General features: G+C 58.5%; 1 protein-coding gene across 1 annotated transcript; it reads left to right on the forward strand.

Moving 5' to 3' along the window:
• The first annotated feature begins 26,921 nt into the window (after positions 1–26,921).
• TMEM132C (transmembrane protein 132C) lies at positions 26,922–121,207 on the forward strand. Its single transcript, XM_036277305.1, has 9 exons — positions 26,922–27,006; positions 40,639–41,566; positions 65,190–65,336; positions 90,646–90,829; positions 108,298–108,441; positions 115,167–115,372; positions 116,716–116,989; positions 117,397–117,588; positions 120,047–121,207. Exons 1-9 carry the CDS (start codon positions 26,922–26,924, stop codon positions 121,205–121,207), a joined length of 3,321 nt encoding a protein of 1,106 aa, XP_036133198.1.
• Positions 121,208–125,971: the final 4,764 nt, after the last annotated feature.

Below are 125,971 nucleotides of genomic sequence, written 5' to 3' on the forward strand. Positions count from 1 at the left end.
CCTGGAGCACCGTTCCCAAGCCCGCGCCGTGGCTCCTGGGGCACTGTTCCCAAGCCCGCGCTGTGGCTCCTGGGGCCCCGTTCCCAAGCCCGCGCCGTGGCTCCTGGGGCCCCGTTCCCAAGCCCGCGCCGTGGCTCCTGGGGCACCGTTCCCAAGCCCGCGCTGTGCCGTGCTGGGGCGGCGGGCGCGGCCGTGAGCAGTGGGTCAGATCTCTGTCCTGCAGCCTCTCCCGCGGAAGGGGCCTGAGTTAGACACGCGGACCAGCTAACACCCATCTTTTCCGGTGAGACGCCGAGAGCATCAGGGAAGAAACTTCAAAGGAAACGGGACTCTAGTCGCGGGTCCAGGAGGACCATCTCCCTGAGCTCCTGGCTCCCCGGGATCAGAACGAACAGGAGCCAGGAGCTCGACCCGTTAGCAACAGCGCAGGTCCCCGACCCCGCCGATCGGGACACGGAAGGCAGGTGTCAGGACGATAGGCTGAGGTTGGCCCGGGGCCACTGCGCGGAATGGGGAGCTCGCCGGCCTGAAAGGGGAGCTGTCAGGCGTGACGAAGCAGGAATTCCAACGAGGACGATCCACGAGGCGGGGCTGGATGTTCCTCTTCAGAGCCTTGCTCGTCGGGGGTCCGACCAGCTGGCTGTCCTTTAGTGTTAATATAAAAATCAGTACAGCGAGTGGCGTCTTTGCTGCGATAACCTGACTCCTTTCGCCAGGCGCGGTGAATTAGGTCACCGATCGACGCCCTCTGTCGCCTCTCCAGGCTGCAGATGGAACCCCCAGGTTTGCCAGCCAGCACAGTCACGGCCAGGAGGGCCACCGGGCAGCCAGTCACGGAGGAGAGAATGTCATTCCCTTGTAGGACATTACCTTGCAGGAGGAGGGCCACGCCCGCCTGCTCCCAGGTGCTCAGCTGCCTGGGCCAGGCTCACGCACCAGGAGCCCGGGCACCTGAGTGCCAGGCGCCTACACCGGGAGCCCGGGCGAGGGCCACACACGGGGAGGTGGCGTTGATTAAGTGAAGGAGGGAGAGAGACCGGGAGAAGGAACGGAGCGGAGAGAAGAGGGAGTCAGGGAATACAGGTGAGGAGGGAGGTCTCACACCTTTGGATGAAGAGCAAACCTTGCAGTAAAAAGACACAAGTCCTACCTGCCTCCCTGTGGTTACCAGGCTCTGCTTGGCGCCCCCGGAACCTCGGTGGTCAGCACGCGGTTGGCCAACACTGTCCCTGTGGCCCCTTCTGAAGCCCTGTCTGCGGAGCCCCTTGGCCACCTGCCTGCGCTCAGCGTGACCCCAAAGGGGCGCAGTGGAGGTGCAGAGAGGGGGGCCAGCAGGCCTGTGGCCCCGGTGAAATGGGTGTCATCCGTGTCGTCGGTTTTCAGACTAACAGAGTGAGTGGAGACGTGCTCATTTTTGCGAAGTTAAACATCGTCTTGACCAGCTGTCGTGTCGGCTGTTGGCGTTTATTTTTGATAACCGTAAGGGGTGGGGCTTAACCCCAAGGAATGCCTTAAAGCAAAATGCTTCTCGCTGTTTTGTCTCCACCCGTCCCCGCCCCCTCGCACCACTCAACGTCCAGCCTCCTCAGCCCCTGCCCTGGCAGGGTGGCCCCTCTCAAGTCACCGGAAGGGCTAGACATGATTAGAAAGGTGATATTTTTCAGAGCATGGGCCGAGTCCCGTGTCCGTCCAGATTTGCAGATCATCACAGTTCTGCCGAGGGGTCTTGGTGTTCCACCTGCCTCCAGTGTGCACGAGGCTCAGCAGAGCGAGATCTGTAACATCGGGACGTGAAACCCAAGCCTGAGGGGACAGCGTTGGGGATCAGGACCCCACCGCGACTGTCCGCAGCCTGGGTCTGTGACTGTCAGGAAAGGGCTGTTGAGGGGGGTCTCTCTTAACCCCGTGGGGCCTGTACCTACTCCCAGCTCAGAGGAGTGGAGACCATCTGTGTCTCCCCGACGTCTCCATCCCATGACTCCCCATATCTTTTCCTTCTCCACATCGCAGAGCAGCGCTCCAGCTGAGCAGCGTCTTCCTCCGAGCGGAGCCTCTTGTGCAATTTCATTTGTTTTTCACTGTGAACTTGCTTCATTCTGGGAAGTTCAAGATGACCTGTGCTGCAGGAAAAAAAAAAATGGTTAGAATGTGTAAAAGTCAACGTAGACATTGTGGTGACTTTTCCCCTTTAGGTTATTTTTTCCCTCCACACCCTGTCGCTGTGTCACCAATTACATAGTCAGGCAACTTGGGTGGGTGACGTCTCATACCATTCCTCACCCACTCACCCAATCATTCATTCACACACTCATTCATTCCTTCACTCACCCACTCACTCACCCACTCACCCATTCATTCACTCATTCACTCACCAACTCACTCACACACTCACACACTCACTCACGCATTCACTCACTCACTCACTCACTCATTTACTCACTCACTCATCCACTCACTCACTCACTCACTCACTCATTCACTCACTCACTCACTCACTCACTCACTCATCCACTCACTCACCCATTCATTCATTCACTCACCAACTCACTCACACACTCACACACTCACTCACGCATTCACTCACTCACTCACTCACTCATTTACTCACTCACTCATCCACTCACTCACTCACTCACTCACTCATTCACTCACTCACTCACTCACTCACTCACTCATCCACTCACTCACTCATTCACTCACTCACTCACTCACTCACTCATTTACTCACTTACTCACTCATCCACTCACTCACTCACTCACTCACTCATTCACTCACTCACTCACTCACTCACTCACTCATCCACTCACTCACTCATTCACTCACTCACTCACTCACTCACTCATTTACTCACTTACTCACTCATTCACTCACTCACTCACTCACTCATCCACTCACTCACTCATTCACTCACTCACTCACTCACTCATTTACTCACTTACTCACTCATTCATTCACTCACTCACCCACTCATTCATTCATTCACTCACTCATCCACTCACTCACTCATCCACTCACTCACTCATTCACTCACTCACTCACTCACTCATTTACTCACTTACTCACTCATTCACTCACTCACTCACTCACTCACTCACTCACTCATCCACTCACTCACTCATTCACTCACTCACTCACTCACTCACTCACTCACTCACTCATCCACTCACTCACTCATTCACTCACTCACTCACTCACTCATTTACTCACTTACTCACTCATTCATTCACTCACTCACCCACTCATTCATTCATTCACTCACTCATCCACTCACTCACTCATCCACTCACTCACTCATTCACTCACTCACTCACTCACTCATTCATTCATTCACTCACTCATTCACTCACTCACTCACTCACTCACTCATTCACTCACTCACTCACTCACTCATCCACTCACTCACCCATTCACTCATTCACTCACTCATCCACTCACTCACTCATTCACTCACTCATTCACTCACTCACTCACTCACTCACTCATTCATTCATTCACTCACTCATTCACTCACTCACTCACTCACTCACTCACTCACTCACTCACAGACCTGGAGGAGTGCCCCTAATGGACAAGCAGTTCTAAAGTCCGGCTTACCCAGCAAGGGAGACAAGTAGAAATAACCAAAGACTTGAACAAGGAAACACCAGAACTGATGAACATTGAGCAAGGGAGATTGGATGGCTGTTTTCAAAACTATTTTTGAGCCGAAATATTTAAAAATAACGAGCTCATCAAGACTTGACTGCCCCTGACACACTTGCTGCAAGCAAGGCTCGTTCTGAGATGAGCTGGTGAAAAAAGTAGCGCGTGAACATTCCTGGGCCTGGACGCATGAGGCCACATCGGGTGTGCGAGTTGCCAATGACTACGGAGGAGGAAATAGTACAGCAGGAGCTCATGCTTGTCCCGGGCCCACAGAGGGACGGGGTGCTGGCGTCGGGTGAGGGGCACCTTGTTCTGAAACACCTGGTGATTTTAAGCGGCCCGTGAGTGGCCGGGGGGGTCAGGACCTCGGCCCCCAGTGCTGCTCCCCACAGCCGGGAAGCAAAGGGTTGGGTGACGCGCGATTCAGCCCTTGCTACTCATTTCGCTCTTTGTGTTTCCTCACTGCTGGTTGCCATGGGAACCTCCACGGCTATTTCCTTGAGTTTTCTGTCTCGGGCCCGGGACTCTGCGAGGGAAGGAGCAGCCCTGCCCCGGGAGGGACCACGCTGGAGAAGACATTACGGGCCAGGCAAAGGGTTGGGGCCACACAGGGTCTTGAAAAGCATTTTTTCCCCAGTTCATCTGAGTGATTCCATCTTTCCGTCTGAAAGACCCATGTGGTCGCACTTGGGGATTATTTGGGGGATGAAAACTCTAGGATGAGCCGAGTTCAATTTTTTTCTCCTTTTCTGTTTAAATAAGTTTTTAATACCCCGACCGCAGTCAGTTCCATCGGGGATGAAAGGGAAGCAGCTGGGAGGCCGGGGATTAGTCCGCCGGGGACTTGGAACTGCCAGGAGCCTGCGGAGGGAGGGTCCCCTCGCATTCGTCCGCGGGAAGTCGCTTCTGCGAGAAGTGGAACAGAGCTGTTTTCCCTGCCTGGGGTCCATCGCCGAGTCCGGTCCCGCCTCCCTTCTCTTTGTGTTTGGACACAGGGAGATGGTTTAAATTATCTTCCTGGCGAGGGATGCCCCTTGATCTCCAGATGGTATGCAGAGGGCTGGCAGCCCGCGTGAGCCTCCTGCTGTTTCTGTAGGAGCGGCTGCCGCGCTGGGGGCGGGAGGCCCTGGGCCCGTGGCGACGGCATGTGGAGGCCATTAAGCTGGTCCCAAGATGTCTGGATTGCTAAACTTTAATAAGAAAAAGTGTTCCTCAAAGATGGAAAGCCAAATATTTAGTTCAGATCGTCCTCATTAAAGGTGCTGGGGTTTGATTTATCCTGTTGGAGGGACACTAGTGAACCGGGAAGTGATTAAGTTCCTGGCGGCCCCACTGCTAAGGTGTGCGTGTGTGTGTGTGCACGTGTGTATATGTGTGTGCTTGTGTACATGTGTGTGCACGTGTGTGACCGTGTGCACATGTGTGTGTATGTGTGCACTGTGTACATGTGTGTGCATGTGTGCACTGTGTACATGTGTGTGCTTGTGTGCATGCATGTGTACATGTGTGACTGTGTGCACGTGTGTATGTGTTTGTATGCACTGTGTACATGTGTATGTGTATGTGCATGTGTGTCTGACTGTGTATATTCGTGTGCACTTGTGTGTTTGCATACATGTGTGTGCGTGTGTGTCTGACTGTATGTGCATGTGTGTGCACTGTGTACATGTGTGTGCGTGTATATGTGTGTCTGTGTGCATGTGTATATGTATGTGCGCTTATATGTCCTTGTGTGCACTGTGTACAGGTGTGTGTTTGTATGTGTGTATGTTTCGTCACTGTCCACATGGCATTGAATGCTGTCTTTGGAGCCGAGGACTCTCTTGTACATCACCGAGGAGAAGTGAGGGTTCTGCTGAAGCCAGGGGGTTAGAACAGCGACGCATCACCAGGCCCCCATCGCGGCCCTGAGAAAACTCACCGAGTCTTCATCGCATTCACCTTTGTTTACGGGCAGAAGCACTTCATTCGGGGTAACTGCAGCACCTGGGTGTCTCTTCAGCTTTTCCAGACGCACAGGCACGCAGGGACGTGCGTGTACAGCGCTCCTGGTTTACTGTCCTGCCAGCGGCCACCGCAGGGACGGTCCAGTGCAAACGCCCACATCGGGATGCGGCCGAACGGCCGCGGCCGTGCGAACAGCAGGCGCTGGGACCGATGCACTCCCTCCCACCGTGTGTCTCGGCGACGGCCCGTGGCCATGTGATGCGAACGCAGGGTGTTGTAAAAGTCTATCTCCAGCCCAGCTGGTGGCTCGCTTGGTCGGAGCGTCTTCCTGGACACCAAAAGTCTACGGGTTCGATCCCCGGTTGGGGCGCATTCCGGAGGCAGCCGATCGATGTTTCTCTCTCACGTCAACGTGTCTCTGCCCCCCCCCCCCCCTTCCCGCTCTCTAAAATTCAATAAAAACACATCCTTGGATGAGGGTTAAAAAAAGAAAAGTGTTATCTCTAATATATTGATGTCAAGAAATTCATTTTAAAGGTGGTTTCCTGACTGCTCTGTTTAATTAGAAACTTCTTATGTAAATCACCCTGGCAGGCTTGTCATCACTTAAGTATCCTGTCCCGGCTCTGTCTCCCTAGTAGAAAAAAAAGCTTGTTTTAGCAGAAAGTGTCATGTATTGGTTTTTAATTAGGAGGGAAGACTTGCAGAGGGACCTGCGATAAACATCCGATTCCCACACGCGTGGCTGATAACGTCTCCCTGTCCTGAGAGGGAGGAGGAGGACGTGGTGAGGACTGGGGATTGCAGAGGATCGGCTGGTGCAGGGGTGCCGTAACGAGCACTTGTCACAGAACGACCCATGTTCGAATTTCAGCATGTTCTCTGCCGATCTTTTTTCCTACTAATAATGAAAAAGGAATCAGACATGACTGATCAAGTTGGAATCCTTGTGCGCCCCGCCGGGACACGTTTCCTGTTCCCCCGCCACGTCTGCAGCCACGGACGTGGATTTGCTGTTCCTTTCCGGCCCCTGTCTGTGAGGGAACACGGGCATGTCCACAGGCAAGGTGGCAGCTGCTGGGGAGCTGGGTGCACAGAGTCACAATGTATCCTTCTCGCTTTGCTTTGTTCTCCCAGCATGATACTCTTCAGCTGCAGCCCCAGGACCCCACGGGGCTAGCTCATGCTTCCAGTCCTTGAGTTTCACTTGGTTACATGCTGGTGTCCACGCTATCACCAGTTCTTTGGTGGCGGACATGTGAGATACTTCCAGTGTCCAGGGGGGCACGTTCCTGGTGCTCCAAGCCCTCGAGGGGAGTCTTCGAATGTCCTCGTGACGTCTCCCAGATTCCTGGGCAGCGTCCTGTTCTCCTGCCCCTTGCAAGGCAGCGCAAGGTGACTTGTTCGAGGGAGGTGGCTCTCCTTGAACCTTGGCTGTCCGTCCCCTGCGGTTGAAAAAGCGGTTTCTTCCCCCAGCCCGGCTGCCACCGTCTAGAAACATAAAGAACCGTGTCTCTTTGCTGTCTTCTGTTCGGAACTTGTTAACAGCTCTTCCGTGAGCGTATTTCCCTCCCTCTCTCGTTCCTTGTCTGCTCGGGGCTGCGGCGCGGTTCGTGGGAGTGACAGACGTATAATTCTCACGTCGGGGTTCTCAGCCCGAGCCCGCCGGCACCGCTGCTGGTTTTCCTAGGATTCAAAGGAAAAGGCCATAACCCTCTCGGCGGCCGCTCCCACGGCAGCCCCTCGGTGCACCTGTCAGCGTGACCCCCCGAGCCGGCCCTCCCTCCCTGGCATGTGCCCGGTGGAAACCAGTGGGTGTGTCTGAGCCAGAAGGGGGTTCGGCGTTTCCCAGTCTTCTCTGAGATTATCTTTATTCTCCAAGGCACTGCGGTTGCTGAGCCTCCGCAGGCCTTGCCAAGTGGCCTGGGATCTGGGAAATGTGCCCGGATCTGCGCCCCACCCCCTCCCGCTGGACAGCACACAGTCTACAGAAACCGCAGGTCTCCGTGGCCGGGGCTCGAAGTCACCGTGGGGCGTGCACTGTGTCCTGCTGCGGAGAGAACGGTTCCACGCTCGCTGGTGGTTTGTGTGCGGGTGTGTGAGAGTGTGTTGGGTTAGTGAGAGGGTGTGTGTGGGTTATGACAATCTGTGTGTTTGTGTGTGAGTGTGTAGGAGTGTGCGTTGTGCGACTGTGTGTGTGGTTGTGTGACTGTGTGTTGTGTGGGGGTCATATCTGTGTGTGTGCATGTGTGTTAGTGTTGTGTGTATGTGAGTTGTGTGTGGCTGTGACAGTGTGTCTGTTGTATGTGGATTGTGTTTGTTGTGTGATTGTGTGTGTTAGTGTTGTGTGTGTGTGTGTGATTGTGTGTGTGAGTGTGTGTGTGAGAGAGAGGAGGAGATAGGGGAAGGAAATCACTGCCCTTGTCCCTGGTTTTCAGATCACCTCCACTCTACCCTCCTCAACAGAATTGGAAACTTTCGTATTTCACAAAAAGCTGGAAGACCCTCTAGTGTCTGCACACGGTCCCCTGCTCTGACCTGGAAAGGTGGCTGCGTTACAGAAACATTGAAGTAGCCAGAGCCCATTGTCAGCTTAGCCTGTCTCTAGGGACCACCACCTCTGCCCATGTCCCCAAGACGCAAGGCATCAAGACAGCCAGCAGGTGGGACCCAGACCTGCTCCAGCTAGGGTCAGTGTGCATTCTGATTCCTGACCATCAAGGATCGTCACTACCTTACTCTTGAGCCTAATGGCTTCCACCGTTCCACAGACGTATCTCACTCCCTTTAGAGAATATGTAGACATTTACTTCTAATTTCATTAGTGAAAATTTTTCGTATATTCATTTTTAGTTTCTTGAAATTAAGCATTATTAGTTTATTTACATTTTTCTTCATCCAAGGCTATGAATTTTCCTTCCATTGCTGCTCTGGCTGCATCCCACCACGCTGTCACTTAGTTCTAAATCATTGTAGGCTTGAGTTTTGTCTTAGTTTTTTCCATTTAACTCAACAGTTGTTGGGATGTCTCATGGTTACTAAAGCTATAGGACTGAATTGGATTCTTTTGAATTTAGATTTTCACATTGGATTCATGTAAAACTCTGCAGTGAGTCCCATCCGTGTCTGTATTCTTAACTAAATTGTTGTGCAAACCTCAGACACTGCTGATTGGTGAATGACTAATCTGCTCTGTGATAATATTATGTATGATAGTGGGATAATTGTGTGACTTTGGGGGTAACATCCTACTTTTTAACTTTTGCAAAGAAATTTTAGCTGTGTGTGTCCACTAAAATACCTTCATCCTTCTTATGGGTCAACTCTAATAAATTATCTTATAAACTCGAAGGTAGATGATAGATACATATCGCCTTTTTTAGTGTTTCACACAGTGGTGTTTGCTTTGTAAAATGAGATGTCTGGCCCTGGCTGGTTTAGCTCAGTGGTTAGAGTGTTGGCCCTTGGACCAAAGGGTCATGGGTTCGATTCCAGTCAAGGGCATGTACCTGGGTTGCAGGTCCAATCCCCTTGGGGTCTTATGGGAGGCAACCAATTGATGTGGTGTCTCCCTCTCCCTCCCTGTCCCCCTCCCCCTCTCCCTCCCCCTCCCTACCTCCCTCCCCCTCTCCCTCTCCCTCCCTGTGCCCCTCCCCCTCCCCTTCCCCCTCCCCTCTAAGATCTAAGCAACCAGGCTGCAGACACACAGGCTCTTGACCCTTTTTCTGAAAGTATAAGGGGAAATCAATCCCAGAACGAAAGCATTTCTCCCTGCCACGAGTTCTTTCTGTCACTCTGGACTGTCTCTCCTGGAATTACTTCACTGGAAACGCAGCTCTGATCCTTAATTACCCTAAATGCTGTGTCCCAGCCCATTCCATTAGATCTGTGGGGTGGGGTGAAGGGTGTTATTTTGCCTCTGTAGAGTTGGGGTTTAAGTGATCAGGGTAATTTTCCTTTATAATTTTGTGTTTTAAATAAATAGGACCAGATTCATTGTGAAAACACTTGCCTAATAGGGGCAATAAATGTTTAAACGATTTGGGTTTAATTACTACTCCTGTGATTGCGTTGGATGCAATAGCATTGTTTTTGAGTCTGTTCATTAGCTGGGAAGAGGCTGAACTTATAAAAAAAAATATGTGCGTCTTTATGACTTCATTTAACTACAAGCACATGTAAATAGATGCTCGCTGATTTATGTACACGGTCATTACCGAGCTCTGCGAGGGATAGAAGTTTCTCCGCATAATCTGCAGCTCTGGGGGGGGAGGGGTGGTGCTGACTTTCATAATGGAACCCCTCTAATTAAGTAATTATATGAAGACGTCCCAGCTGCAACTCTGTATTTAAAACCCAGTTGCTAATTCTAGCAAGACCATTCTTTCGAAAGGTTAATAAGTCATTCCCTTCATTTGGCTCTACGGTTGAAATATCAAATAGGCGTCACTTAAAAAGGAGATGCAGTCATGTCTCCGAAGGGTCTTCCATTGTTACTGGGCTGGGGGATGAGCTCACCCAACTGTGATGAGGAGCCATCTGTGTGTCCCTAAGCTGTGGTGGCATTTTCTCTCTCTAGTGGTGGGAGGTTGACCCTGGCTTTTTTTTTTTTTTTTTTTTTTGCAAAGTCCCCCTGACCTAGCTCATGTGAGCGCTTGCAGCTCCTGCATCTCTGCTGGGCCAGCATCTTCCTTTCCGTTGCGGGAGACTGGAGAGAGCACATTGGTTCAGTCCAGAGAGACTTCCTGGAGGAGGTGGCACAGAGCAAGGCAAGTGCTCCCCTCTGCTCCGGGCATCTGTGGCCTGAGGCACCACTGCTTTTAAGCGGAGTGTTTCTGTTTTATCTACGGTGTGGCCTCTTTGCAAGTTGGCATGACGCGCTGCAGGGTAAAGCCGCCGAGATCAGAAACCAGTCAGCCTTGAAGAGAGAGCTTCCAGGCAGCCAGGGGAACTCGGCTTAAAGGCGGTCTGGGGGCCTGTCGTCTCCCACTCCTTCCTCTTCCCTTTTGCTGCGCGAGGTCTCTGATCTCCTTACCGCAGCCCTGTCTGGGACATCCCACCTGAAGGTGGCAGTGATCCCTGTCACCTGCTGGGGTGTTGCCTTGGTTAGCTTTCTCCGGGGCTGTCTTCGCCACAGCTCAGCCCCGTGGGTCCCTGGGCTGCGCCCCAGCTCGATGCCGGATCGAGGGGCGCTCCAGGGCAGGGTGTGCCCAGTTATAAGGTGCCCCCGCATTGCACCAGCTCCTGGTCCTGGCCTCGCCACGCAGCCGTCTCCAGGCCGCAGGCCCTCCCCGCAGCTCCGACCTGGCTCTTCTCCGGGCTCCCGGCCTCTGGTCCCCCGCACGCTGCCACACCCGCGGCCTCCTCGCTGTTTCTTTTCCTTGGGAGAGTTCACCGCTCCCGTCTCCGATTTCAAACGCCCTCCGTCAGACTTTTATCCTCGGGTTGGATGACTTCCTGTCCGCTAATTCCTTCCTCATGGGCTCTGGAGATGGCTGGCTTCATGCGAAGGGGTTTTAATCCTCGCTCCCCAGCTGGAGAGACGGGGCGTCTCTGGGGGGAGCAGCTGTGGGGCGTCTCAGAATCCCCACCAGGAGACCGAGCTGCTTGTCCCCGGCCTCGCCCCCCTCGCTGCCCTCAGGGCCTGGCTCTACGCCTTCAGTGTTCGCCGGCCCGGCTCCCAAAGCCACGGGACCCTTCCGCCCAGCCACGGACCCTTCCGCCCAGCCACGGACACAGGCTCTCTCCTTAGCAGGGGTCCAGTGTCCCGAGCAGTTGGCTAGGTTTGTCCTGGCGTCTTTGAGGTCAGCATGAGGGGACCTTACCTGTCCCCACAGGTAGAAGCAGGACTCGTGCAGGTGGCACCGCTGGAGTGCCCCCCCTCTGGGTGTGCCCCCCATCTGGGTGTGCCCGGGAGAGCGAGTTTCTTCTGCCACCGGCGTGGTGACATCTCAGTCTCTCCCGGAGTTCGAGGCGCATTTGCATATGTCCAGTGTGACGGTCATATCCTTCCCAAAGAGGCAACATTTCCAATGTAGCCAACATACATGCAAAGAAAATAACTCGCCGCTCGGGGGACCGAGACTTAGGGTGTTGGCGGCTCCTCCTCCACGCCCGGCAAGCACTGGTTCAATGCCGCCTTCTCAGAAAGTCTCTTTCTTTCCCCCAATCCTCACCTGAGAATGTTTTTCCATTGACTTCAGATAGAGTGGAAGGGAGGGAGGGGGAGAGAGAAACATCCATGTAGACAGACACGTCAATTGGCTGCCTCCCGCATGTGCTCCAGTCTGGGGCTTGAACCTGCCTCCCAGGTACGTGCCCTTGACTGGGAATCGAACCTGTGACCCTTCGGTCCATGGGCCAGCACCCTAACCGCTGATCCAAACTGGCCAGGGCAGAAATTCTCCTAATTAAGATTGCAGCCTGCAGCCCTGGCCGGGTATCTCGGTTGGTCAGAGCGTGACCCCGACATGCCAAGGTTGCAGGTTCGATTCCTGGTCAGGGCACATACAGGAAGCAACCAGTGAATGCATAAATAAGCGGAACACCAAATCGATGTTTTTTTTTCTCTCTCTCCCTCTAAAAATCAATAAACAACATTTAAAAACAAAATAAAAGATTGCAGTCTGCAGCGTCTGTCCCTCTACCAAAAGAGCTAAAAGCCAGCACATGGACACTCCCAAATGCTGGCGAGACGTGGCCCGTCCGGAACCTCAGCTGCCGCCGGAGGGGACACACACTGGCAGCCACTGTGGAAGACATTTGGGCGGGTTCTCACGAAGCCGGGCAGAGACCTATATATTCAGCAGCCACGCTCCTTGGTATTTACCCAAACGACTCCCAGGCTGTGTCCGCACAGTAAGTAGCACACGATTGTTTACGGAAGCTTGACTCATGATTCATCGTTGCCCAAACGTGGAAGCAGCCACGATGTCCTCCACGTGGCTATGGACGAATAAACCGTGGTCTGTCCGGACAGCGGAGTATTGTTCAGCGCTAAAAGGAAATGAGTGGTCAGGCCTTAGAGATGCACGGAGGGACCCGCAGTGCACATCACCGAGTGACAGAGCCGGTCTGGAAAGGCCACGCCCAGTATGATGCCCACTGTGTGACCTTCTGCAAAAGGCCAAACCGTGAGCCAGCCAACGGATCCGGGGCTGTCCGGGGCTGGGAGGAAGGTGAGGCGGCATGGACAGGGGGCTGGGGCAGCAGGCGGTTTCCAGTGGTGCCCCGGCGGGGCTACATGAGGGTACGCACTGGACAAGACCCAGAGAATGTACGACGGACAGGATGAGCCCTAATGGAGACCGTGTACCGGAATGACTATGTATCCATGTTGGCTTATCCACTGTAACACGCGTACCCCACTAGTGCAGTGATAACTAATCGTAGGAAAAAGCCTGCATGTGTTCTGCTCACTGATGTATCTTGTGTGCCTCGCACAGTGCTTCACAGGTGGTGGGGTCCACGGCGTGTCTCTGGGGGGGTGGGAGGAACGAATCGCCAGGGAAAATGACCCCACGCAAACCTTTGCCTGTCGGGGGCAGAGCTGTCTGATCCCTGAGCGGATGAACTTAGATCCTGTTCTTTCTTATTTTCCCGTCTTCAGATATATGTTTTCCTTTTTCCTTTTTTTTTTTTCTGTGCAGAAGATGAAATCCATGCCAAGGTCTTAAGATTTATTAACTGTCGCCTGAGCCGTGGCACATGGCGTCTGGGAGGAGGCGAGTGAGGTCTCTGCCTGGACATAACCCTGCGCTGGGCTTTGGGTAACTCCCTCCGTTTTGTCAGGATGTCGCCGACTTAATCGATTAGCAGGAGGTCCTCACGGGGGACTTACCGCAGCCCGGACGGCTCTTCTCGGTCTCTGCGGGGCCCGTGGGTTGCCCGGCCCTCCACGTCGGCCGGGGCACCCTTCACGCGGGCCTCCAGCTCTCTTCCTCTCGGCCGCTCTCCTGGGCCTGCCTGAGTGCACGCTGTCGGAAGGGGTCCCCTCTTCAAAGCACAGGAGGTCGACCTCCCCGGCAGGCGTGTGGTCCCTGTTTGGGGGGAGAGACTTGCCAGGCAGCTCCCGAGCCCTGCTCTCCGGGGCAGAGGGGATCCAGTTACAGACCTTCTCCTTTTAAGTTCATCTCGGAGGCCGGGGTGTCAGCCCAGGGGTTGGAGGTCCGTCTCTCTGGGTCTGATCTCGCCTTTGCTGGTTTATCCGGAGGAGCCAGGAAGTTCAGAGCAGTGGGGGTGGGGGCGGGGGGTCCTCTGATTTGGTTTCACTTGCCTGTCAAGAGCTGTGGCTCAGGGCGCCTGCCCTTCCCGGGGTGCACCTGCTCCGCTCAGGCTGAGGGGCCCTCGTCCCCACCCTCTTTGGGGGGTAAGGAAAGTGTGTGCAGAGGGTAGCGGGTGGCCCTGACGTGCAGGGCTGCTCTGTGGGTTGACAGTCTACCCACAGAGGGGTCTTCATTCCATGCACCCCACTTCCCTGGTCCCAAACCCCAATACTTCAAAGGAAAGGCGGGCAGCCTGGCCCTGGCCCTCCGTGCATCGGCAAGGGCGGCCTTACTCGGCCAAGCAGCTGCTGGCGGCTTTGACCCCGGGGCTCGGAGCTCCAGAGGCCCCAGAATCTGGCAGAATTGTGTCCCCAAGCAGGGCAGCTCCGGGCCCTCTTGTCACCATAACACAGTCACACCACGGGTGGAAAGCAAGGGCACTCGTGGTACTTGGCTCTCTCCTTCGCGCCGATAGAACTCTCACAGACCTTCCCACGTCCACGCGGGGCGGCAGCAGTGTCTTCCGATGATTTTTAGGGGAAGCCCTTTCCTGCGTTTTCATCGACCGAAATCGTCTGGGAAATACGGGGGGTGCACAGAAGGCCTCCAGGGTCCGGGAACACAGTGACCCACTCGGAAACCCGGGAGGTCTTCATTCTGAGGTGATGGTGCTTGTGTTTTAAGACCTGTTATTTTACAAAAGCATATGTTGCTTTCAGCAAGATGACAAAGGCATTTTACTTTTAATATATAAAGAGCTGTCAGAAATCAATAAGCAAGTATAAATAGCCCAGTAGGAAATACAAAAGCAAAGGACAGGAATCGGTAAATCAAGGACTCGCGGATCAAGTGAATGAATGAATCCGTTCGTCCGCCAACTTCGGCAGAAATCCCGAGTGGACAGCGGCTCGCGGGGGTCTCGTTTCGACATAACCCCGTGCTAGGGTTTTGGGTAGTTCCCTCCGTTTCGTCAAGACGTTGGAGGTAGAAATCCCGCACAGAGAACGGCGTGTGGATCTGAGGGTCTCTCGCAGCGTGGACTTGCCGGTGGTGGTCACTGACCGAGCCCGTGTCCTGAACCAGGACTCGGTGAGGATGAGGCCACACCTGCAGTGCCTGGGGCCGGGAACCGCCCGTCACCGTGGTCCCCGGTGCTCCTCGGAGCTCCTCGGGTCTCCGCTGGCCAAACCTCTGACCGGCTTCTTGGCTGCTTTTCATTTGTGGTGCCGGAGGTGTGGGGGGGAAAGGCAATCTGGCCACTTTTACTCTCTTTGTCAGCAGAATTCTCGAAAGGATTTAAATTCGGAGCAGTAAAGGGAGATAAAAGCGCCTGTGGATGTAAAAGAGACGTTACTGCCATTCCTAACCGTTTATCCCCTGGGTGTTTTACTTTCTTCCGAAGCACTTTGAAAGATGTTAGCACGATGTCAGCTGCACATGGAGGCTCAGGCAAAAAATAAAAAATAAAATGTGTAGTTTACCAGGAAAAAAAACAAAAACACGACATCGCCCAGTTTTCCCTGGAGCTCTGTGGGGCTCAATGATCTACACAACTATAAAAGGTGGAATGTGCAACTTTTAGGAAATACCTTTAAAAGGACCAGGGACAAGCTCCTTCCTTTTTCTTTGCTGCTGGTTAGAATGTAGGCACGATGGCTGGAACTAGCGCAGCCACATTGGGCCATGAGGTAAATATCCCATGCAGAGAACGGCATGTGGATCTGTGGGTCTCTCACAGTGTACAGGGGTCAGAACAGCCCTGAACTACTTCACTGCTTTGGATTTTAAATGAGAAAGAAATGCGTTTCTGTCTACTTTGTAAACCACTGGTTGTCCCAAGCAGTACTTATATATTATATTCTGTGTGTGCGTGTGTGTCTGTCTCGGATATCTGTGCCACACAGCCAACTCCATCTATTTTGTTAAAAGTTCCCCCAGCCACACTTCTTCAAGGTTGTTGAGCAGGAAGAAAAGCATCTTTCTGTGCTGAGTCCTTTCACGGGGCACCTTTTCAACTCCCACTGTGTGAAATTCGAGGCGAGGAGTCCAGTTATCCTGACAGCACAAGAGAGAAACACTCTGCCCAGTTGGCAGCGGGAGCAAGGAGCTGAGGCTCCCGGCAGATGCCCGGCTGCGGGGCCCCTCATCCCTCTCCAGGAGTTTGATCCCAGCTGGCCACTTCCTCCTGCGTTCTTCTGCTCCGTGGGGGTGCCTGAACCGCGGACAAGTGTTGATGAGCCTCACGTCTGGCTACACTCCCGAGCCCAGGCTCCTCTGCACACCAGATGGGTTTCGTTTTGTCTGCTTTGATCTTTCCGAGGGACTCTTCCCCTCTGTGCCGGGGCCCCCGCCAGGCTCGGGGATGTTTCCTATTAGTGGGGGAGAGCTGTTTATTTTTCTTCTCCGCACATGTGTGTGGAGGACCTGCTCTGGCGGCCGTGGTGGGGGGCGGGGAGGATGGCGAGGGAGGCCTCTTCTCTGCAGCGTGGTCGGAGGGTCTGGGCGTCACGTTCACAGTGCACCGTCCGCAGGACCCCTGCGCAGTCCCCGTGGAGACCAAGCACCTGGGGGCTGCCACGTCTGGGTAGAGGTGGCCAAGAGGAGTTGGGGGACAGATGCTGCCCGGTGGGGGCTGGAGAAAGTTCCAGCTGTTCAGGATTGGGTAGGTCCCCTCCGGGATTTGAGAAGGAGATTTCTTACTTGGATACTGGGGAAGTACCTGTGCTGTTCCAAGTCACTTTTTCAAAAGGTTGAAGGACCCTTGGCCCTTGTGCCTCCTCTTCGGGCCTGGGGCATGGATGAGTTATTCCACTCGTTGTTTAAGTAACGTGTCAGTAAGAGGTTTCCTGGCAACCCAAGTGCAAAGGGAAGGGAGATTAGACACTGGATTCTCACGTCAGTAGGAGGAAGGCCCTCGGCGCGGTGGCTAGGATGTCCTGGAGCCAGGCTCCGGAAGGCGGGTTTCTTATGGACCAGGGGTCCTTACTTTGCTTGTCCTCCGCCCACGAGTCTTTTGCGGGCTGTGTGCCTCCTGCGGAGGGTGCCGTCCCTGTCACCGCGAGGACGCTGTCTGCTTCCCTGCAGAGGCAAAGAGCGCAGCATCGGACGGCCAGCTCTGTGCCCTGCCTCCGCCCGCCCTGTGACCGGACTGGGGGGCTCGAGCTCCCTGGGTCTTCCTTTTCTCCCCGGTAACAGCCCTCACCTCCTAGGGAGGGCGTGAGAACGAGATGGAAGGTGGGGAATGCTGTTTTTCCTCCACGGAGGAGGCCCTGGGCTGCCTGTGCGGAGTAAGACGTTAGACGCGTCGGGGAATTAGAAGGTAGGGTGCTCTCGTGATGCTTCTGCACAAATGTCCACGGTCTACAAGAAGAGACAGGCCCCGTGGGGGCGTTTCGAGTCTTCACCTCCAAGGAACCCAGTTTGAATAACCCCTATCTGCAAACGGTGCACACTGTGCCTGGTTGATGTGGGCAAAAGAAATTGTATGTGCTCAGCCAGAGAGACAGAGACAGGCAGAGAGACAGAGACAGGCTGACATCCCCCGGTGGGTCCCCTCAATGTGTGTGTGCCCAGGGTGAGCAAGTGTGTGCCGGACACCCCGGGACCTGTCCTTCTCCTCGTGCTGCTCAGTAGCAGGGTGGCAGAGGAGGTTTGGTGTCTCAGCTCCTCACACGCTTTGGCAGGCTGCTGCCCCAGGACCTTTGCACGTGCTCCGCCCTGTGCCTACACAGCTCTGCATGCTCTGTCTGCCTCCTCGGGGGCTTGACGTACATCGCACCTGCTCCACGAGGCTTCACAGGTGCCCTACTCAAAATGACCTCCCCACGCTCCTCGCCCTCCCCTGCCTTGTCCTGGCACCGACACTCTGTTTTACTCCTCGTCTTGGCGGGGCTTGTTTTTCCCTCACGCGGGGAGCTGTTTTGTCTGCCTTGCTCTCTGCGGGGTGCTCAGCCCCTGGAACGGCCCGGCACCCAGCAGCACGCACCGCACGCGTGTTGGATAGACGGTAAGCCGATGAATGGTTGCGCGCGTGAGCCACCCTTGAAAATCCTTCCCGAGTGACACGGTGGATTTCTCTCTGCTCTCGGAACAGATGGCTTCTCCTCAGGTGCGGACCCGGAAGAAGTGTTTAGCTTGTGTTTCAGGGCTGTGTTGAACGAAGGTGAATGAAAAATGCATCTTTAAAGAGGAGGGTAACCAAGCAGCAGGGGAGGGAGTGGAAGGGGCTGGACACCCACAATATGAAACAAGCCCCAGCCCCTCTCCCCCTCGGCCCCACCCCCCGGTCCCTGTGCAGAATGGCAATCGGATCCGCGGCACGGAATCCTTCTCTTTTCTAGAGAGTTCCCTCTCCACGTACCACGTTCAGTGACCCACTGTACCCACACCTACAAAAGCGTGGCCTGGAAACTGCCATCCTCTCTCCCGTCGGGAGGGAATGAACAATGCTCTGACCCACAGCACCCCCTGGAGGAGAGGATGTCTGCACCCGAAACGACAGAACAGAGGGGGAGGGGTCTCTGCAGATACAGCGGCAGCACTGTGATGGTGACCTTCCAGCCGGACGGGACGCCTCCCGCTCTCCTGGGAAAGCAGACGCCGCTGCCCGTCCCTGATTCCCGCGGCGCTGAGTGACCAGCCTCTAATCCGGTTGTAATGAACCGCGTGTTCACGGCACAGCCTTCTGCCCACTCGGGGGCCCCACGCCAGGCCTGGCCCTGCAGGGAGCCCGGTCAGCAATGCCATTCGCCTTCCTGGGTGGGGGGCGGGGGGCTGCCTTTGTTCTCCCACTAGAAACGGACTTAATCCACCTAAAATAGAGATGACTCCTATGGCGTACCCACGGTGAATGTGGGAGATAGAAATCTCATTTATATTTGAAGCCATGTACGGTTTCTGCCTTTTTCTCTGTCTCTGTCTCTGCCTCCTGCTCTCTCTCCCTCCCTCTCTGTCGTCCTCCACACGTGTGTCGCACACAAACATCTTAAACACCTCCGTACACTACACGAAGAAACCCAACGACCCGAGAGCAGAGGTACCGGGGAGCCTCCCTCACGTGGAGCAGGTGTTTGGGCGTCCACAGAGCCAACCTGAAATGAGGGGACGTTCTTTGGGGAGAAGAGTGCCAACCTGCAGCCCCCTGAGCCAAGGACCTTTCTGTCCTCCTGCCCCCCCCCCCATACCACTGGACAGGAACCTGAGTGGTCTGGCTTCAAGATAGTAGCTAACTGGTCTTTAGAGCAGGAGGAACTAATTCGAAGTGTACTAATGATGGGGGAGTTTTATAGCAGGGAAGGCAAGACGTCCACTTAGAACCCACAAGGACTGGCGACGAAGGGAGTGTCGATGTTTCAGTGATTTCTGTGCAATTGCAAAGAGAGTGGCGGCCACGTGCTGGGTTCGAATGTCTCCGTGTGAGTGTTGGATGGTGTAACCGTCTGCCTGAGGCTCACATGCGGCTCAGCACCAGCTAGGAACACCACCACACCTGTTCTCGGCAACCTAACCGGTTAATAAAAGAACCGAATGGAGCCCGGACAGTGCGGCTCAGTGGCTGGAGCGTCGTCCCATGGACAGAGGTCCCGGTTCGATTCCCGATCAGGGCCCATGTCCGGCTTCTGGGCTCCATCCCCAGTAGGGGGTGAGCAGGAAGCCGCCGATGGATGTTCCTTTCTCACGTCAATGTTTCCATCTCTCTCTAAAAAAAAAAAGGCAATAAAAACATATAAAAATAAATAAATAAATAAATAAATAAAAGGCGGAAACTGTTAAAAAACAAAACAAAACAAATGGGAAATGGATAAAAGTCTCTAATGAACATTAGATTAACGCCCGTACACCCGGACCAGTGTGATGTAAGAGAGAATAACGGAAGGAGCCGGGATGTTGCGGTAGCTGTGCTGTTCAGCGTCCTGTGTCTGTGTGTCCCAGTGTGGCCGTCGAACGCTTTCCCTCACGCCATCGGGCGGAATTGCTGTCACTGTGAACTCCGAGGCCGGGCCTCTATCTCAGGCTTGAACCATCGGAAAGTAGAAGGACCTGGCGGCGCGGAACGGTGGGGAGAGATGTCCGTCAGAGGCCCTCATCCTGGAACGTGACTCTTCAGTGAGGCTCTGGCACTGAGTCAGTCAGGGGTTGGCCTTTAGATGTCAGCAGCCACCCCAATGCCTGTTCTTCCCATGTCTGCTTCTAGAAGTCCCCTCATGAAGTCCCCGAGTGCCCTGCGGCGCTGAGGGTGAACCAGCCAACTCCATTTCTTCATTCATGACCGAAAGATGTTTCCTCTGCTCATCAGCCCAGGCTCTAACTCATAGTCTCCTTGATGACCACACATGGCGCTCACTCACTTATTCAACACGCATCCAAGGTGCCAGGCTCGGCGCGAGGTGTCGGGGACCCAGAAATGACAGTCTGTGCATTTATGAAGCTCGGGGTGCAAGATCAGGGCAACGAGGAGTCACAATCCCTGCGCTGGACACAAGTTGTCCCCAAACAGCTCACCTGGCCTCCGCGGCCTGAGTTCCCTCATCTGTGACCCAAGGGGTTGGCAGTCCCCTCTGTTTCAAGGCCGTGCCTGCCGCACAGAGGGAGGGTTGAGGTAGCTGAGCTTTTGTGGGTTTCTCCAGAGGGCAGAATCGTGGGGACCGGCTTGGAGAGTGCGAAGGACCACTGTTCGCCGTGGCCCAGCGGTGGCCACAGTTCCGTGGACATCTGGGAGGCCGTGCGGGGAACCTGCAGCGAGCGGGCACCCGAGAAATCAGAGGGCCGGCCTGGCCCTCGCTGTCTCTTTGCCCTCAGCAGAAACAGGCCTTTAGAAGTGGGGGCTTCCAGGAACAGACGTCTCCCTTGGTGGTCCCGAGCGTCAGTCGGCACGGGAACGGGGGTGGCCAGAGAGCTGGGCCCGCAGCATCTTGAACTGCTTCCCGGTGTCTGAGGCTCTGCAGAGACCGGAACACATGTTCCCGAGCTCGGCCTCCCTTTACGGAGCTGCGGCCCCGAGCCAGAGGGAGGGGCAGGCCGTGCGCCCCCATTGCCCAGCCGCCCCCAAGGGGCTCGGCCCAGCCTGAGGACGGCCACGCAGGGTCGCTCCTCTCGGCCTGTCCTTTGGGAGAGAGGCCGTGTTTCCTCCTGAGGACGCAACTGTGTCCCAGGAAGGTCAGGCTCCGGGATGGTGGGAGCTCAGCAGGTTTACGCCACGGGGAGTGTGCGCATCAGAGGCAGGGACGGGGGAGAAGGCAGGAGCAGGAGCGAGAATGTGCAGGTGTCTGACCTGGGGGGCGTCTGCCCCGGGGGTGTCTGCCTCAGGGGGGTGTCTGCCCCGGGGGTGTCTGCCCTGGGGGTGTCTGCCCCGGGGGTGTCTGCCCCGGGGGGTGTCTGCCCCGGGGGTGTCTGCCCCGGGGGTGTCTGCCCCGGGGGGTGTCTGCCCCGGGGGTGTCTGCCCCGGGGGGTGTCTGCCCCAGGGGTGTCTGCCCCGGGGGTGTCTGCCCCCTGAGTGTTTCTGCCCCAGAGGGTATCTGCCCTGGGTCCCCAGGCAGCTTGGCTCTAGATCCCATGCCCCCCCCCATGACGCTGTTGTCTCCATCCACACTCCACTGCTTACTCATGGGGGGACCAAGTAAGGGGACCAGGGGAGGTGAGATTAGGGGAGCGAACCAGGTGAGGGGACCAGGGAGCAGCAGGGACACCTCAGCTCAGAACCAGCCTGAGCCAGTCCCAAAAGCAAAGTGTACAAATGACCGTGACAGTCGACCATGGACAGGTCACCTGGAATTCAGGAGGGAAGCAGATAGGACCGGCAGGTGGGGTGCAGGGAGGGGCCTCCCGGATTCTCCCAGACCCTCAGGCGCCGCACACGCGTGTCAGCTCGCCTGGTGCCGTGTGTTCCGGGGCGGCCGTCCCAGCCGGGGTCACCGGGGCGAGTAGTCGGAAGGCAGTCAGGAGAGCGGCTCCGGTACGCCGCCAGGGGCCTTTCTGCGCCCTCTCTAAGTCGGGGTGCTAGAAATACGCACCCACAGAACCCTAACAGGGCCATGTTTCCAACATGGGCTTTGAACCCAGGTGCAGACTTCCCTGAAACCCACGAAAATGATGACTGTTATTTCGGGGTGAGCTCCCAAACGGCTGCGAACACAGCCCGTGGGGCTCCCCAGCTCTCCTCCGAAGACGGGAAAACAGGAGAGTGACTGCGTGTCTGAGGGCGCCCTGGGACCGTGATGGGGCGCACTCAGCCGGGGCGTCTTTCCCGACCGAGCCGCCCAAGGAGGTAAAACAGGCGTCCTGAGAGTCCCAGGAATGAAGTCGCCGTTTTCTCTGAGTAACATTTCATCCTCTGCTCCGAGGGTGAGTACATGGTTTTAATTAAAACCTCCACGCTGTTAAAAGGCAAATCGAATGTAATTATTTTCAGAGCTTTTCCAAGAGAAAGGCCCTGTCAGAGCCTGCTGCCCCCCCGTCACACGTCGGCCCCCTCCCGTGGAGTAAGCCCTGGCCAGCTCCCGCCTCGAAACAAGCCCACGGGGGCGGAGCGGGAGGGGGAGCTGGACGGTGGAGGCGGCTCCTCTCAGGGGGCGGCCGTGGGGGTCCACACCGCTGGGTTCCTGTCTCAGGTCTGCCCCTCGCGTGGCTGCCCGGTCAGGGGCAGGTTTATGTTGTTTGTTAATCCCAGCCCGAGGATATTTTTCCATTGATTTTCAGAGAAAGTGGGAGAGAGGGAGGGAGGGAGAAACATCCATGTGAGAGACACATCGATTGCCCGCCTCCCACCACCAGGGCCAGGATCGAACCTGCAAACCCAGGCACGTGCCCTTGACCGGAATCAAACCCGCAACCCTTTGGTCTGCGGGCCGATGCTCTGACCGCCGAGCCAAACCGGCCAGAGTGACGGACAAGGTTTTCCATCTCTTCACCTCATCTGTAAAATAGGATGATCACACTTCCCACAACATAGGGTTCAGAATTCAGAAGACTTCATATCCTCCAGCTAGACGCTGACGGAAATGAAACTACGACCTCAGAGAGCCCGGACCGCCCCTCGCCATGTTCACGGCAGCGTGTCCCCAGTAGCCGAGCTACGGAAACCACCTGTCCATCGACGGACGGATGGACGAAGAAGGTGCGTCTGCCGTGAACTGCATTCAGCCACAGGGAGCCTTCTTGTCCGGCCGGCGCGGCTCAGTGGGTTGAGCGTTGTCCCACGGACTGAGAGGTCCCGGCCGATTCCCAGTCAGGGCACATGCCCGGGTTGCAGGCTCGATCCCCAGTGGGGACGTGCAGGAGGCAGACCATCGATGTTTCTCTCTCACATGGATGTTTCTATCTTTCTCTCCCTTCCTCTCTCTCTAAAACAAAAGCAAAACAATGAAAACGCATTTAAAAAAGAAAGAAAGAAGGAAATCCTGCCGTTTGCAACCACACGGATGGACCTTGAGGGCACTGTGCTCAGTGAACTAAGTCTGACGGAGAAACACCATATGATCTCACGTATGTGTGGCATCTCAAACCATCGAACTCACAGCAACAGAGTAGGCAGTGGTTGCAGGGCTTAGGGAGCGGGGGAAATGGGGAGACCTTGGGCAAAGGGCGGACGGAGCCACCCCCCCCCCCCCAAGCTGAATGACAGCGTGAGGACTCGCGTTAACTGTGTTGAGTGATACGCTTGAAGGTTTCTGAGAACAGGTCGTAGAAGCTGCAACAGTTCCGTGAGGGATGGTGGACTAACCTGTCGCCGTGACCATGTCTCCACGTACACCCGTACCACCTCATCACATCGCGTGCCTTGAGCCACGCCGTGCTCCACGGAGCCTGTGTCTGGCCGAGGCTGGGAAGCGTTCAGGAGACCCGGTGGCCAGGTGTTTGGACGTTTGGGTAGCTTCGCGTGAATACTGAATGCAATTGCTACCTGTCCCCCAGGTCTCATTCTTACCACAGGATTCCATCGCACCGTCACTAGTTTACCCACGGAGCGTCCATCTTCGCTCTTAGTTAATAAGTGACTTTGCTAATTTATTTATGTTTTTATCCTCTCCCAAGGACATTTTTGCATTTATCTTCAGATAGAGCGGGAGGGAGAGAGGGAGGAAGAGAGAGACACATCGACATGAGAGAGACACATCGACTGGTTGCCACCTATGTGACCCCAGCCGGGACCGGGGACGAACTGCAACCCAGGTACGTGCCCTTAGCGGGAACCGAACCTGGGTCCGCGGGCTGACGCTCCAACCGCTGAGCCAAACCGGCCAGGGCAGCGACTTTGCCAATTCCAAGATCAGCGTTATCATCAACCTTATTGCTCTTGCCCACCAAATCCACACCCTTCGGTCGTCTTTTCTCGTAACCCGAAACCAAATGGTGTCTGAGACCCAGACATGTCTGCGTGCCCCCCGAGAGAGCCACGGGGTTCCGGAGCGCCATGTGAGCAGGGACTGTGATTCCCATTGAGCTCTCACACCAAATAAAATGCAAATCTCCCGGACGGCCTCCCCCGCCCCCCGCGCCCCCCGCATGGTGTCTGAGTCTCCTTTTCACAAGGCGTCTTTAAAAGCCCAGCCCCCTTTGTGCAGATGGGGACGGAGGTGGCCAGGCCGGCCCGGGAGGGCTGTGATTTATACGTGAAGGCCTGTCACGCGGTGAAAGGGAAGGACCACTTTTTCATTTTGATCAAATGTGAGGTCTGAGAGCCTCCCACGGCTGTGAACTCAGCTGGACCCGGGGCCCAGATGAAACACATTACCCGCTTTGTTGCAGAGACAGTGTTTGGGAGGGCGCCCTGAATACCGAGCGCACAGAGCCGCGATGTGGATGTGAGCTCCTGACTGGGGGCCCTCCGCCCTCCCGCGAAGGGTGCCGGGGTCCTCTCCTCGTGGGGCCCAGTTCTCCTGATGGCCTCACCCCTGTCCTCCTGGGTGTGCCTCTCCTGGGGGCGCCCCGGCCCTGCAGCCTCCCGCCAGCCTGGAGGAAGGGGGTAGAGGGGTGCAGACCGTTCTCACCCCTCCGCTGGGCAAGTGCACAGGGCGACCTCACCGGCTCCCCTCTGCCGTCCTGCGGGGGAAGAGACACCAGTGTGTCCCCAGAACAAGCAGTCGCACTTTATGACCGTCCAGCTCCCCAGCCCGCCAGGGTGTCCCCGGTCTCCCCCAACTGTCCCACCTCCTGGAGAGCGGGGCATGAAGCAGCCTGTGTGTCCCTCGGTGGCCTGTTCCAGCCTCTGGCATGCAGCAGGGCGGCCCCATGGGAGAATCTGGGGGTGCCCCTCCTTCTGGATCTCAGAATCCTCATCTGCGAAATTCGCCGATCACGCTAGACGTGTTCTAAGACCCCGGCCAGCTTTGTGTATTTAATGTGCATGTATTCGGCACCTACGATGGGTGGGTACTGCCTTACGGAATGGGGACGTCCTCTGGAGAAGCAAGGGGGGGTCCTGCGTGGTGCTTCTGCCGACAGAGACAGAGCATTGGCACGTTCGTCGAGGGCCCAGGTGAGGCAGCAGGAAGGAGACCAGAGGTGCTGCGGCAGAGGCACCTAGAGAGGGGCTCGGGTTCAAAGCTCCTTCGCGTGGTGTGGGCGAAGGGCTTGCTGCAGAGGAGACGTTGAAGCCGAGACCCCAGGGAAGCCAGGCAGCCCGTCATGGGTATTCCGGACGGAAACGCAGGATGTGCAAAGGCCCTGAGGCACGAGGGGAGAAACACCCATGGGCCATACAGAAAGACTGGGACTCGCAGAGTGGCCAGGACAGGAGGGAGCTACGCATTTGGAGAGGCCCACAAGGTCTGATTCCTGAGGGTTTTGGAAAGAACGCTGGTCTGTGGCAGGAACGGGGGACCCGTGTCCCCCCCCTGGGGTGCAGCCCCTGAGCAGGGCTCTCTCCAGATGCTACATATGTACGTCCTCTGTCCTGGGCTCGTCATGCCAACTGGCCGTCTTTAGGGGAGAACACTAGCTTTCCTGGTGGGTTGATTTTAGCCGCTTAATCTAGGTGGCTGTCCCTGTGTCCCCCTCCTCCCGCCCCAAAGGATTGGAGAACGATGCTGTGTCTGAGTTAACGCAGCCCCATTACACAGGCCCAGCTCGGCATCTTCTCGGCAGACGCTGCTCCCGCCCTGGACAGTGACATTCGCTCGTGAGCCGCACCGGAAACCTCGAGGTCACCGCCACACCGCGCCCGCCTCCCGCGGTCACCACGCCCTGCAGGCGCAACCGTTCTGATCCCTCTCGCACCCCCTCTTCCCTAATTCCATTGTTTTGTTCCGCTTCCTGGTATTCCCCGCCTGGGCATTTATCTGCTTTCTCTCTCTCTTTTTAAAGAAATATTTACTTTGACATCATATCAGACTTACAGAAGAGTCGTGGGATACGCAAAGAATCCGATACACCCCCAAATGCATGTGCGTGTCTCTGTCTCCACATGCACGGGTGTCTCAATAGACACACACGTCAGATGTAAAATATACATGCCACCCACATTTTTTTCGCAACCACTGGAGGGCGTTCTGAGGGCATAACGCTGCTTCCCACCAAATGCCCGCAAAGCAGAGGCGTTGTCTTACGTCATCCCGTACGACCCCAGTCAGGAAATGACCGCTGAGGTCACGTCGCGGTCACCCTGCGGGGCTCACTCGGATCTCTCCGGCTGTCCCAGCAGTCGCTTTTCCAGCCCAGGAGAGGCCCGGAGGAAGGGTTGCCTTGAATCGTGACGGTCGGTCCCTCGTTCTCTAACCCAGAGCGGGTCCTGGGTCTTCCCCACGCACAGTCTCCCACGTCAGAAGGGCCCGGCGGCCACTCCCCGGTGCGCCCTGTGCGGTGGCTCCTTCTTCGTGCTTGGACGCAGGTTGGGCTCTGTTGGCGGACGCCACACGCGGGGTGTGTCCTCAGCGCGTCTCTCCAGGAGGTGTTCGCTGTCCTCCTGTCCCCTCCCGGCGGGGTGATCGCTTACCTGCCAGGTTTTTTCCGCTGGGAAGTCCCCGGGTGTCCCTTTGTCCCTGAGACGTGTTTTCTTGGGAAATTCGTCAAAACTACGGAAAGATCTTGTCCTTCCTCGAACTGTTCCCTGTCCGTGTTCTCCCCTGTGGATGCCGTTTGCCCGAAAAGGTGGTCACTTCTCCCCCGTGGTCACCGTGGTGGCGGCGGACTTCGAACTTCGGCCGAGTTTCCAGGGTCAGCCTCTCGCCTGCCTTCCACCTTTTTCTGTCTTTTTCCCTAAGAAAGAGCTTTCTCTCTCCTCCATCTGTCTGGTGGTTTATCCACTTAATCCGTTCCTGAGTCCTGTTCCAGCTCAAGGCCGGCAACCTCTTCAGATCAGCCATTGGCCTCTCGATCCACATCCCACTCCACCCGTGGGTTCTAACTGCCTCCGTGGAGTTTTTACCAAAACACGGACCTGAGCCCCTTCCCTGCCTCTGGTTCTCTCTGTGGTTTGGCCGCCTGGGCCGTCCAGTTAGGGTCTTAGTACTGGGAGGGGTGGTGGTGGGGGCCGTTTTCCTGCCGACTCTCTACCCCGTGCACTAGTTTGGGTTGAAAATCGAGAGTTGGGTGCTAGGCTCTGTTTATTCCTGATTGGGTTCACATTTAAAAAAAAAAATTCTGTTATTGATTTTAGAGAGAGGAAGGGAGAGGGAGGGAGATAGAAACATCGATGCATCGATGAGAGAGGACATCAACTGGCCGCCTCCTGCACGCCCCCCGCTGGGGATCGGGCCCACAACCTGGGCATGTGCCCTGAGCGGGAATCGAACCGGCGACCTCGTGGTGCAGGGTCGACGCTCAACCGCTGAGCCACACTGGCCGGGCAGGCTCACAGTTGTTAAAGGGTTTTCCTTCACTGAAGCTTTTCACCCCGTTCAGTATCCACCGTGTACCGTCTGGGGAGCCCAGGCTCAGAGTGGCAGGTGCCCGGCTGGCACGACGCCGCGCACCCCGGCAGTGCGGGAGAACCCACACCTCTCTGCACCCGTCACCTGACGTGTGCCTGATGAGCTGAAACCGCTCCCTTTGGGCCACCGGACGGGCCTGGCTGGGCTGTGGCAGGGGAGCTAACGGTGCCTTGCTGGAGGCGCAGGTGTGATCAGGGCGAGCTGCTGACTTGGACCGCGTCCCAGCAAGGACGAGACGGCGCCCAGCGTGGTCCAGCGGGAGCCTCTCGGAAGAAGGGGCCATCGACTGAGCTGTGGGCAGGGTCAAGGGACCGTCGCGTTCTTGTTTCGGCAAAAGAGCCTATTTACGATCTATCCCCCTTTTTTTTGTGAGCAGCACCTGGATTTTCTTCCGGGGACCGTCCCCCCCTCACTCCATCTATGCAGCTGACCTAGTCTTGGCTCAGTGATCCAAGACTGTCAATCACAGCCTGCATCTCTCCGGCTAAAGTGATTGGTCCAGAGATGGGCAAGTGACACAGATTCAACCAATCACAGCCATCCTGGCTTTTCATTGGCTAGGGGGAGGGAGAGACCCGATCTTCCCATTGGGAATGTCCAGGTGACAGGTCGTAAGGCCCATCGGCTGGTCTCTCTCCCTCCTTGTCCCCCTTTAACCAACCTTATTGAAGTACAGTTGACATCTCCTAAAAGTCACTCACGTGAGGATACAGTTCAACGACTTTCAGTCCCCGCGTGTGTGCTCCGGGCACTTGAGAGCTGGTTGCAGGACTGTTGCATGTACAAGAAGCATCTCGACGTCCACTCAGGTTATAAATTACACTCCAGGGCGGGGGAGAGACGGGGACCGAGAGGAGAGAGATCGCAAGACGAAACGCACACCAGAGCGCGCCGAGAGGTTACATTCGCGGGTGACAAAATCTGACGAAGATGTATACGAGCAATTATTCCCAGCCAAATTGGTCACGTGCTCCCTACGCCTTTGCTCAATAAACATCTGAATGCCCATTTATTAATCTCGCGTGCTCCCTCTTGCTCAAGAAAAAGAGACTTACAAAGATGCTGACAAGACAGGAAGATTAAATAAGTTAAAATAAGAAGAATGGAAGCGGAAGCGTGGGCTGGGAAGGAAGCTGACGGAAAAGCTTCGTAAACAAAATGCGAACGGGAGGGAGGACGTGTGCGTGATTACCGGGGACTGGCAACCAGAGGAGGGGGGAGGGGGGCTTCCTCTCTGAGAGATGGGGAGGGCGCGTTTACAAAGCCGCTCGCTGCTGAATTTCTCCCTTGAGCTACTCAGTCCACAGTGAAAGCCACTTGATGGGAATCAGAGTGTCACGTGCTGAGAAGGTAACATGCAAAGAAGCCGAGACTCTACTGATGTGGGGGAGGCAGCCCTTAATGAAGAGTGTGTGTGCATGTGTGTGTACGTGTGTGCGCACGCGTGTGCATGTGCGTGTGCACGTGTGTGCGCATGTGTGTGCATGTGTGTGTGTGTGCATGTGCGTGTGTGTGCATGCGTATGTGAGTGTGCGTGTGTGATCCCAGGAGAAGTGATGGATGGATCTGAGGCATGAACCACTCGGGTGAGGCATCTCAGGTGTGTCCAGGGAAGACAGTGATGACCGCGGGGTCTGGAGTGCAGGGAGCAACGGGGAGGTTCAGAAGGTGGGTTTGCAGAACCCGGCGAAGGCCAGGTGGTGCTGGGCCTCGGCGGCCACCAGGAGTTTGGATCCCGTTCCGGGTCGGAAGCCCGGGTTAGCCGAGTTCTGCTCTGCGTGTGCCCTTTGGGGAAAGCTAGGACGATCTCGCTGACTTCACGGGGCTCGTCCTCAGGAAGCCGCCGTCGTTGCGAGACCGTCTGAAGTCCCCAGGGATGGGCTTTCAGAAGGAGGCGAAGCGGAGACATACGCAGTCGCCTGCCCTAATTATGTCCCGGGCTCAGAGTGACCAGGTGCGTGGCGGAAGACGGTCTTTCCCTCTGATTTATGAGGGTCTCCGGGTCCACGTTCTGAAACTGCTGATGGAATGTGTTCTGGAACATTTCACTGGGAGCCAGAAACTTTTCTTCTTGGCTCACAGTAAAATTTCTCTATTTCGCGCAAGACCTTGATGGGGGTGAGGGGGAGCTTTCAGAATATCTCTTAGGATAAAACAGTGACTGAAACACCAACAGAATCATGTGGTACTTGTTCCTATAAAAGGGAAAGTCAGGGACACGGGCTTATAGAATTCAGGGACTGAAAATTCACGAACGTGGCGCCTCGGACAGGGTGCAGGGCGCTCAGGGCTTCTGTGTCAGCGTGTGACTCAACTAACAAAAGTCCGGTCTCATTGTGAAGCTATTTGGAGGCTTTGGAAGCGAGAGCAGCGCTCAGACCGCAGAAGGCGTTCGAAAGGTCTGTCAGGGGAATGAATGCTACTTCCCAGATGAGAACACCCAGTGCGTGAAGGGTATTAACCTCATTTCACGTGGACGACAGAAAACGTAAGAGTGACCCGCCACAGGCCCCACAGTGAGCGCGGGACTTCTTCCGTCTGCTTTGTCCTTGCGGCTCTCGGTCCCGCCGCCCTTCCCGTGGTGTGCGCTTGCTCTGTGAAGATGCGTGGTGGTTCTCCCGCATGGATCCCCGAAACCTGCCGACGTCCAGGGCCGTTGAACCGTGGACACAGCTCCTTCCCTGAAGCTGGAGGGAGAGGCCACCGGCCTCACGGAACCAGGAGCGTTTCTCTTATCCTCTGCCGGGATGCTTTTCTGAGTATTTGTTCCAAGGATACATCGAAAGCCTACGCACCACGGAAGATGTGACTCCGTGGCACCGCCCACTGGTGTTTTTCCAGTGGCAAGTGTTGGCCCATTCGAAGCAGGTGAGCTCCTTAGAATAGCAGGGGTGAGAGGGAACCGCGTGGACAGAACAGACTGGGCTTGGATCGACCACCTAGAACGCCGTGGAACAGAACGTGTGTGAGGTGGATACGTGGGTGTGTGTGGTCTAGTCTCCATGGGGACGCCCATAAATGTCCCCACCGTCCGCGTCGTCTCCGCACTGTGCAGCCGTGAAGGGGGAAAGCATCCCGACCCGAGGGTTTCGGTCCACGGAGCGTGGCTTCGTGGGTTCTGAGATCAGTGGACCTCTCTCTGGCACCTGGTCTTTTCTCCTCGAGAGCAGGCCGGTGTCTCCTCCCGGGCTGGCAGCGAGAGGCACGAGGGCCACCCTGAGTTCTCGCGTCCCCAGCTTCATGTCGTGAACATGCTCCCTGCCCACCTCCTTCCCGGGGACAAGTGCTGTGTGCTCGGGCGACATTCAGAACTGGGCTCGGATTTCAAGAACGCTTGGCGGTCACCGCCTCTGTCCGTGCCTCAGTTTCCTTACCTGTAAGGTCTCCGTCTCTCAGACCTTTCACACGATTGTTGTCTTCTCAGTGAGATCTTCTCCGGTCACCATGGTAAAATCACAGCTACCCCTGCCCCCGCCCAGCAGCCCTTATTTCCCTCAGAAACGTCTATCCAAGTCTGACCGGTACGTGCTATGCTTATGGACCTTCTTTTTGTCGTGTTCTGCCCAGAAAGTGGGCTCTAGGAGCCAGAGTCTGTGTCTTTGGTTCACAGCCGTATCCCCAGTGACCGGGCAGAGGGTCCTTGGGGCCTCCTACCAGACGTGTGTGTGAATTAAGTTAGAGAACCTGTACGAGGCGTCCCAGCAGGTCTGGCGAGACGCCAACGCTCCTGCCTCCTCCTCGCGTCTCCCGAATGCGTCTTCCGTCCGCAGAAGGGCGGTGACACCTTGGGTATCATTCCTGCCCGGGAAGAACCCAGAGAGCTGTAAATAACATTGTAGCCCCGAGTGTTGTTTCCGCGCCCCACCGTCTCTGAGGCACAGCGGCTGGTGAGAAATACATGCTTCCTGACATTCGCAGTAATTATGTTTTCCGACGTCGCTGCGAACGCGGGGCGGTGGCACGAGCCACCGCTCGGAGGGAGATACAGGCTTGGGTTTCTCCGGGCCCCTGGGACAATGTTCTTATCAGCCGATCGATACGGAACCTGATTTTCTGTGTTTCTGTCTGAAGACACCTGCTTTGATACAGAGTGTTCATTCATTAGCGCCGATCAGCGCTGGGACGCAGGCCCAGGGGCCCCCCTGCCGCCTGTGTTTCTCCCACAAGCCCCCGGCAGCCGCTCGGGTGCTCTGAACAGCACTTTAGAAAAATCACTCGCCGGGAAGCACAGCGGATGGAAAAACAGAGCAGGAAATGGGCCGTGGAAAGGACGCGCGTGGACGTCCAGGCCGGGACTGCACCAGGAGGGCCGGGCTGTGGCCGGAGCTGGGACCGCGCTGCCGGCCCCTCCTGGTCCGCGAATGGCCGTGAAGCACCGACACTGTGGCCCGGACCCGCCAGAGACCACGGCAGGTCTCAGAGGTGGTGGACACGGGTCCCTGGGACCAGCAGAGCTGTGTGTGCACCCAGCCCCATGCGGCCGGCCCCTCACTGCTTCTCTGGACGCCCCCCCCCCCCGCCCTGCTCCTCTGGACGCCCCCCCCCGCCCTGCTCCTCTGGACACCCCCCCCCTCCGCCCTGCTCCTCTGGACGCCCCCCCCCCGCTCCTCTGGACGCCCCCCCCGCCCTGCTTCTCTGGACGCCCCCCCCTCCCTGCTTCTCTGGACGCCCCCCCCCTGCTTCTCTGGACGCCCCCCCGCCCTGTGATGCTTTTCTGGATGCCCCCCCACACCCCAAGGCAGCCGACTCGGAACCAGAAGCTGGACACAAGGGCCACAGGCCTCAGGCGAGGAGAAGGGTCCCCGTGGGGCACTTTCGAAAGGGCTTAAAGTAACAAGGACACCAACCCCCGTGGGTGTGAGCATGGAAGTCTCTCTATTCTCCATCGCCCCAGGGAGTAGCTTCGACGGTCTCCTGCACCCCACCCCCGGAAAGCGCCGTTCTGAAGACCCCTCTGTTGTGGTCCCCGGGCCCCTCCAGGGATGGAGAAGGAGCTTCCCAGCTGGGAGGCCAGAGGGGACCTAACACGAGGGGGGGCATCTGGCGGCCACCAAGGAAGACACACGCTCACGTGGCTGAAGGAGCAGACCCTCAGTAGCCTCCTCGAATCTCATGAGCTGGGGTCGAGGCGGAAGCTCTGTCCCATCGCAGGAGGAAGCGGTCTGCCCAGGACAGGGGGGGTCACGAGGGGGAGAAGCCGTCCCCCTCTGTCCGCGTCCTGCAGAACACCCCTCAGCACTCCTCGCCCAGGGGTCCTGTGTGTTCTGGGACACAGACGTCAGACACGTCGACCCCGTGACGCCCTGGCTAATTGCCGGCCGCCCGCGCAGACAGGGGCCCACAGAAACACGCAGCAGGAGCTGCACGCGTCCGCGCCTCCCCCCCCCCCAATTCTTTGCCCACGAGGGGTTTCGAATACCATGTTGTTAGAGGTAGAGACAGACAGTGCCAGTGGGCGAAACGTCCTCAGGGTGACAATGTCCACTGAGCACCGGTGACCTGGCGCTGAAGTCCTAGAGTCATGTCCTTGCAGCTCATGGCGATGGCGATGGCCCGTGTGGCCGGGGCCGCGGCCCTGGACCCAGGCCACTCTTTCTGTTCCTTCCTAAGCGGAGGTCGTATTATGGGGAAATTTGCAAGGTACAAAGAGAGAGAGAATCAGCCCTGGCCGGATTGGCTCAGCAGTTAGAGCATTGGTCTGCGGACCAGGGAGTCCCGGGTTCGATTCCGGCCAAGGGCGTGTACCTCAGTTGCAGTTCATCCTCGGCCCTGGTTGGGGTCGTGCGGGTGGCAGCCACTCGATGCGTCTCTCTCACATCGATGTTTCTCTCTCTCTCTCTCCCTCCCACTCTGTCTGAAGGTAAATGGAAAAATATCCTTGGGTGAGGATTGAAAAGAGAGAGAGAGAATCACACAGTGAATGCCCGCGACTTCATCGCCCCGTTTAATAACGCCATTCACCGCCCTGCTAGCCGCCTTTCGAAGGCTGTCCTACAGTATTCCCTGGCGAAAAACCAACACTCCGATTTGATCTATTTTTATCTGTTGCGAAACCGTCACCCCGAGATCTAGTTAACATCCATCACCGCACAGAGGTACGAGTTTTGCTCTCGTGAAGCCATTGGCCAATCTCCTGCCGGCAGGCGGGCCAGCCTCATCTTGCCCCAAATCCAATTTCTGCAAAGAAACGAAGGCTCCAAATGTATGGGTGTTCTCTCTCATTTCAAATGATTGGCAACCTTTCCCCCTCCCCCCGTCCGAAACCCGAGGCCACAGCAGCCCCTGCAGTCCAGGGTGAGAGCCCCCCACCACGGAGCTCCCCCGTGGCCCGCCCAGCCTCCCCAGGTGACGCACAGGCTGTTGGTGGACAGCCACGTCCGGGCCGTCCGCACGGCCTCATTACTGCTGCCCCCGGGGCTGCTCCGAGGGCCGCAGGGAAGGAGGTTAATGGCCCCGTGGCCCACGGAGCCCCCTGCCTCCTCTGCTGTTCTGCTGTCTCCGCTGCCCTGGTTTGATGCCATGACGGGGAATATCTTGTTTCCACTTTCTTATAGTGTGTTGTCTTCACACGTAGCTTGAGGACAACGGTGGCAGCTGCCTCAGCCCACAGCCTGAGAGCAAATTTGCAGGAGGCTGCTCTAAAGACAGTCCACACAGGCAGCCAGCGGAGGTGACAGGAGGGACGATGTCAGGCGCGGTGGGGCTCCGGCTGCCAGAGCCCTGGGAGGGACAGTGGCCGGAGACGCCGGCTGGACATGCCAGGCCCTCGGGGCTGGGGCCTGCGGCGCGGGGGTCACTGCCGGGTTTGCTGGGCTCCCTCCTTCACTCATTCCGTACACACTTCCTGCGCCCCCAGGTCCCATACCTGACCTTGACCTTGGAGAGGCAGAACTTTCTTCCGTGGGTCTCTCTGTCTAGCAGAAGAGACAAGCAGAGACCGGCAGGCATATAATCCTCGGGGGGGGGGGATAGCCGTGAGGACGTAAGGGGGTGCACCATGGGGACCCATGCAGGACGGGATCACGAGAGACAAACGTGACTTCGGTCTTCTAGTGTGCCTGTTCCTTGTTTCGGCAACTCCGCCATCGGGAACGCATTTTCGACCTCTACCCCGAGACTTCTCGTTAATGTAATCGCCCCCGCACCGGCGAACCAACAGCCGGAGACCGAACTCACGGGCCAGCAAGACTCACGTGTGGGGTGAAGCAGCGACCAGAGGGGACGCGGGTGCTGCGTGTTCTCGATTACCTGTCATTAGGGGCGGGAGGGAGACAGGTCAGAGGGAAGAGCAGGTGTGAGGCCGGCTGTGAAGAGGGAGGAGGGGCAGGAGCCGGGGGGGGGGGGGGGCGGCGCCTCCAGAAGCTGGGAGAGACCAGATTTCCCCTTCCGTCCCCAGAGGGAGACTCTGCACCCCTTCATTTCAGACTCCCAGCCTCCAGACTGACGTGTGTGTGTCTCCAGGTACTGATTCTGTGGTCCGTGTTAGAACAGCGACCAGAAACTAATGCACCAGCTCATAGGTGGGGGTGAATTCCTGCTGGGGGGCCTGGCTGGAGCCCCTCCGACCCCTTGTGGATGGGGAGCTCCCAGCCCCAGGGAAGGACGGGAGCGCAGGACTCAGCCACGTGGCCACCACGCGGGCCCCTCCCCACGCTCAGTGCAAGGGCAGCAGTCACTGCAGTTGAGTGGTACTCGGCCGGGTACGCCTTCCCTCGTGCCAGCCAGGGCACCGTTCTCATGCCGGTGACGTCTAAGATTCCAGGCGTTTTAGCGAACTTGACTTTGAAAGGTGCGCGGCTTAGTTCTGTCTCAAGGGGCCTGATGGAGAAGCACCTGAGAAGATGATGGGGTTCTCCCGAGCAAGGGGGGCATCCCCGCCCGGGGCGCAGAGGGGACTCCGGGGCCTGCTGTTGTCAAGGACGAAGATGCTGTCCCTGACATTGCAAACCGCTCCGTGGATTTCAGCCGGGGAGAGTTGGCGGCCTGTTCAGAAGAGGCGCCGAAATGAAATAATCCATTTATCAAGGTGCCTTTTGTTTCGAGAAAAAAGCAGCGACGCGGCATATTTAGCGGAGAGGGGCACCCTGCGTCCGGCGAGCGTCAATAAATCACGCAGGGGAGGAGGCGCCCAGGCCCTCGGGTGGCTTCCACGGGAGCTGCAGCACGGGGAGCAAAGCACCCACGTGGTTTCCTTGGGGTGCGTGGGGGTGTCTGATGTGGGGGACCCCGAGATACAGGCCCAGCAGAGGGAAGCACCGCTGCGGTTTCCACGGGATGCGTGGGGGTGTCTGATGTGGGGGACCCCGAGACACAGGCCCATTGGAGGGAGCATCCCCACGGTTTCCTCGGGGTGCGTGGGGGTGTCTGATGTGGGGACACCCGAGACACAGGCCCAGCGGAGGGAAGCATCCCTTGGGTTCCTTGGGGTGCGTGGGGGTGTCTGATGTGGAGACACCCGAGACACAGGCCCAGCAGAGGGAAGCACCCCACAGGTTCCTTGGGGTGTGTGGGAGTGTCTGATGTGGGGGACCCCGAGATACAGGCCCAGCAGAGGGAAGCACCGCCGCGGTTTCCTTGGGGTGCGTGGGGGTGTCTGATGTGGGGACATCTGAGTCACAGGCCCAGTGGAGGGAAGCACCCCGCGGGTTCCTCGGGGTGCATGGGGGTGTCTGATGTGGGGACACCCGAGACACAGGCCCAGCGGAGGGAAGCACCCCACGGGTTCCTCAGGGTGCGTGGGGGTGTCTGATGTGGGGACACCCGAGACCCAGGCCCAACGGAGGGAAGCACCCCACGGGTTTCTCAGGGTGCGTGGGGGTGTCTGATGTGGGGACACCCGAGAACAGGCCCAGAGTGCCTGGGACTCATGCTTGCTGACGCTCCCCCTTGAGCCAGATGTTTCTCTCATCCAGTTTTTCTTTGGCGAATTATGGGCATCACCGATTCTCCTTCACCTCTCCGTACCCTTAAAACCTTTTCCCTCTAACAGATGAACGTGATCGAAATAACGGTGATGACAGTGTTACTGTTGCCAGATACATCCTCCTCCTCAGGAGTAGCAGTATTATTGCAGCAACAGAAACTCCTCTCAGTTGTTAGGCTGAACCGACATGCTGGGCAGCTTGCTTGTTGCCGGACGGGAGGCGGCTCGGGTATGATTTCCATGATCAAGATGAGGATCCCAGCCCTGGCTGGTGTGGTTCGGTGGTTAGCGTGTCAGCCCGCACACAGAAGGGTTACGGGTTCGATTCCTGGACAAGGGCACGGACCTGGGCTGCAGGTTCCATCCCCCACCCCAGTTGGGGTCGTGCTGGAGGCAGCCACTCGACGTGTCTCTCCCATCAATGTCCCGCTCCCTCTGCCTCTCTCCTTCCCACTCTCTCTAAAAATCAGTGGGAAAACATATCCTCGGGTGAGGATTAACAAAAATAGACAGGATGAGGATTCTGAAGCTTATACGTTTAAGGTATTAGTAAAAAACAAAAACAAAACCCTATCTGGTTTCCGTGCATCGGAGACATGGATCCGTTTTATTTTGTTGGATTCTTGGGGTGACCTTGATGGATAACAGGGTTTCACGGGCAGTGTCCTGTGCTCACCACCCAAAGTCCAGTCTCCTCCGTCACCGTGTACTTGACCTCTTTACCCTCTTATCCATCCCCCCGGGGACCACCACTCTCTCGTCCTGTCTGTGAGTTTGTCTTTATTTATTTGTTGTTTTCAATTTTAACTTTTTTTTTTCTAATGTATTGATTTGAGAGACAGAGAGAGAGAGAAACATCCATTTGTTGTTCCATTTATTCGTGCATTCATTGGTTGATTCCTGTATGTGCCCTGACCAGGGATCGAACCGGCAACCTCGGCGTATTGGATGACATTCTAACTAACTGAGCTACCCGGCCAGGGCTGTTGCTTTCAGTTTTATACCCCCTCACAGGAGTGAAATCATATGGTTCTTCTTGTCTAACTCAGCTCACGTAGCATGATGCTCGCACGGTCCGTCCGTGTTGTCACAGAGGGCAGCTCTCGCCCTTTTTCATGGCTGAGTAGTATTCCACAGCATACATGCAGCACATCTCGTTGTTGTCTTTGTCTGACTTCAGGAACACCCTGAGCCCTAGGATGCTCGTCCTCCCCTGGGCTGGGGATGGTTTAGTCAAACTACTTCCTCTGTGACAACCGCTGTCCCTCCGACCGCCACTGAACACCTTCTGTGTGAGTCCGCTGAGCTCTGGCTTCTCAGCCTTGGCACTGTCGAGGTTTGGGTGGGACACTTTTCGGTGGTGGGGCCTATCCTGGGCACAGCAGGGTGTTGGCAGCATCACTGCCCTCTGCCCTCTGGATGCCAAGCACCCCTTCCTCCCCTCCTTGTGAGCATCCTTTGTGGAGAAGCACTGACTTAGACTAGTCATTCCACCACAACCTCTCCTGCTGACCCCGTCCAGGGCGAGAGCTGGCCCAGCCCACCTTTCCTGGTGGGCTCCCCACCCGCACGCCCCAGGGCACAAGCCTGCACTGACCCTTGCTCCGGCCCCCTCCCAGCTCTTCCCAGTCCCTCGTCGGCCCCATCCTTCCCATCGCAGCTCAGACAGAACCAGCCCTGAGACGCCGCACGTCCCAGATTGAGTGTCCCGATGGCAGCGATGCGTTACCTGGGCTGAAAGGGTCATTTCCTGGTGCTACTCTGTCTGGATGCTCAGTGACATGGACGTCTCGTGGGTTCATTATCTCAGAATCTCAAAAACCCAATTTCCGGTAGCGGCTCTGCCCGGAGCCCTCCGGTGAACCACTGAGGGGGGACGTAGCATCCCCACCGCTGACAGGCAGCACCGATAAGAAACCGGAGCGGCAGGAAGGCAGGCGGCCGATGCCCGTGCTGTCAGCTGTGGCCAGATCGAACGGGGCGGCTGTCAGCGGGTGCCCGGGGCCCCTCTCCCGAGGTCTCAGGAAACCAGGATTGGACTTTTCCAAATCAATAATAATTACTCACTAATCCTGCCCTTCAGGGGGCCGTTGAGTGAGCAGATGAACCAGAATAAGCGGGCGGACATTTGTCAGTGCTGTGTTGCGGCAGCCGAGAGTGGATTCCTTGTAGTCAAGAGATAAAGTGTCAGAAAAGACATATGGCCAAGGCTGGTATCTACCTCTGCTTCCTTCACCCACTGGATCAGGGCTCCCAAAAATTGGGACGAGTTTACGTGATACACACAGTGCTGGAGACTGTGGGGGCGCAGGTGGCGCTTGGCACAGTTCCAGGGGAGCTATTTCATGAGCACATGGTTGGTGTTGGAGGTTCGTGGACACGGCGGAGGCTCCCCGAGTCTCACAAAGCCGGGATAGCTCTGCTCTCCTCCACGTGGTCTCTCATCCCCCAGGAGGCTGGCCCGGGCTTCTTGTTCCTGGTGCTGGCAGGAGTCTGCAGGGAAGGTAGTGGACGTGCCGATGCCTCTGGAGAACTGGGTTCGGAATTGGCACATTGGCACTTCTGCCATATTCTGTTGCCAAAGCGAATCACAAGGTTAGCCTGCATTCAAGGAGGGGTCAATAGACTTCTCCTCCCAAAGGGGGGATTGTAAAGTCACACACAAAAGGTGTAGATGCAGGAGGATAGAGGGAGCTGTACAAAGGTACTATTATATCCTATATTTCTGGTTCTGCCTACCTATCTACCTTTCTGTCTACATTTGTATCCCTCTACCCATTCATCCATCCATCCATCATTTATTCATTCATCTATTGATCATTTATTCATTTTTCCATCCATCCATCATCTATCCATCCATCCATCCATCTATCCATCCATCCATCATCCATCCATCTATCCATCATCCATCCATCCACCCATCATTTATCTATCCATCCATCCATCCATCTACCATTCATCATCCATTCATCCATCTATCCATCCATTATTCATCCATCCATCCATCCATCTATCCATCCATCCTCCATCCATCCATCCATCCATCATCTATTCATCCACCATCCATCCATCCATCATTTATCTATCCACCCATCCATCCATTCATTATCCATCCATCCATCTAACCATTCATCATCCATTCATTCATCTATTCATCCATCATTTATCTATCCATCATCCATCCATCATCTATCCATTCATCCATCCTCCATTCATCATCATCCATCCATCCATCCATCATCCATCCATCCATCCATCCATCCATCATCCATCCATCATCCATCCATCCATCCATCCATCCATCCATCCATCCATGGAAACTGAAGCTCCAAGAAGATACATACCTGCCCAACATCATGTGGCTGTCGAGTAGATCAACCCTACATCTCTCTATGGCCAAACTTCATGTCTGCAACCACTGTTCCAGACCCGACTGTCTTCTCAATAATGTCTGCCTCTTTTAGCTCAAATTAAATCTCTCTTGAACTGGGAAAAGTCAGAACTAGGTCCTGTAAGAAAGCGTGAGCAACATGCAGTTGGCTTCCCATGCAGGGTAGAGGCCGACCTCTCGCAGGACGAGAGAGCCCTTAGAGAGGAGGCAGCCGACGGCGAGCCCACCCCAGCTCCACTGCAGAGCAACAAACTCGGCACTTGCTCTAAACCAGCAAGAGATTGTTTTTTAAGGCATTTTGTTCTTGTGAAAAGACAAGAAAGTAGAAAAGAGCGGTCCTTGTATTCAGGAAGGGTGAAGCTCGGTAAGACAGCTCGCTGAGAGTCGCTTCCCGCCGTGGCCTGTTCCCCACAGGTGGGCCTCGGAAGCCTAGGGCTGCCCTTCCGAGCCCGCGGCCCACTACCCTCTCCAAACCCACGCGTCTCCTGGTCTCTCCAGGCGCAGGGGCTGAATGCATCATGACGAAAGCATCTGGTGTGGCCGTTTGTCCATAGGCTTTTACAAAATCCTGCAAGTCGCTGAAACAGTCGATGACTTTTGAGCGACCGTCTCATTTTCCTCTCTCCTCTCGCTTGTAGTGATCGAGGGCCGTGGGGTCGCCGACACCATCCAGAGGTTCTCCTCGCTGCCGCCCTACCTGCCCGTGAGTTTCCGCGTCCTGAGAGCAGAGACCTCCTTTCTCCTGAGGGAGACGCACCAGGACGCGACGCACAACTCCAGCCTGCAGTCCAGGGTGCAGTCCTTCTTCACCTACAGAGCCGAGAGGCCCCCGCTCTTAAATGCCAGCTACGGGCCTTTTTCTGTGGAGAAGGTCATGCCGCTGGACTTGACCTTGACTTCGAACTTCCTGGGCCCGCCCGATAAGTTCAGTCTCAGCTGGAGGCTGAAGGCCCACGTCCTTCGGGACAGGATCTACCTGGGCCGGCCCACCGTGCAGGTACTGTTCCACTTGGTGGGCCGGGACTGGGCCGAGCGCCGCCCCGGGGAGCAGCTGCCGTGCCTGCGGGTGTTCGCGTTCCGGGAGACCAGGGAGGTGCGGGGCAGCTGCGGGCTGCGGGGCGAGCTGGGGCTGTGCGTGGCCGAGCTGCGGCTGCCGGCCAGCTGGTTCAGCACCCCCGCCGTGGTGGCCGGGAGGAGGAGGCCCGTGGACCCGGCCGAGGGCAGCGCGGTGGAACTCTACTACACCGTGCACCCGGGGGACGAGCGCGGGGACTGTGCCGGGGGCGACGTCAGGAAGGGCAACGCCATCCGCCCCGGGAAGGACAGCCTGGAGGACACCACCTCGCAGCTGCAGAGGATCGGCACCGTGGGCCTCTACCAGGCCCAGGACAGCGGGGACCAGCTCAGCCAGCTGCGTTTGGATGGCAACGTGGCCGTCTGGCTGCCCTCCCGGCCAGCCAAGCAAGGAGACGTGGTCACTGCCTACATCACCGTGGCCAGCAACTCCACCGTGGACTTCTTCATCTTGAGGTAGGTGTCCAGACTGGCCCACGCGAGTTGTGGCTGCCCAGTGGGCGTCGGGACCGGATGCGTGGGGGTGCAGTCGCCCCTCGCCGCTTCGCGAAGCCGCGAAAGTCGAAGTGTGAAGTGGTGAGGGACGACTGTGCATAAAGAGCCTCCTGCTTTGCGGAAATTCATTTCCCGCGGTAGAGCCTGGAACCGATGAGCCACGATAAACGAGGGCCGATGTATGTATTCATGGAGAGTCTATTCTCCCTAACTTCAGGGACCCTCCTGCTTTACCTGGAGGCCAAACTGCTCGCCTGCCACCTGCCTTCAGCAGGTCCTCTCCCCTGTGTGCTGGGGGAGGGGAAAGAGCAGACGGCGCCTGCACGGGACACAGGACACAATGAATCCCTCTTCTGACCTTGAACTGCCCTCGGCCTCAGAGGGGGGTGTGATCTTCCTTTAGCTCCGAATTCTTTGGGCCACGTGCAGGTAGGGTCTGCGTGGAAGCACGCGGTCGGGGGTCCGGGCGTCTCTGTGAAAAAGGCCAGGGAGGGCCCCTGTCCCGCAGCCGGCGGTCAGGTACGGACGGTCAGCGGCTGGGAGACACCCAGCACGTGAGCCCGTTTCGGCAATGACGGGAGGGACCTGCCCCCCAGAAAATTATTCCGCAGAGGTATCCTGTCTCGTAAAGATAAACAGGCACTGCGTGGAATCCACAGCGGAATACCCCACCCACCTTCGCCCCGGCGGGCTCGTAACTGCCCCAGACCAGCAGGGCCGCCCTGTCACCGAGGAATGCGTGGTGTCTGAGCACCGTGAACACGGGGGGCGGGGGGCAGTGGAAGCAAGACGATCGGAATCGGGATCTTTTTCTATCATCGTCAGGAAGGACTTGGGTTGGGATCGCAGCTGCGCTCAGGTGCTTCTCAGAACAAAAATTAATCACTCGAGGAACGAGTCTCCCGGGCAGACCTTTGCAGAATAGCTTGTTGCAGCAAATCTCAGCCCCGCTGGACTTCTGGCCGCGGCCGCCCGCCCGCCCGCAGAGGTCGGCTGCTGTTCCAGAGGGCGGTCCGCGGTTTCGGCCAGTTGCTCCTGCTGCGTCTCGTGTGCCTCCCGGTTTGAGTCATCCTCTGAAGTGTGTCGGCATCCTGACCGTTTGTCTCGGGGTGCTGGAGTGGACTGATTGTCCCGGACAGACCCCGTCCCTGCCCTGGCAGTGCCTTCGGGATGATGGAGGACGTCAACGGCATCGAGTCCGGGGACCGCAGGAGGTCCCACCTCTTACACAAGAGGTCAGGTTCACCCCTCCCCCCGGCATCCTCGGTCCCCGGGGTCGGCCCGTGCCCCGCTGCCTGCCGGGGGCTCGTCCGAAAGGGGTCCACCCTGCTGCTGGGGCAGGAGGCTCACTATTTAGATAGAGGGACCAGGTTTCCCTTCCCGCCTTGATGGAATGTCGTGCTGACGTGTGTGCAACTTCGTGAATATACTAACAGCACTGAAGAGACCATTTTATTGTTATTTTTTTATCCTTACCCAAGACATTTTTTTCTTTTTCTTTTTTTTGCATTTATCCTCAGATAGAGCGAGAGGGAGAGAGGGAGGAAGAGAGAGAGAGAAACATCGATGCCAGAGAGACACTTACTGGTTACAACCCGCACGACCCCGACCAGGGCCGGGGACAAACTGCAGCCGAACCCAGGACTCTCTGGTCGCTGAGGCCGACTGACCACCCAAGAGACAATTTTAAACATAACGCCCCCAGCCCTGGCCGGTTTGGCTCAGCGGTTGGAGCGTCGGCCTGAGGTCCAGAGAGAACCTGGTTCGGTTTCCGCTAAGGGCATGTACCTCGGTTGCAGTTTGTCCCCGGCCCTGGTTGGTCGTGCAGGTGGCAGCCACTCGATGTGTCCCTTTCACGTCGATGTTTCTCTCTCTGTCTCTTCCTCCCACTCTATCTGAACAAAAGGTGGAAAAATGTCCTCGGGTGAGGATAAAAATAAATTAATTAATTAATAACCACCCCGCCCCAAGGATACCAGGAGATTATGTGGCAAAAGAACGGTTGTCAACTTTGAACTCTCCTTGCAGCCTCTAAACCAACCGCATGTTAAGCCTGGAACCACCCCCCCTTTTTTTTAAATCGAGATGATGGAATATTTTTCCTATCACATGACCAGACCTTGAGCTGCCCCTCCCCCACCGAGCAGTGTTCTCAGGGTCCTGCCAGGCTGGGCCTTCTCCACAGGGACGTGTGTGATGAGTGGACACGACCAGAGCTGGGGCCAGCTGGCTGAAATCAGGCGGAGGGGCCGAGTCAACGCCACAGCTGGTCCGAGGGCACGGACGACTGCAGACAGGTGGAGGGGCCTGAGCACACCCCAGAGTCTCAACCAGCCGGTCCCCAAACTGCCCTAGACCAATGCAAAACCTGGTGAAAACAGTGTGTTTTGTTGTTTTTTTTCTTTTGTTTTTCTTTTTCTTGGTACGTGCCCCTAGCAGGAACCAAACCCGGGACTCTCTAGTCCGCAGGCCGACACTCCAAGCGCTGAGCCAAACCGGCCAGGGGGAAAACGCGGTGTAAATAAGCAGGTTCTACGGCAAACTCCCGCATGCACGCGGTGGCTGGTTGGGCGGGCACACCGCCCCTCGGACACACGGCCTGCCCGGGGCAGGGATGCAGCCAGTGGGGGCCACGCCTTCTCTGGAGGGCGTGGCCATATTGCCACGCTGGCCTGTGGCGCATCGGAGCTGGTGAAATTAGGATGGTTTCTTTGTTACTGATGGAAGTGATTGGAGATGCCCGGCTGGTGTGGCTCAGGGGTTGAGCGTCAACCCTGCATCAAGAGGTCACCGGTTCGATTCCGGGTCAGGGCACATGCCCAAGTTCTGGGCCCGATCCCCAGTGGCGGGGGGGTGCAGGAGGCGGCCCATCGATGTTCTCTCTTAGCGATGTTTCTGTCTCTCCCTCCCTCTCTAAAAATCAATAAAGAAAGAAAAAGAAAATGATCAGAGGTCTTTCTTTGAAGCCGGGGCTAAAGTCAGTGAGATTTGTTGGGCGATGACAGTGTGCGGACTGCGCCGTCTCCCTGAGCCCTCAGAAAGGCCCTGGGAAGTAGGTATCGTTATCCTCACTATTGTTGTTTTTCTGTTACTGTTTCCTCATGTTGTGGAGGAGGAAGGGGCGGCATTGAATGTTGAGGGACGGTTCCAACGTCACCTCGCCAGTAATCGATGGAGCTGGGATTTGAACCCTGACGAACTGAAGGGCTGTAGCAGCAGTTTCTTCATAACAAACCACCCTGGAAAAGGGGGGCTTCGAAGCAGAACTGTGTCTTCAGCACGTGACGCTCTGGGTCTGTGGCCGGTGTTGTGCTCAGCTGGACGGTTCTTCTGGTCTTGGCCGGGCTCCTCGTGTCTGAGATGACCTGTCCGTCGGCCCCGCGGCTGGGAGGACGGGGCCTCCGGGCCACTTGTATTTCATCGTCCAGCGGCCTCTTGGGCTTGTCCACATGAGGTCCCGGGGCTCCATGAAAGAGAGTACCCAGAAGCTAGGTTATGGCGTAAAATTCATCCATCATTTCTGCCATCTTCGCTTGGTCCCAAAGCCATTCATGTTCCCCTCCTCATGGGAGGGGCTTCAGGGTCGCACGGCCACGGGACTCATTCCAGGGGACACTCATGGCCGTGTCTGCAGTCGGCCACCAGGGGTCACCTGGACACGGATTCACAGCCTTGGTTCCTCCTGCGTTAACCAGTTCCTGGAACCAGGGCTCGTACCTGTCGGGGGTCTGCTCCCTGTTGAGCCTGCACGGAATTGTAGACTCACCGATTTTAGTTAAGAATCCGGTTTTCTCTTTTCTAAAATCAGATCTGAAAATGAAGTCTACCTTTCTACTCCCCTAGTTTGGAGCCAACTTGTGGCTGCTTTGGGGAAGGGAGGGGAGCGTCTGTTCTCCGCCCCAGCCCCGTCCTGGCTCTGTCCAGGCCCCCCTGAGCCCCGAGGCGGTTCCACGCGGTCCCTGCGCTAGAGGCCCTGGGGCGGTGGACTCCGCCCGGCTCCATCCAGTTAATTTGTTCACCAGGTCCTCTGCCACAAACAGACCCGGGAGCTGCTCGTTTGTCCGGGCTCCGGGTCTGTTCTCAGTTTACGGGGTGGCTTCTCCCTCCGGACGCCGGCGGAACCGCAGGCTTGTGTGCCGCTCTGGTGGTCCCGTCGCGGAGACAGGTGCGGCCGTCCGGGAGCGTGAGGCACTGTCTTGTGAGGGCTCCGAGCGGCTCCGTGCCCGTCGGACGGCGAGATGAGCGCGGCATCTGGAGCTCAGGGCCGGTCCGTCCGGTGTCTCCCCGCAAAGCAGCGGACGGCGCCCCGGGAGCAGCCCCTGGTAGAGGCAAGGAGGTTCCCCGCGAACTTCACCAGAGATAAGACACAGGGATGCTCGCGAGCAGCACGGAGGGAACCGCCTAAAACACGGAAACGCATTTGCCCTGGCGAGAGCGGCTCAGCGGCTAGAGCGCCGCCCGCCCACCCAAGGGTCTCGGGTTCGAGTCCTGGTTCAATCCCCAGACCCAGGCAGGGTGCGTGTGGGAGGCAACCAGTCGATGTTTCTCTCTCTCCTCTCCCTCCTTCCCTTCCACTCTCTCCAAAAAAAAAAAAAAAAATCAATGGAAAAAGTATCCTCAGGTGAGGATAAATAAGATAGCATATTTTGTTTATGTTATTTTGAGTGAAATCGATAAAAAATAATTAAAAATAAATAAATAAAATGGAAACGAGTTTTTAATACTCAGTAGATTGCAGAAGCTCCCCATGCAGTAGCCACAGTGCCCATGAAGATCTGGGGGATCCCTGTCTGCCTACGGAGGGGTGCAGGGCCCTGAAGTGTACAAGCAAATGTCTAAAAGTAGCCCCAGGGTGCAGAGGCCTGGCCAGCAGGACCGTGCACGAGAAGAGCGGACCAGGTCTGCCAGCCCGCGGCCCCTCACCACGGGGCTACCGAGCACCTGGGCTGGGGGTGGAGGGACTGAGTTCGAATTGTGTTTCATTTCATGCATTTCGTGTGAGTGGCCACGTGTGGCCAGTGGCTGCCGTACTGGGCGGCACGGAGCCTTTGGGAGGAGGCTGACCTCAAACCCTGACCCTGGGTGTCCCAAGTCTAGGATTCATGGTAGGGTGAGCCCAGTTCCTTTCGTAGGGGGGACCTCACCACGGACGGGGCTTTGAGGTCGGGCTGGCTCTCAGCACCGTGTCCCCCAGCCCCTCGGCGGACGGGGTCAGTATCCGTGCCTGGGGCATGAAGAGGAAGGGACCGTGGCATGCCCGGCGTTCGGGGAGACCGGTCTTGCTGCGGGTATGGTCAGCACACCACCCCCTGCGCTAGTTACTGCCTGGACACCCCGCTGTTGTTTGACTGGTCGCCACTTACTTGAATACGTATAAGGAAAGTACAGTCGGCTATGGAACAACCGACGCCACAGCTAAGACCTAAAGCGAGAGATGGAAGGAAACCAGGTTGATTTCATTTCCAGAGACACACAGATACGGAACTGGCCGATGGTGGATCCCCAGGAACGGAGACGGCGTCAGCGCGGGTGTGACGGGAGCCGGAGAAACAATGACGTCGACGCTTCGTGCCCTGACCATCGTCGATCTCTCTCTCTCTCTCTCTAGACAGGGCACATGTCTGAAAACATAAAATCTGTCCTTCAAACCTTTGTGCCGCGGAGTGAGCTCCCGTCTTCTCGTTCCATTTGCCTTCTCTCGTTCTCCTTGGGAAGGGAGCCGAGAGCATGAATATTCATGGCCCTGTTGAACAGGATTTTTATTGAAAACAAAAATGGATCTGAAGGTTTCCCTTTGCGGCTCTTTGGGGGGAGAGGAGAGAACCCCCCGAAACAGCTGTATCAGAGCTGTAGGTTCTTTGCCATTTACTTTTGCTGAGGATGTAGATTTTGGCTACTGAGGTGTTGTCCCCTTTGGGGGGAAAACAATCTTTTAAAAAGTATTCTATTTGCGCATACAATTCCATTTCCTATCCGAGTGTCAGAGGAAGACAGGATAAGATGATTAATGAAAAGAGGGTAATTTTTTTCTTTTCTGGTTACCCCAACTGAGGGAAACACACACACACACACACACACACACACACCAGAATGAGACAGGTGAGGACTGAAAATGTGCCTTGGATGTCTCTCCAGCCCCCTTTGCCCTCTGATTTCTAGAAAATTGATCCTCTCCCTCCGTTTTAATTTGTGTGCGTCTCCGCCCCACGCCCGCCAAGGAAGGGGGGGGGGGCTGCGTGTTTCTGGGGCTTGATTAATCGGGCGTTTTTCTTCCTCACACGGTGCCAGCGGTTCAGGGCGAGGCATTTGTCATCGGACCTATTGTCACTTGGCAGAAAATAAATACACCATCCGAAATGTATTGCGATACCCACTGGAACGTGACGGCGTCCCCCGCAAGGTTTGTGCAAACAATATTGATTTATGGAAAAGAACTTCCCCAGGAGAGTCTTTATCATCAAACACGTTTATTCCTGATGGGTGGGGTGCTTGAGAGGCTGCGGGCCTCGAGTCATCAATGGATTCGTCCCCTCGTTTAGTTAAGATTTATGAAGCCCCTACTAAGTGTGGTCCCACGTGCCGGCGGAGATGGGTCCTAGCGTCCCCACGTCCGGTGGGTAGGCAGGCACTTCCCACGCGGTAATATATAGTGCGGTGGCCAACAACAAAAATCAAAGCAGAGGTCGATCTCTCCCAAGGATCCTTTGACACGTCTTCTGTCCAGCAGTGATTTGAGAGGAGGAGGAAGACAGAGCAGGGGCACCGGCGAGGTTCGCTGGCGACCCTGAGGTGTGTTCCGGGGCGTGGCCTGCGGGTCCGTGGCTTTACATGGCGATGGTCACCGACTGCGTCTCACGGTCGTCTTCCACTTTCAGCCGGTGCTACAAGTTCCCCACTCAGAAGAGTGGCACCGGGTTTCATTCTCTAGGAGATGTGTAAGTGAGGAAGGCAGATTGTGGTGCAGAAAACGATGCAGTCAACGAAGGGAGCTTCAGCGTACGGGTATGAGAACGTTGGGGACGGAGTATTCATACCCGTGGCTGCTCCGGCGAGGCGGATCCGTGCCTTCTTGTCTGAAAACAATCTCTGAAGAAAGCAATGGAGCCCTGGCCGGTTTGGCTCAGCGGTTAGAGCGTCGGCCTGCGGTCCAGAGAGACCTGGGTTTGGTTCCTGCTAAGGGCATGTGCCTCGGTTGCAGTTTGTCCCCGGCCCTGGATGGGTCGTGCCGGGTGGCAACCACTTGATGTGTCCCTTTCATGTCGATGTTTCTCTCTCTCTCTCTCTCTCTTCCTCTCTCTCCCTCCCTCTCTGTCTGAACAAAAAAATGGAGAAATGTCCTCAGGTGAGGATTTAAAAAAAAAAAATGTAAGACATGCTCTCATGAGTCCTTGCCTCTCAGTTGGTGTGGCCAAGGGTCTCTGCTGAGTGGCTCACCGGTCTGGCTCTCTGCTGCCTAGTGTCTCACCCAGACTCACGCTCCTGGGCTGGGCAGACAGCGCAGCCGGACGCAGGCCTCTGTGTCCTGCCCCGTGGGCCGGGCCGCAGGCTCTGGGATGACTTCACCTGTCTGGTTGCTTGGCTGCAGCTTCTCATCCCTTGTCCTGCCCGACCTCTGGAGTCTCCCTCCCCCCAGTGGTCCCTCCAGCGTCGTCACCGGGCGTCACCACGGCAGCCGAGCACTTGAGGAGAACAGATGCAGATGCTGCCAGCTCCAAGCCAAGTCACCCGGCCAGCCCAGAGCCCAGGACAGGGGACAGCTGGCTCACTGTGAGGGGTCACCGGAGGGGCGGGGACGATGGGGGCAGGGAACGTGGTAAGAATCTCCCACCCTCTGCAGCTGGAAGGAGTTGGGAACCACGTCGTTTAGGAAGCACACGGGACAGTGGGTGAGCGTGGCCGGTGTGTGGTCCGAGGGGCCACCCTCAGGGGTTGGAGCTGTTTCAGATTAGGAGCAGGAGGCCCTGGCTGGTTTGACTCAGCAGTTAGAGCGTCGGCCTGTGGACCAGAGGAGCAGGGGGAGGGGGCGGGGGGGTGGGGGAGGAGGATTCGCTTGCTGGCCATACAGAGAGCAAAAGAGATGAAAGATTGGGCTGGTGAGATTTAACACCTGCATTCTTAAATTGTTTTAAAAATATTTTAAAATATATATATTTTTAAATCCTCACCGGAGGATATTTTTCTATTGGTTTTCAGATAGAGGGGGAGGGGGAGGGAGAGAGAGAGAGAGAAACATTGATGTGAGAGAGACACATCGACTGGTTGCCTCCTGCATGACCCCAACCAGGGCCGGGGACCAAACTGCAACCGAGGTACATGCCCTTGACTGGAATCGAACCTATAATTCTTTGGTCTCCTGACCAACACTCTAACCGCTGAGCCAAACCGACCAGGGTTTAGATAAGTTTTTTACTGATTTTGTAGAGAGAGAGGGAGGGAGGGAGAGAGAGAGAGAAACCTTGATGTGAGAGAGAAACATCCATCAGCTGCCTCCTGCACGCCCCCCGCTGGGGATCAAGCCCACAACCCGGGCGTGTGCCCCGACCGGGAATCGAACTGGGACCTCTCTGTCCATGGGACGGCGCTCAGTCCACTGAGCCACAGAGGCCGGGCTGCATTCTTAAGTTTAATAAAAAACAACCAAGATGGGGAGACGCTGCCGTGGGAAGTCAGGAAGAACGAGTGGAGAAGGCGAGACAGCTCTGGCCCTGGGGGCCCTCGTATTCGAAAGGGTCTCCGCCTTCGCCCCTGCGCATGTTCTCCGGTCTGGGTGGGCGGGAAGTAGACGAGAGCACCGAGCGCCCCCGGAAGGCGTGTACGACTCAGGCGCACTTACACCTGGGTCGTCACAGAAGGACCGGTCAGGCATCAAGTCCTTCTGCCACCCTGGGCGCGATGTTACTCCTTCCTGCAGACTGGCGGGCGGGGAGTTGGCGCGTTGACTGTTCCAGTGCCCCCCGCATCTGTCCCCTCCACGGTATGGGGTCCCTGACCCGGCCCAGGTTCCTGTCTCCCCCCCTACCGTTCGCGCTTGGGGGGCGCTGGCTCCCCCAGCTCCAGAGTGGATGGGAGCAGCTTCCCGACCACGACCGCTGCACCCTCGGCCGGGGAACGTAGAAACTGAAACAGCTGCTTTGTTTTGCTCGGAATTTGGCCGGGCAGCTCTCCTGGGGTCTCTGTGAGGTTGCAGAGGGGTCGGCGGGGGCTGAAGTCCTCTGAGGGTGTCCGGGCTGATACCCCAGACGCAGGCCGAGTGGTCGGGGTTGGCGCTCCTTGGTGGCCGGGCTCACCTGGGCAGGCAGGAGCCGTCCCGACAGTGCGGCGGCCTCGGGGCGGCCGGCGGCCTCGCCTGGTGGCCGGGTTCCCTCCTGGAGGGTGTTCCCGGAGACTTTTAAATTTCCGAAACTGACTTTGGGTTTCACATTCCCCTTCCTGCCATTCTCCGTGCTCCGATGGTGGAGGCCACCAGCAGCCCACGGAGATTCCCTGGGAGGTGACATTGATGCCCCCTCTTGGTGAAACGTGGTAAAGAACTTGGGGCCTGTTGGGGCCACATCTTAAAACCGTCCCAGCAGCTCTCAGGAAAAGCCGACCCTTTCATTGCCCATTGACTCAGGGAGGGACACGGTCCTGCTGGCATCCCTGGAGAGCAAGTCCCCCTCTTTCTCCGGTGTTGCTGTGTCTAAAGTGCCATCTGGAATTCAGGGGTCACCCACACCCCTGCTGGAGGCTAGAGCCAACCTGGGCGTGGCAGAGGGGAGGGGAGGAAGGAGGCGGGTCCCTGACCACTGACCACTGACCACTGACCACGCCACGGGCAGCCGACTCTGAAGCCGGAAGCCCTGTGTCCCTGGAGGAAAACACATTTCTTTCCCGATTCACCCGATTCGAGTTGGACACGCCACTCCTGCCTCGGCCAGTCTGCCTTCACGTGTAACTCTTGTGACGGGAGGGAAAGGGAGAAATCGCTCAACTGAGTCTCAAAGGTGCAGCACCTGCCCGGCCCGTGTGGCTCCGTGGTCGAGCGTCGACCCTGCACCAGGAGGTCCCGGTTCATTCTCGGTCAGGGCACATGCCCAGGCTGAGGGCACACTTCCAGGCTGAGGGCCCGATCCCCAGCGAAGGGCATGCAGGAGGCGGCCCATCGATGTTCTCTCTCATCGTTGTCTCTCTCTCCCTCTCCCTTCCTCTCTCTCTAAAATCAATAAAGAAAATCAAAGGTGCGTCGCCGACCTCACCTGGGGGCTTTGCCTGGCGCCCGGACTTTCGGACTGTCCACCAAATTCATTGACTTTGTTGCAAGGGCAGGGTTTCGATGTAGGAGTGCGGGACCCAGGCCCCCGTCGGAGTCCTTTCGTCTCTTCCCCTTTCCCCACCGGGTTCTCCCTGTTTGTTCCTCCGGCCACCGCCCGGCTTCGCGGCTTTGCGCGGCGGCCGTCCAGGGCCCGCAGCCGCTTTGCCAAGGACGCCGGGGCTGCGGGAGGTGCAGTGCCGTCGGCGTGGGCGATATCGCTTCAGAGCCTCTCCTCCGGGGCTCGGGGCTGTTTCTGGAAGGTGCACGTTTATTGCGGCGGAAGATGAGCATCGGGGGGAGGGGATTAGCAGGAACCCGTTTCCTCTCTCGAACGTGGTCCCAAATGAGTGTGACCCGGAACACCCTGCGTCCTGTCACCTTCCGCCCTCTGGGGTTCATTTTGCAAGCGGACGACGCACGGGGTCTGGATGAAATGGGAACCGAGGAATAAATGGAGGAGAACTCCAGCTTCCTGCCCGGGTCGGCGCGGTGCCTGTGGTGGTGCCCGGCCAGCCGATTCGGCAGCTGCGCACTGGGGCTCGCTGTTTAACAAGGTGCCTGTACCCCAGAGACAGGTGCCCGATGATGGCAGCTTGTGCCAGGAGCTACTCAGGCTGGGTGGTGCCGTCCGTGGGTGAGGCATTTCAGCTGTCGGGGGACAGCTAGGACAGTTAGCGGGCTACCCACTCATATGTGGGCCGAGGGGATGCGGGAGCGTGGGGGGCAGGCGGGTCCCACAGCAGCACAGACCCCCCGCAGTGGCCCCGGAGGCTCACCCCGTCCGAGTGTTGGTTAGCAGGAGCCGGCAGGTCTGCCTCTGGTGTCCAGGATCTCGCCCACTGTCAGGGATGGGGGTCTTCTCTTCACTGGGGGTTCCCCTAGACCAGTGTAGTGTGTGGTCATCTGGTCCCTGACCCCTGGTCCGGCGGCACCCGAGCTCTTAGAAGCCGTGTCCTGTTCTGTGAACTGCAGCGGGTGCCCCGTGGCTGACGGTACCCTCGACTGGCGCCCCCTTGGGGACGAGAGCTGGGTTTCATCCGTCCCAGCCTCCCAGGGCCCAGCGGAGAGGAGGAGCCAGGGAAGGTGAAATAACACAACAGCGCACCCCTCGGGACACCCCGCCTTGGATGAATGTAGGTGACCCTGGAGCCGGGTTCCAGCCTCCGGAGGTCTGCAGACTCTGGACCGAGGTTGGATCTGATGTGCCGTCTCATACAGCCGGCGAGCTGAGCGTGGTTGGCACGGGGTTTTTTTTTAATCTCTTTATTTTATTTTGTTTATTTATTTATTCAGTCCTCACCCTAGGACACTTTTCCATTTATCTTCAGATAGAGAGGGAGGGAGAGAGAGAAACATCGATGTGAGAGAGACACACCCACTGTTTGCCTCCCGCATGACCCCAACCAGGGCCGGGGACGAACCGCAACCGAGGTACGCGCCCTTGACCGGAATCGAACCTGTGACTCTTTGGTCCACGGGCCGACGCTCTAACCGCTGAGCACACCGGCAGGGCATTTGCACGGTTCTTGATGATTGAACAGAACCATGGGCGAGGAATTCAGGACACGTGAACATGGCAGACATGCTCCATCATGCCCGTTCCTCCCTGCCACCCCCGTGGCCGTGCCCAGGTGCCAGGGACAGGGCTGAGCCGCCGAGACCCCGCGTGGGGCTCTCGCTCGCCCGCCGCGCTGCCCACACACCTGTGGAAACACGTGGAGGTCGTTCCTCCTTGTTGTGAGAGCCCCCACGTCACACCCTCCGCGTTCCCCTCGGCCTCCGGGGCCGCACCCTTACGCTCTGGCTCTCGGACCGTCCACCAGGCCTTCCCGCAGGTGTCGGGGGCCTGGGCTCCGATGTCACAGCTGCGCCCTGTGACCCGCGCGTGGACGGGGGCAGTGAGGAGGGAACCTGGTCACTCCTACCTTGGCCTGAAGAGCAAACGGCACAAGAGACTTGAGCACAATAGCCTCAGTACTCCGGTCCCCCGTGGACACCCTAGGCCCCCAAACCAGCAACAGGCAGATGCAGCCCCAAGGCAGTTTGTGTGCAAATGATGTTCCGCAGGGGCTCCTGCTGCCCCCGCTGGGTGCTGAGGACACACAGGTCCCAGCCTCTGCACCAGGCGGGGACTCTGTCCCTGTTACCACTGGGCTCCGGGCAGAGGGGAGGCGGGTGATTTGCTTTGCACGGGGTAGAGCGGAGAGGCTGAACGAATTTCCTTCGTCAGTCAATCCCCGCACCCTCCGAACCTACGAAAGGAACTACGAGAGGCCAGATAAGCGGAACATTTTGTTTTCTTTTTTAAAAAACGATCCTTGTTGTATCTTTCCTGCCCCCCCCCCGCACCCCAACTGTGACTTCAGAGGGCCAGGAAATACCTTAATTTGGGGTATTCCAGGTAAGCCTGAGATAAGGCGAGTCTCGGATGTGGTGATAGCTTGAAGCCGGGAGCTGGTCGGTAAATAAACCGCGGCCCAGTTACGAGGGGCCCCTGCTCCCCCATCCGTCCTCTGAATTCAGGGCCATTTCACATCAAGACTGTCCCCCAGTGGGGTGCTGATTCCAGACACAGCAGAGCTCAAATCCCGGGCATCGCGGCACGCTTGAGACTCAGCCACCTGAGCTTGGGTTCGGGCGGGACCACGGAGGGTCTGTTCTGTCCCCGAGAAGTGACAAGGGAGCCGGAAGCAGGAAGGTCTCCTTGTTGTGCGCTGGGCAGGAAGTGGCTTCCTCCCGCCGGACACGCTCTGGCGGGTGAACTTGCGGCTGACAGGTGCCTCTGACGTCCTGGCAGGGGGCAGGCTCCCCAGTAGAGAGGGAGGGGCTGGGTCTGTGGGACCGAGTTCGCACGGCCTCCACCTCATTGGCTGGTGATCGAATGTGCTCAGTGTGGTGTGCGGGTTTGAAAGGTCCGCGGGCCACTGTCACACCCCGGCTGTCCCCTGCCCGTGCCCCTTGTTAAGGGGCAAAACCCAGGCAAATGCACGCGAGTCTTTACGAGCCGTCCGTTCGACCAGAGCCGCCGTGTGAGGTCTCGGCAGGGCCGCGAGGAGGGTGCTGGGGACGGTGTGTCCGTGGAAGTCACAGGTGTTGGGGGAGGAGGGCCGCTTCCTCCAGGTAAACCAGGTGAAGACTCGGGGGGACCTGGGCGCTGGAGCCTGGAGGCTGATAGGACTTCCACCTGATGCAGGGCGGGGGAGGGGTCGCAGGTGGGGGACAAGAATGCCGATGGCCACGTGGTAGGGACACAGGGACCCTCAGCTGGGTGTGCTTGCCCAGGACGTGAGGCTGGCGCAGCGCGAGACTGACGTCAGGGACCCGAGACGAGCCGGTCATGTTCACAGTGCCGTCTGCGCAGGAAGGACGCTGGAGTCGCCTTGTCAGGGACCCGAGACGAGCCGGTCACGTTCACAGTGCCGTCTGCGCAGGAAGGACGCTGGAGTCGCCCTGTGTCCCAGCTGCCCTCGGAAACCCGTCCGACCAGGGGGAGTTAGCCAGCGTCCGACGCGTCGCCGATCCGGACTGCGTGTACCCGCCATCCGCGTGTGTTTGGGTGGCTTCTTCCCTCATCGCTTTGTTTGGGAAATTGAAAAAGACGCCGAGGGCAGGCGGGGACAATGGGGACAGACACCTGCCTGCGCTTCTATTCCGCACCAGCAGGAAATTCATTCTTCATAGAAACGCCCAGTTGTCACATCTCAGGAAGCAGCATTGCGGGGTCTCGGCTGATAGTAGCCGCGCTGGCTCGGGCTATAGCCTAAATGATTGGATTCAATTAGCGGATGTTTGAGCAGGTGGGGAGTCGAGGCTGGTTGTTACAGTGACAGTGAGCCGACGGAGCGAAGTCTTGTTTTCTCCTTCCTTCCCTTCCAGTTGTGGCTTGCACCCTGTGCCCTGGAGGGGACCGACTCCACGCTGGCCCCTGAGCCTCGGGTGCAGGCGGCGGGTCCGCCGGGGCCTCCCAGCGCTGGCCGGGGCTGGCGTGGAGCGTGTCCCTGGGGCTTCTGGCTGGGTGCGCTGGAGGGTTCTGCAAAGAAGCCTGGCGTGTGGGAGAGCGCAGGGTGGGGTGCCTTAGAAACCAGCCCTGTGTGTCTCCGCTTGTCAGAACCCACATGCGTCTGTCCATCGTTCATCTGTCCATCCGCGGAGTCACCAAACAAGACGTGTGCCCATCAGGCGCTGGCCTCTGCCCTCCTGGGGCTTACTGTCCAGTGGGGGAGACGGGCGGAGGTCTGATGGGCGCAGGGGGTCAGAGCCGGACAGGGACGTATCAGGTGCTAGTGATGCTAGTGGGTGCAGGTGGGCAGGTGTCGGGTACACCTGTGCAGGTGGGCAGGGTCGGGCACACCTGTGCAAGGGGCGGGGTCAGGCACACCTGTGCAGGTGGGCGGGGTCGGGCACACCTGTGCGAGTAGGCGGGGTCAGGCACACCTGTGCAGGTGGGCAGGGTCGGGTACACCTGTGCAGGTGGGCAGGGTCGGGTACACCTGTGCAAGGGGCGGGGTCAGGCACACCTGTGCAGGTGGGCAGGGTCGGGCACATCTGTGCAAGGGGCGGGGTCAGGCACACCTGTGCAGGTGGGCAGGGTCGGGCACACCTGTGCAGGTGAGCACTGGATGAGCAGAGTGAAGGTATTATGCAAAGAGAGAGCAGTTCAGAGGAAGGACCAGCTTTGGGGTGACAGGGGGTTGGGCCAGTTAGAGGCACCGCCTGATGGCCTGGTGAGGGGCCCCATTGAGGCAGGAGTGGAATGGGTGGGGGCTGGGACCTCCTCAGAGGAGCCCAGGGAAGCCCGCTGCGTAGGGGAGGGATCCAGTTTGCCTTTTAAAGGGATCAACTCTGACAACCTCAGGGGAGAAGCAATGGGGAGGGTTGGGCAAAGTCAAGATGTCCCCAAATGTGCTAATTTTAGGTAGTACAGTAACATTGTTACTGATGTAATTATGTACCTCATTTTAAATCCCATAAAAGTCTGCACTGGTGCAGGTATGATTCCTTAGGACACACGGAACCCAGTGAACATATCACGTAGCAGAACACGGGTTGCGGTGCTAACACACATCGTGACTGTGCTCCAGAGACCCCGCGGAACCGGCCTCGTTCTCCCTCTGCGCCTTTCTCGCCCGCTGACGCTCCGGCCTCCGAGCTCGCCAAGAACTGAGCCCAGCCTCGTGGGCAGTGTGCCCCGTGGTTGACATTAGGTCGCTTTTCGGGGACACGAAAAAGAATGGCTGATTGTGCTTCCTCAGCAGGAGGGCGTGGGACTCGGTCTCCGACTTCTTGACTCTGTCCCGCTGCCGAGTCGTCTGCAGAGCAGTTCTAGCGCCTCCGGAAACACCCCCCCGCTTCAGGCAGGGCCTCGCCACCATTGGTCGCACACGGAAACACACTTTGCACTGCGACCCAGAACACAGGGTGAGGGGAGTGTGCCACGCACCCGCCCTGTGACACATGCTTGTAGGACACCTGTCCGTGTGCACATGTAGATACATCGGTGCGCACACACCGACGTGTGAAACAGTTTCACGAAAGGACGCTCAGTGCTGCCCTGTGGGCACATGGTGTCGCTCTGTCCTTCTCCGTCGCGCTGCTGGACACCCCGTAGGTGGATGTCGCACCTCGAGTGCCTGGCGCCGTCTACTGGAAAAGCACCGACTCGGCCGATTTGAATTCTGAGGGGGGCTGGGGTGTGCGGGCAGGACGCCAGGCCGGCCGGTGGCCACTCGCTTCGTTTTTGCTGGGTCATCAGGAAGGGAAGAGCCGCTGTCCCAGCTGTGACGGACGCCATCAGACCAGTGGACTCCGGTGGAGAAGACACGTTTGTCTTCCGTCTGAAGTCCCTTCCTCCTGGCCCGGCGCCAGCCCCACGGACTCCGCGCCCGTCCTGCAGCTCGGGCGGGGCGAACGCACCTGCTGATGTCCTGTTTGCCGCCTGCCCCTCTGTTCCCTGCGGGCCGGTCCTACGTCCTCGTGAGCTGGCTCCCCCGCAGCAGCCAGTCGGGGAGGCACGTGCGCAGGACAGCAGAGGGCAGGACGTACTTCCTGGGCAGTGGCTAAAGGGCGTGCAGGTCAGTCCCACCCAGCCCATCAGGGCTGCTCAGAGCCCGCGGATCCCAGGAGCCGCAGCCCGCCGAGCATCCAGGGAGTGACCCAGACCCCGGCACATCGGATTCACTGAGGGGGGCAGAGCCTTCCGGTTCTGACGGCCCTTCTGTCAGGCGGGCAGACTCGAAAGGGCCGGAGGGTAGCTGTTTTACTCTGCGAGCCAGAAGGTCTTTGCCACCACGACCCGGCTCTGCCATCAGACTGCGGAGACGGCCAGAGACAGCACCTGGACTGCGAGACTGCGACAAGCCAGTCGGACTATTTGCAAACAGCAGCAGCAGGCTGGGTTGGGCTCAGGGACCCTGGCCTGTCAGCTCCTGCCCTCAATCTGCATGTCTCTCCTGTCCGTGCGTCTGTCCTGTCTGTGGGTCTGTCCTGTCCGTGCGTCTCTCCTGTCCGTGCGTCTCTCCTGTCCGTGCGTCTGTCCTGTCCGTGCGTCTGTCCTGTCCGTGTGTCGTTCCTGTCAGTGCGTCTCTCCTGTCGATGCATCTCTCCTGTCCGTGCGTCTCTCCACCAGAGACTCTGGCAAGCGTCTGTGAGCCGGGGCCTCAACCTGGCGCTGCTGGCGGTAGAGCCGGTGCCCTGTGGTGGCGAGGCTGTGCCGGGCATTGCTGGCCCTTCCACGGCATCCCTGGCCCCGCCCACGAAATGCCAGCTCGCAGATGACCACACACGGCAGAGTCCTGGGCGAGGCCACCCTCGGTTCAGAACTCCTGCTGTTCAAACCCTCGGCGGCTTCCGGCTGAGTCGTGTTTTGTGGGTCTGGCATTGTGACGTGTGTCTGGGGCGCAGGTGGTCTCAGCCTCCCCTGGGACCAGCTCAGCGGCTCCGCCCCCCCCCCGCCCCCGCAGGAGCAGAGGACCATGAGCCAGGGAGCGTGTCCGCGGCTTCCGGAGCCGAGGCTGGGCCCTGCTCACCGTCCGGCCAGCCTGTGCGCGTAGTTCAAGGAGGCCCAGGCATTGCTCCGAGGTGGGGAGAAGGTGAGCAGCCACCCCGTCCTACATCCGGTGACAGGAAGGGACAGAGAATGGAGGCCATGCATGCACCTGCCGTCCCGCCGAGGGCCCTGACCAGGCTCTGCAGAACGGACACTGGCGTTGGTGCCCCGTCAGGGGACCGGGATGTGACCTGTTCCCGGCAGCAGGTCCAGAGAAGGTGGCGACGGCCGCGGAGACAGACACTGCTGGGTGTGCGGCCGCCCCTCCGTCCCGTAACCAGCAGCCTCCGGGTGTGCACGTCTCTCCCCAACGCTGTCCAAGTCTGCACACCCCACCCGAGCCCAGCAGCGCGGGGCGGGGGAGCAGGTCTCCGCTCCCTCGAAAGGCGCACGCGGGGCCCACGCGGATCGGCGCTTGGGAAGGCTCGGCCGTGGTTACCACCGCGTTGCCATCTTCAACTGAGCCGCCGGCTGTTTGTTGAAAAGCACTTCTGTCTCGTTCCCTCCCTCTCTGAACACTTACGGTGCTTAAAGAAAAAATAATAAGCAATCCTGCGGCCGACCAGCGGAGACTCACTTCCACCCCTTTTAACGCCCGGCGGCCGGCGAGGGAGGAACGGCCCGGTGACCCTCCCAGGGAGACTTCCGCCCGGAGCGTGGGCCCAAAGGGCACTCAGAAATCTTGTCTGTGGGTGCCCTGCACGCCCCTTCTCTTCTGCCACGGGGGAGGGAGAGTGCTTGGCTCCTGCTCTTCAGGTGGACCTGCTCCCTGCTCCCCGGAGGGGATAAGACAACGTCCAGCCTTCAAACACGCCGGGCAGCCTCGTCTCAGGGCCGACTTTCCAACCAGGGCGACGGAGCCTCCTCAAGGACTGGCACAGCCGTTCGACCCCGGGAGGGCTCGGACCACCTGTTCCCTTGCACCTGTTCCCTTCCTCGCCTGGGTCACGAGCGCTCAGCATTCGCGGGGTGGGGGTGGGGGGCAGGCTGGGTTGGGAACACAGAACAAACACCTTTCTCTGCATTTTCGTGCCTGCGTGAGTGTTCGAAACACAGAGCTCAGAGAAAGATCTCACCGTGTCCCACACGGAAATCCTAATCCTTCCGCGTCTGGGGACAGGAGGCTGGCCCGTCGGCTGAGAAGAGGGGTTGGGAGACCATGGCCCACGGCCGATCTGGCCGGTCGCTAAGCATGGCACTTACATTTCTAAGTGATCAAAAACAAGTGGAAAAAGAAAAATATTTGGGGACACTTTTTTATTGTCACAATGCAATATCTGGGGACACTTTTTTATTGTCACAACACGGGGAGAGGCCAGGAAAGTCCTACAACGCACAGGACAGCCCCCCTGGCAAAGACGCGCCCGGTCCCGAGCTCAGTAGTGCCCAGGCTGAGGAACCCGCTCTCAGAGGTAATGAGCCGCCTGGCTCTCCGTAGGATGACACGGAGGGGTTCTGGGTTCCAGTTCTCCCGTTCCCCCCCTGAATCCTACTGATGCGCTGATAACAGGGACCACAAACGTCGTCCCTTCCTCCCTCCTCCTCACTTTGGTTCCCCCCGTGGCGCCATCTAGCGTCCGGATGTCATGTCTGCAGCCTGGAGCGCTTCCTGGCGGGGCCCTGAGTCGCGGAGGAAAATGACGGTCTCTCCTTTGGTACGCAGACGTGTCCCTTCCAGCTACGATACAGAGGCGGGCACATGGTTGGCTGGTTTCGTTTTAGAAATGGGACGACGAGCTAATTCACGGGGACGTGGGCACAGTGGCCGCCCGCCTGGCTCACCCTTCTCGATCTAGAAAAGTACTGGATCGGCCTTGGCAGACCTCTCTGGTCTGACTCACCCGTGTCGCTGTTGCGAAGATCCCGTCACCTCCGTCCGCCGCCCTGGTGGTGCGTGACTCCGAGAAGGGGCTGTGCATTGGGACATTCCCGCCACCAGTGCCGAGCGGGCACCGTGCGGAAGGAGGCAAGTCCTCCACAAATATCCTATTTCTCCAGCAGAAGGAAAGTAATTAACGGGAACACACAGAGCTGGACACTGAGGATGAGAATAAATTGGGTGGAAATTGACCCAACGTGTAGCGACACGCTACCAGGCTGAGTCGTCCGGGCGGTGAGTGTCCGCTCGAAGGCGCTTCCAGACCCCGCCTGGCGGTGCCGAGGGTCAGCAGGACACGGAGAAGACCTCCCCCTCCTGGGAGGACTGTTTCCTTGGCAACGTCTTCCTCTTTCTCCCGCCCTCTGACGAGACGGTGACAGGCGAGTGGGCCCTGCGAGGGGACAGGACTGGAGGCCTGGTGCTCGGGGTCCAGGCCAGTCGGCTGCCGTGATCTCCGTCCACGCCGCGTGGACCCCCCTTTGCGGACCGCGGCGACCACTGGATGATGGCGGAGTCTCGGAAACGGGTGTTTAGGTTCTTTACCTGCACGAGCATGTGCGTCGTCCGCCTCACATCGAGGTGCCGTCACCCGGAGCCACGGCCGGGGTCTGTGGACGCGTTGTTGTCACCGGCCTGCTGCCAGCCCCTTCCCCACGGCTGCCGGTGAGGCCCCCTCTGCCTCGCCCAGATGGGGCCCGTCCTGCCGTCTGGGTGTCAGGGCGACCGCGTGCCTCAGCCAGACTCTTCTGGGACTTCTGCGGGAGGTGCGAGGAAGGGTTGTGTGTCCACTGGGGGAGGGTCACAGTCACGGCCACCTGGAAGGACGGTGCCCTGAGTGACCCAGCCTGGAAGGGGGTGGCTCAGAGAGAGGGACAGACAGACAGAGACTGTGACAGACAGAGACTGTGAGACAGACAGACAGAGACTGTGAGACAGACAGACAGAGACAGAGACTGTGAGACAGACAGACACTGTGAGACAGACAGACATAGAAACAGACTGTGAGACAGATCAAGAGAGACAGACAGAGGCTGTGAGACAGACAGACAGAGACTGTGAGACAGACAGAGACTGTGAGACAGACAGTCATAGAAACAGAGACTGGACAGACAGAGAGACTAGGAGAGACAGAGAAAGACTGAGAGACAGACAGACCGCAGACAGACAGACGGACGGACAGAGGCTGTCGTCGGGTCCTGGTGACCTGCTGGATGCCGGGTTCATTCAACACGTTTGCTTTCTCACTTTCCGCCCGTTCCCCTCCCATCGGTCTGTGTCGGGCTCGGACACCCACAACCAGAGTAATTTCCGACCTGGGCGGGGTGCCCCAGCCCTGGGGACCCCTCCCGCTTCACATTCTCCCATCATGTACCTTTCCCGGCCCCCGGACCTGAGAGCTGTGGGCACACTGCAGAGGAAGGTGACGATGAGATTTCAGGGTCGGGGGAGAGAATCGGACCCTGGCAACCGTGCGGAGGAGGGGACAGCTGCTTCCTTCCTAGGACCTGCCGTCCCCACGGCCCTCGCTCAGGTGACCATCCAAAGGGCGGGGTTTCCCCCAGGCCCCGCCGTGAGCTTTGTTCCCGGGTTGTGTTCTAAAGAAAGCTCAGAGACTCGGGGAGCCGTCTTGGAAAGCTCTGGGGCTCTAGCAGAGGTGACGGGGACGCGGCCCAGCCTCCGGTGCCGAGCGTCATGTCCTTCACCCTGTACGGGATTGGAGGATGCCAGCGCCCTCCCGGTGGCCGGTCCCTTGTGACGTGAGCAGGTTCCCCGATGCCTGTTTTGACGGAGAAAGGACTCCCCGGATTCCCTGCGTTTCTCTGTGGGTCCCCGTGCCTACGGATGATGGAAACGGATTGTGGGCGGGACATCACGTGCTGAACCGGTAGGAGGGACTGGTCGTAAAGCAGCTCCACCCAGGGGGGCCTTTGGGGTCGGACGCTCGGACCCAGGACCCGTGACAGGTGCTCTTTGCCCCGGGGTCTGTTCCTGACTCCCACCCCCGGGGTCACGCCCAACCGCAGGCACACAGGTCAGCAGGCGCCCCCACCCCCACGTGATGCAAAGTCTTCTCCCCAAAGAACAAATCCACCTGTTGGGTGGTGGTACAGGGAAACCACTGTGAGTACGGGAAGCGACCATATGGCAGCCAAGACTGGGACTCCTTCCGTGCCCGACGGTGAGGACTGTGCCTTTTCCTCAGGTGACAGTTCGACGGAGCTGTGTGGGTGCGGGGGACAGAGCCCCATCACAGCCGACGAGGGCGCCTGCCCTACGTCCAGAAGGGAACTCCGACAACAAACACACGAAGGAAGTGAAATGTGTCCATGGAGGGGCAGGCGGTGGGCTGATCCTGGTCCCAGAGAAGAAATCACACGATAGCAGCTACCGAGGGAACAACTGCGGTCTGTCCGCACGCCAAGGAGGGTCAGGGCGCACACACCACACAGCCCGGGGAGCCCGGACACTCCATGGGGTCGGGGGAGCCCAGGGGAGCCCCGGAAGCCTCGGCCACGCTTTGGGACTACTGAGCTGGGTGGAACCTTCCACGTCGACATCCACCTGCTCCACCATCTGTTCCCCAAACACTGACTCATCGCCCAGCCCCCGGCTCCCCGTCCCGCGCCAGGAACTGCTGTGCATTTGGCCGTGGGATACGCAGCGGTTTCTCTCTGACGTGCCGCGGTGATCACACCGCGTCTGGGACACTCGGCCGCGCGTGTTCACACGCCCGCCCCGTGGGATGGAGTGCCCGCCTCAGTCGGGGAAGCACAGCCCAAGCCAGACAACGCGGTCCCTGTTCTCGGGGCGTATGTTCCGCGGGGAAGGCGGACACAGAGTAAGACATGACTAAGGGATCAGTTAGTGATCAGGAAACTGAAGGAAGGGCTGAGGTGTGTTAGGGAGCAGCGAGTTGGCCCCGGCCGCTGGGGCTCAGTGGACCAGCGTCGTCCCATGGACTGAGAGGTCCGGGTTCGATTCCTGGGAGGGCACATGCCAGGGTTGTGGGCTCGATCCCCAGTGGGGGGCGTGCAGGAGGCGGCCAATCCATGTTCTCTCTCATCGATGTTTCTCTCTCCCTCTCCCTTCCTCTCTTTCTAACATCAATAAAAACATAAAATAGGCCCTGGCCAGTTTGGCTCAGCGGTTGGAGCGGACCAGAGAGTCCTGGGTTCGGTTCCCGCTAGGGGCACGTACCAAAAAAAAACATAAAATAAAAATCAACACAGTCCTCTGTGAATTGGGAGAAAACGAGCAATCCTCATTAAAATTCCACAGGCAGAGACTCGGGGTGACATTTCTGGTGGAAACCTTCTCACGTGGGATTTGGGGTGGAGGGCTCCTCTGCTCCAGTCTCCTCCTCTCATTCTCCCTCAGAAGGGGTGCACGCAGTCCCCATGGGGACGACGTCGGTGCTCACGTCTGTGGGCTTCGACGGCCGGAGCTGCTCCCCCTTGTCCCGAGCCCCCTGTGACGGTGGGGGGGCGCTTCCCTGAGGACAGGGCTGTCGGTCCGTCCCTCCTTTCTGTTTGTCCACGCGAGCCGTGGCCAGATCGGGAAGGCGCCCCCAGGATAACTTGGGGGAATTGCTCCAGGGACCCATCGCCATTGTCTCTTCCTTGCTGCTGCTTTCAAAGTTAACCTTATTGGGGTGACCTTGGTGAACGCGATGGTCTGGGGCGCATCGTCTGTGGACCGCCACGTATGACGTACGTGTGTGCCCCACACCGCCCCATCTCCTTGTGCGTGTTGATATGTTCCATCAGCATGATAGCTCTAGAGTCGTGTCGCGATCATCAAATCCCTGCAGAGAGGACGGAGAGGAAGGAAATGAGGCACAGACAGGAGTGGGGAGACCCGTGTGTTCCCGAATCCAGGGTTTCTGCACCAGGCACTGTGGACCCTTCTGATGGGCCTGCGTGGCGGGGGCTGCTCTGTGCATTGTGGGACGTGGGGCGGCCTCCCTGGCCTCTGCCGCTCGATGGCAGCACCCCCACCCCAGCCGAGACACACAGAAATGTCCTCAGACATCACCCGATGTCCACTGCAGGGCACAGCTGCCCCCGATTGAGACCGTCCAGCCCAGGCAGGCTGTCCTTTCTCCGGCTGCCCAGCTGGGCCCCTTCCTGGATGGAGGGCCATCCAGGGGCCCCTCACCCTCAGAGCTGAACAGCAGGGTCACAATCCTGCAGTCTGGGGGCAGATCCTACCCCAGCTTTGCCTCCCTCGGTGCCCAGTGTCTGTGTCACTGATACAATAGAAAGTAAAGAAACTAGAAAGAGACAAGTGGTGAAGCGTGGTGGAGCGTGGGCCCCTTGGGAATGCCAGGCACTAATCCCGGGTGCTCTTGCCCGTCTTCCTCCCGCAGAGCCAAGGTGAAGAAGGGGGTGAACGTCCTGGGCGCCCGGACCAGTGAGCCTCGGCAGTGGGACATCAAGCAGGAGCTGGGCAACGGCGGGAAGCACATGGCCAGCACCCTGGTGTGCCAGCGCCTGGGGCCCAGCACACACAACAGGTAAGCGCCCCTCCGCAGGCGCCCCGCGGGTCCGCCTGGCCTAGTGTCCGCCGCAGGGACTTGATGGACACTCACTCGCCGCTGCCGAGCACTGCTCCTAACCCCCGGCCGCCATCCAGGGCGACACCACCTGGCATCTCAGCCGGAGGGCAGGGCACGGCGCCGACCGTCTGCGGAGCGGAGCCGAGTTAGTGAGGTCCTACTGTGCGTCAGCAAGGCTCAGGCATGCCCTTCGCCCCTACGTGTGTCCTGGGGCCCGTGTCATCTCCGCGGGTGACCAGAGGCGGCTTGTTTGCCCAGTGCACAGGGTCGGATGCGGTCACCAGTGGGGAGGGAGTTGGAGACAGGAAGGGATGGTCGGTGGCAGTGATGGACACGGACGTGGAGAGTCTACGCAGACCTCTGGGCGGTTGTTTCAAGGACTGCTTTCTGGCCTGGCCAGTGTGGCTCACCGGTCAGAGCGTCGGCTCATGGACCAGAGTCTCGGGTTGGACTCCTGGTCAAGGGCACGTACCTTGGTTGCTGGTTTGATCCTTGGCCCCAGTCAGGGTCAGTGGGAGGCAGTCCATCCAAGTCTCTCTCTCTCTCTCTCCTATTCTATCTAAAAAAAAATAAGAAATCAATAGAAAAATATCCTTGGATGCGGATAAAAATATATACATATATTAAAATGACAGCTTTCTGTGTATAAAAGCAGCACAGACCCTTCTTAGGTCTCAGGAAAACAGTTACACGAAGCCCAAATGTCAAATGGTATCTAAATACCCCTCCCCTGGGGTCTGTGCTGGCCCGTGGTTTGCCCGTATTTTCTACATGCGTGACGTCTGTATAAAGTGAGTGTGTGTGTATTTACCTGTTTTACAAATTTGGAGGCATAATCTGCTTACAGAGTTTTAAATTTTTTTTTTAACTTATATTTGGCTTATTTTGAAAACCTCTCCTCTTGACATTCACTGTCCCTCAAAGTGCTGACGGCCATGCACTGTCCCATCCCATCGATTCCTGTACCTGTGTCTCTGCACGCTGACGTCGTTTCGCGTCTTGTTCACGTCGGTAACGCCACAGGGACTGACTTCGCACGTAACTGTTTGTCCACGTCTGGTTTTGCTTACGGTGCCCTCTTAGAATCAAAGAGCCGCATCATTTCTCGGGGCTCCCGATGACCCGGTCGGTGTCTCTCCTTGAAGAGTAGCCCCAGAGGGGGATGATCCGTGACGGGACACCTTTTCCTACGCGGACGCCGCTTGGCCGCCAAGGCAAACCCCACACCTTCCCGTTTGGCTGTAAAGCCCCCTCCTCGGTCCTTCCTTGGCCATCCAGCCGGTGGAAGCATTGGTGCCGAGCGGCTCCCTGGCCCCAAACCCACCCTTCACCGTCCATCCCCCGGGGACCACGAGGACGCCTGGGGGCGAGGACTGCTGTCCCAGTGTCTCAGCTGGTGAAAGGGAGCCAGAAGGAGCCGCACACCTGGGCCCCTTATCATGAGCGAGAGATCAAAGCCAACTTGAACCTCCCGTGTCAAAGGCACGTGAAGTCTGCTTGACCCACCTCGTGGATCATGCAGAGAAATGTGACCGTGTCCATGAACAGACGGGGACATGCGCGTACACAGTCCCTCGCGTCACCACCGGAGGTGTCTCCCAGGGAGGGGCGGGCTTGCGGTGGAGCTCCCGACAGTCCCATGACAACGTGCTTTTCTCGGAGTTTTGCGGAAGCTGGTCTGGGCCCGGCTGTGACCTGGGGGTGTGCGCACACCCCGGGCTCCTCGCTGTCAGTCATGCTGGGCGTTTCGGGGCGTTTCGGCAGACGGAGCTCAGTACTGGTCTTTTCTCAGCTCCTCGTCAGTGACCGTGGGGAGCTTGACGTCGACCGCAGAGTGGGCGTTTGCAGCTCAGGCATTGGTGACCGCCCCAGGGCAGGACTCTTGTGACTGTTGGAAGGCCCGCTCACTCAGCACAGCGTGGATGGATGTCCCGGCTCGCTCAGTCCCTGACTGGGATCTGCAGGGAACACCGACTGGTTTTCTCAGGCGTGAGGTGCTATGCTCTGTGCTAGGTGGAAAGGTGGCCACTGAGTTGGATCCAGACTCTGTCTGCACAAACCCCAACCCCGTGGGGCTCCTGGCCCATTCCCAGACCTGGACAGTGCAATTCCGCCGGGACGAGTGGGCTCCCTCCCTCCCTTCCGCCCACAGGGCAAAGGCCACGTGTCTTTGTTACCGACTGATGTCTAACACATGACCCCTAAACTCAGAAGCTTATCATAACACACACATCATCTCCTGCTTTCTCTGTGTCGGGGATCCAGGCACATCTTCACGGGGTCCTCTGCTCGAGGGTCCGTCACAGGCTGCAGTCAAGGTGTCGGCCAGCGTCGGTAGCCTCATAGGAAGGCCCCGCTGGGGACGAGGAGTGCCCAAGTGTGCGTGCTCACTGGTGGGATCCGGTCGCCCGGGGACCGCTGGCTGGCCCGAGGGCCTCTGCGGCTCGGTTCTCGCCAGGTGTCCCCTGCACCAGAGCAAACAGGCGAGGAGACCCCAGGAGAAAGCAAATGCCCGCCGATGGAAGTCAGAGCATCTGAGGACCTGACCTTGCACGTGACCTTCAAATACTCGCTGTGTTCTATTCGTCAGAAGCAAGGCTGGCGACGCTCAAGGGGAGGAGGTTACAGAGAGGGGTGAATACCCCGAGGTGGGGATGGTTGGGAGCTATGGTGGGCCACCCTTCAATGCCTCCCCCCCGCCGAGAGAGCCCATCGCCGTACGGAGCCCTGTCTGCCGTGAACTCGGGGACGCGCATCACAGGACGGTCGTCCGGCCGTGTCCTCAGCTGTTTGCTGCCTCCCGCCATCAAATCCACTTGCCGTTTTCATCCAACTCAAGCAGGTTGATGACAGGGAAGCCCTGGGTCCCTCCCCGTACTAGACAGTGTTCTGAGCCGCACTCGAGAGCGGCTGTGTGCTCAGAGGGGGAGTTTATCCGAAGGATGCTGCCGGGAAGCCGTAGAAAATGAAAAATGGACACGGCAGAGGAATGTCAGCCAGGGCCGGGAACGCGCCCAAAGGCAGATCTCAGCGTGTGCCGCTGGGACGCTCCTCACGCAAGAGTTCCCTTAAACCAGCTCTAAATTGTTCTTCCTTTTTTTTATTCACCCTCGTTTTTAGTAATAATATTCTTGAAATTATGCACTGAAGGTACTTTTATTATTTTCTAATGTGCATTACAATGAGAGCAAAGCTGTAAGAGCTATTTTAAATAATTGTGCTTGGTGAACCGAGCAGGGACATGATTCATGCACCGTCTTGTCACCGCAGGAAATACGGCCAGGGGGCCACCCCGTGCGGGGGCACCGCTCCGCCCAGGCCCCCTCGGATCCCTGGACAGCCTCCGTGCCCATCTGGGCGTATGAGTCAGCCCAAGCTGCCCTCACAAACCACCATGGGGTTTAGACAACAGATGCCCATTCTCTCCCAGCTAGAGCTTGGGTGCTGGCAGGGCGGTTTCTGGGGAGACCCCCATCCCAGCCTCCATGCTCTGCCCTCACAGAGTTCTCCCCTGTGTCCTCCGAGAGACCACACATGCTGGTCTCTTCTTATAAGGACACCAGTCCCATCAGATTGAGCCCCACTGTTCGGCCCTCACTGAACCTAAATGATCTCCTGAAGTCCTGTCTGCAGATGTAGCCACACTGGGGGTGAGGGCTTTAACAAGGGATTTGGGGGGCGGGGGGACGGTTGGTCCATAGCGGGGGGCAGTGAGCTAGCACCCCGCACTGCGTCCTTCAGAGCTACTCCGGCTCCTGCGTCTGTCTGGCTCGCCCTGCAGGATCCCTGGGGAAGCCTGGGAGTTTGATCTTCCCCGGTGGTCCTGTAGCTGCTGATGGGTGTGGGGCCCCCTCTCCCCCGGAGCAGAGGACCCTCAATGACCGCAGTGCACACCCGGGGGCTCAGGCCGGGGCTCTCCTGAACCCAGGCCTTTCCCTGGCAGGGCTGCCTGCTGTCTGCCTCCCCGTCCCGTTTCTCCTGGAAAAACTTCCTTTACCCACCCCCGCAAATGAGTCCTCACCTCGGAGTCTGCTTCTAGCAAACGCCCCAGAGAGTCTCAGGAACAGGGGCCCCCGCTTCCTTCCCTGGAGGACTGGCCTTTGATGTGTCGAGTTCGGAGGAGTTCGGAAGACGGGGAGACCTTGGTAGGAGACTGGCAAACGACAGCGGCCCCCAGGGCACGCTTTCTCCCGGGGGCACAGCGCCTGGAAGCCCACGGCTCCTGGAACCCTCAGGCCCAGGAGGAGAGCTTGGGGTCCTACGCCCGCATCACGAGGCCTTTCCTGTCTGCTCCCCAGGGTGAATATCGCTGCCTGAGCACAGCCGGCACTCAGCATCGCCCACAGCCTGCCGGGCTGTCTCATACTTGCAGGGCGCACGGCCAAGAGCAATGAGCACAGACCCTCCCCTCGGGGTCTGGACTCTCCGTGACTCTCCCAGGACGCCTCTGTGAGCCCAGGAGGGACAGCGCAGACCGGCATGTGCTCCAGGGACGCCTGTGCCACCGTCCTTACCAAGCGCTTTCTCCTCCCTGTGTCTCCCTGCTCCGGCAGCTCTCCCTTCAGGCCCCCAGGGTGACGCCGGCCCGGAGGCAGGGCCCCTCTCCGTCCCTGATGCTCACTCTCCAAAGTTCATTCCTTCGGGGGAAACGCCAAGTCAGCCTGGCCGAGAACCCCCTGACCACAGAGACGGAAGTGCCGGCGAGGGCTCCCGGAGTCGGTCTGGGTCATGGCCCTCGTAGAGCGCCAGGTCTTGTCTTTTCCACGGAGCGAGGCTTCCTCGGGTTCTTCCTGACGTGTGTGCGGGGACCCAGACTCCCCTGCACTGCACCTGTCACAGGGGCAGAGTGTCCTGTCCAGCTGCACACCCCCCAACATCTATGGATGCTCGACTGGGCTCACCCTCCTCGGGCTGCTGTGGATCCTCCTACTCACGCATGGTGGGTGTGGCCAGAGCTGGTGGGCGTGACGGGAGCTGGTGGGTGTGGCAAGTGCTGGTGGGCGTGGCCAGAGCTGGTTGGCCTGACAGGAGTTGGTGGGTGTGGCAAGTGCTGGTGGGCGTGGTGGGAGCTGGTGGGCGTGGCGGGAGCTGGTGGGTGTGGCAGGAGCTGGCGGGTGTGGCAAGTGCTGGTGGGCGTGACAGGAGCTGGTGGGTGTGGCAAGTGCTGGTGGGCGTGGCGGGAGCTGGTGGGTGTGGCAAGTGCTGGTGGGCGTGGCATGTGTTGGTGGGCGTGGCCGGAGCTGGTGGTCTGGGGCTTTGTTCCCACCCTCAGGGCCACAAGGGACAATGGAGACCGACTTCAGGGGAACAGCCGGAGCCCATGCCCTGCGGCTTGATTGTTCCTTGCTTTGCCTATTTATCAGTCGCCCCGGAGGTGCACGGCAGGCTGTCATTTGTCCCTCCGCTGAGGCCCAGATTCCCTTCCTGCTTCTATTTTTCTTTACTCTGAATTTATTTTGCGTGTCGGGGGAGAGGCGAGGTGATACATTCACACGGTCCCAAACTCAAAATGTAGACAACACGACAAGCAAACTGCCCAGCCCCCTGCTTGCCCAGCGCCCTGCCCCGAGGCCATCGGAGGTGGCACCTGCTCAGAGACCTTTCCAAAGATCGTATCGTAGGCGAAACACGCAGCAACGCGAACAACATCGTTTTTTGTTTTTTCACCTAATAACATCGCGCGGACTTTTTCCATATCCGCGCATAGAGATCTTTATTCTGCTTTTTTAAAGCCTCTGCATAGTGTGGTTTTTAGCCTCGTTTCTCTAAACCAGGCCCTGTTAACGGGCCTTTCGGGTAGTCCCAGGTTTTGCCTGGAAAGGGGACCTGGAGGAGGAAGGGAGAGAGACGTTGAGGTGAGAGAGAAGCATCCATGCCTCCCACACACACCCCACCAGGGGTCAAACCTGCAACCTGAGTATGCGCCCTGACTGGGACTCGAACCAGCGACCTTCTGGTGCCCGGGACGATGCTGCAACCAACGGAGCCACCCAGCCTGGGCTCCAGACAGCATCTTGCACTTCTGTGACTACCGCTGTGAGATTCCGTCCAGAAGCCAGCTGGCTGAGGACAAGGGCCTGTCCCCGGTGACTGTCAGGAGACTGACCTGTGACCGCGTGGAGACTGTCGCGAGGGCCACCGCCCTCGCCTTGCTAAGCAGCCATTTCATCTCTTGATGCTCCTGTGTCCCTTCCTCGCGGGTGCTTTGGCTCACAAGTACCCTGAGGGGGAGGCTCGACATGGGCATGGTGGGTGGATTTTGGGGTGCTGCTCCCAGCTTGCCCGGGACCTCCCTGGGGTGTGCGTGGACCTGCATGCTCTCAGTGCCCTTCGTGAGCGCGCCCTGTGCAGGCCCTACGCGAGCTCTTCCGAATTCTCCCTTCCTCTGAGCTCGGCTTCCCCCTCCCGGTCCCAGCCCGTCCCTTCTCCTCCGAAAGGACCTGTGCTCTCTTTAAACACCGTCAGGCCGGGGAGCTCCCGCTAGCTCCGTCCTCGGGTAAGAAGCCTTGAACCTGTTCCCAGCGGGAGCCGGCACCTCTGCCCGGAGTGGAAGGCACTGGGAGGCCGGGGGGCACCAGACGCGCGCAGCAAAGTGTCCACGCAACGGCCGGAATAAAGGTGGAGGCCCCTCCTTCCTGCCGCCCTGCACCCTCCTGCTCACCGGGACCCCGTCCCCTCCCCCTGCCGTGCTCCTGCCCCGCCCTCGCCCACGCGGCGCATCTCCAAGGACAGCCTCACGCCCCCACTTGGCGGAATGCTCCGAGGGTTCTGTGCGCGGGGAAACACACCGACGCGCGTTAGGGGGCAGCCTCCTGGCGCGGAGAGGTTATTCTCATCACCTCCAGTGGGTCCGCCCACCCCCACGTACCTCCTCCGCTGAGACTTGGGGACAGGCCCGCTCTCGGCGCCTTTCCCGGTAACCCGCTGCCGCTTCTCTGTCCCTGCTCCGGTGGCGTTAGTGGCGTTAATTCTTCGTAAGTGGTCCTTATTGTTCCTTACTGGGCCGTCTCGCGTGCAGCATGTGCCCGCCAGCGCTGTGTGAGACGCTAAGTGGCAAGGATGTCCCATCCATCATGCCGGCAATTGGCCACCGTGGGAGGAAGCAGGAGGCTCATGTGGAGGATGAGAGCGAGTCACCTGAGCGCTTGGCGGGCCCTCCGCGGAGGCTCTCGCTCCCAGGTTCTGCACCGGACGGACATCAGCTGGTCACTCACTGCCTGGGGACAACGTGGTCGCTGGGCAGGTGTGCATTGGTTTGGAGGCAAGGGTCAGCAGCTGTGACAGAGGACCCCCCCCCTCCTGTTCATGCCGGAAAATCACTGGTTCGGCAAGAAAGAAGTTGATTTCTGTTTGGCTTAATGTTTGAGTTCGGGAGGCAGGTTTGCTCTGCAGAGGCTGGGGGCCCAGACTCCTTCCAGTTTGTCACCCCACCCCCCGAAGGTGCTGCTGTGGTGGCCACAGGCCGAGATGGCTCATCACCAGCATAAACTCCAGCCCAAAAGGAGGGACCAGGGGGAAGCGGTGGTTCAGCCTCTGTGTCTGAAGGCAGGACCTAGAAGCTCACATGTCCCTCCCACTGCATCCCCTGGACAGAAGGCACACCATGGCCACACCTAGCTGCAAGGGAAGCTGGGCAGGGTCATCTTTCGTCCTGATTAGTCAGGCCCCAAGCCAGAAGGCGTATCGGAGGACAGGGACAGCTAGTGATCTCTGACGCAAGCAGGAACTGATATTCGAGTGTGTGGAGGATGGAAACCAAGGCCCAGCGGAGACCAGAGAGAGGGGGCGCTGACGCGGAAGAATACTCAGCCCTCAGACATCAGAGCCCGAGTCTCGGGGTCCCTGGAGCCCAGTCTGGTGGGACATCGCCCTGGCAAGAAGGAGAGGGCTCAAGGCAGAGGGCAGAACCAGGCAGGGTTTTGAGAGCCGGAACCAGGAGGCCACGTGAGAGCTGGACAGAGCGACAGGGGCTGAAGACTGAAGGTCACCATTGCCTCCAGCAACAACGTTCAGTTGCGACAATGACAACAACAATATAGAAATCAGAGCCCTCTGTGCCTCGCCCCTACTCTGCGGCTGGCACCAAGCCACGTGCTCTTTGGAGCAAGGCCGTGCCTGGATCCTGCCTCTGTGCCATCCTGGAAAGTTGACTCTTGAGGCCTCAGATTTCTTGTCTGTGAAATGGGGATGTGGTCGGACTGTGGTGGGACGAAGAGCAGTTTAATTGTAGCCATCTCAGCGCTGTGACTGTTACTTAGCGAAGGCTCACTGAAGGACACTGTATTAGACATTGTCTCCAGCAGCCTTGGTAAGGAGTCGGTTAGGAGGGTTCCTGGCATGTCTACAGTCCCTGAAGCCAACCTAGATGCCACCCCCCTGTGCCCTCACAACCGGCGGCTGCCCTATGCTTGTTCTCTGTGTAGCAATTCTGATTTCCCTCTGATGACCTCTGATTCTTACAATAACCCTGAGACATGGGTGTTATTAGTCCCATTTATAGGAAAACTGTCAGTATCACAAAGTGGTTGAGAGAGAGGGATCTGCCTTTTGAAATCAGCTTCGCTACTTATTTGCTGTGCAACGTTGGAGAAAATACTTACCTTCTCTGAGCCTCCGATTCCTTGTCTCTAGAACAGGTTGCATTTCCGACCTCGTGAGACTGCCCTCAAGAGCAAACACGTTGCCACGGGCCCAGAGTCTGGCCCTCGGTGGTCGTGGTGTGGTTAAGGAAGCTGAGGTTTCAAGTCTGGGGTCAGCAGCATCTGCCATGGTCTTCCAGTGTCCTCCTCCTGGTGGTGGCCACCTGTCATCCTGTCCTCTTGGTGTGGGGTAGACTGGTGACTGACTCGTAACCAAGGTCAGAGAGGGCTCAGGGGCCCGGCTCCTGCAAACCCCTCTCCGCACCAAAAATCAGGTCCAAATATGGTTTTCAGCCTCACACACACAGATGGTAAAGGCACCGATGAGCTCTTACCCGGGGGAAACAGAGAAAGTGCTGGCCCTTACCTCCACGAAGGGTACACGTGTCTCTACAGAACGTGTACCGTGCCCTGGCCGGGCAGCTGAATTGGTTAGAGCGTCGTCCCGATACCCCGCGGTTGCAGGTTCCATCTCTGGGGTCAGAGCACAAATAAAAATCAGCCAATGAGCGAATAAATAAAAAGACCAACAAATCAGTGAAATCAATGCCCCCCCTCCCCCCCCTCGCCTCTCTAAACATCAATTTTTTAAAAAAGAATGCAGCCCTGGCCAGTTTGGCTCAGTGGTTAGAGCGTCGGCCTGCAGTCCAGAGAGTCCCGGGTTCGGTTCCCGCTAAGGGCTCGTACCTCGGTTGCAGTTTGTCCCCGGCCCTGGTTGGTCGTGCGGGTGGCAGCCACTCAATGTGTCCCTTTCACATCGATGTTTCGCTCTCTCTCCCTCCTACTCCATCTGAACAAAATATGGAAAAATGTCCTCGGGTGAGGATAGAAAAAATATAAGGATAAAAAAAGAGTGCACCTCCAAAGAACAGAGCACCCCCGAGCCAAGGAGTGAGGCCGGAAGGGCCAGCGGGAGGGGACATCTGAGCACCGCTCCATTTCCATCCACGACGTCGGCTTTGTATCAGCCAGGCGAGGCGGAGGCAGAGCAGGGGCTGGGAGCTGCTGGGGGGCGCTGCGGACCCAACAGGTGACGGAAATCAGGACAGTCAGCGCACATCTGTTGAGGGTGATAAGATTCAAGGGCTCCTTTTCCTTTCCCTGTGAAAACTTGGTTGCGCTGGGCTCGGATTAATTTTTCATTGTCTCCGTCCAACGAGCATCGCTTACACAGCTCCCTCAAATAGAACCCTGACTGCCCGGCGTCTTGTGCCAAAACCCTGAAAGACAAAAAGAGGAGAAGTTAACTGGAATCAGACACCGACTCGAGGTTCCCCGAAGTTGTTTCCAAGCCCCGGAATCTCGTTCTTCACCACCGTCTCTTCGGGTCCACGCGGGCCGCTGTACCGTGCTGTGAAGGTGGGGGGGCGGGGAGATGAGACCCCACGCGGCCAGGGAGGGGCACTCCGGGAGAGCTCGTGACCCGGACAGGGTCCCGCTGGGGTTGCCTTCACCCTGTAAAGCTGTCGAGCACCAAAGAGGAGGTGGACACACACATACACACACCACGACTGTCACGCTGAGGAAGACACAAGACGCATCCTGACATTTCGCTGGAGCCCAGCCACCCCGGTCGCGCTGTCCGGGGTCTGGTCATTCACAACACCCGGGCGCGTGCCTGGGCCCCCCCAAATCTGGCCTTGCTGTGTGTGTCAGGAAGAGCCGCTCTGATAAACGCATTGGGTAGACCTCCCAGCATCCGGCCGCATCCTCCTCGACGTTACACATTCACTGGCCAGCATGAAGCCCAGAGGTCAGAGCGAGGCCGGGCTGGTACAGTGTCTCCAGGGGACCATTAGGGACCCAGGCTCCTTCTCTCTTCTTGCTCCGCAACCTTTGGTCAGGCCCCTTCCTCCTCTCACAGGATTGCAGCGACACCTCCGGGCATCGGCCTTGTGTTCCAGGTAGGATGGCAGCGGGCCAGGTCTGTCTCTTTCGGTCAGGAAAACAGAAACTTCCTTGTAAGCTGCGATGAGGGACAGACAGCAGAGGAAGTTTCTCTCTCTCATGTCCCTCCCTTTTGCACACACACTTCCTTACTTTGTCCTTTATTGGAGCCTGCCTGGCCCTATGCTGCAGTATCGTTGTTGTTATTATTATTTATGGAGTAATAACTTTGACTAGCCTTTACATTGTCACAGGATAATTTTCCAAAAAATTAGAAAAGAAAAAAAAAAAAACCAGCAAAGTCTTGACTCTCTTACAAATGTCAGATGAGCCTGCATCAAGGTTTTCGTTAACCGAGATTGATGAGGGCCCCGGAAATGCTGTAACCACTCACAGGAGCACTCAGCAAGCCGAGACGTGTGCAGGCCACGGAATAAATGTATGCGTAGGTGAAAAGCTTCTTCACTTGGATGAGGAGAGAAATCACACATCATTTATCCGCATGTGTACTGACAAGGGTCAGGCGCCGTTAATCTGCCACCATGTTCTGCAAAACACAGCGGCCACGGTGAGGATGCCAACACCGTGGGGTCGGACGACAGGACCAGTGCGTTCTTTTTCCTTCTTCGTTTTCCTTCATTTTTGTTTTTGTTCCTTCTTTATTTTAATTTTTTTTGTCTTTTGTTTGTTTTTTCCTTTTTCTTTTTTTTCTGTTGTTTATTTTGCTTAAAAATTTTTTCTTTATTGATTTTAGAGAGAGAGGAAGGGAGAGGGAGATAGAAACATTGATGAGGCCCTGGCCGGTTTGGCTCAGCGGTTAGAGCGTCGGCCTGCGGTCCTGAGAGACCCAGGTTCGGTGACCGCTAAGGGTGCGTACCTCGGTTGCAGTTTGTCCCCGGCCCTGGTCGGTTGTGCGGGTGGCAGCCACTCGATGTGTCCCTTTCACATCGGTGTTTCTCTCTCTCTCTCCCTCCCACTCTACCTGAACAAAAAATGGAAAAATGTCCTCGGGTGAGGATAAAAAAACAAACAAACAAAAAAAAACAAACAAAAAAAACATTGATGAGGGAGAACATGGACTGGCCGCCTCCTGCACGCCCCCCACAGGGGATCCGGCCCGCAACCTGGACATGTGCCCTGACCGGGAATCGAACCGGCGACCTCTTGGTGCAGGGTCGACGCTCAACCACTGAGCCACACCAGCCGGGCTGTTTATTTTTCTTTTGGAAGGATGCTCTCTCTGTCTCTGTGTCTCCCTCTCTCTCCCTTCCTCTCTCTAAAATCAATGCACAACATCCAGCCCGTGTGGCTCAGTGGTTGGGGTCGACCCTGCACCAAGAGGTCGCTGGCTCAATTCCCGGTCAGGGACACGCCCAGGTTGTGAGCCAAATCCCCAGTGGGGGGGCATGCAGGAGGCGGCCAATTGCTGTTCTCTCTCATGAATGTTTCTATTTCTCTCCCTCTCTCCCTTCCTCTCTCTCTAAAAAAATCAATAAAGAAAAAACATTTTTTAAAAAGATAAATACATAAAATTGATGCACAACTTTCCTCCGGAGACACCCAGTAGCCCTGGGCCCATGTCCGTCTGCCCTAGTTCCTGGTACCACGTGACCACCACATTCTCAGAGACTGGAAACTTCCTTCACGTGCCCCTCACTGTCATTCAGGGTCGGGACCCGCCCTACAGATTCAGGGAGCCCCAGTGTCTACAAGGGTGGGGTCGGAGGCCCTCTCCTGGAACACTGAAATATTGGGGTGAAGACTACCCCACTGAATGGGGAAAGGGCTCAGGGCCGTGAGCGCAGTGCTGGGTTCTCGGTGAGTTAACACAGCTCCTTGGTGGCACGTTCTCCTGGGTCAGGGGTCCTCTGAGTCCTTGTCTCTCAGCTGAGACCGGCCTCTGCCCCGTAAGGTGGGCCAGTGATGGGCGAGGGGCACTCAGCACGTTCTCTCTGGCAGTGCCAGTCACGCACAATGTGGTACCCTTTCTACTTGCTGGAAATTTCCCTAAGCACTTGGCACCCCTCACTGCCACGTGGATCCTCACAGTTATCCCTGCTGGGCACAGTGGGCCCTGAGCAGCCTGCCCATGACCACTTGGTAGGCTGCAGGGTCCCAACCCCCGTCACCCGATTCCTGGATCGGAGTGTTTGTGGCTGTGGTTGTGAGTGTGATGGTGACGGTGGGATAGGGTTTTGTTGTGCCGGGGCGATGCTTTTCAGGGCCCTCTGCAGGTGCTCTAAAAATTAACCTCTCTCATGCCTTTGTTTCCCGTAGTTTTTTATTGAGATGTAATTCACATGCCATGAGTCCCCCCCCCTTTTAAAGGGTAGAATTGTTTTGGTACATGAGAGTCCTGTGCAACCCTCACCATTACCCAATTGTAGAACATTGTCATCACCCCGAAAGGATACCCCTAGCCAGCCTTCTGTCTCCTCCCCCCAGCCTAGGCAACCACTGACCTGCTTCCTGTCTGTAGGCTTTGCCCGTTCTGGGCGTTTCCAATCAATGGGATTGTGGCTTTTTGTGTCTGGCTTCTTTCACCGGGCATCATATTTTCAAGGTTCATCCACATCATAGTGTGAATCAGTGTCTCATTCCTTTTCATGGCTGAGTAATATTCCACTGTATGGACAGACCACAGGGATCTGTGCCCCTTTCTCCCAGCTTTGTTGACACAAAATTTCAGATCACATTGAATGTATGTAAAGTATACGACATGATGATTTGATACATGTATATGTTGCGAAATGATTGCTACAATGAAATCATTAACTCGGCCATCACCTCCTCACAGTTACCTTTGTGTGTGTGAACACTTACAGTCTACTCAGCAAATTTCAGTTGTGCAAGACAGTATTATTAACTGTAGCCACCTACTGTACGACGTCCTCAAAACTCACCCACAGAACCAGACAGCTGTGCCCTTGGGGCAGCACCCCACGCCCCACCAGCCCCCTTGCAGTCCCAGCCTACTCTCTGTTCCGATGAGTTCGCCTTTTTCTTAAGGATTTTACACATAAGTGATACCAGACGGTATATCTGCCTATCTCCATCTCGCTTGTTTCGTTTAGTATCATATCCCCCAGGTTCATCCACACTGTGACAAATGGCAGGATTTCCTCCTTTTTGTGGCTACATAATATTCCACTGTAGACAGGACATCTTCTTTATTCAGTCATCTGCATGGATCTATGTTCTTCATCCCGTTCTTTACGGCCTCTTGTCAGGGTGGGGAGAAAAAACTGGCAAATTTCGATTCGGGCTGCACCGCTGTTTATACCCCAAGGTTGTGGCCCCGGAGAGTTCGGGAGACAGGAAGGCACACCCTCCCGGAGCAGCGGCACCTCCCTCCTGTGTCTCCTGGGCACCAAAGCTGTGTTCCTGGGAGATAAGACACCGAGGCCCTGAGGAGCCGTCCTCCAGCCTGGGAAACGTCCTACAGACCCATCGTGTGGGCACCTGCCCGCCTCCGCCCTGGCCTCGCCCTCCAGACATGGCTACCGGTCCAGCCAAGGCCTGGGATCCCGCGCGAGGTCACAGAGCAGCCAGTGGCCCCTGGGTCCCACCCCCACGGCCTGTGAGAAGCCTTCCTTACTGCTGACCGGGGACACCACCCATGACTCCGTGGCGTCCACAGGACGTACGTCCTCCGACGACTTAGTATCGTATGTTGAAGTTGACTCATCATTTCAGGCGGGAACTTTATCTCATTCCTACACATGAGAAACCCAGTTGTCACGCATCAGAGCAAACGTGACAATAGCAGCAGTCAGGTTCTTGGCGGGGGGCCTGCTCCCCCCCAGCCCTGTGATGCTAAAAGACCTTCTCCTCCCTGAAGGCGCAGGGAGAGCTTTTGTCGGGACCCTTGTCTCTGTAGGAACAGAAAGTGCATCTGAGATGACAATGTAGGTCATGCCTGGGAGCCCGAGGCTGCTCCCTGCTGCCTCCCAACAGACGGTCCACCTCGCTTCAGCTCGCCCCCCGCACGCGGGCAAGGCTGGGCCAGCAGATGGCGGGTCTTGAACTCTCACCGTCCAACTCCCCCCTCTCAGACTCCTCAGTGCCCACTCTGGCCTGGCTCCTTCCGGGGTGCCCGCCAGCGAGCACCCCCTCTCGCCTCTCGGTCCAAAGCCATCCCCACCCTCACAGCCTCCTTCTTAGCCGATGATGAATGATCGGTGCAGCTCGTTCCCGAAGAGGTCCCTTCCTCCTAGTTTACATTTTTTTAAATCATCAAGGCAGCTATTAGACAAGCAAGCATATCCTAAAAAGCATTACTCCAAACAGAAACGACAGGATTTTTATTTTTCGGGGATTATTGGTACCGCCCCTGCCTTCCAAAAATTCATTTCGCTTCCCCAAGTCCCTGCGGCGGGACCCTGCGGCGGGACCCTGCGGCGGGACCCTGCGGCGGGACCCTGCGGCGGGACCCTGCGGCAGGACCCTGCGGCGGAACCCTGCGGCGGACCCTGGTGTTACCGAGCAGGAAGCCAGGGAACCAGGAAAGGCTGCTGGGGGACCCTGAGCCCACGGGCAGACGTGCGGGCGGGACACTGGGCCTCTGCCCCTGGGGGCTGCGGGATGCCGCTCGCCCGGGGACCCTCCCGGCATATCTCGCAGCCCAGCTTCGCCCGCCCGTCAGACAGACGCCCAGGTGCATAGGTCGGATGCTCTCCCAGGTCTTCCATTAAGGGCGCATCAATCATTGTGTCAGCGTATCACTGAACAGTGTTGAACGGCCCTGCTGTGCAAATACCGGGGCAGGGCGCGGATGACAGTCCTCTCGGGTGCCCACGGTGCCCACAGATGCGGTGGGAGGCGCTGAGGCCCTTGCCGACCTCTGCTCCCACCCGTGCGGGAGGGCCCATGGCCCCTGTGGGGTTGGCCGTATTTCAGGGCGCACTTTCTCTCGAAGAGCATGGTCTCCTCCCAGCGGTGAGAAGACTCTGAGCCTCTCTCTGGCCCTCACCGTGCCGGGCACCCAGCCAGGATGTGAGGTGCAGCTGGGACCCAGCCCAGTGGGTTCGAGCCCGGTGGCTGATGTCAACCGTCCCAACTGCTCGTCTGCTTCCGGCGTGAGCTCCAGGGCTCCGCTTTGGGCGGTCCGAGCGGTGCCGGGTCAGGAAGGAAGAAGTTTGCAGGGAGCGGAGAAAGCTGAGTTGAATTCACGGCCCCTGGAGAGGCGCCCGGCGCCCGGAGGGCCGAGGGCTTGGTGCCGTGGAGAGTGGAGCTGTGGGCTGACCGGTGTGGGATGCGGCTCGGTCCAGTTTTCAGACCCAAGAGAGTGGCCTGGACTCCCCATCGCCCCGCACTCTCTCGGCGAACAGCTGACCTCGTGGCCAGCAGGGAGCGAGGTGACGGGGCACAGGGTCAACGGCACGGGGCTCCCTGGAGACACAGACATACCACACCTTCAGCCCGTGTGCCAGGCCCAGGGCCGTATGGAGAATACGGGAGAATCCACCCAGTGGAAAAGCAGCTAAGACTGCATGCGGGATATTTGCCGAAGAGGAAATAAAAGTTGCCAGGTAACTTAAGGAAAAACACTCCACCAATCTGGGAAAGGGACGTGAGCACACGCGTGGGACGGAAAGTTGGTGCAGATTCTTCGGAAAACGCTCTGGAATTTTCTATTCAAGGCGTAAGCGTCCAATGCCCGTGAGGCACCGGTTCCTGTGGTTACAGAAAACCCCCAGAGGCACCGGCATGTCCAGGTGGGGGCGTTCGCAGGAGGAAAACCTGCCTCCCGTGCGCGGGTTGTGCTGCTGCGTCCGCCGCTGGCTTCCAGACGCCCCGGCGTCCGCGTGCGGCCCACGCCCGGCAAGGTCCCGGCTGACAGGCGTGCCGCGCCGGCGTGCCCGGTGCCTCCTACACGTAAATACGCCGCTTTTGAAAATGAAAAGGACAAGTCGCACAGCGGGAGAAAGATTCCCATAATGAGACGCTAGGTCCCTTCTGCAGGAAGTAGGGGAGTTTTTGAAAAGCATCCCCCAAAAGGAGAATTTTGAGCTGAGCGCGGAAGGAAAACAGTTCTCCAAATGCCGGCGTTTTCTGTCCAAAGCGGTAGCCTGTGGAATGTCCCCAGGCGGCTGGGTCCTGTCCCCGGGGCCTCGGGGAAGATTGGGGACACGGAGCCGGCTGTCAGCAGCCCGAGCGGCCGGAGCTTAGCACAGGGAGGGAACCTGGCCTCTGTTCCCTGTCACATGGTTAACCTGCACCCCCAGAACCCCGCCTGAAGGAAGCGCATTGAAATGCCACCTGCCCACTGTTCCCTTCCCCACAAAGGAAAGGTGATGGAGGCGTCTCCGGGCGTCCACGCTGAATGGCTCAGGAGGTGTCTCGAAGCCACAGAAGAGGACTGAAGACCTAACTGCGTTTTCCGCCGGAAGAGAAGCAGAAGGAAATCACGCGTCCTGCTGGCCACGCAGCCCGGGCAGCCCGTGTGGGGTGGACGCCAGTCCCGCTCACACGCTGTGTCTTACTTCCAAGCTCCGAGGGACGGCTGCACTGCGTGGACTGAGCTGGAAGTGTGGGTGCTGGGGGGACTGCTCACATCACTTTCTCCTCGGGTCCAGGGCCACCCCACCTCCGCAGATTCAGAGCAAGCCTCCCAACCTCGGTCGGACTCCGTAGGAAGGAGTCCCCGGAAGCATGGACCATCATGAAGGAACGAGGAACTCTCTGGAGCTTCGTGCCGGAGAGATGCAGTATCACCAAAGCCCAGAATGAATGCCACCACCTCCAGGAGGCCCTCCGGGAATCCCACCGACGGGTGAAGTGAGTCACGTCCCTTCTTGAACCTTAACGCTTTCCACGCGCTCTTGGCCTTCACACATCCCAGCCTAAGCGTTTGTGTCCGGGGTCTCCCTCCCCCCGAATGAGGGCTCTGCTGGGGGCCACGGTTGTTTTCCTCTTCGACGTAATACGCTGCGTTTTGGATGATTTGTGATGTAACTATTGCTAGGTAACAAGCAACCCGAAAGGTCAATTTCTTTTTTTAAAAATTTTTCAATTACAGTTGGCATTCAACATTATTCTATATTAGTTTCAGGTGGGCAGCTTAGTGCTTAGACACTTATGTAGCTTACAAAGTGACCCCCCCGTAAGCCTAGTACCCCCCTGGCCCTGTGCACAGTCAGGCAACGTGGTCGACATATTCCCTGTGCGGCACGTCACACGCCGTGACTGTTCTGTACCGGCCCCTCGGTACCTCTAGTCCCCTCCCCTCTGACAACCACTCGTCTGTTCTGTGTCTAGGAATCGGTTTCTGTTTTGTTTGTACATTTATTCATTTGGTTCGTTAGATGCCACGTCGAAGTGGAATCATACGGGGCTTGTCTTTCTGTCTGACTTACTTCACGCGGCAGGACACCCCGTGGGCCCGTCTGTGCTGTCGCCAGCGGCAAGGTTTCGTTCCTTTCCGTGGCCGAGTCCTGTGGCATTGTGTGCGAGACCACTTCTGTGTCCAGCCGCTCGTGGCCGGCCACCCGGGCTGCCCCGCTGGCTGTCGTGCATGACACTGCAGTGAACGGGGGTGCATCTGTTCTTTCGAATCGGTGTTTTGGGGTTTCTTCGGAGAAAGAGGCAGAATGTGGTTTTCAACAACTGCTTTTGTACTGCTTGGGACGCATCTGCATCTCGGTGGAGCCGCTCGTGATGCTCCGGTGACTGGTCTGAAAGGTCCGAGGTGCCCAGCGTGGGCGAAGCCGGGGCCTCCTTCCTCTCTGGCCGCCCACCCCCAGCCAGGCAGCACTTGTCCCCGGGGTCTCGGGGTGGTGGGAGGCTGGCTCTGCTCCGAGCGCAAAGAGCCGTCTCCGCACCTCGATTTTTTTAACCACGTTACGGAGGTGCGAGTACCAGGGACAATCTATACATATTTAATGTGTACAACTCAGTGGGTTTGGGAATAAATACCTGGAATGATGGGGCTGTCACACCATCAAGGCCGTTTCTGTCACTCTCTTCTGCAAACCCATCACAGGACCAGCCTCGACGGGAGGGCGGCCGGCCACTGGGGCTGCAGCACGAGCAACCCGCCAGCCGTGGCCACGTCTGCAGCGGGGACAGACTGTGGCCACTCTTTGGACCCTGAGTTCTTGAAGCCAAATAAGCACGGACGAGGGGGACGCTTATTCTAGGGTATCCCTTCCGATGTTGCCGTCTGAGGCCATCTCTCCGGCCGCTGGTTCAAGGACAGGACACTGTAGATGCTCCAAACCTACGGCCCCACAGGTCCCCTTGTGACAAGGTAGCCGCAGTCTGTCTGCGCAGCTGTTTATCATGACGGCGCCTGTAACGGACTAGAAACAACTAGTCAGGGAACGCCGGCACTTCCATTAAATGGAATAGTATAGAGCCACTTAAAATGAGTTATAGCTGTACCCTCTGATCTGGAACGTTCCCTAAGAAATATTGCCAAGTGGAAAATAAAAAGATGCCGGGCGCCTGCAGGGCGGGTGGCGCTGGTACTTGAGGGTGAAACAGGAAGAGGCGCTTCTGCTCCCAACTTCATGGATGAGCCCGAGGCCAGGCGCTCAGCGGGACGGGGTGGACACGACGGGGCCCCATGTCCGCGCCCCGGGGGCTGCTGCAGGACAGGGAGCTGGGGCCCGGACTGGGGGAGGGGAGTTCGTGTTTAGGGGGCAGGTTTCCGTCGGTTAAGGAGTTCGGGGGTGGACGGTGTGAACGTCCTGAGCACCCCTGACCTGTGCACCTGAGGTTGAGACGGACACTTTGAGATCACGGGGCGTTTACCGCAGTCCAGACTAAAAGGAACATGTTTGTAAACAGGTAGCAGATCTCAGGGAAGTCCTCCGATGGGAGGGGTTTGAGAAACGCAGGGGCAGGGGTCGGGGAGAAACTTTGTTGCACCACATTCTTCTTTGTTGTGCTCGGATGTTGTTGCCTCCTGAGCTGCGTGACAAAGTGTCTTCTTAAGTGTCCAAAAGTGGCGCACAGTGCACTTGAACAGGTAGGTTGTAGACACACGATGCCTGCTCGTATGTAATTCATAGCATAGATGCATATGAACGCGTTGTTTACGTGACTATATACTGTATACTTTAAAGACCTGTTTCGTGTGTATATTTAGCAACCTCTGACCTACTTTAAAAGAGCAGAATTCCGCTCTGTGGTGGTTAAAAGGATTATTAGCTACAGGGAGAGAGGGGATGGACTTGTATTTTTCCACTATTACATAAGCAAACAGAAGCACCCAAATGCTGTCTGTCCTTAAATGTCCCTCAGTGATGTATGCAACTGTCCCTTTGCATCTTCCTGGGTTTTACCCCCCTTTTCCTTCTTTTAAGAGAAACAATCATGCCCCTTGTGGCAAGGAAATTGTGGCAAATATGAGCAGGGCTGTACCGCGAGAGGAAGGGGGGTAACTGGAGGCGTGCGGTGCGGGGGAGGGACCGTGCGCGGGAGGGACAGGCCCGAGCAGCCTGCGGTGCTGACAGCCCGGCGTTCCTCCCCCGCCGTCCTGAGGACATCTCTGCAACCACACTGCGGTCGTGTCCACGTGGGCTGTCCACGGCACCCGTGAACTTGGCACCCTGAGAGTGTCCTGGGCAGCTGCTTGTCCCCCAGTGGGCACAGACACACGGGATTGGGGGAGTTAGTGCTGGGGACCTGATGACCCGAGTCCGAGTGCCTGCTCCTCTTTTCACTCACTCGGGACAATCGTCACAGACACTCCAGGCCTCCGAGGGCGGGGAAGTGAGGGGGTGTTTCTCGGCGCCCCTGGCTCCCAGGAGGTCCCTCGTGGTGCTGGCGCTGGCTGTGGGTGTTAGCAGCAGTGACCGGCCACGTACCCCACAAAAGCAGCATCTCCGGGGCCTCACCTGTGGGGATTTTCTTTGCATGGTGCCCACCTCCCCTCAAATCACCCATCCTTTTTACTGGGGGGCTGTTCGACATTCGGGTCCAGCCGTGCCCTTTGTCATCATCAGGCATCGAGAGGCCTGGGCCCTTCGGGGAGCTCTGGGGACCAAGCATCTTTTTGCCACAAGCCTGGGTTTGTCGTGGGGTGTGCTGAAATGGCAGTCATGACACCCCTGAATTTCTCGTGTTTACCCTTCCCTGCAGGGAGAAAGCTCCTCCTCTTTCTCTGTCTCTGTCTCCCTCCCTCCATCTCCCTCTCCCTCTCCCTCTGTCTCTCTCTCTCTGTCCCCCCCTCTGTCTCCCTCTCTGTCTCTCTCTGTCCCCTCCTCTCTGTCCCCACCCCGTCTCCCTCTTTCTCCCTCTCCTGTCCTTGTTCCCCCCTCTTCAGATCCAGCCGAGAGGAAGCTCTCTGCTCTCTAGCTGGAGGCCTGCAGCTTTTCATTTTCGAGCCAGTGCCTTGAGGGACGTGCTCATGTCACTGTCACCTCGCAGACCTCAGCGCGGAGACAGCAGCACATGGTCCAATGGGACTCGGGTCTCCACCTGGACGCGCCTGCCGCCCACGTAGGGACCGGGCGGAGCAGAGCTGGGGTCAAGTCCAGTTCATGCGCCCAGTTCCGAGCGTCGTGCTGGGGGTCCAGGCAGGATTCCAGGAGCACCGGTCGGTAAGCCCCCAGGACGGCGCCCGCGCCATGAACCCAGGCTCCGTCTCCCCCCATGAACCCAGGCTCCGTCTCCCGCCATGAACCCAGGCTCCGTCTCCTCCCCATGACCCCAGGCTTCGTCTCCCCCCCATGAACCCAGGCTCCGTCTCCCCCCCATGAACCCAGGCTCCGTCTCCCCCGCACTCAGCGCAGGTCCCCAGCACCGTGGATGCCCTGGCCGGTTTGGCTCAGCGGTTGGAGCGTCGGCCTGCGGTACAGCGAGACCTGGGTTCGGTTCCCGCTAAGGGCACGTACCTCGGTTGCAGTTTGTCCCCGGCCCTGGTTGCCACTCGATGTGTCCCTTCACATTGATGTTTCTCTCCCTCTCTCTTCCTCTCTCTCCCTCCCGCTCTATCCTCGGGTGAGGATTAAAAAAAAAAAAAAACAAAAAACCCAGCACCGTGGACAGTGCTGAAGACTCCTCCCTATTCAGGTGTTTGCTGCAAACCTGCCCGGGGCCTTGAACATCCTCTCTGCAGAGTCTCCCGCAGGCCCCTGTGCGGTGGAGAGAGTGCTGGGCTGTGCGTGGAGCCTGGGGCCAGGGACGGAGACGGGCCTCCTGATGGTTCCCCCAAATGAGGCTCCTCTGAGCCCCCCATTGAGGAAACGTGTGGACAGAGAAATCAGGCCAAGGGAGGCTCCTCCTCCCTCTCCAGGCCCCTGCGGCACCGCTCTGGGGCCCGAGTGTCCTCGTTTAGCGGGATTAGCGCCGAGACGCCCGCTCGGTTCTGCCCACATGCCCAGCGGGGTCCCCCCAGCTCGGGAGGCCGGGTGCACGGACACGTACCTGCGAGGTTATGTTTCAGCCACTGTCTCTGCACAGGGGCCCAGAGCCGGTCACAGGCTCCGTGTTTCACTGTCACCATCACCAGCGGACCTTAGTCTCCCCACCCCGTCCCGTCCCCAACGTGCAAGGACCACAGGAGGCGCCATGACAAATAGGCTCTTTGGGCGCCGGGCAAAGGCAGAGGCAGAGGCCCGAGCGCCACCCTGAGGGGCTCAGAGCCGTCCCTCCCCGCCGGCATGGCCCTCTGAACCCCAACAACCCGCGAAGGCCCTGGGACTGTCTTAACAAGGCGGGGTGTCCGTTTCTAGGGAGCACAGCATCTCCAGCCCCCCCGCCCCAGCCCGGGGTCCGGGGGGCCCACCTAAGAGTTTCCTGGAAGGTGGGGTTCAGCCCTCACACTGATTCCCCCACGGGCCCCGTTCATTCCGGCATCTTCACTCTGGCTCTGGGCAGCTTGCCGGACACTGAAAAATGACTGTTTCTGAACTGGAGGGCCCCTCGGACGGCCTCAGCTAAATCGTCATGGCTTCGGTGCCTTCGATGGGAAAAGTGTCCCCGCTCCCCATCGCGGCCGCTCCGGGGAGACCAGACTCCGCGGGGGGCGGCGAGGGCAGCTGGCCAGCCCGCGCTCCTCCCTCGGTGGGGGGACGTGGTCCGCGGGGGTCCACAGCGGTCCTGGGAGCAGGGCGGGGAAACAGTTCCCACCGCTGCGTGCTCCCTGACGCCGGTGCCCCGGCTGGGTCTGCGGGGGGCTCGGGGGAGGCGTGGGTTCGAGCGTCCGCCTGCCTGCAGGACAGCGGCCTGGGGTTGGCCCGCGGGGAAGCGTTTGAGTGGAAGGATCGACTGTGGCGTCCAGGTTCCTCCAGGGAGGCGGGGTCAGCGCCCCTGTGTCCAGAGTGGACAGCGCGGCACCGAGATGGCCTCGTCCTGGGTCCACGTCCCCCTCTTATAAACGAGGAGACCGAGGGCGGGAGGGGCAAGGGGAAGCCAGCTGTGTCTCCCAGCCCTGTTGGTTGCAAAGCAAGAGCAACCGAGTCTGGGCAGCTTGAGCGAAGACAACGTGTGACCCAGAGGCGGAGGTCACAGGACCGGAAGAGGCCGCAGGATGGACTTGGGAGGGGCCGGGAGCCACAGAAATACACAGAACAGGGTGATAGTAAGTGTAGCCGGGACCTCGCTGCCGCCTGCAGCCCCCGGTGGACCGTGGGGCGCCCCCTTCTGGGCTGCTCGATGACAGGCCGGCAGGGACCGGGGCTCGGTCACACTCGACCTTGACAGATGAGTGGCTGGGCCAAGGCCTGGGTCCTGAGCCAGCACAGCGTCCCTGTGAGACGACGAATTTCCCTTCCGCCCTCCAGTCTGCGGTCTCCGCGGCGGGTGCCCCAGGGACCCTCCGCCCATCGGTCAGGAACACGAATGTCAGCGAAGCCCTTCGCATGGCTAATGCAGCCTGTCCGTCATGTACTTCCTGGCACGGTGGGCCCCCGTCCCACCGCGAGTTTGGAGCCCCTGCGACAGGCAGAAGTCTCAGCCGTGGGCTCGGAGCGTGTCTTTGCTGGAAGGTCTCCAGTGGGCTCCGCTCCCCGCGCTTCTCTTGGACGGAGTTCAACCCTCTGGGAAGGCTGATAGCTTCAGAGGGTGCTCTCGCCCCCCTCCGCGGGGTCCGGACCCCCCTCCTTCCGCGGAAATGAATATTCACCTGGTGGAAGGGAAGAAACACGTGTCTGCCAGGGAACGGCCGGAGCAAGCCAGCTCCCATTCATCATTCATCCCACAAATGTCTATGGAGTGCATCCTCCAGTTCAGCCTGTGACGCATCGAAGGGCAGACTGCTGGGCGGAAGGATGTCTTCGCTCCCGGGGAGCTCGCTTTGGGGGGGAGGCAGGCCGTGAGCCCAGCGCGTGTCAATGCGGAGCCCACCGTGTGTGCTGCCGATAACGCGGGCGGGCGAGCCTGGATACCGGGCGCTGCAGCGAGCCCAGGGGGTCTGGGGACAGCGAGTTCAGAGGCGGAGGTCGGGGAAGCGTGGCATCTCCACCACACTCAGGCGGTCGGAGGGGAATGTGGCGGAGAAAATAGCACCTTTCTGGAGGTGGGACCCGGTGTTGTCAGGCTCAGAGAGGTCACTCGAGAAACGTTAGCCTCAGTCCACGTCCGCTGAGAAGCAGGGTGGGTGTCCATCCCGCCAGCAAGCCCCGTGCGCACACCTGACACACACAATTCCTTGATCTGTCGTCCACCTCCGGGCAGCGACGTCAGGCCACCTCGACGCCAGGGTCGGAGGCCTTGGGCTGGAGCGCGGTTGCCTTCCTGTGTGTGGCTCTGCCCGGCTTGCCTCCGGGTGACCCAGGCGGGGAGGGCCCTGATGGCACTGGGGACGCCTGACGTCTGAGACTCTCATGGCGTCACCCACAGGGATGTCCGGCGCCAGCTCGTGTTGGGCGTGGCCCCTGTTTGCCGCTGACTTCAGGAGGTGGCCTGTGTCCACCTGGTCTCTGGGCGGCAGCCTCTGACATCTCTGCTGCCCGCCCCCTCTCTGCCTGGCAGGAGACCGCGGCCAGGCCAGGGGCTGAGTTCCCTCACTCGTCCGCCTGAGGAGGCTGCCTCGGGACCCAGTGAAAATTGCACTTTCCTGTGCACACAGGCCCTGGGGGCTGGGCAGTGGGGGGCCCCTCCGTGCCCCTGGTCCCCCAAGCTGACTATGCTGCCGTACCCAGGCCCTGGTTGGGGTTGTATGGGAGGCAACTAATCAATCTGTCTCTCTCACATCAATGTTTCTCCCTCTCTTTCTCTCTCTCCTGCTCTATCTGAAAATTTTTTAAAATCTTTAAAAAAAAAGAGAGAGAGCCCTGGCCAGTTTGGTTCAGCGGTTAGAGCGTCGGCCTGCGGTCTGGAGAGACCCGGGTTCGGTTCCCACTAAGGGCACGTACTTCGGTTGCAGTTTGTCCCCAGCCCTGGTTGGTCGTGCGGGTGGCAGCCACTCGATGTGTCCCTTTCACGTCGATGTTTCTCTCTCTCTCTCTCTTCCTCTCTCCCTCCCACTCTATCTGTACAAAAAGTGGAAAAATATCCTCGGGTGAGGATAAAAAAAAAGAGAGAGAGACAGAGAGATCCGTCAATACATACACTGGTTAGTGTTCCACGTTGAAGACTCCTTGCCCAGATCCTTAATCTGTGAGTGTGGCTGCCTCCCAGCTGCCCGGGTCCCTGACTTGTAGTCGGCACCACGTCGCAGGTATGATGCCTGAAAGGTGTGCTGTTTGTCCCTCTGTTCCAGTCGCAAGGGTGACCAGGAGGGCCAGAGGGCGAGAGCGGCGTGCCCCCGACGGGTCCGCTGAGCGCTCTTTTCTCTGGTTCTGCCGCAGAAGCAGCGGTTCGTTCAGCGAGGTCGTGCAGATGAGCTTCGAGGTCACCAGCTTCAGCAGTCTGTCGGGGACGCAGCCCATCACCTGGCAGGTGGAATACCCGCGGAAGGGGACCACAGACATCGCTGTGTCTGAGATCTTCATCAGCCAGAAGGACCTGGTTGGCATCGTCCCCTTGGCCATGGTAAGACGCGTGTGGTTGCGGGCGCTCCCGTGTCCGGCTGGCTGCGTCCTGGGTCCTTCCTGTGGTCCCCGGGACGTCGGCCGCCATTGCTTTGGGGGGTGTTTGTGTGAACACGTGTCCATCTTCCCCGCATCCCGGAAGGTGCTACATTTCATCACTCCTGCCTTTCTCAACGTTAGGGTCTTTTCAGACCAGCCTCACGATATTTGCCATGTCTCACACCAACGTTCCGGTTACTCACCTACTCTTTCTGCTCTAAGTCTGTTCCTGTTCCTTTTCATAAGAAGTTACCATGTGTATTAGTCAGGATAGGTGTGCTTCGCTGCTGCAACAAACAACCCCCAAATCTCTGCGGCAACGTGGTTACTCTCGCTCACACTGCGTGGCGTACATGGCTCCGCGCAGTCCCTCCGGCCCCACACTGACGGACGGACACCTCGTCACCTTGTAGCTCTGACGGCAGGAGCCCTCTGGGTCCCCCTGGCGAGGGCCGCACAGCTGTAGAGTCAAAGGCCTGGAAAGGACATGGGACCCTTTCCCACTTGCTGGTCAGAGGGAACCCCAGAGCCCGTCGGATTTCAAGGGGGCTGGGAAACGGGTGTGGAGGAAGAATTGGCCGAATGCCATGTTCTCTGCCTCGCTACATGACAAATCCGCGTGTCCCTGAGACAACAGCACCCGACACACACCCCGTACGCACAGACCCGTGGACCTCCGGCGGGACCCCGTGCGGCTGGCGAGGGTGAGAGGCTGGACCGGAACCACCCGCCGTCACTGACCCACGGCTGCCGCGTCCCAGAGCTTTCTCCAGGACAGACACCCCCTGGGGGACAGAGAGAGGAAGGAGTTCCATGTGGGACTTGGACCCCCGAAAACCTAACTAATAGCTTACGGCTGCCTGAAGCCTTTGAGCGCCTGAGCAGTCGGTCGCCGCCTGCTGGGTGTGCCCCGTGTGCCCTTTCACAGTGACATGAGCCACAGAAAGGGGAACATCATCAAGAAAATCACAAGGAAGAGAAAACACGTTTACGGTGTTGACCGACAACAAATCCACACTTCAGCGGCCCCGCGTCTGAACCCGTGCGGGTCCAGGGTGAGCGGTGTGACGTCACAGATGAACCCCACCGTCAGAGAGGTGCAGAGCTCCGCCGGCGGGCTCTGCCTGCTGGCTGTGGGTGCCGGGGCTGGTCCCCCGTGGAGGACACAGGGCGGCAGGGCCCGCCCTCACCCCGAGGCCATGGACGCTCAGACCCACTCAGCCCTCAGAGGTCGGCGGTCGACACAAGGTCCTGCCCTCAAGGGGCCTGCACTCTGGGGACAGCGAAAAGGTAGACGCCCCCCAAGGTGAGACCAGGGACTCGTTTCTGCTTCTGTCTCAGCGGCCCTCACTTGAGTTTATCTCTCAGTGAAGAGCTAACTGTTACACGGAGTCTAGACGAGGCAGGGTGGCGAGAGGCCCTCTCCCGGGACCACTGACTTCGCCCCAGCTTGAGTTCCCGGGCGCGGCGGGTGCACCTGGATGTCGAAGCATCTCCCGATGACGCTGTTTTGCCTTTGCACGTTCAGGATGCAATCATTTCCCGTGACCCCGAAACGGGGTGTGAATTTGGTGTGGTTTTATTTTTTTATTTTTCCTTCTGTAAAGTTTTGACAGTTCTGGAAGGGGTCCGCATCCCTGCGTGAAATCCGGTGAGCAGCCAAGTGGCCGTCACGGGGGCCCCTTCGAAGAGCGGTTGCCGCTTGTTCTCACGTCTGCGGAATCACGATGCTAATCCTCAGCTCTTGGGGTGTCACGGAGCTTCACTGAGGTTTGAGGGATCCCTGGAGCCCCTCCCCCACACAAAGTATGCAGCGAGAGAGGGTCGTAGGATTCGGGCTTCTGGTGGCCTTTCGTTTCTGGGCGGTGAGTGGACAGAGCAGGGAGATGGTCTTCCTCGGTGGTTTGAATTATGTCCCCCCAAAACAAGATGCTGATGTCCTAATTCCCTCCTCCATCCCACCTCCCCTCCCTGCCCCACCCGCACCCCTGTGCCTAAGGAAGTAGGGTCTTTGCAGCGGTGATTAAGGACAGGTGAAGCTCTCAATCCGATGACTGGCGGAGAGACAGACACGGAGGAGACGCAGGGAAGACGGCCAGGGGGACCGTGGCAGACATTGGAGTGAGGTGTCTGCAAGCCAGGGACCGCGGGGGGTGCCAGCACCCCTCACAGTCTAGGAGAGAGGCTCGGAGGGGCCTCCGAGACCTCAGAGGGAGCAGGGCTCTGTGGACGGCCTGACTGGGGACATGTCACGTGCTCCCTCCGGCCCTCCTGCCCAGACAGCCCAGCCCGATGATCCTCACAAAACAGATGTGATCAGAAAAGGCTCGCTCATGAGCACGGTCTTCCTTCCTCGCTTCCTGGACACACTGCAGACAGAGGCGGGGCCGGGCACCTGAGCCCCCCGCTGGGGTTTCCCGCCTGCACCCCATGCTCCCTCCTCCGCAGGTGGGGGCTGCCTGTGCGCCCCGTCGGGGACTTGGATTCCGCGTGTGCCAGTTACAGTGACTCTCCTGAGCGGCCCGAGGCTCACGGTGTCCCTTTCTCGCCCCTCGGTAGGGGACACACACAATTGGCAAGCGGCCAGTCCCTCGGACCAGGTGTTTTCCGTCACTCGCTGTCGTCGGACGTAACTCTCACAAACGCGCCCCGTGTCATTTCCACGCTGGCCTGTCTCGCAGGAAGAGTCCTCAGGGACAGATTTCCTAAGCGCTGGGTCGCGCATCCTGTAACGGGAAGAAAGCCCGTGTCGGACCCGTGTCGGAGGCCCCGCCGGCCAGAGCCCATGACCCCCCACCCCCGCCCTTGAAATTCTTTAAAGTAAAAACGAAAGGGGGTTGTTCGTGGAATTACGCTCCAAGAAGCCGAGGCGGGTGCGGCCGGATGAGTCCGTCCGAATTAACAGCGCGGCGCGGTGACGGGAGATTTCTCCTTTCGGCCCCGCCCGGGGTTTGTTACGGAGTTTACGGAGGTCAGAGTCGGCATGTTCATTTATTTATTTTTTTGAAAAGCATGTCTTCTGCCTTCCACACAGGCCGAGGGGAGAGGGGCCCCTGCTCCCAGGACCCCACGAACCCCTGAAACGGTTCTCCATTAACCAAAAGCACCCGCCGCGAAGTCACGGACGCTCGGGGTGGCAGCGAAACTTGTAAGCGCGGTGGGTGACGTGGGTGACGTGTGGTCTGTGTCTAAGTCCAAAGAGAACTGAGCAGGGTGGCGGCCACCAGGGCGTGTCCTTCACACCGTGTGACTCAGCTACGGCCGTGCCCCAAACCCGGCCCCGGGGCATCCCCAGGCAGGTGGGACATGTGCAGCCGAAGACGGAAGTCCTGAGTGAAGCGTGTCGTACCTTCAGGGGCCCCAGGAGGGCCCAGAGCCCCACTGCCCTCGGACCCCCCACTCGATGTCCTCAGCCCGGCCCCTGCTCCCGCTAATGCTGGTGACCCATCTCCTCTGCCTTCTCGAACGTGTTCTTCCTTCTCAGTGACGGTCGACGTACCACATGCTGTTAGGGTCAGGGGTACAGCACAGTGACTGGACAGCATATGCCTTACAGAGTGATCACCTCCACACGTCTAGTCCTACCTGTATCTGCATCTCTAAAGAAGTATTGAGGACGACAGACACACAGAAACCCTGGGCGTGTCCCACGCCGTGAGCTTGGACATGTGCGTCCACCCGTGACACCACCGCCCAGTCGAGACGACCAAGGTGCCCATCACCCCCTAAGCTGTCTGGTGTCCCCAGTGGCTCTGTGTTTGGTTTCTTTTGGGATAAGAATACTCAGCGTGAGGCCGTTCTGGTAACAGGGCTGGAACTGTCCTGCGGACTAGAAGCCATGTCACCCCGAGGCTGCCGGGGCTCGTGTGCCCTGCGTCACCACCCCCTCAGCCTCCTGCAGCCACTGTCTGGGACTCTGCTCCGGGGAGTCCGACCTGCAGGCTCTGTCCCCCTGCCCCGGCGGCCTTGCCAGGCCTCAGCATCGGGTCCATCCGTGCTGCTACAGATAGCAGGGCCTCCTTCTGTTGTTTTTTTAATTTTTTTTTCTTTATTGACTTTAGAGACAGAGAAAGGGAGAGGGGGAGAGAGAGAGAAACATCGATGAAAGAGAATACTGATTGGCCGCCTCCTGCACGCCCCCCACTGGGGATCGAGCCGGCAACCCCGGCGTGTGTCCGGACTGGGAATCGAACCGGGACCTCTCCGTCCAGGGGATGACACTCCATCCACTGAGCCACACCGGCCGGGCCCCGTTCAGCCGTTGCTGGACAGTTGGGTGGTTTCCATGTCTCGGCCACGGTGGGTCATGCTGACACGAACACGGGGGTGCGGCGCGTTCCTGGAAACCCGGACGTCAGTTCTTCAGGGTGAACAGTCAGAGTCGGGATTGCTGGGTCACCTGGTCATTCTGCTTCCAATTCCTGGAGGCCCCCAGCCTCCTTGTGTGGACTGTCCTCCCCACACCCCGCAACAGCGGGAAGGCACGTCTCGGGGGGCTTCCCTGCACTCGGCTGTCTGCACCCCGTCTCCCCCCTAAAGCTGCTTCGAAGCTCCACAGGGCAGGAGTCACGCTCCCACGTTCACAGATGCGAGAGCCGGGGCTCGGGGGTGGCGGCACGCGTGACGAGCTCGTCCTCATTCCCTTGATCGCTGAAGAGAAAGAAGCGGGCGTCTCCCTCCCCCCCCCCGACTCATCTCTGCCCAACATACCAGGCAGCCGGCGCAGAGCAGGGGTTTGCGACCGGATCGCTGCTTCGGCGTCTGCGGGTTAAATCTGCAGAGCGGACGGGGGCCGAGGAGGCTGGGAAAACATTCTGCTCGTTTGCAAAAGGTCTGCCTTCCTCGGAGGGGTCAGCGGGGCGGGGCAGCCTGGCCTCTGTGCAGTCTGGGGTCACCTTTTGTTGTGGGCCTCACCTTCTGGTGCGTTCTCCTGACTCCTCAGCAGATACTTGTTCACCGAAGGCCGATGAACCCCGCTCCCCCGGGGGAGAGGTTCTGCCCAGCCAGCGGCCGCCGGGCACGCAGCCGCCAGCATCCCGGGCTGGCATTTGTCCCCCTAAAATCTCATTATTCAAACACTGTCTTCACTGGTACAGACAAGAAGCAGATTTTTTTTCTAATCCCCATTTTACACGGAACGGACCTGGCTCAGTGCAAAGCCCTTCGCGCTGCGTGTATGCGGGTAATTCATCGGAAGGGTCGGCAGCGTCCACCGCCAGGAGCTCCGTGCCGGGCGGCTCGCGGTGGCCCTGTCGCGTCTCCCGAGTGTTCTCTCTGGGTCTGTCTCGGTGATGAGCCCCCTCCCCCTCCTATTATTTGCTTCTTTTCAAATTCTCTTCCCGTCAAGATGAAACCTGATGTTGGAGCCGAGCCTCCACCGCTGACTCTGAGCCAGGACTCACCTCAGTCACTTGTTCACATCTGAACTGTTAGGAGAGTTGGAACAGGCGGCATCGCCAGTCCCTGGGGAAGGCGAGTGAAAGCAGGTGGCACAGCCCTGGCCGGTGTGGCTCGGCGGTTAGAGCGTCGGCCCGCAGACCAGAGAGACCCGGGTTCGGTTCCCGCTAAGGGCACGTACCTCAGTTGTAGTTTGTCGCCGGCCCCGGTTGGGGTCGTGCAGGTGGCAGCCACTCGGTGTGTCCCTTTCACGTCGATGTTTCTCTCTCTCTAAAAAAAAAAAATCAATGAAAACAGATTAAAGCCCAGCCGATGTGGCTCAGGTTGAGCGTCCACCCTGCACCAAGAGGTCGCCGGTTCGATTCCGGGTCAGGGCACATGCCCAGGTTGTGGGCCCGATCCCCAGCAGGGGGCGTGCGGGAGGCGGCCCATCGATGTTCTCTCTCATCGATGTTTCTCTCTCTCTCCCTTCCTCTCTCTCTAAAAAAATCAATAGAGAAAACAATAAAATCAGTCAAACATACTGAAGCAACAGAAAGCACCCTGGAGCCGCCAGCAGTGTTGGGGCGTTCAGTCCGCTCTGCTCCGTGGGGTGCGGCTGGCTGGCGGTGCCGGGGTGCACTGCCCATCTCTGCCACTAGGGGCACTTCACCACCCTGACCTGCTAGATGTTCTATTTCCAGTCTATACTTTTTGCCAAGCAGGATGCTAGGGGGCTGGGGGCCCACTGGGGCTGGCAGCGTTGAAGGGGAGCATGCGTCCTCGGAGCCCACCACTAGAGAGGGATTCACTGGGCACCGGGATGTGGCACTTTCTGGCCTGCCTTCATTACATCTCCCTGGCCAGGTGCCAGGGGCCTGCACTGCCCAGATCTGATTGTGGTGCCTGCCCTGCTCCCAGCCTGACCATCTGAGGCGCCCGAGGTCCCCCTGGGAAATCCCCAGAGTTCATTCCTGTGCTCACCCCACCCCCACCTGAGGGACGCTCCCTGTAGGATCCCGGGGCACCCAGAAAGCTCTCCCCGCTCACGTTGCCACCTCGGCCCCTGAGTCCGTGTCTGTCTCCTTGTGGCTCCTCTGGAAACCCAGTGCCCCTGGCAGGGTCGCCCGCCTAGCCCAGTCATGGTGCCTGGCTGCAAGCGTGTTTACCGGAGGGTCCTGTGTCCAGGTGGACGCCGCACCTGGCTTCTGCACACACACGCCAGCCTGGGGATCCAGATAGCCGAGGGGCATTTATCACTCTGCGCCAAGCCCCGTGCCGGTTGGCCCCACCAGGGAGAGGGACGGCGGGCAGCCGGCCCACGGGCTCTGACCGGGAGGGACAGGCATCGTCCACACTCGTGTTTCATTGGCGACAAAGAGCCCGGGACGCGTGTTCTTCCCCGGGTCTCGGGAAGGAGAGGGGGCGCAACTGAGATGTGTCCACACTGAGTATCGTGGGCGCCACTGGTGACAGAGAGGACCACAAGGAACAGAAACAAGACCGGGACCGCAGGCCACCGCCGTCCCTTCGTAAGGTGGCTGGAGCCGCTCTGCCCTCCGGACTGGTCTTTGAAGCACCCTTGATTCCCAGAGACAGTGTTGGGACAGCGTGGACGATGCCCAGGTCACGCGAACAGAAGCGCCCCGCGGCTGCGGAGGGATGAGGTACACAGGGTGGGCAAAGGGGGGTTCACAGCCGTTCCTGTGGAAAACAATCCAGTCCTTAACAAATAACAGCGCAAGAATAAGCCCTTTCCCATACTCACCACTCAACCTACGTCTGCCACACCCCGTTTCTCAGCTGTCTCCACTCCAAACAAGGTCGCAAAGAAATGTGACCTTGCTCTGCGAACCTGCCGCCAGGTAATGCGTGCTCCCTCCCAGGGGACCACCCCGAACAATAACTCGGCCACAGCGCCGCCCCTTGGGGAGGCGCAGCCTCCTTAGATTGAATTGCTTTCGTGTTGTAAATGAGCGTTTTGGAATAGCATCTCCATCTTCTATTAGGAGTAAATTGACGGGTGGGGGGCCGGCTCCTGTACCCCCGTTGGCACTGTGGGCGAATTGGAAGTAAATGAGTTGAGTTTCCCCGCCGTGGCGGAGCCGGAATCACTGGCCTGTTCCGCGGCCGCGGAGGCGTGAACGCGTGTCCTCGGGGAGCCCGGCTCTGCTCAGCTCGGGGCAGACAGGCGGCCGCTCCCGGGATGGATCCGCTCAGTGGACGGGGCGCTGTCCCTCGGTCACAGCGCGGCGGGAGGGACGTGGCTCGGGTTTGGCCCCACGGGAGTGACGCCTGAGCGGAGTCTGCCCGCTCAGAAACCCGAGCCTGGACCCGGCGGGCACCTCAGCAAGACCAGCTACCTCTGTGTTCCGCCCCGGGCACCCCCCTGACCACCCAGGTAAGAGTCACATGCAAAGTCACTGCTACGCTTGAACCTATGTCATCGTATTAACCAATGTCACCCAATATATTTCATTTTAAAAGAGTAAAAAAAAAAGGTTATTGTTGGACCACTTCCCACAGGGATCAGGGTGTCGTCACGGCCACCCTCACGCTCGGGCCGGGAAAGCCAGAACCTCATTTCGGACCTTCCTCCATTGGCAGGCAGTGCACACAGGCCTGCCGGTCAAACACTTTACTGTTGGAGTGGCACGGGCTCCAACCAATCAGCACAGACCAGAGGCAGACCATGGACCAATCAGAAAGCAGGCTGGCTGCACCTGTGAAATCGCCACCTCTCAGCCCGGGTGTGCAGAAGCAAACCATCACTCCTGCACCCAGATTTCTGCCCTACCTCCCACTCCATCAGGCCTGTAAAAAACAAGTTAATGGCAGCCCTTCTTGGGGTTTCTACCCGATGCACAATTTTGTAACAGCTCCTGGCTGTCCTGAGGCCCAAGCCAATGCTGCAGTGCTGAGGACAATTCGGGTCTGAGGTCCTGAGCCACACAGGTTGCCCTTGGCCTCCATCACTCCTGAGCTGTGGTCTCTGTGCACGAGCAGTTGTCTCTCTGCCAGACCCAAAGCCTCGGCTCTAGTTTTAAGGTGGGTGCTGTTGGGCAAGGATCCTCTGGGATCCTGTCAGCATCTCCCAGGGAAGCAGACCAAGACTCCTCCTCTTCCACCTAATTCAAGGCCGCCTTCACAAAGCCCTCGAATTCCCTGCCCTGCGAGCTTTCAGAACCTCCACCTAGAAAGACGTGGGACCGTTACCCTCTCTTTCACCTGCCCCCGTGTTGGTGAGCACCTCCCACGAGCAGGCGCTGTTCCAGACCTGGGGGACAGGCGTTTAAACAAGACAGACACGTTGTCATCTCATGCACTTCCACCTCGGAGGGAGACAGATGTCACCCCAAAGCTGGAATGCAGTCTCTAGTGTCTCACGGGAGATCGGGGCTCCGGAGAGCCCAGCCGGGAGCAGGGATGGGGAGTGAGGGGTGTGGGGGGCGACGTGGGAACTGAGCCCGAGGAGGGGAGGATGGAGGGAAAAGCATTCCAGGCAGAAGGAACAGAATATGCAAAGACTCCGTCATGGTCCAGCCCAGCCCAGAGGTCAGGTGCTGCAAAGCACCGGAGGCGGTGGAGGAGGGAGAGGAAACCAGGGAGGCCCCGCATCCAGACCCTGCAGACTGCGGCTTTTTCTCCGAGTGTGATGGAACCGGGAGGGAGTTCGGGCAGAGCAGGGACAGGACCCCGTTCAGGTTGTGAGGGGCTCACACTGTCTGCTGTGTGCACAGGACACTCTGAAGGAGGATCAGCCACAGGTTAGATAATGCTGGAAGCCAGCCCCCACCTGCTCCGCACGTCAAAGGCTCTGTTGTTGGCTGTGGGGTGGGGTCCGTGCTAGGAGCAGAGCCGCACACATCACTACAAGGACCCTTTCTTGTTCCCCCGAAATGGGCCGCGAGACAAGTTGGCCTGACAGCACCCCATTGATCCGTGCTTTAAACGCCGCAAGAGACACAAGTTCCGACAAAGCCCTCCTGTCCCCGCGAAGGGTCAGCCGCCAGGGCCGCTCATTACCATGCAGCTGGGGAGGTGGCCCACAGACGAGGCGTAATGGACCAGACGCCGTCTAGGAGTGTTCGGGCTCGGAACACGGCGTCCTGAGAGTCACAAGAGGCAGCATTCAGGGAAGAAAGAGGCGTGGTCACAGCCTGTGCGTGGAGAGGGACAGGGGCCCTGGGACAGGACGCCTGGCTGGTGGTCGGCACCCGTTCTGCCCGGCCCCTGACCTGGGGCAGAGCCTATCTTGCTGCCTCTGCTGCTCCGTGAAGGAATCGTGAAACCACTTTCCACCCCACAGGCCAGGGGAGTCCGAGGATGGCACACTGTTTGGGTCTCACAGTCTCAGGACTGCGTAGTGTCCGGACTGCGTAGTATCAGGACTGTGTAGTGTTCGGACTGCGTAGTATCAGGACTGCGTAGTGTCAGGACTGTGAAGTATCAGGACTGTGTAGTGTTCGGACTGCGTAGTGTCAGGACTGCATAGTGTCAGGACTGTGTAGTGTCCGGACTGCGTAGTATCAGGACTGTGTAGTGTCCGGACTGCGTAGTATCAGGACTGTGTAGTGTTCGGACTGCGTAGTATCAGGACTGTGTAGTGTCAGGACTGCGTAGTATCAGGACTACATAGTGTCAGGACTGCATAGTGTCAGGACTGCGTAGTATTTGGACTGCGTAGTGTCAGGACTGCGTAGTATCAGGACTGCGTAGTATCAGGACTGTGTAGTTGTAGGATTGCATAATATTAGGAAAAGCAGCTGGGTCACTTGGAAGGAAAGGGGATTCATAAATCCTCAAGGTTATGAGAACTTTTTCAGTACAAATGAGCCCAAGAAAGATCATCTCATCTTAGGGAAGAGTCTATGTAATTACCTGGAGCAATCCCCACTCCTGGGTATACACACCAGAAAAATCAAAACTTCCATCGACATAAAAAGCTTGTATTTCAGTGTTCCTAGCAGCAGCCAAAAAAAACAACCCAAATGTCTATCCGTGGATGAACAGATACACAAAATGTGGTCCGTCCATGCAGCGGAATATTACTCAGCCACGAACAGGAATGGAACACTGGCACCTGCTACAACGTGGATGAACCTCGAGAACGTGATGCCGCGTGAGGGAAGGCAGCACAGAGGCCACGTGTCAGGACAGCACAGTGTTGGGCTGCGCAGTTTTAGGAGATTACGGTATTTGTATTCCACGGTGTTGCAGGGTTCCATCGGTACGAAATGTCCCGAGTTCGCAAATCCACGGAGACGGAAAGTAGAGTGGGTGCCTGGGGCTGGGGGGCACGGACATCAGAGCCTGCTGACGGATGTGGGTTTCTTTGGGGATGACGAAGACGTTTTGAAACCAGAGGTGGACGGTGGTCGCCCGGCTATGACACGCAGCCTCTGGCTCACAGCCCTACTTTTTACGACGCTCCCCTGAGACGCTCAATATACGCATTTGCTTTTCCAAAGTCAACTCACAGTGTGTGTAGGGAGGTGGCTGTCAGGTCAGAAGTGACTCAGCTGGGGGCCCGTCACCGCTCCCCTCCCCCTCCACACTTAGCAGCTGTAAATTCCGGCGGTTCTTAAACTTTCTGTGACTCCTTCTCCTACCCGGTGAAGTGGGAGGACTGACGTGCCTGCCCCGTCGGGCTGCTGGGAAGGGGAAGTAAGTCGGTGCACAGAGAGACGCCCGGAACCGCAGACGCCCGGAACCGCAGACGCCCAGAACCACAGACACCCGGAACCGCAGAGACACCCAGAACCGCAGACGCCCGGAACCGCAGACGCCTGGAACCACAGACACCCAGAACCGCAGAGACGCCCAGAACCACATAGATGCCCGGAACCACAGACGCCCGGAACCGCAGAGACACCCAGAACCGCAGACGCCCGGAACCGCAGACGCCTGGAACCACAGACACCCAGAACCGCAGAGACGCCCAGAACCACATAGATGCCCGGAACCACAGACGCCCGAAACCGCAGAGACACCCAGAACCGCAGACGCCCGGAACCGCAGACGCCTGGAACCACAGACACCCAGAACCGCAGAGACGCCCAGAACCACATAGATGCCCGGAACCACAGACGCCCGGAACCGCAGAGACACCCAGAACCGCAGACGCCCGGAACCACAGACACCCGGAACCACAGACGCCCGGAACCGCAGAGACACCCAGAACCGCAGAGACGCCCAGAACCACATAGACGCCCGGAACCGCAGAGACACCCAGAACCGCAGAGACGTCCGGAACCACAGACACCCGGAACCACAGACGCCCGGAACCGCAGAGACACCCAGAACCGCAGAGACGCCCAGAACCACATAGACGCCCGGAACCGCAGAGACGCCCGGAACCACAGACGCCCGGAACCGCAGAGACGCCCGGAACCACAGACGCCCGGAACCGCGTGCAGAACTTGGAGCGACTCAGGATCCTGGTGGCTGGGAGGTGCCGAGGGCGAGGTTGGTGCTGTCCCTCCTCATGACAGTGCTGACTGTCAGGTCGGTGTCAGCTCGGAGGGGCTGTTTTAGGTCAAGAAAGGCGCTCACGTCAGAGGGCTGGGCTGTCAGGAGACCGGAGGGTTCAAGTACAAGTCCTCGGGGCCTCAGTTTCCCCTGCAACATCAGCCCTTTCTCCTCTGCCAGCGTTGGAGAGCCAGTGTGGCGGTCGCCCACGGGACGTCTCCGCAAAGAAGAGCCCGCCTCGTGGATTCCATTCTGCCCCCCAGAGATCGGCTGACTCTGCCCCCCAGTACCTGCGTGTGGGGCCTGGTTCGGAAACGGTCTTTGCAGATGAGATCCACGCGAGATGAGGTCGTGGCGGGCCCACCCAGCGCGCTGGTGTCCTACGAGAAGAGGGACGCCACAGACTCACCGAGAAGAAAAGGCCCTGCCGTGACCCAGGCAGATGTGAAGTCATGTCTCCACAAGTCGGGGGACCCCGAGGGTGGCCAGCTGCCCCCGAAACCAGCAGAGGCGAGGAAGGGTTTTCCCTGCAGGTGTCTGAGGGAGCGGGGCCCCGCGGACGCCTTGATTTCAGGCTTCTGGCTCCCAGAACTGAGAATAAATTTCTGTTGCATTAACCGCCACCCCAGGTTGATGGTGCTTTATAGACGCCACCCTGGAGAACGAGTAGGCAAAAGCATCTGTTCTTATCATGATGCTTATGGTGATCACACGTGTGAACGGTCACTGCCTGAGGCCTGTAGACTCTGCCCAGTACGCTGAGCCGCAGGGATCAGTTAGGGTCGGCGGCTGGGACGTCGGGGCGGCCAGTGGGCGCCAAGTGCCCCTGACGAGCCCTCCGCTCCAGGGCGAACACTTGCTGCTTCTCGACCTACCTGGTCCGCTAGTCATTGCGCCCGGGTTTCCGGGAAGTTCCAGAGATGGCAGGGGAGAAAGGAGCTGAGGGACGTGGACGGACACACCTGCCAGGCCACGGGTGGAGGGAGGTCTCATCTCGGGCCCCCTGCAATGTCAGGACGGGAGACGGCCCTGAGGGACATCGGCCTCTCCACGGCCTGGTCCTCCCCGTCCTAGAACCCACAGCGCTTGCAACCAGGGAGCGAGGGGGATGTCGCTTCCCTTTCCCGTCGGCTGCGCAGTTCTTCCCAGCATCGTCCGAGCACGTTCTAGTCCGTTCTCCCGAGGAAACCACGGGGAACCCTCGGGGATCGTTTCCTTAAGAAACAGCCAAGGAGGAAGCAGTGTGGTCAGATAGACGGGCGCGGGGTCCCCGCTGCTGGCTGGTGACGAGGCCCCCCTCTCCCTGAGGAGACGACGCGGTAGTGACCGCCTGGTCCGAGGGGCAGTGACGTCCTGGGTGGACTTCGAGGGGCCGCCTGCAGCGCCTGTGTCCGGAGTGCATTCTTCATCCCAGGATCAGGGAGACAGCGGGCCAGGACCCCACGGAGTCAGCTTGCTGGTCCCAGGCTCGTCCACCCCGAATCCAGAACCTTCCTTTCGGGCACTCTCGCTGACCAGCATACCAACGGGCTGCTGGGCGTCCGTGTGTCCCGGTGACTGGGTGGCCGGGAACTGGGAAAACGGAGCACGGCCGGGGTCACTGCCCGCTGCCATCAGGCTGAATTGTCCTCCGCTCAGCTCTGCCATCAGCCTTGCCCCAGCTCCCACCCCAACCAGCAGCGGGACGACGGCACGACAGCCCTTTGCTGCCACTGCCGAGTGCAGGCCACCATCCGGCCCCTTGCCACTGAGTTGCCATTTGCGGTTACAGAACTGGACGTGCTGCACGCCGGTATATCCGTTTCCGTCCCTCCCACCACCTCCTCTGTGGAAGATCCACCAGCTGGCTTTAGGTTCACCAGAGGGGGGCAGAACCCTCCAAAGCAGTAGCTGAGACATGAAGGACCTTTAGCTCACAGATGTAAGTACATCCATGACCACCCCCTACTCATCAGAGATGTGGGCTTCTCCTGCCTCTCCCCACCTCATCCTCAGTGAGTGGATTCGTTCCCAAGTTTGCCTCGGGGTCCAAGAAGGCTGCTAGGGTTCCAGCCATCACATCTGTATTCCAGGTAGCCAGAGAGCAGAAGGACAAAGAGAACACCCCCACTGGCTAAGTCCAGCTCCCATTGAGCAGATTTTCCAAAGGGCTGCATAATATTTCTGCTTATATTTGGACGGGAGGCATAGTTGTCAAACTTTCAACATCAGGATCCTGGAGAGATTTTAAAACAAAGTTTAATGGGCCCCCTCTCCATCCTTGCTAACTCAGCAGGTCTGGGGTGGGGCCCAGGAATGTGCATTTCCAAGGAGACATGCTGACGCGTCTGGTCTGGGCCCCACTCTGAGAGCCGTTGTTCTAGATCTTAGTCACAGGGTCACACATAGCTGCAAGGGAGGCTGAGAAGTTTAGTCTTTTAGCAGGGTATTCCTTCCCCCCGTCCCCCAAAATCATGGCTCAGTTGCTTCAGATGTCAGCGTGGCAGAGAACATTCCGGAATGTCTGCTGCAAAAGGAAATTTACACCAGAAGAAAAATCCAGTTGTTTCCTGTGTTGGCTGGAGCACAGGAGTCGGAAAAACACCCCTCAGGGTTGGGAGAAGGACATTGGAGACTGCTGGACAGGACCCCGGCTCACGTGGCCAGCTCGGGGGAGAGCCGAGGTCCTGTGGAGAAAACCAAGAACAGGGAGCCCCGCGCTGGCCTGGATGTCTCCTCTAAGTGGGGACACACGCTGTGCAGCCTGCCAGGTTTGGCTCCTGCCACTCAGCGTTAGGTAGTGGGGGTTCCCCCACGCTGCAGCAGGAGTCTGCCCTCATTCCTGTTCATGGCTGAGTAATATTCCACCACAGGCATAGATACATCCCACACTCATCCTCTCCCCGTGAGCACCCTCTGGAGCAGTTTCACACCCGCTCCTGGGACATGTGCTGTGTTCCCTTGGTGCTGGGGCTTGTCTAACATCTGTTTTCTTTTTTCCTTTATTGATTTGAGAGAGAGAGGAAGGGAGAGGGAGAGGGAGACGGAAACATTGATGAGAGAGAACATCAATTGGCCACCTCCTGTACGCCCCCCACTGGTGATTGGGCCCACGAGCTGAGCATGTGCCCTGACTGGGAATCGAACCGGCGACCTCCTGGTGCAGGGTCGATGCTCAGCCACGGAGCCACACCGGCCGGGCTTGTCTAACATCTTTGTAGTCATGTCAGACCCTTCAGTCTATTTAACGCTCCAGAGGTAACTCTGTGTTCTTTATTCGGTAAAGAATTCAAAGTACGATTTGTAAAAACACGGAAAATGGCGAAACCAATTTACATTTATGAGGGTGAATCGAGTAATAAGGCGTGTTTTCCCCGCAGCCCTGGGCTTTGTTCAAGCTGGTGACAGCGATGCAGGGCCCCCCTTACCGGGTCCTTTGAGCACAGCAGCCCTTCCTGCTCCGGGGGGAGGGGGAGGGGAGGCAGCAGGGGAGCCCAGTGGTCCCCCAGGAGCTCCCGGTGGTGGGCAGAACTGGGCGTGGGCCGCGGGCTCGGAGCCGGCCTCCAGGGGCGTGTTCCAGTGCCCAGGGACGCCCGGCCCAGTGCCCTCGGGCCGAGCTGCCCCCGCGGCGGGCAGGGGCTTGTCACTCTGCTGCTGAGCAGCCTACAGCTCAGCTGGCACAGCACTGGGGTCGCCTGCTTGGTCACGCCCACCTGCTGTCTGTCCATCCCTGTGAGCGGGGCCTTGTCACCCTGGGTCACCCCTTGGTAGCCCAGTCACAGAGCGTGCTGGGTGCGTGGTGACAATGCCCTGGACGGCCGGGATCTTCGTGGGCGTCCGGGTTGGGACAGCTGGAAGGGTGGCGTGGCCGACCCCTCGCTTGTGACGAAGACTCCGGAAGATGGGGTGGGACCGGGGTTCCACAGAAGCGGATGGCACAGCTCAGGGTGGAAGCTGGGGTCCCGGTACCCACGGGTGACACACAGTCACCAGAACGACGAGTTGGGAAAGTGGTTTGTCAATGCGGGGACCGTCCCAGAAGCCTCGGCCGTTTGTCCTGGAGGCCAACGCTCTTCACCCGGTTCTCGACGCCCGAAATGGGCATCATTCAGTGAAAACAGCCATCGTCCAGTCATCCTTAATCTCCGCAGTAATTCGGGTCAGGGCTGGGAGACGGGCAGGTAGAGGAGGGGGAGAGGGGGAGACACAGAAAGGGGGAGAGACTGCAAACTCCACTTGAAAGCTAATCACCGTTCGTCCACAAGGGAATTGGGGGCTTTAATGAAGCCATTAGCTGAGGCCGTTCCGAGAGAGCCAGGGAGACCGAACTCTGAGCACACCGCTGTAATGAGCCCGAGAGTGGCCCGGACTCGGCGGACGTCCACGGTATTCTTAGCATCTGTAACAGCCGCCGAGCGCGCCGCCCGGACGGTAGCCCCGCTCCGGGACTCCCACGTCCCGGGAGGCGACACAGCGGAGGGTCCCCTGCTGCCGGCCGAGGGGCGCAGCTTCAGAGCGGGGCTGGGACTCCCCTGGTGACTGGTGACGCTTTCTGCTGAGCCCCTGTGGATGCCAGAGGTCGTTTCTGGGACGGTCAACCTCTCCCCTCGGGTCTCCTACTTCAGAGTCGAGCGTGCTTCCCGAGAGGGCCTGGGAGAGTGTCCGCCCAAAGGTGAAGGGCGCCCATCCGTGTCCCAAAGCCACGAGCCGTCTCGTCTTCCTCTGGCCAGAACGAGGGAGGTTCCCAAGTGCAGGTGGGCGGCGGTGCCCACGGCCTCCGAAGAGACGGCGTCCCCCTCACCACTCTGCAGGTCACGGCCCGCAGGAGGGAGCCTGCCAGCCCGTTGGCCCGAGCTGCCCAGGGACAGGAGCACCCAGGTCCCCACAGCTGCCCTGCGGCGGGCAGACAGGCAGCTGGGGAAGCAGTTTGCTTTGCTTCAAAGTCTGCGTAAAAGTCAGGAGCCCCGGTGGTGCGGTGTTCGTTGCCAAGGTGCAGGGACCGTGGGCATCTGGGGATAAATAAAAGTCACCACTCGGTCCGGCCAGTGTGGCTCAGTGGTTGAGCGTCGACCCTGCACCAAGAGGTCGTCGGTTTGATTCCCGGTCAGGGTACATGCCCAGGTTGTGGGTCTGATCCCCAGTGGGGGCCGTGCAGGAGGCGACCAGTCAATGGTCTCTCTCATCCATGTTTCTCTCTCTCTCCCCCTCTCCCTTCCTCTCTCTCTAAAATCAATCAATAAAAAATATTTCTTTGCCCTGGCCGGTTTGGCTCAGCGGTTGGAGCGTCGGCTTGTGGTACAGAGAGACCCAGGTTCAGTTCCCGCTAAGGGCATGTACCTCGGTTGCAGTTTGTCCCCGGCCCTGGTTGGTCGTGCGGGTGGCGACCACTCGATGTGTCCCTTCACATCGATGTTTCTCTCTCTCTCTTCCTCTCTCTCCCTCCCACTCTATCTGAACAAAAAATGGAAAAATGTCCTCGGGTGAGGATTAAAAAAAAAAGAAAGTGTCCCTAAGGGAGGTGCTGTGGCTACAGCCTTGGGAAGGGGTCCCATGGAGTCAACAGAAGGGCACCCTTGACCCCGGTGTGTCTGGTTCTCCCGACAGGACACCGAGCTCCTGAACACCGCCGTCCTCACGGGGAAGGCCGTCGCCTTGCCCGTCAGGGTAGTGTCTGTGGAGGAGAACAGCGCCGTGGCCGACATCTCGGAGTCCGTGGAGTGCAAGTCCGCGGACGAGGACGTCATCAAGGTAAGCGGTTCTTCCGGCGTCCGCACTGGTCTGATGGGGACGCGCCCTGGGCACCCGTTCATGAGGAAGGGCAGTCCGGTGACACAGGGCGTCGAACGGCCGGGCGTACGTGCACCACGCTCCTGAAACCCTCCATGTCCCTCTCTCCGTTGGCACCATGCTGGCCGAGTTTGCGTCAGGGGGTGTGTGGGACCCCGGGTCCCACCCCAGACGTCTGCCGCGGCCCAGCAGGTGACTCGCGTGAGTGACCTGGTAAGTGAGCCGCGTCCGTCTGGACGCTCCGTGCCGCGGTCTCTGCGAGACAAACGGAAGATCGGGGCAAACGTCACGTCGTTTTCGGCGTTGGCAACCGATGCTCCATGTTTGTAAATGGGCAAAAAATTGAAATAGGTCTGCAGTCTAACTCTAAAAAATCAGTTAAAAATATATTTTCAAACAATAGGCCTGCAGCCTGGGTTGGGCCCACAGGGCAGCTGCTGAAACCATTGCTCTACAAGGCCAAGGCGACCCTGCCTGTTGGGGGGACAGTCCTCTTGGAACACGGGGACTGCGGTCTGTTTCCACACTGTCTGTGGCCGCAGCAGGGCAGGTTGGCGGATGCAACAGAAACCACGCGTCTGAACTAGTCCCGTGTCCCCTCAACGAGGGGCTTTCCCGGCGGGACCCCTGCGCTGCAGTGTTCGTGTCCCGGTTCTCGCTCTCTGTCCCCACCGTGTGGGTCAAGGAGGAAGACAGCGCAGGGCTTTCCCGAGCCGGACACGAAGCATCTGGTCTTTCTGTTCTTGCTCATCCCGGAAACACACCCAGAAAACAACAGAGAGGCACGAGAAATCCTCCCGGTCATGTCCTTTCTCCCTGTGTGGGCGTCTGGCCGACACCCCAGAGACTTCCCCCCGCTGCGACAAACGCCACATGTGGGTAGAAGAGGACCTTACACACTGTCGGGGCAGCGACGCGGTGAGAAGTCCGTCCCTGCAAACCCCGCCTCCAGCACAGCATGGCCCGTCCCCTGCCCTGGTGCCCCCTTCACAGGGTGACATCCTCATGGTCTGATCATGAGGACAGCCTTCCAGCAGGTGGCAGCGAAGTGTCCCAAGAGCGGGTTACTCCCACCCTCCTGACTGTTGGAGGTCCGGTCTCCAGGAAGGGACGCTTTTTCCTAATTCACCCCCAAGTGACGTGTGGGCTGGTGGCGGCCCCGAGCCCAAACCGTGGCACACAAAGCCCGAGGTTCCCGTGGAAGGTCTGAACCACGCCGTCCAGCAGGAACACAGGTGGGCCTTGCATTTCTCCAGCAGTCACCTCCCGGAAAGCACAGACGTTGGGTGGATTGTGAGGATGTGTCTGGTTGAGCCTGTTGTGTTAACATGTTGCCACTTCAACAGGCAGTGTACAAGGTGTCCGTGCGGTATTTGCTCTCGGGGCTCTGTCTTCCCAGTCGGGTGTGTGTTTTAGACCGAGAGCCCACCTCTGCACAGCCCCCCGTCCTGAGAACAGAGACGTCCCAGCAGCATCCAGGGGACCCTCTGCCCCTCTGGGCAGGTGGCTGGAGGTCTGCGGGCTCGGCTGGGTTCGGCCCCTCGCTGCCGGCGGGGCTGAGAGGGGACTTTAGGACGTAACCCTCCCGTGGCAGAGGGCACACGGCTGGCAGGAATACAGGACACCTCCAACCGTGCTGGGACTGGCCGCTGTCACTCCGTCCACATTCTCTGGCCAAAGCTGGCCACGTGGCCAGGTGCACCCACCGTGGAAGAGCCGGGGGAGGAACTGAAAGTACCTCCAGCCGCGTGGAGCGGGGGCACCGTGGCTGAGAGCAGGACTCTGGAGCCCACGGTCCGTGTTTAAACCCCGACTCACGCCTGCCGCTGTGTGATCATGGGCACTTCCACACCTCGGTGCCTTCCAGGCCTCGTCGGAGATGCGGACGCGCTGAAAACATCCCTCCTAGTCGTGGTGAGCGTTCGGGGAGCGCATCCACGGGACCGTCCACGCGGCCCTGGGTGACCCACATGCAGTCTTCTGTTGTCCCCCAGGGAAGTCCCCTGTGTGTGCGGGGGTTCTCACGTGGGTGCCGTGGGCAAGTGGGCGCAGGAGCCCAGAGCGAGCCCCGAGGTGGGGAGTGTGTGGGCACTGATACCTGGGCACCTTCGCTCCAGGACACACAGGCTGTGGTTGCCCTGGCAACACTCTGCCCTGGGGATGTTGAGATGGTTCTGGCCACTTAATTCTCCACGGAGGACCCGGTGCTGTTTGCCAGCTGTTATCCTGCAGAAACAACCTGCCCAGCAGTCTCGGGGGGCAGGGCGCCCCACAGCAACCCCTGGAGCCCGCCGGCCCCCCGGAAGGCGGGGCTTACGCTTTGCATACTGTCCTCTGGGGACATCATGCAAACACAGACGTTAGGGAATGGTGGCAGAATCCATCAGTCAGTCTGGCACCCGGCTGTGATGGTGGCGAGGTTCAGAAACCGCGAGAAAGCAGACACGGGGCCAGCCCAGGGGTGCACGCCTCAGGGCTGGCTCCCAGTCCCTCCGCAGCCTCTATCCCCCCAGCTGGGCCCCAGCCCTCCAGTCTGGTCCCTGACACCAGCGAGACACCAGGGTAGAAACCTCAAATGCTTTCGGGGTTCAGGCTGGTAACTAAAAATGGCAGTGAGGACAGGGATACGTTGTAGCCCGATGTCTGTGACCCCGACATTCCCATGTGAGATCCTGATGCCCGAGGGGATGGTAGGAAGTGGGTTCTGGGAGGTGATGAGGCCATGCGGGTGGGGCCCTCATGACGGGCTGAGTGCCCTCGTAGGGGGGCCCGAGGGCTCCCGCCCCTTCACGGCGTGAGGGCGCAGAGAGGTGTTGTCTGGGAACCAGGACACAGGTCCTCCGGAGTAGCTGGTCTGCTGGACCCTGGACGCTCAGCCTCTAGAAATCAGTGTTTGCTGTGAGCCCCCAGCCCCCCGTCTGCGTTTGCATCACAGCAGCCGGAGCTGAGTGAGATGGGATGTCTGGGTTGCCATGGAAACAGCACAGAGCTGAAGGGGGCAACGGCATTATTTCAAGAAGTGAGCCTCCAATGGTGGCCCCCAGGGGCCTTGGTTAGACACGCAGCTGAGGGCCCCACCCAGGCCTGCTCCCTCAGAGACCCGGGGGCCCAGCAGGCTGGGACAACCCTCTGATGCCCACTCAGGTCTGAGAACCTGCCTGGGTGACAAAGTCACCGTGACGTCCATGGCTGACCAGCAGGTGCCTTTGCTCCCCCGTGGAATGTGTCCCCAGCCTCTCCCCCAGGAGGCAGATGACATCCTCAGGAAGTAGCCAAAGCCTGAGTGAGAGCAGACGGCATCAGCTGACCACGCGCTGCTCAACCAGAACCCACATGGCCCGACGTGGCCCTCCAGGTCGTACACGCGGGCATCTGTGGCCGGTTCCGTGGCTGGTTCCGGGGCCGCCATGTGTTCAGCCACCATCGCTCCACTGTCAGAGCCAGGAGAGGCGGAGGGCAGTGCCCAGTGGGCAGCCCGCCCACGACGGACAGGGAAAAGGATTTCCAGACACCAGGCCAAGGGACCGGAAAGATTCCTGCAAGCTTTGGGCTTTGTGTCGACGAGCCAGCTCCTGTGTGAAGCGTGGCTTCCACCTCAGCCACTTAGGGGATGATTAATGCATCCGGAGGCTTCCCGAGACGTTTATGGCCCCTTCAGGAACGCGGGAGACACGGCCCCCCCCGCCCCGCAGCGCCGATCCCTCCGCGAGCTCCTCATTACTAAAATATTCCGGAGCGCTCGGCGCCCTCCCCCCGGAGCCCGGAAAGGTAATAAATGAGGAGAGTCAATGGTCTGTGAATTACAACATTCATTAAAGAAGTGATTACTGATATCACTCCTGCCCGGCTGTGGTGCTGATGCCCGCCCAGGCCCAGGACAGTGTTTACCTGCTAATGACAAGTCCGGGACTGCGACTGAAATTGGTTTGTACCCTTAATCAGTGTGTAAACATTTTTAAACCACACTTGATCATGAGTGAAAAGATCGACCGGCGTGTTCCCCTCCCAACTGCTCCCGGGCACTGTCCCCAGCAGGTGGGGGCACGGACGGAGCCCAGCCCTCCCAGCTGCCCCTCCAAACACAAGGACGAGTTGAGGATGAACATGGGGCCCGGGGTAGCCATCCATCCTGGAAGCGGTTGCGAGCGGAGCTCACTGCTCAGCACCGGAGCTATTTAGCCGCCAGCACAGATAGGACGTTCGACAGGAGACAGATAAGCAAATTGGCAATTACCACGCAGGCCTGGAAGTGCTGCAAACTCCAGGAACGACTTCATTAGCCCTGCGCGCTCACACAGAACTGTCCGACATGCATTTCCACGGCGCGGCTGCGCTTTATGTGCGTGCTCCAAGGAGTCGCTGACCCCAAAAGCGTTGGGAGACACTGCCCGGGTGCTTTCTAGATGTTTTCAAATTAGCTTCCTGTGTTCTCGCAGCTCCTCTCGCCGTCGTACCTCAGGCCCTCGCCCCGGCCCCCCGGCCCAACGTGCTTGGTGGTGTCTTACAGTAGGCAAGCCCGTGGGAAAGATCTGTCCGTCCACCAATCCAGCTGCCCATCATCCACCCATCATCCACCCACCACTCATTCTTCCACATTCTTCCTTTCATCCATCTGTCCATCAAACTTCATCTATCCACCCATTCATCCACCTATCTAATTATTCATTTTTCCATTCACCCACCCATCCATTTGTTCATCCATCTGTCTATTACCCACCCATGTCTTCATCCATCTGCCCATCTATCCACCCATCCATATATCCATTCACCCACCCATCCATTAATTCATCCACCTGTCTATCCATTCATTTATCCCTCTACCCACTCATCCATCCATCCATTCATCATCCACCTATCTACTAATTCATTTACCCATTCACCCACCCATCCATCCATTCATCCATCTATTATCCGTTCATATAGCCATTCATCCATCTATCCATTAATTCATCCACCTGTCTATCCATTCATTTATTCCTCTATCCATCCATCCATTCATCCATCCATCCATCCATCATCCACCTATCTATTCATTTACCCATTCACCTGCCCATTCATTCATTCATTCATCCATCTATTATCCATCTATATAGCCATCCATCCATCTGTCCATTAATTCATCCACCTATCTATCTACCCATTTATCCATCTACCCATCCATCTATCCATCTATTCATCCATCCATCCACCCATCATCCACCTATTTATGCATCCATTCACCCATGCATCCATCCATTATCCATCTACCCATCTGTCCATCCACTCACCTACCCATCCATCCATCCATTATCCATTCGTCCATCTGTCCATCCATTCACCCATCCATCCATTATCCATCCGTCCGTCTGTCCCTCCACTCATCCATCCATCTGTCCCTTCAATACCCACTTTGCTGAGCTTGTCCTGTGCAGCTGGTGTGAGGACAAGAGAGCAAAGATGTGCGTCCCGCCTCCAAGGATTCCACAGTCTGGCAGCCGATGTGGCATACGGGGTGTGTGCAGGTCACTCCCCACACACTTGGTTGTGCAAGATGGATCCTGTCGTCACTCTTTGACCCAACTCGATGTATGTTTTCACTTTTCAGCTCATTAAGGCAGAAGCATATGATCCCAGTCTGATTCCAGGAGACTTAATCATCTCCAAGGTTGGGGGACGGGGCTTCTAGTCTTCAGATTTTCGTTGCAGATCCTGGGGGCACCCCAGTCAGAGTCCATGTGGGTGACCTCTGGTATGGCCCCTCTCTGTCCACATTGTCCCTCCCAGCCTGCTCCCAAGGCCGCAGGCACCTTCCTGTTGCTTCTTTGCCACGTGAGCATGTCCGTGGCTCTCCGTGGATTCATGTCCTGAAGGGTTGAGTCTCTGGGTGCTCACAGACTCCCACCCACTCTTCTTTGCCTGTGTGTGTCCCAGTCTGTGCTCCGTCTGCGAAGATCTGCTAGTAGCGGGAAAGGAAAGAGAAGGTGTCGGAGGGGAACAGGGATCATTGGTACAATGTTTTCATGCACCCCAACAATGCGACACAAATCTAAACAGTCTGGGTGTCAGGGGGCTGCCTGACCAGGCACAGGGGCAGCGCAGGGTGAGACCTGGGTGTCTTACAGACTATTAGGGCCGTGTGGCAGGACGGGGGAGCCCTGCCCGAAAGGAAGGCACACAGGCCCCTCAGACCCCGGGAGGCTGCGTGGGGTGGGGTGGGGTGTGGCTCGCCCCCTGAACAGACACAGCTGGAGAGCACACACCTCTGGTGTCCACATCACCGTCCCTCGGCCCATGGGGAGTTCAGTCCCGGCTTCAGACCGTGCAGTTCACGTGCCCTGTGTGGTCGCAGCAAACCCTCCGGAGCTGCATTCCACCTCTGCCTCAGGGCCTTTGCACGTGCCTGGGAGTGCAGGGCCATTAGCCCACAGGGCGGCCCTCACCCAGCGAGGGGCGGAGGCTGGTGGGTAACGTCTCTGACTCCAGTTTCTCAGGGGCACAATTCCGTAGGTTCTCCCCGAAACCCTGGAGAAACAGCCCGATGCTCACCGCAGCAAACACAGAAATTCACCTTCCCATTGACTTTCCTCCTCCTCTGACTCCTTCACTCTGCTCTCTGGCTGCTGCCCTTCAGGTCCCCTCCCCAGTCAGCCCGCTGCGCTGACTCCTTGTCTCCGCCCGTGACCCTCCCCGTCCCTCTGTCTGTGCAGGTGTCGGACCGCTGCGACTACGTCTTCGTCAATGGCAAAGAGATGAAGGGCAAGGTGGACGCGGCTGTGAACTTCACCTACCAGCACCTGAGCGCACCCCTGCGCATCACCGTGTGGGCGCCCCGGCTGCCGCTGCAGATCGAGGTCTCGGACACAGAGCTGAGCCAGATCAAGGGCTGGCGGGTCCCCATCGTGGCCAGTAAGAGGTGAGCCCGGGCGGGGATGCTCCGGGACATGAGCAGGGCATTGTCTCCATCGTCACGCTCAGGCAGCCAGTGCGGGGCAGGTGCTGCAGTTGTCACGGCGATGACACGTCCCACGGCCTAGCGACCGCGCCCCGAGGAGACTGAGGCCAGGGGGACGGGCCGGGGCCCCTCGCGCCCTTCATGGGGGCTGCGGTGGACTCGGGTTCGAACCTGCCTCTCCGGAAACGACGGGACTGAAGTCACACCTTGTCCTGGCCCCTCGGCCCCCAAGGAACTTACGTTTTGCTTTGTTCTCTCTCGGTGAAACAATGAATCCGTTTTCTGTAGCTTAGGAATATCTATAAGCTTGAGAAGCTCTGTGCCTATCAAATTATTAGATGCATTTTAATTGCATTTATACTGGACTATGACCCTTTGCTCTTAAATCGAACACACGAACCAAAAAAAAAGGCTTTGATTTTTTCTGTGACTGGGTTGTCGCAGGTAGGAGTTTGGGTCTTGTGTGCCCAGCTCTGTGCCCCGCTCACTAGCTCAGTGAGGGTGGTGACCGAGCTCCTGGGTTTCGGCCGGGAACCCTGTTTTGAACCTGCTGTGCGGGTACCGGCTGCTGCCGATGGTGGGGGCTGCGGAAACGCCAGCTCAGGAGGGAACCGGGCAGAGACGCCGACTGTTTCCCTGACGGGGAAGTTGGCCTGGCTCGAGCGGGGTGGCCGTGGGCCAGCCAGCACCTAGACCGTCCAGTGGCGTCCGTGGCCAGGAGGCTGGGTGTGCACATGGCCCGGAAGAGGCCCGGCTGATGGCAGGGGGAGATCCGCTGGGAGCCCGCAGCTGCCTCACCCTCTGCCCCACCTCCCTCCCCTAGAACAGGCACAGGTCTTAGAGCCCAGCTCCCATGAGGCGGGAGAGAGTTTGCACTTGGGGAGCTTGGACAGGCAGCCCTTTGGTGTGCGATGCGGTTCTGTCCCAGTAGAACTTTCTGCGGCGCCGGAATGTTCTAGAAACATCCAGTATGGCAGCCACGGGCCTGTGTGGTTAGGGAGCTCTCGGAACATAGCCTGTGCCGCTGAGAAACTTGGTTTCTTCATGTATTTCATTGTATCCATTTAAATCACACCGCAAACAGCTACACGTGGTGACGAGCGGCTGCCAGCGCAGCGAGCTTCGGAGAGGCTCCCGTCTCTGTCGGCGCGTCTGCGGGAAGGAGCCGTCAGCCGCTCCGCGCGCCCCTGAGGTCCCCAGGCCCCTGCAGGAGACCCGGCGGCGCCTGCCTGGCCGCATGGGGACCCGGGGGGCCTCTCTGAGTCCGTCTCCCAGGCCCGAGAGTGTCATGTCCTTCCCCACAGGCCCACGCGGGACAGCGAGGACGAGGACGAGGAGGAGCGGCGGGGCCGGGGCTGCGCCCTGCTGTACCAGCACGCCACCGTGCGGGTCCTCACCCAGTTCGTGTCCGAGGGCGCCGGCCCCTGGGCACAGCCCAGCCTCCTGCTCAGTCCCGACTGGCAGGTGGACATCACCCACCTGGTGGCCGCCTTCATGAAGCTGGAGGAGCCCCATGTGGCCACGCTGAAGGACAGCAGGGTCCTGGTCGGGCGGGAGGCCGGGATGACCACCATCCAGGTAGGAAACGGGGCCCGGCACTGAGCACAGTGGGCTGGGGAGGCTGGCAAGATGGGCGGGGCTCCGAGGTCAGCCCCGGGGACAGCAGATGGTGAGCCCGGACCAGCCCTCTCAGCCTCATCTCCTCCCGAGCAGAATGGAGAAGGGGGTGGCCGTCCCACGTGACCCCTCCCCCCGCGGCATCCTTCATTCCCGCCCCCCTTCTTTCTTCCGTCCCTCTTCCTTCTGCCGCTCACTTGTTCCACAGAGCCGTCTACACCCCCTGCCTCCCGCGCCGGAGGCCATGCCCAGAGCAGGGGTCTTCCAGGGGCCTGGACCTCAGGCCGGTTGGGGACGAAGGGACAGAACAGGGAGGCTTCCGACCCTGGGACGGGTATGACGGGCCGTCCCGTGTCCACCATTCACAGGTGCTATCGCCGCTGTCCGACTCCATCCTGGCCGAGAAGACAGTGACCGTGTTGGAGGACAAAGTGTCGCTCACAGACCTGGCCATCCAGCTCGTGGCCGGGCTGTCTGTCACCCTCCACCCCACCCCGGAGAACAGCAAGGCCGTCACGGCCGTGGCCACGGCGGAGGAGCTGCTGCGGTCCCCCAAGCAGGTTGGAGCCGAGGCCGGGTGGCCTGATTCTGCAGAGGGTGGGGAGACGGGGGGCGGGGGGCCAAACCGCCTTCCAGATGGGCCGACCGCAGACCCAGGCACGTCTCCCACACGGATCTGGGGCGACCCGGCCACACCATCCCGTAGCGGGGTCTCTGATGCAGTGGGGGGACCACGCCCAGTGCACCCGTGTCACCGCCACGCCCAGCAGCTTGCGACAGCGCCCCCCAGTACCTCCCAGCCCTGCAGTCGGGTCCCCGTGGGCCCCGCCGGGCTCCACGCTCCGGGCACAGGCTGAGAGTTGGCCGGCAGGGCTCGTCCCCGGATGTCCCCGCGTCATTCATTCTGTCGGCAGAATCCGCTCCTGCGGTTGGAAGACTGACGCGTCCACTGTTGTCCCGGAGACCCTGTCAGCACCCTAAGGCCACCCGCGCCCCTTCTCACTCCCACCCCACCCCCATCACGGGGAGCCAGCAGGGAGGGGGCGGCCGGTCTCAGGCTTTCAGCCTCTGACTCCTCCTCCACCACCAGCCAGAGAAACTGGTCCTGCCCAGGCCCCTGCACCGGCCTCAGGCTCGCCGGGTCACCTGCGCATGGCCGTCTGCCGCCCAGCTGAGCCACTGGCACGTGTCGTCCAGGTGCCAAGGTAGCCCGGGCCGCTCTAGAAACACCTGCTCCTTCGCTCCAGAGCGTCAGCAGCAGGGACCACAGTCGCCCCCACGTCCAGCCTCCCTGCCCCCGTGTCTCCTGGAGGCAAGAAATTGCCGGGCGTCTTCTGGTGTGTAAACAGCAGAGTAGTGGGGAGACGGCAGGAAGCATGGAGCTGTTTGCTGAGGATGGTGCCCAGGAGGGGACGGCTTGCGCTGCTACCTCCCTGGCACGGGGCGCCGCCACCAGACCCATCTGTCCCCGTTGCCTGGTCCCCCGACCCCACCACGACTCGGGGGTTTATGGAGGCCGTTCACCTGATGTGCAGACATGGCCCTTGACAGGAGGGAGCTCAACGTCACTCCTGGGCATGGGACTTGAAGTCGTTCAGAATTTCTGCTCTTTGGGGAGCAAGGGCTGACATTCGCCACCGCGGGGACTTCGTGGTGGTCACGCAGCGGGGCCGGTGATGACGGACTCCGGCCAGCCCGGGGTGTGCCGGGGCTTCATGCGGACCGTCTGCCGTTTGGGGGCTTGGCTTGTGTGTGTTCAGTTCTTCCTCCGTCTGGAGTGTGGAGAAAACTTAATTTAAGATGAAGTCAGCCAAGAGGAACGTGCAGATGGTGGAGGACGTTTGATCGCCACCGTTGGGGTGGGGGCAGGGCGGCTGGCACCTTGTTCCTGATGGCTGAGCTTTGACATGCAAATTCTGATTTGTAAGCCCGGAGTCTCAGGGCAGGAACACCGGTCCTCTGGGCCTTAGGGCTCTAAGGGGAGCCGCAGAGAGAATGGGGGAGCCCAGTGGGAAGGCATTGCCGGTTAGGCCTCGGAGGAGACGCACCGGTTGCATGAGCGGGTGGGGGGGGGTGAGGACGGAGGATATGGGGCGGGAAGCAGTCCTCAGATTGTCACCGTAGTTGTCCCCAGAAGCTGGGCCTGAGGTGAGGATCCGGGGCCAGCCCTGTATGGGGTGGTGAACGCAGCAGCCTTCAGCTGGTGCGGGGGGCGATGCAGGGAGGCGGCCAGGGGGGCACAGACACATATGATCCCAGCTCAGCCACCACCGTGGGCTCCGGGGTCGAGGCTGCTGGGGACACTCAGCCAGTCCAGGGAAGGCCAGCAAGGCACTGTGACCGAGGCCAGCGGCCAGGAGATGGGACATGGATGTGAACATGATGTGGGTATGGACACGAAGATGGGTATAAACACAGATACAGATATAGTATAAATATAGATAGATATATAGATATAGGTACAGTATAGATATATAGTAATCAGTATTGATATAGATGTAGTATATAGATATAATATAGATATAATATAGTATAGATATGTAGCACTCATATAGATATATAGTATAAATATACACATATAATATAGTAGAGATATATAGTATACACACAGACATTGATGTAGATAGAGACACATAGTATACACATAGACATTGATGTAGAGACACATAGTATACACATAGACATTGATGTAGATAGAGACACATAGTATACACACAGACATTGATGTAGATAGAGACACATAGTGTACACACAGACATTGATGTAGATAGAGACACATAGTGTACACACAGACATTGATGTAGATAGAGACACATAGTATACACGTAGACATTGATGTAGACATAGATACAGTTATAAACTCCTCTAAGTCCTGAGTAGAGAGCTGGCTGTGCAGGGTGCTCAGTCCTTGGCATTTCGGGCTGTGAGCCTGACCACATGGGTTCCAGAGGCCAGGAACGCCCTCGGGCAAAGAGAAAGCAAACCTTGGCCCGTCCTCTAACTGCCTTGTCTCTGCAGGAAGCCGTGGTCAGCACCTCCCTGCAGTTCAGCGACGGCTCCGTGACGCCCCTGGACATCTACGACACCAAGGACTTCACCCTGACGGCCACCTCCCTGGACGAGGCTGTCGTGTCTGTGGCCCAGGCCCGCTCTCCCAGGTGGCCGGTCGTGGTGGCCGAAGGGGAGGGCCAGGGGCCGCTGGTCCGCGTGGACCTGAGCATCGCAGAGACCTGCCAGAAATCCAAACGCAAGAGCATCCTGGCCGTGGGTGTCGGCAACATCAGAGTCAAGTTTGGCCAGAACAACGTGGACTCCGGCCCCGGCGGGGACGATGACCAGGGCGAGATCAAGAACCACGCCAGTGACCGGCGGCCAAAGGGCCAGGACGGGCACGTCCAGGGCAGCTCGTCGTCGGAGCGAGAGGAGGGGGCCGTGTCCCGGGGCAGCACCACGGCCAGGCCGCTGCTGGACAACAAGGTGGCCAAGAACAGCCGTCTAGACGGGGGCAGGCTGCAGAACATCCCCATCGACTTCAGCAACTTCCCGGCGCAGGTGGAGCTCCCTCGGGCCGGGGCCGGGGCCGGGGCCGGGCTGGCGGACAGCGGCCTGGTGCAGGCGGCCCGCGGCCTCAGCGACCTGCAGATCGGCATGTACGCCCTCCTGGGGGTCTTCTGCCTGGCCATCCTCGTCTTCCTCATCAACTGTGCCGCCTTTGCCCTCAAGTACCGGCACAAGCAGCTGCCCCTGGAGGGCCAGGCCTCCGTGACGCACTCCCACGACTGGGTGTGGCTGGGCAATGAGGCCGAGCTCCTGGACGGCGTGGGCGAGGGGTCTCCGCAGCCCAACGAACACACGACCATCATAGACCGCGGGCCGGGGGGCTTCGAGGACAGCAGCCGCCTCCTGCTGAACGGAGGCTCCCAGAAGCACGCGCAGGGCCAGGCGCACAGGCCGGCCGCGTCGGGGGCCAGGCAGGAGCCCCCGCACTCGCCCACCTCCCGGAGGAAGAAGGTGAAGTTCACCACCTTCACCACCATCCCCCCCGACGACAGCTGCCCCACGGTGAACTCCATCCTCAGCGGCCATGACGAGGACATCAAGTGGGTGTGCCAGGGCCTGGACGCGGGCGCCCCCACGGAGCTCAGAAACTATCTGGAGAAATTCAAGGACAAAGTGTAGGCCCCTCTGGCCAAAGGGCCCTGTGCCCAGCACCTTGCTCTCTTCCAGGCTAGACCTGGGCCCTGGGGGTGGTGGTGGTTGGGAGTCACGGGGCTTTGAACAGGGACTTGATGGTGCCCCTTGGGGGCCCGTTGGACGTTTTGAAGCCGGGAAGGGACTGTTTTTGTAATCAGAGGTTTTTTAGCAGCCGCTGAGGGCGGAGCTTCGAGGGTCCACGGGAGGGGCCCCGGGATGGGGCGGACGGACACGGACCGCACCGGCCAGATCAGCAAGGTCGTCCTGTGAGTCAAAGTGTAACAGTCAAGCTACCAAAAATGATTTGTTAAAAAAATGCAAAAAGACAAATAAAAAGAGACAGAAGTAACCATCTGTTTATATTTCTAACAAAGGAGCCTAATCTCAAACCAGGGCTAAGAGACAGGTTCGTGTTAAGTCCGTGTCCCCTCCGCAAGGACTGTCCGTGGGGGCTGGGGGCACAGGTGTCTGGATATGGGTCACCTCTGGGGACAGGCGGAGGGCTCCTAAATCTTTACTTCTCACCTTTGGTTGTCTTTTCCCGTATTTCCTGTCGCTATCTTTTTCATATTTATTTCTGAGGATCAAATGGCCTATTGGTCCTAAATTCAGCAATAATCCCATTCCTGTCCGTCAGATGGACTCTTGGGAGTGATGACCTCATCCGTTCTCCAGGTAAGGGGGCGCTTCCTGTCACCTCGCTGCCTTGTTGGTGTTCGCTGGGTGTTTCCACTGACAGGAGTCCTCACCTTCTGAGGGCCTTGACCCACCGCCACCATCACAGCCTCCAAGGGACAGAGCCGCCACGTGGGACGTTGTCCCAGGCTGTTCCCACCACACACAGCCCGCAGCGCCAGCCCAGCCGGGCCCGCCACCAGCCGCTCTGTCACCCCTCGTCGGGGAAGGTTGGGTCGAAGCCCCAGGACAGGGGCCACTCCCACGGTCAGTGTCCCCTCGTGGGCGGCTCTGCCAGGAGACCTCCTGGCGTTGGAAGTGAACGGACATAGAAGCCGGGCAGCGGTCGTAACTGCGTCCCTAACTGCTGGGCGGGGTGTGGCAGCACATCCGCAGAGGTAAAGATCCGTGTCAGATTGCGACCGCATTTCCAACAGCCGGACTGTGCAGCAGCTCACTGACGTGGTGAGGCAGCCCCCGTGGGGTGCTCGCGGGTCCCCGGGACCCGTAATGACTGAAAGCGGTAGCTAAGACGGTTCCGGAAGCCTCGTGACGGCTGAACCTTTCAGAACAATGTTTCTAGCACATCTCACAGAAGGAAGGAGCTATTTATTTATACCCGTGATGTCAACTGTCATTAAAATGCTTTTGTGCCGGACACGTCCGTAGCTCGTGGGGTGTTTATTTCATTTGACTCCTTGTTTCCTCTCCCTGGCAAATGTACACCTTGGAGAAATGACCTGCCTGCTACGCTAAGCGAAGATGTCACACTTGCTAATCTTCTTCTTCTAGACAGAGCCGGAGTAATTCCTAATGAGGAAACCCCAGTCCCTCGCCCGCCATCGGCGACACCGGTGACGTTAAACAAGCTTGGAATCACCAGGACAGCTGACAAAACACAGCTCGGTGAGGTGGGGCCTGTGAACCTCAAAATAAAAGGCCACGGAGGCCACAAGCACTTATTTGGGATTTTAAAAAGGAAGAAGGAAGAACAGCTATTCCAGAAGCACTGACTCAGGCAGGAGCCCAGACGGTGTTTCAACGGGAGACAAAGGCGATGGGTTTTGATGAGAAAGGGAAGGGAAACAGTTAGTCACATCCCCAGAAGGAAGGTGTCACTAGAGGGGCAGATAAGGTTGCACAGCATCACTGGCTCTAAACAATGTTTCCAATTTTCATTCCGTCAAGTTGGTAGTTACAATGTCTGCTTTCCTGTGTCTTGGCAAACAGCTCTTTGGGACACAGTGTTGCTCTAGGCCCGGTGCAAAGGTTAGACTGCGGCGCTTTAACATCTGAAGGTTTTAGGTACAAGACGCGCCAGGCCGTTCCTCTGGGACGGCAGCTCCGGTTGCATTTGAAAGCGGCTCCGTTTACGTTGTTTTTTGCAGGCGGAAAAGCGCACTGCTAACCAGTTCCAGGGGGTCCCCAGTGCTGCCGATCTGTGGGTCACACCTCGGGATCGCCCCTCTCCATGGAAGGCAAGTCTTGACCTTGAGTGGACACTGTGCGGATCTCACCTGCGGAAGAGGTTACTTTTTCTTTTTATTGCTTTTGGGTCTGTTGCTGCTCTTTCGGTGGTAGAGTTGTTGCCGTTGGTTAGTTGGGGAAAGAGAACAGAAGACAAGAAGGTGGTTTTTGTTTTGTTGAAACAGCTTTATTGAGATATAACTCACATACCATAAACACTGATGCATGTAAAGTGTTTGATTCCACGGTTGTTGGTATAGTTGCAGAGTTGGGTTTTCCATCAGTTTTAGAACATTGTCATCGTCCCCAAAGAAACTCCACCCTAGTAGACTTACTCCCCATTTCCCCCCGATATCCCGGCCCCCAGCGACCACCGGTCCCCTCTCTGTCTCCATGGCGTTGCCCGTTGTTATGGGAGACTCCTGAAAATGCCCCATGTGGTGTGATAGTCCCCACAACACCGGCAAGGAGCGATCGACTCTTCTTAGGAGAAGCTGATGGGGCTCGTGTACTGTGACCTTTTTCTTAATCAGGGCCTGGGGTCCCTTCCCTCCCACAGCGGGGCTGCTCGGGGACAGGGAGAGAAAGCACCTTCAGGACCTTGTGTACGAAACCATGTCCCCCCAGTCTCCCTCCCTACGCTGCACGCCCACGTTTCTTTACAAGGCGTAGGCTCCAAATAAGGGGAGGGGGCTGTGGTCGGACCTCATGCTGGAGGCTGCGTCTCCGCCCCAGGTTAAGCTATGGAAACACCAGCTGCTTTGGGCCAACACATCAGTGGTCCACTCTGGGCAGCGGAGCCATGTCGGTTCCAAGACCTGATGAGGACAGTGGAGGCCCCCTCGGGCAGTTGTCAGTGCTGGCGCCCTTCGGTTACTTGCTCCCACGCCCGCCTGGGGAGGCGCGGAGCCCGCAGGACAGACGCGGGCCCTCTGGTCCCGGAGGGACGGCCGCGTCAGGACTCAGCCCCGGGCTCGTGTCTCCAAAGGCCGGTCTCAGTTATTACACTAACACAGGCTCTCTGTCTATTTTCCTGTGTTAAAACAAAGTAATGAAACGGACCCCCCCAAAAGCAATTCAGGTTTATTGCACACAAGCTGGAAAATGAAGAAAAAGTCGAAGCAACTCGGACAGAGCGGCGCCCCCGGCCCCCTTCCCGGAAGCGAGAACCCGGCGCCGCCTACACCCCGCGCTGCTGCGCTTCGATGCAGCACGTGCTTCTCCGCCCGTCTCGGGCTTGGAAAGGATGCCGTTAGAAATATGACTTTTAAATTATTTTTCCAATTTTAAAAGTAGCCCACGAGCCCTGTAAAAAATTTATTAAAATGACCGAATTCACCTCCGTTGGCGCCTTGGATCTGTCCTTACGGGTTTCTGCCCTCGGATTTGTCCTCCTTCCGCAGCTGGGATCAAAGTGCCCATATTGATTTTTAAGCGTAATTAACAGGAAGCTTCCCGGCTGGAAGGGAGGAGACCGCGGGGCTGCCACGGCGAGGGCCCAGGGCCGCAGCGGGGGCGGGGCGGGGACAGCCCAGCCTGTCTGCTCCTCGGGCGCCGGCACCTGGAGGAAAGGCAGCCGGCAGGCTGCGCACCATCTGCTCATGGAGGGAGGCCCCCCGGGGCTGCACCCCAGCAGGGCTCCCCGGGCAGGAGGGACCCCGGAAGGTTGGACGCCTGCGGTCAGCCTGGTCTGTGGCTGGTGAGGGAGGGTGGCAACGGCACACGGGCCTGAAGTCCGAGGGGCAGCCGCCAAGACCGCAGGGCAGAGATGGGGGGCGGATGGAGGTGCCCCCCAGTTGCTGCCAGGCTCTCCCCTTGGGGCGTGATCGAGGTCGGCGTGGGGCGGAAAGTGGCGCCCAGAGTCCGCAGCAGGCTCGCCGGGCTGGACACCGTCATGTCCAGTAACCAAGACACGACCCAGCCGACAGCACGGAGGGTGGACAGGGCGGCGGAGATGCGGGCGAGCTCCCAGGGTCGAGCGCCGCCCTGGCAGGCGTCCTCATGGATGTCTAGTTACCACCCGTCACCAGACAAGTCACCGGTGTTATTGACAACTCTTCCCCAGAGGCCACCGCTCACTCCAGCCGCTCAGCCCAGAGAGAGCCCAGGGGAGCCTGCAGACAAACCCTGCCGAAGCCCTCGTGCCCCCCGAGTGGCCCCCGGGTATTTATGGTCTCGGGGTCTCAGCGGGTTGCTCGCGGGCTGGGCACATCTTGCTGGCCGCTGTTGGCTGACGCGGGCGGTGGCTGGGCCAGGCTGCCCTGGGCGGGCGCCCCGACACCCGTGGGACTCAGACAAACGGCAGGAGGCTGGGACCTTGGAACTGACCAAGTCACTTCTGATACACCCTCGGGCCAAAGCAAGTCGAAAGCAATTCTGAATCATACCTGAATCAAGAGTATAGATTCTGCCTGGCTGGTGTGGCTCAGGGGTCCAGCGTCAACCCTGCACCAAGAGGTCGCCGGTTCGATTCCCGCTCAGGGCACATGTCCAGGTTGTGGGCCGATCCCCAGTGGGGGGCGTGCAGGAGGCGGCCCATCGATGTTCTCTCTCATCGATGTTTCTATCTCTCCCTCTCTCTCTAAAAAATCAATAAAGAAAAAAAAA

This window comes from Molossus molossus, unplaced genomic scaffold (genome assembly GCF_014108415.1).
Source record: "Molossus molossus isolate mMolMol1 unplaced genomic scaffold, mMolMol1.p scaffold_m16_p_22, whole genome shotgun sequence".
Classification (NCBI taxonomy): domain Eukaryota; kingdom Metazoa; phylum Chordata; class Mammalia; order Chiroptera; family Molossidae; genus Molossus; species Molossus molossus.

Bases quoted from the DNA above. Each gene is read 5' to 3' on its own strand.
- TMEM132C (XM_036277305.1), top strand. From the start codon at position 26,922: ATGCCGTTTGCCCGAAAAGGTGGTCACTTCTCCCCCGTGGTCACCGTG. The intron at 65,337-90,645 runs GTAAGCGCCCCT...GTTCTGCCGCAG, and splicing joins GGGCCCAGCACACACAACAG to AAGCAGCGGTTCGTTCAGCG. The intron at 115,373-116,715 runs GTGAGCCCGGGC...CCTTCCCCACAG, and splicing joins CCCATCGTGGCCAGTAAGAG to GCCCACGCGGGACAGCGAGG.